At 40.1% G+C, this 144,179-nt stretch overlaps 3 protein-coding genes across 9 annotated transcripts; all 3 read left to right on the top strand.

The window, feature by feature from the left end:
- Positions 1-61,098: 61,098 nt before the first annotated feature.
- Positions 61,099-94,350, top strand: LOC107794701 (uncharacterized protein At4g10930-like). Of its 5 annotated transcripts, none has more exons than XM_075239949.1 (15): positions 61,099-61,309; positions 61,502-61,588; positions 61,800-61,885; positions 67,650-67,740; positions 68,002-68,051; positions 69,427-69,496; positions 70,054-70,163; positions 80,282-80,347; positions 83,177-83,610; positions 83,720-83,803; positions 83,952-84,027; positions 90,375-91,617; positions 91,713-91,787; positions 92,585-93,643; positions 93,817-94,350. In XM_075239949.1, exons 2-15 carry the CDS (start codon positions 61,520-61,522, stop codon positions 94,030-94,032), a joined length of 3,729 nt encoding a protein of 1,242 aa, XP_075096050.1. In that variant the 5' UTR covers positions 61,099-61,309; positions 61,502-61,519; the 3' UTR covers positions 94,033-94,350. The 5 variants fall into 5 exon arrangements, with proteins under 5 accessions (XP_075096050.1, XP_075096049.1, XP_075096052.1 ...); XM_075239948.1 differs by having other exon boundaries at positions 61,103-61,309; positions 83,723-83,803; XM_075239951.1 differs by having other exon boundaries at positions 61,113-61,309; positions 83,272-83,610.
- Positions 86,170-87,239, top strand: LOC107825109 (uncharacterized). Its single transcript, XM_075239954.1, has 2 exons — positions 86,170-86,887; positions 87,124-87,239. Exons 1-2 carry the CDS (start codon positions 86,206-86,208, stop codon positions 87,150-87,152), a joined length of 711 nt encoding a protein of 236 aa, XP_075096055.1. The 5' UTR covers positions 86,170-86,205; the 3' UTR covers positions 87,153-87,239.
- Positions 94,351-96,444: 2,094 nt separating the features above from the next.
- On the top strand, positions 96,445-102,244 carry LOC107829633 (calcineurin B-like protein 4). 3 transcript variants are annotated; one of them, XR_001657983.2, is made up of 10 exons: positions 96,445-96,722; positions 97,696-97,831; positions 98,230-98,312; positions 99,280-99,339; positions 99,819-99,927; positions 100,106-100,158; positions 100,927-101,007; positions 101,089-101,201; positions 101,468-101,594; positions 102,021-102,244. XR_001657983.2 is itself a non-coding variant. In XM_016657084.2 (10 exons), exons 3-10 carry the CDS (start codon positions 97,741-97,743, stop codon positions 101,535-101,537), a joined length of 660 nt encoding a protein of 219 aa, XP_016512570.1. In that variant the 5' UTR covers positions 96,445-96,722; positions 97,270-97,487; positions 97,696-97,740; the 3' UTR covers positions 101,538-101,723. The 3 variants fall into 3 exon arrangements, 2 of the variants coding, with proteins under 2 accessions (XP_016512570.1, XP_016512569.1); XM_016657084.2 differs by lacking the exon at positions 102,021-102,244 and adding an exon at positions 97,270-97,487 and having other exon boundaries at positions 101,468-101,723; XM_016657083.2 differs by lacking the exon at positions 102,021-102,244 and having other exon boundaries at positions 101,468-101,723.
- The last annotated feature ends 41,935 nt before the right edge of the window (positions 102,245-144,179 follow it).

Below are 144,179 nucleotides of genomic sequence, written 5' to 3'. Positions count from 1 at the left end.
CTCAAACAGTCATCCAATTTTGGATTTTCTTTTATTCCTAACTCTCAAAGTTATTGCATTTAATTTCTTTTAGGTTTATTTCTCTAAGGATTTTCCAATGTCAGCCTTGTTTAAGCAAGTAAGAAAGGATTTCAAAATTTACTACCAATTTTCAAATTACGGCCAAAGCATACCAGAGATAGCATGAAGTAAAGTGGGAAATAAGGTGTCAGTGAAAGTTCCATTGGTCGAATAGTCTAGTAATCTTGTGGGAGATACAGAGGTTCAAGTAGAAGGATCAGAAATGTAAAATAACGGTTTGGGTATAGAGCACTCGGGTCATCCAGGGTCCTGCGGTTGAGGGTCAGTCAGAAAGTCAAACAATTTTTGGCCAGTTCAAGGCAACTAGTCAAAGCAAGGCACGGCAGCGAAGAGGCTACCTTCAGCAAGAATGCCACAAACTAACCGCCATATTTTAAACTAACAAGATTTTTCTTTGATTTGAAATAGGGGTAGAAAATTTCGTTTGTTTCGGAGAAACCTTCCGTAAAGAAAGCAAGTACCAGACAGGTTCGACCGTAAATCCTCGGGACCCTTCTAGACATTGGGACTTAGTTAAAATACAAAACATTCATGAGTAACAAGATCTAGCATAAGCTTTACCTTGAGGAAATATAAGTTGGCTTTGACGTTTTTCACTCTTAGGATAGGATTCAATTTGAAATTTTCAGGACCCTCTTGAATAATGGGACTTAGCTTTAAGACCTCCATTAGATAACAAAATTTAGCATAAGTTCTGCTGTAGGGAAATATAGTTTTAGCCTTAAAGTTGTCACTCTTAAGATAAGATTTAATTTTAATCTTCAGGACCCTCCTGGATAATGGGATCTAGCTTTTAAATTCTTAGAGATATTGGGTAACACAATACAATTAACACTCACAGATGTGCCCAGCTACCAAACTGGGGCAGAAAATTTTCTTTGTTTTGTCTATTCTGTTGTAATCAGGCACCCACTTGGAGAGCAAGGGAAAACACCACGAGTTTCGAGAATAGAAAACAGTTCAAGTTCAAGCAATCAGACACTCACCCAGAGAAACAAGGGAAGACAGTTCAAAGGAAAAGCAATTGCAAGAGGAAGTAGTTCAAGTTCAGCAATCAGGATCCCACCTGGAGAACAAAGGAAAAACAAATCAAGTTCCGAGGAGAAGCAATTAAATTTTTGGCAATCAGGCGCCCACCTGGAGAGCAAGGGAATACAGTTCAAGTCTTGGTAATCAGGAGCCCACCTGGAGAACAAAGGGAAAAGCAATTCAAGTGTTGGTAATCAGGAGCCCACCTGGAGAACAAAGGGAAAAGCAATTCAAGTGTTGGTAATTAGGAGCCCACCTGGAGAATAAAGGGAAAAGCAATTCAATTGTTGGTAATCAGGAGCCCACCTGGAGAATAAAGGGAATAGCAATTCAAGTGTTGGTAATCAGGAGCCCACCTGGAGAATAAAGGGAAAAGCAATTCAAGTCGGTAATCAGGAGCCCACCTGGAGAATAAAGGAAAAAGTAATTCAAGTATTGGTAATCAGGAGCCCACCTGGAGAATAAAGGGAAAAGTAATTCAAGTGTTGGTAATAAGAAGCCCACCTGGATAACAAAGGGAAAAGTAATTTAAGTGTTGGTAATCAGAAGCCCACCTGGAGAACAAAGGGAAAAGCAATTCAAGTGTTGGTAATCAGGAGCCCACCTGGAGAACAAAGGGAAAAACAGTTCAAGTTTCAAGGAAAAACAATTCAAGTGTTGGTAATCAGGAGCCCACCTGGAGAACAAAGGGAAAAACAATTCAAGTTTCGAGGAAAAGCAATTCAAATGTTGGTAATCAGGAGCCCACCTGGAGAACAAAGGGGAATCACTTCAAGTGTTGGTAATCAGGAGCCCACCTAGAGAACAAAGGAAAGCAGTTCAAGTTTCGAGGAAAAATCGTGTAAATATTGGTAATCAGGAGCCCACCTGGAGAACAAAGGGAAAGCAACAATGATTCAAAGGAAGACGGTGCAAGTTCGGCAATCGGGCGCCCACCTGAAAAACAAAGGGAAAACAAGTCAAGTGTCGGAGGAAAGGAAGACAATTCAAATGTTGGTAATCAGATGCCCACCTGGAGAATAAAGGGAAAGTAGCAATGTTCAAAGGAAGACGGTTCAAGTTCAGCAATCAGGTGCCCGCCTGGAGAATGAAGGGAAAGCATCTCAGAATACAATTCAAGTCAGCAACAAAGGAATTTTACCTGGAGAGTACAAGTCAACAGAGCAACAAAAACTGTGAAATCAAGTTTGAAGAAGTATAGATAAGATTCTTGTAAATCCATAAATCATAAGTTTAGTCTAGCTTATTTTATTTTGTCTTGGTGTAATAAGGGGTTCAGCAAGCAGTAGCAGCAGCAACAACAGTGAAATCACAGCTTCCTGGTAGTCCCAGCTACCGAAACTTTCTGAACTACACTGACCCGATTCTTTTATAGCCAAGAATATGTAGGCAGTCTCGAAAGCAGGGTGCGGTCAAATCTTCTCAAAGTGCTTCCCATGGAGTATTCAAACGGGCAAAAATCGCTCGTATCCGCTCACTTTATCTTTGCACGAAAACTCTTCGTGTTTCCAAGCAAAGAGGGGCAGTTGTGAGCACATGATTTTTGCCCTATATGAATTACTCCCACAAATTCAAAAAAATAATTTTTTTCCATTATTTGCAATTTCATAGATGTTTTGTATGATTTTTTTTTAATTGCTTGCATTTTTCTATGCATGTTTGTTTTATTTAAATCATAAAAAATACAAAACAAATACCCTGCATTGCATTTGGGATTTATTTTTGTATTTTTAGGTTAACTAGTAAATTAGTTGTTTTATAAAAATGAAAAATCACAAAAAATGGCTCACTTTGCATTTTTAACCTTTTAATTCTAAATTTGTCTAATTTAGGAGTTAATTAATTTTTGCAAATATTACATTAGATGATTAGTTTAATTTTGTAAATTAATTTAGTTTAAGAGTCCAATCTAGGTTTTAATTAATTGAAAAGAAAAAGGAAACTATAAAAAAACAAAAGAGAAGGAAAATTGAAAATGTGATTTAAAGCCTTGAAATTGGGCTAGTCTAAGTGAAAACCCGTCCCAAACTATCCCCCAATTCAGGCCCAAATCGGAATAGCCCAGCTAGTACCGGTCCAAACCCCCACTATAACCCAAACGACGTCGTTTTGATCAAACCAATCCCATCCGTTGATTTTCTTCTCATTGAACGAATGGGAACTGGTCACAGGCCCGGTTTAAAACTGTCCGAACCTAGGCCACCCCCTACCCATTTCACCTCCCTTCACTCATCGTCTCTATATTAAGAGACCAAGAACCCTAGGGCCGCCCTAAAAACTCATCACCATCTCCGGTGGCGGCGCAACCCTATACCACTCTAATCCGCCTCGAAATCACACCATAGAATCCCTTTCGTCCCTTCATACCAAATCCACAACCCGTTTCCTTCGAATCCTCATCGAACTCTTCGAATCTGAGATCGAAGGTTGGACCCTCGAACCCTAACCAACCCAAATTCGCCCAAATTTGCACCCTATAGTCACTATATCTCCCCAAACCCAAAACTCTTGGCAATTTTCCCAAACGAACCCTAGAGTTTGTCGAATGTGGAATCTAGGGTTTAACCTAATTTCAGAGTTGGAGTCGTGTTGAAGTTCTCTTCTCATCAGGGTTCGAAGCTCGCCTTGACAGAGCACTCTTGCTTGAGGGATTTCATTAGGGTGAGTTTCCCACCCTCGATGAGGCATATCAAGTATGGCCAGTTGCCCATCTCTGCTTCCTTTGCCATTAATCACCGATTTCTTTGGTTAGTCGTCCATATTTTGCTTTTCTTTTGTTATTAGTTGTTTGTTTCGGTTTCGTCTTCTTTGGATTTTTCGCTTTTCTTTCTCTTTTTTTCCTGCTTGCATGAGAGGGCATAATTAGTTTATAGTTGTTTAAATTAGTAATAGCTTAGCAGCAGGTAACTTCTTCTTTTTTTGATTGATTCATTTCTTTGCTCCTGATTCTGTTCTTCTGATTTTTCCTTTTTAAAAAATAGAGAGAAAAGGATCCGGAATTCTTTGTGATTTGTTTGTTTAGGATTGGAGGGTGGGCTTGCTAGTTCAGAAGCCCAAAGGCTGTTAGAGTCTGCTAATGCAGAAGCCCAAGGGCATTTGGGGCAGTCTATGGTTAGTCTAAAGTAATTATCAGGCCTTTGAATGGTAATTAAGGGATTTGTATTGAGGGAATCTTTAAAAAATTGCCTAGGAAAGTTCTAGGAAGGTAGGATTGGGGCTGGTTCAACAAACAGGTTTAAATTTGGGGATCTGAAGTGAACTAATAAAAATGGGGGAAGGGGTAATTGATAAATGGTGAAATCAATTTGGCTGCCCTAAACCCTACCTATAAAAGGTTCACTTCCTGCACTTTTCTAAGGAAGAGATAAGAATACCTAGAGCTAGAAACGGCTGAAATATTTTTCAGCATTACTTTCTTCACCTAGAATACTAAATAAACACACATTGAGAGAGTTTCAGGATCATAAAACACAAAAAAGGGTCCTGGGTATTGTTCTATTGATCAATTGGTTCAATTTTCTAGGTTTTTCAAAAGAACTTCCATTATTTTGTTATTGCTGGGTTCCAAACATGGATTGAATTATTTGTATTGCTGCTGATCTACTGATGTTGTTTCCTCCTAACCTCAGGCTATTCTCTTGTTGTTTTTGCTGTGTTCAGGTACACATCACAAGCTTTGAAAAATGCAAAAATGATCCGTTTCATTTGAAGATTGGACACTTTGAATCTTTCTATTCTTAATGCCATGTTGCTCTTTCATTTGGCTTGTGGTTTATTTCAATTGTTAAATGTACCAATAATTGATGTTGTGTATCACTTAGTCATAATGTAGGTTGGTAGAAGAGAACTGGTTTAGTGCCTCATGTGGGGTGTAATGGTCTTGCTATACTAGCAGATCATGATGTCTATGGATTGTGTTAAGGTCTGGATTGTATGTTAACTTTGTATGCTGGTACGAACAAGTATTTTTGGTTAAATCATGCTAAATGTTAATATCATTTAAGGATAATTTGTATTCAATAGGTGCTGAACCATTTCATGTTTGGTTAAGATTAGTCGTATGTGCAAAATGTCCATACCATTGTTGTTAATATCAACTTGTAATCTGGATACCCATGTATTTTTTATATTCAAACTGCTGTGTTATTTTTGCTGAAAGTGAGTTAAAGGGGAGGGAATCAAATCTAAGAGGGCCTTATGTTGAAGTTCTCGTTTGATTAAGGTCATTGGGCCAACATTGGCCCACATCTTGTGATCTGTTGGAATCTTGTTCAAAAAAACTTCATGATTTTCTTTGGTTTGCTTTGGGGTCAATCTTGACTCATGCTGGGCTCGTTTTCTTCAGTTTGTCAAAGTTTGAATGTTGCAAGGTGGAAATACCCATGTAATTTCTAAAAAATTAGATTTGGTTCGTTAAGTGTGGGCCTACAATGTCACGACCCAAATCGATGGGCCGCGACAGGCACTCGGTACCTTACTCAACCGAATACCAACGTAATGTATCTTTCTTATTACATCATCTTATACACATGACATACGGGCATAATAGGCCAACATGATCCTTTATAAACTCAAAACATAGGCCAACAAGGTTGTACAATCTTTTATGTACACGACATATGTCTACAAGCCTCAAAGAGTACATAAACATCATAAAGGTCGGGACAGAGTCTTGCCATACCAAACAATACACGTCTAAATCATACCAGCCAAACAAGCAACTCCGAAGCAAATAGAGCGCACCAATATCTTCCGCTGAGCTAATAGCCTACTTGGAGGGCTCTCGACCTATCTATCAGGACCTGCAAGCATGAAATGCAGCGTCCCCAGGCAAAAGGGACGTCAGTACGAATAATGTATCGAGTTTGTAAGGCACATAAATAAATACATAAGAGACATGGAAGACATATGGAGTACATGACTCAACATATAAGTCTGAATAACTTTGTTACTCATAAATTACTTTTAACGTCATGCATATGCGTGTGAATGTCATGTCGTGCATAGATACATGTTTCATAACATCATCAGCCTTTGAGAGTATCACATTATATCATATCGGCCACTATGGGCAAAATCATCATTGTATACCTGTTGATCAGGTGGTGGTGCGTATATAATGCCATAACCTTTCTCGTATCCCATATACATATATATACATACATATATACGCGTATATAATGCCGTTTGAATCATATTTCAGCCACTGTGGGCAACATCATTATCATATACCAGCTGATCAGATGGTGGTGCGTATATAACACCATAACCTTTCCCATATTCCATATACCATATACATATATTTACATATATACGCGTATATAAGGCTATCTGGTCATGGGTCAATGCACATGAATACAATACATGAAAAGTACGTTAATAAAATCTTTCGGAGCTTCATAAGACCATTTTGCCTTTGAGTAATATCATAAAGTAAACTCTTTTCAACTTTCGTATTTTTTTCTGAGACCCATGAACAGATGATAAAATATTATGACACACGGAAATTCAAGAACATAGATATCTCTAATACTTCTATGAATAGAGTCATTCATGGAATTTGTGCATTTGCACGTTTCGTTCGTGTCATATGGATCATGCCAAAAGAAAAAAGGGATAGTCTCAACATACCTGGAGCAGGGGAAAATCCGTATAATATTCTTGAGAAGGATTGCATCATACTCCCTTATAATTTTGCAAAATCTCACGTTACACAACCATAGACATAACAACAATTGAGCAATGGAAGTACGGTAGTACTAACTATTTGGAATTCAGAAAGAGTGTTCCATAATTTGTTCGGACTACACATTAGGACTATTTCTTGTTCTTGCTTCAACTTAAAAGGTAGTATACCAATAAATTCAAAGTTGGTGAGATTTTATGGTTCATAGGATATGAAAGAAAATTGTGGATATGTACATATGACACATTTTCGTACATCCACATTGTTTAAGCAAGATATAAAATGTAAACCACAAATGAACTAAGGAAAGAGATTTAGAAAGGTAACAATCATGTAACTGAGGCATCCAACATATGATCCCTCTTTGTTAGAGATATGTTTTGTTATAATTGATGTGGCCCCACCTTATGTGGTGGCTTAACCACCTATCCTTAATCTTGCCACATAATCGTTATGATATAAAAGTCATATATTTAGGTTGGCTTATTGCCACGTGGGTGGGGGGGTCTAATCTTATCCCATTATTTAATTTTCCAAATTTACTTAAAATACTACCCATTTTATAACACACCTTACTATCATGTCCATGTGGTACCTTGTATGGTACTATTCCATAAATACTGAGCATCTTAGGTTGGGCCATATATTATCCCAAAATACCAAATTTCAACAAAATTTATTTTCTTCGACTTGCTTCCCCTCTCACCTTCACGAATTTACTAATCACTTGTGAAATAGCATAATTCTTATAATTCCCAAATAATTTTTTCCTTGTACTGATGTCATTTACCTTACGACAAATTCAACGTAAAATACTGCAGGGTGCAACACTTTCGTAACTTAATAATGCGAAGCATAACATCACCGTAATATAGTACTGCAAGGCATAACATCATCGTAATATTTTACTGCAGGACGTAATACCATCGTAATATATTACTGCAGAGGGTAACACCATCGTAACATATTACTACAGAGCATAACATCGTCGTAATATAATATTGCGGGATGTAATATTGGCTTAATATTGCGGGGCGTAACATCATTCTCCCCTTTGGAACATTCGTCCTCGAATGTTGACTTATGCTCTTATCGTTTTCGTAACTTATAGCTCTTGTGAATACATTAATACTCTTCTTTCCATTTAATCAGTTGCTCTGTGAATAAATCCAAAGTCTAGGGTATTCCCCTTTTTAGTCTTTTTGCTCATATCATGACCTGTGGTTGAAATCTTCCTAATCTTGAAACTTATGTTACCTCCTGTCACGCAGCCTCTATGACCCTGGCTTTGTAGGTGCACTTATGCGATTCATCTTTCTTTTTTCCTTTTATCTTTTAGTCAATCTCTAGTCCTTACTTTGTATATACAAGGCTTAATAGGATGCCTCTCTGGGCCTCTATAGGTATATTGAAGTCCTTTGCTCGATACTTTGTAGAACTTGCGAATATGGACATATTTTATTTCGTAGATCTGGTTACCCATTCACATGACTTTACTGCATTTATATGGGTTATACTATACCATAATTTTTGCTTCAATCTACCTTTACTGAGGTATGCTTACCAAGTTCCCAGTTACTTTTGTTGCCTACCCTTTAGATATAAATCTATGTCCTTCAATGCCCCTTCATTACCGTTCGTATTAAAAATCATGGCCTAATCTCATGTCATACTTTGTAAGTTATATCTGGCCATTGTTGAGTCGCCTAAATGTTGGTCTATAATCCTTTACTTGAAGACTTGAAACATCTTACGTAATACATTACCGCTAGGGCTTACGTTGCTTTGAGGAATATTTGAAGTGATTTCTACAATCACATTTCATAGTGTCTCAATGTGATTCACCTTATAGGGGTATCCTAATTTCGTGCCGCCAGTGAAATCTTTTCTCCTTCTCTTCTTCTATTTTCTTTTTTTTCAAATCATTATTCAAACGAAGGCCCAAACGTCATCCTTTATCTATCACAATTATACCCTCATTTTATTACTAGGTCAGCATTTCATTCTTTCTAAATGTTGTTAATCTTAGATTCCTTTGAGCTTATTCAGGCTATACTGAACTTTCAATAACTTAGAGGAGCCATTATCTCTATTGTTTTCATGGACTTAATCCTGAGGGCTTATCCATTCTCGTCACCTTTTCACTTGCCTTTCCTCATCCTTACTCATGTTTCCTTAAAACTTTGTCGCTCTACCATACTTTAGCTTGCGACCTATACATATTCATATATAAACTTTCCTTCAACTTGCTTGCACCATAGATTTCCTTATGTTATTCTGGAACGTCAAGCAAGACATTACATCATCTCCAACTTTTCTCTACTCTCTTAACTAGATCTCTCAGTATTTAGAAACCATAGGCTGGAAGACATGTCGCCGATGATGCTGCTATCACTCCTGGTTATTGGATCCTCGTGCTTATAGCCTTCTATCCGAAGTATGGATTATTCACGATCTTCTGCCTTTGAGTATCTCGTACGTTGTTCACATTTACCTTACTTACCTTAAAATTTCGCATCGTATCTTCTATCTCTTTCCCGACATCCCTTCCACCTAGGTGTAATTCACGTCCATAACTTGAAGCTCTATTATAATACTCACACCTCTGGTACATTCACAATCCGATGGGAGTTTCGTACGGACTTCTTATGAGGCTGGTACTTCTTCTAACTGGATTTTTTTGTAGAGCCATTATATATTATGGTTGTTATATTATTTCTCTTGAACATCTGATATTAGGAGTGATTCTGTCATGTTCTCAAGCATAACTTCTATAATTTTTCTAGGTCCAATAATCAGACTCTTGATTTACTTGGGTGATGTGATTCTTTAGTTTCCTTTTCCTTCTGATCAGCCTTTTCGTAGACTTAAGCTATCTTCCTATCTGTGGCTCATGGTATCAGTTATTACCTTAGCCCTTCATGGGCGTTATGGAATATCCATGATACAATCTTATAACAATTCAATCTTTTGTCTATGCCCTGGGCTCAATTCTTTCTTTTAACTTATATCGGAGTTTTCTATGGCTGTATAATTATCAACAAATATGTTGCCTGGATAATGCTCCAAATTCTTGAGTGTATCCATAATGTACTAACTCTGGATCATTGATCGAACAATTCCTTTCGTTCTATCTCAGATTTCTTTAAATGTGTGCCATTACTTTTCCTAGTATTTCTGCCCCTTTGTTGTGTCCATACTTAGCTTATCTTAGTGCATACACTTGCTAGAGTTTTCATACAACTCATATGATCTCGAATATTACTTTTAATTCTTACTTCCCATTCATTAGCCACGGTAGGTGCTATTTTCCTTTGGAATGTTTACAATGTTGTTGCGAGATTATTGTTACACGACCATTTTCTCTTTAGGTTGTTGTGCTTAGATTGAAGCCTTCTTTCTTGTCTCCTCAACTAGTCTTTCATTGTAGTACCTTGGGAGAACCCTTGACTCTCGTAAAGTTGTGAGCTTATTACGGACCTTTTCGATGTCCTTACTTGCCTATAATCATCCGTAGTTGCTTACTTCTATGCCCTTGTGCTTGTATGGTTGCTTCTGAACTGATATTTTGACTGCCTTCCTAGTGGCACTTTCTTTTATTCCCATAACCCTCATACGGTATCTTTAGCTACCCCGACTCTTGTTTGAATATATCTCAAGTATTATAGTGATATTCTCCGAGGCTGAATTCTCCATGTTGGGTTATACTATGTTTATCTTACACGATCTGATGACTCGTCTGTAACATCCTGTTTAGCCATAACTGAGATCTTCCTAACCAATTACTAACTACTCGCTGACCCATTCTCATATCAATATTCCTCGTAATCTTTCTTGGGTTATTTACTTTGTTTTAACTTATGACTCGCACTGGCTCCTTATTTATTAATAACAGCTCAGGCAGGAACCTTTACTTCCTTTCCTTGACGTCGTGCTTGCACAATATTCTTGAATCGTAGCGTATCTGTAAGATTTGGATAAGTATCATCTCATTCCTTTTTCATTTATTGCATTCTTCCTTTACTGTTCCATAGTCACCATAACCACTTAATTCTGACTTAATGCCACATTACTCCACATCCCCCCCCCTTTGGAGGTGTACTAAAAGCTGAAGCCACGAGGATCTACCTATAGATATTTTACCTCTTCATCGTTGGCATCATTTCTCAACATCAATGATCCTTACTCGCCTTGCGGCAATTCTTCTGTACCAAGGATGACAAATTCCCTTACTTGCGAGGGTGACACTTAGCGTAACTGATACATACAATCTCTTAAGCTTAACTTTGCTCATATTGCTTGCTCTAGGGAAGCGTCTCCCTGAATGACTATTCTCTGAATCCATCGTGAATCTTCTTCTGTGGTCCATTTTATTACCGCTGGAACGAAATCTGAAATTCCCATAATGCCGAGTACTTTCCAATCATTCAGTCCCTAATTCATATTTAGTTTATCTTGTTTACTAGTCCATAATGATTTCTGTTACTCTGGGGATTAACTCTCCCCTCTGGTAGTTGTGTTGGAGTCATGAACTTATTTCTCGAAATGAAGATATAACTTTATGGCCTATACTCTTTCGTTGTCTTGAGGCCTATCACCTTTCGTCTCTTCCTTCATTTGACTATAGGTTCTGTAACACTCTACCGTTTTCATCCATGTATCACACCTTATTCATAATGCTTCCTTATCTCTCTTCTCATTACTCTGCTAATATTTCTGCATACCCTTTTCTTGTGAAAACTTCAAGACGACATTCTTTCGCTTTTAGCTCCCCTTTGCCCCATTCACTGGCTCTTTCAATTGCCTAACATTCTTTCTTTACTGGGGGCAGGAGCCATACTAAAGAAATATTTATTCATTTAATGCTCACATCTAGCTTTAATATTTTAGGGTGCACCATCTAGGTGTCTCACGAGGAGATCTACTAGCACACTTGCAATGTACTTCGGAAATGTCAACTAACACAAACAATCCACTCACCATTTTGATTTACTCTAAACCCAACCAGGTCCTGATGTTCCGTCCTTTTCTTAAACTACACTTGTTAGTGCCCATAGGGCATAACTGAGATAGGTGCGGCCAATTGTACATACCTTTGTTACTATTGAGGGTAACTTTTAATACCTATACTTTTCTGCCGGAACTGTAACACTGATAATCTTCATTAACTGGGCGCCTCATACCCTTCTTCACCTTGCTTCTTTTACTTTTTGAAATCATTATCTTTCACCATAAAGATGGATAAATACTCTTTCCTTAAGGCTCCTTATCAAGAGGCTTACACATTTCAGTACGCACATGATCTGCTGAAGACCTCACAGTTACTCATCATAAGCATGATATAAAGTTGAGTTCCTCTGACTCAGCTCTTCCATAGCCATGTCTTTTACCAATCATCTTTGCGGATGTAGGTATCGTCTTATTACGAGTAAATAGAAGTTAGGAATATGAATTCTTACAACTGAGCTCTACCACACGATCTAGAGTAAGAAGAAAGAGTGACAATCCTAAATGCCCTGTAGCCTCCTTCTTATAAGTGTGGTGCACGACACACCCATAAACAAGACTCTACTAGACACGGCTTGCAGACTCCCTAGGACAGAACTGCTCTGATACAACTTTTGTCACGACCCAAACCAATGGGCCGCGACGAGCACCCGGTACCTTACTCAACTGAATACCAACGTAACGTATCTTTCTTATTACATCATCATATACACATGGCATACGGGCCTAATAGGCCAACATGATCCTTTATAAACTCAAAACATAGGCCGATAAGGTCGTACAATCTTTTATGTACACGACATATGTCTACAAGCCTCTAAGAGTACATAAACGTTATAAAGGTTGGGACAGAGTCCCACCATACCAAACAATACACGTCTAAATTATACCAGCCAAACATGCAACTCCGAAGCAAATGGAGCGCACCAACATCTTCCGCTGAGCTGATAGCCTACTTGGAGGGCTCTCGACCTGTCTATCGGGACCTGCGGGCATGAAATGCAGCGTCCCCAGGCAAAAGGGACGTCAGTACGAATAATGTACCAAGTATGTAAGGCACATAAATAAATACATAAGAGACATTGAAGACATATAGAGTACATGACTCAACCTGTAAATCTGAATAACTTTGTTACTCATAAATTACTTTTAGCGTCATGCATATGCGTATGAATATCATGTCGTGCATAGGTACATGTTTCATAACATCATCAGCCTTTGAGAGTATCACATCATATCATATCGGCCACTGTGGGAAAAATCATCATCGTATACCAGCTGATCAGGTAGTGGTTCGTATATAACGTCATAACCTTTCTCGTATCCCATATACAAATATATACATACATATATACACGTATATAACGTCGTTTGAATCATATTTTAGCCACTGTGGGCAACATCATCATCATATACCAGCTGATCAGGTGGTGGTGCGTATATAATGCCATAACCTTTTCCATATTCCATATACATATATATACATACATATATACGCGTATATAACGCCATCTGATCATGGGTCAATGCACATGAATGCAATGCATGAAAAGTACATTAATAAAATCTTTCGGAGCTTCATAAGACCATTTGGCCTTTTAGTAATATCATAAAGTAAACTCTTTTCAACTTTCGTATTTTTTCTAAGACCCATGAATAGATGATAAAATATTATGACACACGAAAATTCAAGAACATAGATATCTCTAATACTTCTATGAATAGAGTCATTCATGGAATTTGTGCATTTGCACGTTTCGTTTGTATTGTATGGATCATGCCAAAAGAAAGAAGAGATAGCCTCAACATACCTGGAGTAGGGAAAAATCCGTATAATATTCTTGAGAAGGATTGCACCGTACTCCCTTATAATTTTACAAAATCTCACATTACACATCCATAGACATAACAACAATTGAGCAATGGAAGTACGGTAGTACTAACTATTTGGAATTCAGAAAGAGTGTTCCATATTTTGTTAGGACTACACATTAAGACTATTTCTTGTTCTTGCTTCAACTTAAAAGGTTGTATACCAATAAATTCAAAGCTGGTGAGATTTTATGGTTCATAGGATATGAAAGAAAAATTGTGGATATGTACATATGACACATTTTCGTACATCCACATTGTTTAAGCAAGATATAAAATGTAAACTACAAATGAACTAGGGAAAGAGATTTAGAAAAGTAACAATCACGTAACTGAGGCATCTAACATATGATCCCTCTTTGTTAGAGATACGTTTTGTTAAAATTGATGTGGCCCCACCTTATGTGGTGGCTTAACCACCTATCCTTAATCTTGCCATATAATCCTTATGACATAAGAGTCATATATTTAGGTTGGCTTATTGCCACGTGGGTGGGGGTCTAATCTTATCCCATTCTTTAATTATCCAAATTTACTTAAAATATTACCCACTTTATAACATACCTTACTATCCTGGCCATGTGGTACCTTGTATGGTACTAGTCCATAAATACCGAGTATTTTAGCTTGAGCCGTGTTTTATCCCAAAATGCCAAACTTTGACAAAAAATCATTTTTTTAGACTTGCTGCCCCTTTCACCTTCATGAATTTACTAATCACTTTTGAAATAGCATAATCCTTATAATCCCCAAATAATCTTTTCCTTGTACTGATGTCAATTACCTTACGACAAATTCAATATAAAATATTGCAGGGTGCAATATCATTGTAACTTATTAGTGTGAAGCATAACATCACTGTAATGTAATATTGCAAGGCATAACATCATCGTAATATATTACTGCAGGACGTAACACCATCGTAATATATTACTGCAGAGGGTAACATTATCGTAACATATTACTGCAGAGCATAACATCGTCAAAATATAATACTGTGGGACGTAATATTGACGTAATATTGTGGTGCATAACATACGATCAGCCCATAAATTCCCTCCAGTAATTAAGTACCGAGTATGCCATTTGGGGCCTTATGCATCTAGCAATTCCAATTTAAGCTTTTAATTTAGCTAAAATCAAACCTCCTCAATTCACCTTAGTAAATGCAATGAATCCTTTAATTAGATTGAGGCGTGCCATATCAACAAAATCTACAATTTATGGCCCATAAAAGATTAGGTCAAAAATTATTTGAAGAAATAGGCTTGAGGTGTGCCATAAGCAAAATTAAATCATTTATGGACCTCACACATGTTATAATTTAGATATTAAAATGAACTTCGTAATTTGCTTTAGGCGCGTCGAATATATAATTATCTTAGCTATTAAAATCCGGGGGTACATTTCATGTGGCTCGGTTCTAATTTCCAACAAGGTTAAATAGAACATGTCGTGAACCGCGGGTGCATTTCATATAGTGTGGCTTACGATGTGTTTTAAATAATCTTGAAATTTCCTTAAATATTAAAGCGGATAAAAAGTTAAAAGGACACGTAGGTTTAAAATGTGTAATTAAATCAGATAATTGAGCCAATAATAATAGTTGAGCGATCGTGCTAGAACCACGGAACCCGGGAATGCCTAACACTTTCTCCCGGGTTAACAGAATTTCTTACCCGGATTTTTGTGTTCGTGGACTGTAAAACAGAGTCAATCTTTCCTCGATTCGGGATTAGACCCGGTGACTTGGGATACCATAAATTATCCCAAGTGGAGACTCTGATTTTTAAATAAAATAAATCTCATTTCGATTGTCACTTAAATTGGAAAAACTCCCTTTATACACGCTATCGGGGGTAGGAAAAAGGAGGTGTGACTGGGGTGATTCTTTATTTATATTTGACTGCGTCGCATGTATGATTTGTGAGCGGGGTAATAGATGCATCTATGGTTCGCTCCATTCGACCCTCTGTCAGTGCACATTTTATTTTTATGTTGGATTAGGTCGTACGGCCTCAGCATGATTTGTGCATGCTTGTATTGCTTGCCTTGACATTTATAAATTATGATATTGCCACCCCAACCTGAGATAAATTGGTAAATGATGAAATATGAACTTTGAAATCTCCTATTATCAAATGGATTGTTTACTTGCTTCATGATTCCCTTGAGTTCACTATTATTTTAATTAACTCACTATTGATTTATATTATTGGACCACTAGTAAGTGTCGAAGTCGACCTCTTGTCACTACTTCTTAGAGGTTAGACGGTATACTTACTGGGTACACGTTGTTTTTGTACTCATACTACACTTGCTATGCATTTTTGTTGCACAGACACATGTATATCTAGTGCCCTAGTTTGGTACAATGACATGATTGATACGGAGACTTAGGTGAGATGCACCTCCCGAGACAACTCACAGCCAACAAAGTCTCCTTCAAAGTATTATATTGTATTTTCTCTACTGTCCAATTTGTATCCCGGGCGATTATTGTATTACATTTGTTTCCTAGAAATTGCTTATGCACTTGTGACACTGGGTTCTGGGATGACCATGGGATTTATTCAGTATTTGAAATTGTTAAAGACATCATTATTTACTCAGTGAAGTTCATTATTTATTATTTAATGTAATGAAAAGAAAATAATTTCAAAAACACTAAATAATAATTTAATTAACTTCTTGGTGTTGGCTTTCCTAACAGTGATGTCCGGTGCCATCACGACCCTTAGTGGATTTTGGGTCGTAACAACATGGTATCAGAGCACTAGGTTCCCTTAGGTCTCACGAGTCATGAGCGAGTCTAGTAGAGTCTTACGAATCGGTACAGAAACGTATGTACTTATCTTTGAGAGGCTATAGGGTTGTTAGGAGCACTTTCCTTCTTGATTCTTCATTGTGTGGTTTGATTCCTTTGAGGCTTATGCCTTCATTTCATTTCCATTCAATCTTATGTGACGTGAATCACTTGTTATAAATCGGGAATTGAGGAATTGTAATAGTACTACAGATGTGGTGCAAATATTTCTCCCTGCGTAGTTGTTTGGGCTATTGTCGTCGCCTTACAGAAGGTCGTTCTATCGTTTCAGCTCAGTATTAGTATTACCTAAGGTTTTGACATTTGGCATCAATTGTTATAATGATTCGTGCATTGCTACTATCCAGTATTGATGTGATGGTAGGATACTTACCTATGTGCCAAGGCAGTGAATGACTTGAAAGGAGGCGTACTTAGTGCATGATTTAGAGATTCGGTATTTCATTCCTGGTGGAGGAAAGGCAATCAGACGATAATTGTTCAGGTTTGGTTTGATGGAGTAATGAGACTTGGTATTTTCAAGCGTGGTGGAATTTCATCTGTGATTTGGTATCATCGCCCTTGATTGAATGTGTTAAGTTTGCCGGTGTTATGATCTTCTACAATTCACCTTTGGGGTAGGATATTGTGAGATAGTATTGGACAAGCGGCTGTCAGAGATCACGGGGTGCGGTGGTTTAGGATTGAATGGTATTTCTAATGTTGACGGCTCGAGAAGGAGGATCTTCAGAAAGGGTTGAGGTTAGTAGCGATCTATCGATTCAAGTGCTACAGAGATATTATTGATCTGAAGCAACAACTAGGCAGCAAAGGATGAGGAAGTACATGTGGGAAGTGTCAGGTGGTGGTTAAATTTCTATAAGTCCAGATGTAAGAAGCGAAAGTCGAGTAGTCGCTTAAAGGAGTGAGTTGGGCCAAAGTGGGAGAGTAGAGTAGCATATGGGTTCACTGGCAGGATAACTACACACTTTGAGGGGAAGTTTAGAGTGATTTGGGAATTTTAGTGGACGGTGATTGGGTCCACGGGCCTAATTTGAAATATTGGCTATGATACAGCGGGAGGTTGGATGCAATAGAAATGAGTTGCTTAGTATGATGAAGGATGCAATATAACTTTGGATTGGAAGATTTGTTTCACATTTAGTTGATGTCCATAAGGAATGAACGGACTGGTACAGTTGGTAAATGAGAACGGGCTCAGAATGGGTTATTGATGTCATAGTGATTGTACCCCGTGCAGCGATATTGGATGATGTCGGCATGTAATTTCCACAGGTGGGTTATCTCCTGTGAGCAGGTCAGTGGTCGCGTGATTGACAAAGCTTCTATGAGGAATTCTACTGACTATCCAGTAAGAGGTCGGATATATAAATGTTGCTAGAGATACAGAGTGTTCATAAAATGCTAACGGAAGGATTTCGAGGGATTTGGCAGTTTGATTATGCAAGGTTATATCAATAAGAGATAAAGAATCTTGGTGGGTTCCAGAGTTGGGTAATAGTAGCTTCAAGCTAAGCGGGAGAGTCCCACCGCCTACGATTGGGTTGCATGGTTATCTACCCGTAAGGTTTCGGGTTATCAGCGTATTGGTAAGTTATTACAACTAAGGGAAAAGAACATAGGTGGTAATTTGAACAAAGGATTTGATAAAGGTGTGCTATAGTTGGCCTTATTGACTCATGTTTAGGCTGTGGGGAAAGATTCGAGATTTATGTTTCATCCAGAAGTGAGTTACAAGGGGAGTGATTCAGTCGGGTGCTTCATTGAGATGGGTGTTCATGTGCCAGTGGAGCCTTAGAGTTGATTATATTCGGGACCAAGCCGGAGTGGGTGACTCTCAACAACGGTCCTAGTGAATTCAAAGGTTAAAAAATGTGGTGCTTAAGGATTTCAAGCTCGCGGTGTGGTTAAGAACCGAGCTTTTGCAGCAGATTGTGATAGGAGGCTCCAAATGTTCTATGATATTTTTGGCTTGTAGTGTAGCATTTGGATGAATTAGAGGAAATGACTTCGAATTCGTAAAGGAGTTATTAGAATGGGCATACCAGTTGAGGATGCGAATGTGCGCACAAGGAAGGTATGAGATGGTTTGTTGGATTTGAGACAGCATGGTCTCGTGATACAAGGCCACTCAGCATGAGTGCAGATTGAGTTGTTATGTGTTGTCCGTAGCTATTATTATCTCTAAGTCAAGTTAAGGATAAGTTAGAAGAAGTCATATTGGTTAGCCATGGTTGAATTGGCATACTGGTGGCAAAAATCAGTACCTTTAGCATGATTAAGTTATGCATGTGATTTGTGGCGATACGTGCGAGGCTTGACGGCCGCCGTAATTGATTTTATTTGGGAGTATTCAAGTATTATGTCCGGTTATGTGTGGACGGATCCCGGAAGGGTTATGGTGGCTTAGACAACTAATTGAGGATTTGCATGTTCTACGGTTATGAGAATTCACTCGTGTGTTGCTATGGTTCTCTTAGAATGAATTAAGTAAAAGGTTTATGTATGATGAAGTGTATACCCTATTAGTGGTTCAGGAGTTATGATGAAATTCTTGTACTATCGCATATCTGCATGTTAGGTGCAGTGAGCGGTATAAAAATTGAAGGTGAGGATCAAGGTTGCGGTTCGGTGTTGGCAAGGGTGTCACGAGCTCGGATGAGCAGGAAAGGGATTTGAATGTTTAGAGTAAGCTGGTATTGTCATCAGCATCACCTGAGATCGGTGTTTTGTGAAAGAGGCTTTGCATCCTGGTTATGGATTCTTGATTTGCTTTACAGCGTTAGTGCAGCCGGTGGTATGGATGTGCAGACTTGTTATCTAGTGCAAAAGGTTGTGGGAGTGTGTCTCACGGGAAGATTGTATAAGTGTGATAGGTAGTCACTTGATTGGTTGGAAATATAAACCAAGTATGAAGATTGTGGTAATATTGTTAATTTGAGAATTTATGCCTGAAGGGCACTCGATTTATTGGGTTGTGGACTGTGGAGGTTTGCTCCGGTTATGATGGTTTTCCTTGTGTGTTATGGAGAGAAGGGGGTTATAATAGACCCATGATAGGTTATTAGCCTAGTACGGTGCGATCAAAATCGGCTTGAGGTCTGTGGATGGATTCAAATGTGAGTATGGGCTCTATATCAGGCCAGATGTGTTCATTTCAGCACAGCGCTCCTTATGGAGGAGTATTCAGACGTTGGATGCTATTTCGTCGTCGCCTATTTCATGTAATGCTATATTGTGCCGTGTGAGTTGTGAGATGGCTTGATAAATTTCTTATGTGTTGAGGTTCCATGTAGCGATGGTGTTATGTTATCAGGATGGCTCTTGAGATTCAGATCATATATCACACCTCAATTGTGCTTGAGTTTTGTAGCTTATGGCGCTGTTTGTCTCCCCAGGGATGGTATTACGCACTTAGCGTGCTTGTGACTGATATTCGGTATTTTGTAGTAATGAGTGATTTAGCTCAATGTGTATCTCCTAATGTGAATTTTATATGTGGATCGGGTGGCACGCCGCCACAGGTATGTTTTTTGGATCGGGTTGCACACTGCAACAGTGTGATGTTGAGCACAGTTTCCTATATTCTATTTTGTGTGTTTTGTTTCCCATTTTATGAGGGAAGTACATATTAGTTGCGTGAGTTGAGTAGTCCCTTCTAGAGTTCGTTTTCCTTATGTATCACGTTCGAATTGGTAGCCTATTGGCATATTGTGGCATCATATGAGGCTTCTGGTCATGTCTGAGTGGCTTATTACCTGAGCAGTTCGTACTGGGTGAGACAAGATTATTGGACCTGGGATCAGTGTGGGAAAATTTATATGAAGTGTATTAAATAGCAAATACCACTAATTGGTTCAGAATGAGGTAATGGTTCTTGTCAGGAGTATAGACTTAATGATTTGTTGGCTCGGTAGTTGGTTATGAATTTCTACACATCTATTCTGTCGTGGCGGTATTGCAAAGGGTTACGACAGGATTTATATATGTCATGGGGTGTGTTGGGAGCATCAGATTCGTGGAATTTCGGCTATTGTTATCAGAGGATGTTATTATGGTCATGTGAGTTATGCAGTGCATAGTGTGAATTCAGCAAAGGTATGCAATCTTGTATCGGTGCATCGTGTGGTGATTGATACGGTGTTCATATGTTGGAAGCAGGCCTGGTAGAGAATTTCGGATGTTGAAACTAGGCTCTAAGGCTCATTTGCCTAAATAAAAGAGGATATCTTCATATTTGATCGAGCTAATATGCTCAATTGAGTTGTGGTAGCACGGGCAGGTGCACGAGGTGTTAAACAGTGATTTCGGACAACTCCAGTGCAGTTCTCAGTATGTTTAAGGACGAATATATGTTTAAGTGGGAGAGGATGTAACGACCCAACCGGTCATTTTGATCTCTAGCACGTCATTGCAGTTTGAGGCCATGAGCAGCTTCACTTTAGGTATCATGACTTGTACGCGTGGTCGGAATTGAATTTTGGGAAAGCTCGGAGTTGATTTGGAAAGGAAATTCTCATTTCGGAAGCTTTAAGTTGAAAGAATTGGCTAAGATCGGATTTTTGAGTATACGACCTCGGAATCGGGATTTGAAGGTTCCAACAGGTTTAAATGATGATTTTGGACTTGGGTGTATGTCCGGATCGGATTTTGGATGACCTAGGAGCGTTTCAGCACCTATTGTGGAAGTTAGCCTTTTTGGAAAAAAATTTATAAGTTTGGGTTGAAGTGTATTTCAGTGTTATCGATGTCCGTTTGGGATTTCGAGTTTGGGAATAGCTCTGTATGGTGATTCCGGTATTGGGAGCGCGATCGGAAGTAAATTCGGAGGTCCGTAGGTCATTTTGGAGTCATTTGGCTAAAATTAAAAATTTAAAGGTTTTGAGAAGTTTGACCGAAAGTGGACTTTTTGATATTGGAGTCGAATTCCGATTCAAGAAGTTGGAGTAGCTCCGCAATGTCGAATATGACTTGTGTGCAAAATTTGAGGTCAATCGGACGTGATTTGATAGGTTTCGGCATCGAATGAAGAAGTTCAAAATTCTAAAGTTCATAAAGCTCGAATTGGAGTGTGATTCATGGTTTTGGCGTCGTTTGATGTGATTTGAAGGCTCGACTAGGTTCTTAATGTGTTTTGGAATTGATTGGTGTGATTGGACGGGGTCCCGGGGGCCTGGCCTCGGGTGGATTCCGGGTGGTTAAAGGATTGAATTGGAGTTGGGAGAAAGAGCTTAAGCATGCTGTCATCTGGTGTAACCGCACCTGCAAGGTCTTGGCCGCAAGTGCGGAGCCGTAGAAGCGGCCAAAGGAGCACAGATGCGGTTAAGGGAAATACTGGGACCGCAGATGCGATCATCTTGTCACAGAAGCGAGACCGCACCTGCGAAAGGTGAAGCGCAGAAGCAGAGTGAGGAGCCTGGTGAAAGACTGTAGAAGCAGTAGTGGGGCCGCACCTGCGGAACCGCAGAAGCGGTCAAGTGACCGCAGGTGTGAAAATCGGGCTGGGTAGTGTGTTCTTTTAAAGCGAGAGTTTGGCTCATTTTCACCATATTTCCTCCATGGGAGCCGATTTTGGAGCTACTTGGGAGTGCCATTTTCATCACCAAGCATTAGGGGTGGGCATAAAATCCGAAAAACCAAATTCCGAACCGAACCAAATTAATTTGGTATTTCGGTTTCGGGTTTTTTGGTATTTCGGTCTAATTCGGTACTGGATTTTCGGTATTTCGGTTCGGTTCTCGGTATTATAATTTTACAATTTCGGTAAACCGAAATACCGAAATTTTGGTGAACCTATATAATATATATGACTATATCTAAGCCCAATTACCGAATGACTATAGCCCAGTACCCATACGGTCATACCGTCCCACCCAGCTCCCCCAAGCCCAATTATCCAAGCCCCAAGCACATTAGGCCAACTTTAGTTTCAGCTTTGGTGTTAGACTGTTAGGCAAAATTTTTATTTTGCAATTTGCAGTGCACTGCACTGGAGTGGCGTCAACTTGTGTTTTAGCCTATACTTTGAGTAAAAACTCAATTCTTCCAAATTTGAACTCTAGAAATTAGAAAAGATTCCATGGCTTGATTACTTGATCAGTTGATTGCCAAAAATTCTCTATTCTTTATAGTTCAGAACAGATTCTTTCACAATTCACAGTGAAAGTTCCAGTTGTGCATGTGCACTGTTAGCATTGAATCATTGATTATTCAACGATTATTAAACCAAAACCGTACCGAAACCGTACCGAACCAAATTAAGAAATACCGAACCGTACCAAAATATTTTGGTATGGTATTTGGTATACACAATTGACAAACCGAATACCGAACCGAAATTCTTAAATACCGAACCGAAATACCGAATGTCCACCCCTACCAAGCATGAGGTAAGTGGTTTATACTAGTTTTAAGTTAGATACATGATTTTATATGGATTTGAACTTGGAAATTTGTATAGATTGTAAGGTTTTTGGTAGAAGACCTAGAATTTGTATTTTTGATTTTGACCACGAATTTGGTCATGGGATTGGAAACAAAATATATATTTGAGTTCGTAAAGTTTTGGGTAATCATTATCTTCAAAAAATTTGGGAATCCGGATACGTGGGCCCGAGGGCGATTTGGTCAACTTTTCGAGCGGAGTTGGGAATTGAGATAAATTGAATTGTTGTGAGTATTTGAGCGTATATTAATGTGTTTGCATAATTGTTGGTTAGTTTGAAGCATTGGGCATCGGTTTGAGTCGTCGTAAGGGCTTGGAAGCCGATTATGGAATTTCGGAGCGAGGTAAGTCTCTTTTCTAACCTTGTAAGAGGAATTGTCCCCATAGATGAACTAATTGGATATGTGCTTCTATTTGTGGGGGCTACATACGCACGAGGTGATGAGAGTCTATGTGTAGCTACTATTATGCTTAAGTCCGGGTAGTCTAGGACCCAAAAGAATACTTTACTTGAAATAATCGTAACCTTATTGACAGTTTAAATTGCTTAAATTTTCTCGAAGTGGCAAATGATTTTTTTGAAAGAGTTAAACTTCATTTTCTTGACTTGTAAAAGAGAACATGACACCTCTTTGACTAATTGTTCCTTTAATGAAGTCTTGATTGGCTGTTTGAATGTGTGTTTGTATATGTACCTGCGTCGCATGTATGATTCACGAGCGGAGTAATTCTTTATTTATATTGGACCCCGTCTCATGTATGATTCGCGAGGGGTAATAGATGTGTCTATAGTTCATGCCATTCGACCCTCTAGTAGTGGACATTTTATTATTATGTTGTATCGGGTCGTACAACCTTGTCATGATTTGCGCATGCTTGTATTGCTAGCCTTGAGATTTATAAATTATGATATTGTCACCCCGGCCTGAGATAAATTGGTAAATCATGAAATATGAACTTGAAAATCTCCTATTAGCAAACGGATTGTTTACTTACTTCATGATTCCCTTGAGTTCACTGTTATTTTAATTAACTCACTACCGATTTATATTATTGGACCACTAGTAAGTGTCGAAGTCGACCTCTCATCACTACTTCTTTGAGGTTAGACGGGATACTTACTGGGTATATGTTATTTTTGTACTCATACTACACTTGTTGTGCATTTTTATTGTACAGGCACATGTATGTCTAGTGGCCTAGTTTGGTGCAGCAGCATGGTTGATACGGAGACTTAGGTGAGCTGCACCTCTCAAGACGACCCATAGCCATTAGAGTCTCCTTCATAGTATTGTATTGTAATTTCTTTACTATCCAATTTGTATTCCGGACGATTATTGTATTACATTTGTTTTCTAGAAATTGCTCATGCACTTGTAACACTGGGTTCTGGGATGACCATGGGATTTATTTAGTATTTGAAATTGTTAAAGACATCATTATTTACTCAGTCAAGTTCATTATTTATTATTTAATGTAATGAAAAGAAAATAATTTCAAAAACACTAAAACAAGAATTTAATTAACTTCTTGGTGTTGGCTTACCTGACAGTGATGTCCAGCGCCATCACGAACCTTAGTGAATTTTGGGTCGTGACAATGTCATTGTTGTTGTAGTCGTTGAGGCAAACATGGTGGCTAACAAGATTGGTTAGATATTAGACACAGGCGCTTCAAGGCACTTTTGCATCAACAAGGAGTTGTTTTACGATTTTGAGGAATCTGCTGATGGCGAGTGTGTCTACATAGGTAACTCTACTATAACTGGAGTGATGGGTAAAGGAAAAATTCTCTTTAAGTTAACTTCTAGAAAAACCTTAGCCTTGAACAATGTTCTGTATGTACCCTTTCTTCGTAGAAACTTAGTTTCGGGTGTGCTTCTCAACAAAGCAGGTCTTAAATTTATTTTTGAAGCTGATAAAATTGTTGTTTTGTGGGGATATTTTGTTGGGAACGGTTACCTCAGTGGAGGTTTATTTGTACAGAACATCGCTCAAGAGATTACTAATAACGCTAGTACTTCCAATTTTGCTTATATTGCTAAGTCTATTGATATATGACATGGTAGACTAGGTCATGGATATTGATTCTATTAAAAGACTTAGAAAAATGGAATTAATTCCTTTCTTCTCTTTATATTGACTTGCTCTTTGGTTGGCTTGTAAAGAGCTAGAAAAAAAAGAGTGGCTTCGCACACATGAAAAATTAGTCCTAAAGGCAAAACAGATCAATTTTCTCCCCTGCGTGCGAGATATATGTGAGGCCTAATTCAAATCTAATTTTGCTAAAATTATTTTTTTTATTTTTTGAGCTTAATAAAAAAGTGTCCAAATACATACTTACTGGAAAAGTGTCCAAATACATTATCTTTGAATTGAATTATGTAACATCCAATTTATCTCTTTATAACAATCATGCTTTAATTTTTGTAACATTTATGTTTAATATTTGTAACAACTATGATTTAATTTCTGTAACAGCTACATATTAATTTCTTTATTTGTAGTTGTCCAACAACTTTGCCTACAAAAGGCAGTCCTCTTTGTGAATTATCTAACACAGAAAACACTTTCATCTCTTGTTCTTTTCTTCTTCATTCAATTTCAGGGCAATTTTTTGTGCAAACACCAAACTTTCCGCCACAAGTGCACGTGTTTGGAGTGTTGTGGAACCTTGGTGTAACGACCCGATCGATCGTTTTGAGGATTAACGTCTCGTTTCGTGGCTTAAGATTTGGAGTAGCTTCATATTATGTATTATGACTTGCATGTATGGTCGGGTTCAGTTTCATATGATTTGGGATTAATTTAGAAAAAGGATTCTTATTTTAGAAGCTTAAGCGGTAAGAGTTGATCGAAGCTTGACTTTTTTGTAGAAGACTTCGGAATGGTAGTTTGATGATTTCAATAGCTTCGTATGGTGATTTTGGACTTAGGCGTATGCCTGGATTTGGATTTGGAGGTCTGTAGGATGATTTGATGCATTTTGGCGAAAATTGGAAAGTTGAGGGCTTGGAAGGTTAAGAGGTTTGACTGGGAGTTGACTTTATTGATATCGTGTTTGGATTTCAATTTCGAGAGTTGGTATAGCTCCACTGTGTCATTTAGAACTTGCATGCAGAATTTAATGTTATTCTGGGTTGATTTGATATGATTCAGCACGAGTTGTAGAAGTTGAAAGTTCATAAATTCATTAAGTTCGATTTGAGGCGTGATTCGTAGTTTTGATGTTGTTTGATGTGATTTGAAGGACGAATTGATGTCAAAATTGGATAAATTTGATATGGTTGGACTCATATCGGAATGGGTGTTCGGATTTTATGATTTATATTGGGTTTCGAGGTGCGGGCCTGGGGTTGACTTTTAAGTTTTCATTAAAGATCGAAGCTTTATTATCCGAAATTATTTTCTATGACTTTTATTTATGATATTAAGTTATTTTGACTAGATTTGAGCTGTCCAGAGGTTGTTTCATATGATAAGGTCATTTTAGAGTATCGGTCTAGCTTCTTTGAGGTAAGTATCTTGCCTAACTTTGTGTGGCGGAACTACCTCCTTAGGGTTTGAGTTGTATGCTAATTGTGTTATGTGAAAGCCGTGTACGTGAAGGTGACGAGTACATACTCGGGCTTATATGTGAAAATTGACCGGTTTAGACTATTAGGCTTCTTTCATGTACTTATTTGGAATTGCTAGCACATGTTATATCTTTATTCGCTATGTCCACTATCACATGCTTTATTTGAATTTGTCGTTATATGTCACATTCTTTACTTGTCGAGTTTTCTCTTATATGCTTTATTTGAAATTGTTACTGCATCTACCATTATGTGATTTCTTTTATTGTTGAGTTACTCTTAGTTGAAATTGTTTTACGTGATATCATTATGTTGCCGGGTTATTCTCATGCAATTTGACAAGTTGCTAGTATGTTCCATCTTTTTCATTGTTAGCCAAATTCATACACTAGAATCCGGAGTTTCTCATTTCGTGGAGATACTTTCATTATTTAGTTTATCCTTAAACAACTAACTGGAAGCGAGGTGATCGAAAGTTATTAATCTATTTTAATTGAAGTCGTGTTTAAAGGGGGTATTGTTCCTTATTGAGTTACTTTCCCGTTCATTTATTGTTATTGAGATTTTATACACATTGTGTTTGAGCTGTAGGCTATTTGTCGTGAAAATATTGATATTGTTGGATCTTTGGAGAGGTTGTGGCATACGAGCATTTGGTATGATTTTATATGTCGTGTTGTCGTGATGTTAACATTTGTGAATTATTGTGTGGTTTGGTTGTTGTTGTACGGAGTATAAGGGTGGCATTTCACCATGGTTGTTATGCGGGGCATAAGGGTAGCATCTCACTGTTGTTGAATATACGAAGTGATAAGAGTGTCCATTGTGTTATTGTTCGGGCGTAGTGATACGTGTGGCTATCAGAGAGATACCAGTAGCCAATAATATTGCCAGGACAGAGTGATATGGGTGGCTATCAGAGAGATAAGGGTGGCAAAGTCAGGGATGATGTGTGATAGCTTGGGGACATTGTGCTGGTGATTTTTGTGTGATGGTGTGTTTTTCCTTGTATATGTCATACACCTTACGTGACTTGTTTTATTGCTTCATGAGCTACTCGATGTCTTTGATATTACTTGTTGACTTGGGTTGCAGTAGTACACTTACACATGCATACATAGTAGCATGCCACTTATACTAGCTCACGAGCATGAGACTTGACTTTTATTGATCATGCCCATATGTTCTTGTATTGTCTGTTTTCATGTTGATGTTGAGCCTATGATCACGCCAGGCGAATTGTAATATTGAGCTTGTAACCACGTCGGACGGATTGTGATTATGAGCCTGTGACCACGTTGGACGAATTGTGAATGTGAGTCTGTGATCATGCCGGGCGGATTGGGATATTGGTACATGATTTGTCCGTGCGGTTGTGAGTTGTGATGTGGGCACGAGGTGCCATGAATATATGATGGTGGGTTGAGGCCCGTGACTTGTGACTATGATATGAAGTATTACGAAGTGATTTCATTGTGAAAATTGTGGTAGAACAACTTGATTTATTGGTTGTCATTGTGTTCCTTATTTTTTTTCAACGGTACTTTCATGGTGTTCCTATTGCCTTACTATTTATATCGCATGATGACTCTTGTTGCCATTTACTGTTTCCTACTTTCCATTATTAGCGTTATACTTTTATACTACACATGTTATTTTGTCTAGTGAGTGTCTTCGCTTGTACCTCATCACTACTCCTTCGAGGTTAGTCTTGATACTTACTGGATACCGACCATGGTGTACTCATACTACATTTCTGCACATTTGTATGCAGATCCAGGTACTTCGGAGTATGTTGATTGTTAGATAGCAAATTAGATATTGCTCCGAAGACTTCAAAGTATACCTGCTGCCGCATTTGCAGGCCTCGGAGTCACCTTCCGAAGTTATTTTTGTATAGTTTAATTATATTCCGGAGCAGTTATGCTTAGAGATTTTCCTTAGTGAACTCAATAGAGCTTGTGACTCGTACTACCGGTATTAGGATGTGGTATATCATGTTGGGATCGTTAGCTTTGTATAGAAATTTCTGTTTCATATTTAATAGTTGTTGCTTGAATTTTGCCATTAATTCATTAAGTGTTAGGCTTACCTAGTCTTAAAGACTAGGTGCCATCACGACATCCTACGGACAGAAATTGGGATCGTGCCAAGTTGGTATAAGAGCTCTAACTTTCATAGGTTTTACGAGTCATGAGCAAGTTTAGTAGAGTCTTGCGGATCAGTATAAAGAGTCTGTACTTATCTTCGAGAGACTGCAGAACTATTAGGAAAATTCCATTTCTTTCATTCCTGTCATGCGGATTTGTTGATTTTGAAGTTTGAGCCTTTGTATCTCTATTCTCTCACAGATGATAAGGACACGCGCTACCGGATCAGCTGAGCAGACACCCACACCCCCTGATAGAGCAGCGAAAGGCCGAGGTCGAGGTAGAGGCCGGGGAGGGGAATGCGTCGCAGCTAGAGCACTTGTCAGAGCAGCAGTTGAGGAGCCGCCAGTAGCTCCGGTTGGGGGACAGGCACAGGAGGCACCTGTTGTTACCCCGGGACTTCGGGAGACTTTAGCGTAGGTCCTGAGCATATTTGGTACATTGGCTCAGGCAAGATTGATCTTGTTCCACCAGTTACTTCGCATATTGGGAGAGGAGCTTAGACTCCCACCGCCCGTACACTAGAGCAGCAGGATCACATTGGTCAGGTTCCAGGTGTGGTGCCGGTACAACCTGTTATTCCAGTTCGGCATGAGGCCAAGGGCATCCGAGGAGAAGCAGAAGAGGCTTGAAAGGTTCAAGAGGTATAGTCCACCTACTTTCAGTGGCACAACTGCCGAGGATTAACAGGGATTTTTAGAGAAGTGTCACTGTACTCTAAGAACCATGGGTATTGTGGAGGTGAGCGGAGTTGCTTTTACTATATTTCAATTGTCGGGAGCAGCGTATCAGTAGTGGCAGGTTTATAAGGAGGGTAGACCAACCGATGCAGCACCACCCACTTGGGCTTAGTTTTCAGAGATGTTTTTGAGGGAGTTTGTTCCCCAGACCTTCAAAATGCGTGGCGTGCAGAGTTTGAGCAACTGCATCAGGGCACCATGACGGTGTCAGAGTATGCCATCAAGTTCAGAGAGTTATCCCATCATGCACCTACTTTGGTTCCTATAATTAGAGAGCAAGTCTGCGGATTCATTGAGGGGCTCAGTTATGATCTTAGATTCTTCATGGCTCGGAAGTTGGAGACTGATACTCCATTTTAGCAGGTGGTGGAGATTGTCAGGATATTATAGCGTATTCGGGGTGAGGAGAGGGAGGCTAAGGAGACCAAGAGGTCTCGAGGTTCTTGAGGGTTTAATGGATTCTACTCTTTAGATATGACCAACATGGCAGAGGCTCGGGCAGCCGGCCAGTACAGTCCGCACTTCAGACTACTCGTGGTGCTCTAGTTAGTCAAAGTACTAATGTGGGATAGTTATCTTTTAGTGCACCACCGGCAAAGGGTTCCTACAGCGGTTATTCCAATTATCCGGCACGGACTCAATACGATCAGCCACACCCGCAGAGGGGTTGTTATGAGTGTTGTGATACCCGGCACATCATGAGGGATTGTCCCAGACTCGGGAGAGGCAGATTTCATCAGAGCAATCAGGCTACGGGCCCTATTCTAATTGTTACTCTACATGCACAACCAGTTAGGGGTGGAGGACATACGGGTAGAGGGCACCCTAGAGGGGGAGGCCTAGCCCGTTGATATGCTTTCTATGGTAGGGTTGAGGCCGCTGCACCAGATAGTGTCATTACAGTTATGGTTTCGATTTGTTATACAGGAGCATTATCCTTATTTTGGTTCGGTACTTCTTATTGAGGGTGAGTCCTCTTATCTTGCTTCACATACAAGTGAGTTTCGTGATTTTGTACTCTATTTATGTGTTTACCCCTGTTGGGAGATTCTATAATAGTAGCCAGTGCCTGTCGTTTTGTTTTGTTTTCACTATTGAGAGATATAAGACTAGAAGTGACTTTCTCGTTATGGTAAGTTTTGATGTGATTTCTGGATGGTTTGGCTACGATTTGCGATTTAGGTGCTCTACCGGTATGGGAAGTCCATTACGTGTTGTGATTTTGTTTCACATAATCTGGTTAGTAGAAGGTTTCAGTTGGTATAATGCGTATTCTACTTGTGATTCAGAGCTGAGGATGGGATCTTCACATTTTCATGTGGTTTGATATATTTGAACTGGGCTACGTGTCGTAGTGGTGTTATATTAGAATGGGATCCTTATGATTAGTTCATATGATTTAATCCTCCCTTGTAGAATTGATTCATAGTGTGGTACTGATAGGGAGTTGTGCTTGTTTGATAGTTTTCTCATGTGTTTCTCTTTGCATATTCAGTCATACTCGCATTGTGATTATTGGGTTTAGCTTGCGAGGTGTGTGCCTAGGTGGCGTTTAATGTGACTTTTTGATTTGAGTGAATGGTTATGGAATCTTCATGTTTCTTGCATCGTTGTCAGTGTTATGAAGGTTTGGAACATGGTTCTAGTTGATATGAGGCTAATTGCCGGTGCGAGACTTGATTATGGGTAGCTACGGTGGTCAGAAATGTTGTTATGGGCACATGTGTGATGTGTTACGTTATGTGATTGTACCTTGTGGGTATAGGCATGAGTTATTGCAGCTGGCTGAGGCTGATACCCTTCGTTGATGTAGTAGTCGGTCTTTGGGAAATGATCGGATGGTGAAAAATTTGGTTCTAAGGCTTATTAGTGTTGGTGGGAGGAATAATTTTCATATCAGATGGTGTTGTCGGGCCTATATGGATTGCATTGATGTGGGATCACCCGCGAGTATATGTATGGTGAGTTCATTCAGTGATTTGATGACTTCAGAATGGTTCTTGGTACATTTGAGGACGAACATTTATTTAAGAGGGGGAGAATGTAATGACCCGATCGGTCGTTTTGAGGATTAGCTGTTACACCCCATGTTTTCGTACGTAAGAGTACGTCGTAAGTCAATTGATGTAAGCTCATAAATGAGATCATCTTTGAAAAGTTTATAAAGTAAGTTAATTATGTTACTGTGGAGGTTACAAATATTCAAGATCACGAATGCCAAGTACCAAGAGGGTTGGAAGGCTTAGAAGCTAAACGAATTGAAGAAAATAAGTTTCGTCGAAAGTCGACAAGTTAGGAATATTATAACATGCACTTTGGGGTGAGACTAAGTTGCTTAGCATAATAAGGAGATTATGTTATGAGTTATTATATTCGTATGATAGTCGTGTTTTATGTTTTGAAGTCAAGCGAGTTGTGGAACAAAAGTTAAAAAAGGTCATCACAAGTTACATTCATAAATTTGCTGAAACTTAGGTCAAATGTAGCTGAGATTTTCTCCCAATAAACTTGGATTACGGGGTGATCTACCAATTAAATTGAAGATCTACGAGTCTGGTTTTTAACACATTTAACCGTTCGTTAATACGACATCGGAGCAGAGAGATATTCGCATTTTTGAGAGACTGCGCAAGTAGCTCCCATGGGACCCACAAAGTCGGTGTAGAACTCTAGCTTGTATTTAAGTCAATTCTCTATCGTTTTCACTTATTTTTCTCGTCCAAAATAGTTCCTAAGCCCACTTAAATACTCTCCAAGGATTCCTTTATGATCCTAGGGTAAAAACCTATGATAAAACCATGAATTCAATGCTAGAAACCGTCTCGTGTGGTTCTTGTTGATTAAGGTAATAATCAGTCCCTCCTTCATACATATTATATTTTCATGGTGAACTACAAGTGTTTACACTCCAACTTGAACACCAAAAGTTGATTCAAGAAGAGAATACAACACCTATAGTGTTGTGGTGTCATTGAGGATAATTGTGGACTGTGTTTGGTCAAAATTTCAAGTTGTTGCTACTTTCTAAGATGAGTATAACAGCCTACTAATTGTGCTTAAGCTTGATTGTATGTTGGTTAAGTTGTTAGGATGATAAACTACAAAATAATACTTGGATTAGCTTGAGATGTTGTTGTTCTTGAAGGATTGATTTGAAAGTTTCTCTTATGAACTTTAAGTGGCTGGAAATTATGGAAAATAAGTTATCTATGATATTTTTAGTATGATTATGTTAGTTTACATGTCAATCTTGTTGAGGAAATTGGTAACTAGAAAAGGAAATGGCTATAAAGCACTTGGAAGTTGTCGACAGTGATATTATCTTGTGTTGGGCTATTTCGGGTAACACTAAAATTGAGTAAAATGTTGGAAATCCTTTAAAAGGTATTGGTTATTATACTAAATATATTACTATGTTCAAGAATGAATGATAATAGGGTTGAAGGGTACTCAAGGGATTCAATCCGAGTTTGCCGTTCATCGTGATATATTGATGACTTGTTAATGAGATATTTTGTACCCTATTATTGATGTTGTTCTTATTATATTGCTCTGGTTGTTATTGTTGGTATATGGTATTGGAGGAGGCCCTTGTTATAGGGGAGATGCTGCCCAAATTTACATAAACGAGCTACTAGCTTAAGTTACCGACTTAGCCTTTACTCAGCACTGATTTTGAATCTCCTTATGCTATGGTAGACTGAGTTGAGTTGTTTGAAGAGTTGCTTGGAAGCTATTAAGGACTCAACAGAGTTAAGGTATGTTAAGGCTAAACATTTCCTTCATTTTGGCATGATCCCGTAACTACATGTGTTTGATAACGATGCATAAAGAGAAGTTCATATTCCCGAATTCATGTACATTGTCCTAGTCTCATAAGTTATAGCATTCTCCCTTATCGGGACTTTATATTTAGTTAAGTATTGTCTTCTTCCAAGCAAGAGAGAAGAGGGTCTCTCTCTCTCTATATATATATATATATATAGTATTATAATACTTTCACCATCATTGAGTTATAATCGATGGGCAGGCCCCTATTGGGCAACCTCTAATTAGATGGTAGCTATAATCGATGGGCAGACCCCTATTGGGCAACCTCTGATCAGATGGTAATTTATATACCAAGCCTCCTGTGGCCAAGCACCTGTTGTCGCACCTCCTTTATCACCCGCAACGCCGCAAAGGGGCGCAGAGGAGAGTTTTTCCAATTAAAGGACAATCGAAACGGGATTTTATTTAAAGATTCAGAGTCGCCACTTGGGAGATTTATGGTGTCCCAAGTCAACGGTTGAATCCCAAATCAAGGAAAATATTGACTCTATATTACAGTCCGCGAATCAGAAATCCAAGGAATTCTGTTAACCCGGGAGAAGGTGTTAGGCATTCCCGAGTTCCGTGGTTCTAGCACGGTCGCTCAACTGTCATATTCGCCTCATTATCTGATTTTTAATACATGTTGAATCTATGTGTAGATTTTAACTGTGTACCACTTTTATTATTATTATTTTTAACTGAGAATTGCAATATCGTGAAAATACATCTCGAACCACGTCACATCAATGCACCCGTGGTTATTGACACATTTCAACTCTGTTGGGATTTGGATTTGGGTCACATAAATGGGCACCCGAGTTTAAGAAGATAACATTATTAATTACGCGCCTAAAGTGACTAGCGTATCATTATTTTGGGTAGGGCCGTGAAATTTTGCTAAACGGCTCATCCCGAAGTCTAAGTAATTTTACCAACACGTATAGAGGGCCCCGCAGCTTGTGTATTTTTGTTTGTCGAGGCTCGTCTCATTCATTATTTTTTTAAAAGGAATTTGCAACGTCGTGGAAATGCACCTCGAACCACGTCACAATCAATGTACCTGTGGTTAGCAACACATTTCGACTTTCGTTGAGATTTGGATTTGGGTCACATAAATGTGCACCCGAGTTTAGGGAGGTAATGTTATTAAAACACGTGCCTGAAGAGACTAACACGTTGTTATTTTGGACGGGGCCGTGAAATTCGCTAAACGGCCCGTCCCGGAATCTAAGTATTTAATGTATACTTTTAACGAGGGCCCCGCCATTTATGTGTTTATTCAGCTAGGTTCATCTCATTTTTTACTATCTTTAAAGGGCAAACCTAAAGTAATCTATAATGTTCTACTTAGTTCGTTTCTAAAATAAAAGAAGGAGTCCTAGTTAATTATATGGTTTAAGAGCTTTTATAATTGGGTCATGGGTACCACCCGTTTAAAATCAGAACCTAAGCACGCCGACGGGCATGGCTATTCACCAACCTGGGCCATCTTATTCAAGTGCGGAGGCCCAATCTGCCTAAATACGGGCAGTCGATCTCTTTCGACAAAAACACATCACTCTTCCATTTTTAAATGAACTAAACACTTAATAAAACTTACTTAAGTTATTCTACACATATTCAATAATTTGCCACGCAGAAAGGTGAAGTGATTATATCTAATTAAGTATATTACTACAGGTTTTAGAAGAACAATAGTTAGAAAAAAGGTAATATAGATGTCTATTCCTAATCCTAAACTCAAGCCATTGATATTACAATTAGAGTGTTGTATTAATTAAATAGTCTATTAGGCCGGATTCTAACGGACATGCATTCGAAATACACTACTTAATAATCAAGCTAAAGCAAACCAAATATTATAGACTACAGCTATACATTCGAAATGGACAAGAACAGATATATGATATAAAGTTCGTTTGAAAGTTCACAAATTAGATCATTACAAGAACTGTCCAGTTATACATCCCGCAGGCATTTACATGATATTAATGAAAGAGATATCCTAATATACAAGTCAGTAGAAAAGCTAGATCAAACTTAAAGCTTTAAATCTTCATGTATATTCATGCTTATGTTTTCAGCTTACAAATGACCAAGGTTACAGCTGTGTACCTGGAAATGGCAATACAAGAAGAAGAGAAGGAGGTCAGCAACGGGAAACAATTCCAGCAATCAACAACAACTTAACAGCAGCAAGTCACCCAAGTTCGAAGCCCAGAACAGTATGAAAACCCAACAGAGTTGAAAGACCAAACTCAAAACAATGCCAAAACCCAAGAATGAATCAGGGACTGAAATATAAGCAGTCAGCTGATCTATCCACTAACTCGAACCCACAGACTCGAAGCAAATAGATTAAGGTAATGCATTCTAATTCAAAACTGGGATTCACAACAATGAAGAAGGAACAGTAATAGCAAACAGCAAACAGGACAGCAGACTTAGAGTTCAAATAGCCACGAACCCAACCCGTTCAGCCCAGAACACACTTGAGCACAGCAGTTGTATTTGTTTCTTGTTACCCTCCCCCAGCTCTTAAGCTCTCTCTTTTTCTCTAAAGTCTGCCGCTAAGCACAACTAGACCAAACTCAAAACTTGAAATAGAATTGATTTCCGCTCAAAACAAAGCCCCCTCTCTCTGTCCAGAAAACCTCTCCCCCAAAAGAGTCCTCCTACAATGACTAAACCTTGCTCTATTTATAACCAAAAACAGACCCTTCACCTTCTCAAAAGCAATTAAACTAACACCACCACCATCCTTTTGCCCATGATATTCTCTTACAGCCCATTATCATGTGTTTTGTGCCCAAAGGTATGAGCAACTTATAATAATCCATTAATCCCCCATGCTCTTATGTTTTGTTCCCCACTAATACTAATCAATTTATTAGTTTAATGGTATTTTGAATACTTAGTGGACAGAACACTCAAACCACCCATTTCTCTCTGTTTTCAATTCCCAAATTAACCCCTAAAGTCCTGAATTTACTGCCCTACCCACTCGCTTTCACCATGCATTAAACCTCTCTAAACTATTCAAATCCACCCCTAACTAAAACTGAATCCAACTAACCATAACAGTTATAACCAATTCAAATCAGTTAGTCCTTCAAGCTATTGAATCAAATGGCCTTAAAAATGAAGACTAAGGGTTCATTGCAGCACATATTGAACTAACTATATTTGGGGAATCAATCATATTCAGCTCAGCAACCGATGAGCTGGGGTCAACTAGCTAAGCATATGCCTTAATCAGATTGAAATACACAAGAAGAAACAGTCAACAGGGCTTTGACGGATTCAGGATGATAGATGACCAATAAATTCAATTCAATGAACTGAATATACCAACAGGCTCAGTTCTAAGTTCAAATATACCAACGAGCTCATTTTAGTACAACCTTAGAACACAAACGAGGCAGGAGGGGAAACAGACAGGCATGAACCAAAAAATTAGACTATTATCATGCTAATCTAACATTCAAGCATACTGGACTAATCTACGACACTTATTCAATCGATTACACAAATTATAACACATAACAATTACAGCAAACAGAAGCAATGATAGAATTGGACCAAATAAAAGGTCTGGTGGAGAAGGATAGAATCAAACGACAACAATTGAAAAACCCATAAAACTACACTCAACAAAGTAAACAGAATAATCAAAACCAAAAACGGAACAAACAAGAAAGGGAAAATACCTCAAAAACTCGGAAACATGGACGACCCTGACTTGGACCATTTTTGAGGTCGAACGGACCTTAATCAAGTGTTCTCAACTGAGAACAATTCGACTAAAGTCGATTAGACCCCAAATCATCCTTTAATTTGGACAGATTTCAACTTTTGGTCTTTCAGGGTTCTTGGGGGTTCGATTTGGGATTCGTCCAGCTCTGGTCAGATTCGAACCCAACCAAGTGTGTTTTGGGCATGAGGGAGGTCAGGGGGTTCCAGGGTATGAGTTTAGGGCGGATTGGGGTAGGTCCAGGTTTTCCTCGAATCTTCAAATGAAGATTCGAGAAGTTTGAAGATGATTCGAAGCAAACGGGTATTGGATTTGCAACGAGGGTGGTCAGATGGCTTAGGGGTGTTAATTTGGTAGTCATCGGAGGAGGTGAGGTTTTAGGCTGATTTTTCGATTGAAGATTCGAGACGTTGGGTACTGATTCGAGGGAAACCGATACAGGATTTGGAAAGAGGACGTCGTGGGGAGGCTGTGGTGTAATTTTGGGGCTGTTTGGACCACCGAAACCGCCGTGAGGCGATTTTCGGTGGGCGGAGCACGGTGGTTGAAGGCGGCGGATCTGTTTGGTCTCTAAAGCTCAGAGACGAAGAGGTGAGGGGGGGTATGGCTTTGGGGGCGTGGGGTAAGGAACTGGACTTATATACGGAGGGGGTGTTTTAATCCTGGACGTTGGATCAAGCCCGACCAACGACCTGGATCAAATCATTTAACAGACATGGCGTCGTTTTGGAGTATTACTGGGGCGGGGTCGATCTGGGTGCAAGTGGGTCGGGCCAGGGAATGGGTAAGGGGCATTGATCTGTGACCATTGATCAAGTGAGATCAACGACCCAGATTGAGAATGACCAAACGACGTCGTTTTAAGACGTCTCTGACCATGCCAAACATGGACCTGGTTCATGGGTGATTTGGGCCTTACTTTTGCACTGAAATCTGCCTAATTTCCACTCTTTGTCTTCCTTTTTTCTTTCATTTTCTCCTTTCAACAATAAAACTAAAAATCCTAATTAAATTATAAAATTGGCAATTAACTAAAAATATTGACACTTAATATAACTATCACACGAAATTAAATATCAAAAAATCACACAATTCGGACATTAAATGCTAAAACTACAACGTACATTATTTTTATGATTTTTGTTCTTGTAAAACAAACTTAATTGCTCCTAATTGTAGAATTAAATCCTAAATGCAAATGCAACATACTTTGTATTTTTTATTAATCTAATAAACATGCACAGACAAATACAAATAATTATCCAAAAATACCGCGAAAATTCTCAAAATTGCACACAAAGGAAAATTGTTTTATTTTGAATTTTTTGGGAGTAATTCTCACACGAGGCAAAAATCACGTGCTCACAGCTGCCCCTCTTTGTCCGAAAACACAAAGAGTTTTTGTGCAAAGATAAAGTGAGCGGATATGAGCGATTTTTGCCCGTTGGAATACTCCGTGCGAAGCATTTTTTGAAAAGATTTAACCGAACCTTTGATTCGAAGGTTTCCTACATATCCCTGGCTAAAATGGAATCAGGTTAATGTAGTTCAGGAAGTTTTGGTAGCTGGGCCTACCATGGGACTGCAATGTTACTGATGTTGCATGTTGTTATTACTGCTTGCCGACCTCCTTATTACACCATGCTGAAAGAAAACAAGAAGCTAGACTAAACTATAGTCTATGAATTACAAAATCTTATCTAGATCTTCAGCCATGCTCTTGTATCTCTTGTTGCTTTGATGTCTCGGTGACTCCTCTGGTATTTCTTTACTTCTAATTTGTCTTGTATTCACCCTTGACTGTCGATCTCGAACTGCTTATTTTCTTCTCGTGAGCTTCGCATTATTTTTCCATCGAATCTTGAACTTCGTTCCTCTGCTGGGGATTTTTGTTGTTTCCCGCTGGGGATTTTGGTTGTATTCCTCTGCTTTACTGACTTCAAACTTCCATGTATTCCGTTGTTATATGGGCGGGCTCCCAACCTCAAGACTTGAAATGTAAAGACTGAAATGTATCCTCTGTTATATGGGCGGGCTCCCAACTTCAAAACTTAAAATTTAACAACCTCCATTCTACAGGCGGGCTCCTGACCTTAACAATAACTTCGAAAATAAATCGCCATTCTGTTCTTCAGGCGAGTCTCCTGACCTCAACAACAACTTCGAAAAATAAATCGTCATTCCGTTCTTCAGGCGGGGTTCCTGACCTCAACAACAACTTCAAAAATAAAGCGCCATTCTGTTCTTTAGGCGGGGCTCCTGACCTCAACAACAACTTCGAAAATAAAGCGTCATTCCTTTCTTCGGGCGGGCGAGACTTCAATAACAACTTCGAAAAATAAATCGTCATTCCGTTCTTCAGGTGGGGCTCCTGACCTCAATAACAACTTCGAAAAAATAAAACGTTATTCCGTTCTTCAGGCAGGGCTCCTGACCTCAACAACAACTTCGAAAAATAAATCGTCATTCCTTTCTTCAGGCGGGGCTCTTGACCTCAACAACAACTTCGAAAAATAAATCGTCATTCTGTTCTTCAGGCGGGGCTCCTGACCTCAACAACAACTTCGAAAAATAAATCGCCATTCCGTTCTTCAGGCAGGGCTCCTGACCTCAACAACAACTTCAAAAAATAAATCGCCATTCCGTTCTTCAGGCGGGGCTCCTGACCTCAACAACAACTTCGAAAAATAAATCGCCATTCTGTTCTTCAGGCGGGGCTCCTGACCTCAACAACAACTTCGAAAAATAGATCGCCATTCCTTTCTTTAGGCGGGGCTCCTGACCTCAACAACAACTTCGAAAAATAAATCGTCATTCCGTTCTTCAGGCGGGGCTCCTGACCTCAACAACAACTTCGAAAAATAAATTGTCATTCCGTTCTTCAGGCTGGGCTCCTGACCTCAACAACAATTTCGAAAAATAAATCGCCATTCCGTTCTTTAGGCGGGGCTCCGGACTTCAACAACAACTTCGAAAAATAAAACGCCATTCCTCTCTTCAGGTGGGGCTCCTGACCTCAACAACAACTTCGAAAAATAAATCGCCATTCCGTTCTTCAGGCGAGGCTCCTGACCTCAACAACAACTTCGAAAAATAGATCGCCATTCCGTTCTTCAGGCGGGGCTCCTGACCTCAACAACAACTTCGAAAAATAAATCGTCATTCCGTTCTTCAGGCGGGGCTCCTGACCTCAACAACAACTTCGAAAATAAAGCGCCATTTCGTTCTTCAGGCGGGGCTCCTGACCTCAACAACAACATCGAAAAATAGATCATAATTTCATTCTTCAGGCGGGGCTCCTGACCTCCTGAACCATTTTCCTTCTAACTTGAATTATCTTTCTTCAAAACTACTTCCTTCAAAACTTGTAGTGTCTTCCTTCTTCAAAACCACTTCCCTCAAAACTGATGTCTCATTTCTATGCGAACTGCTGGGGATAACACCTTTTCAAAAATATATTATCTTCCCTTTTTTTTTGTTATCTTCTTCCTTCGAAGATTACCTCCCTTAAACTCGTGTTATTTTCCTCCCGAAACTGCTGGGGATACCGCTTTTTACCAAACTTATGTTAGACTTCTCGAAATTTTTTGAAATGAACGAAAATTTTCTGCCCCAGTTTGACAATCTTTCTTGTGGCGCATCTTTCCGTCATTAGTAACATTCCCTGTCCCTGCTTCAAATCAAAGAAAATTCGGTCAGTTTAAAACGTGGTGGTTGATTGTGATACTCCTGCTGGGGACGCTATCAACCATTTTCCCATCTATGTGTTGTCTGACCATCTTGAACTGGGTTGATACCTTCCGACCTTCTTGACGATTCCTTATTCACAAACCTCTTAACCATTTTCCCAGTCTCCTTATCTGACCTCACGTATTTTCATGACAGCCGATTTCACTTGAAGATCTGTCATGTTCATTGATTAACCACTCCCTCCATCGTCTGTATTACTGAAATACCTTTTCTCGGTGCGGACCCAATATCTTCTTTTGTGGTACTGTCCGTGAACTGGCACTTCCTCAACCATTGAGTCTCCTATGAATTTCCAAATTATGTCCACTACTTTCCGCGTTGTTCTTTCTTGATTTTCCGCTGGCCTTAGCCTTATAACCCTCGATTTCTGCTGGGGATATCCTTCTTAACACTGGTCCATCCTTTTGTCAATCTCATCATCGAATATACCCTCGGTTCAATCCCCTGGGCCTCTTTTGTTGCGCTGTCCCTGAATTGATATGGACCAATCTTGGGTATTTTGCGCGAACCTCAAAGCACGTTGACTATTACCAGCTCATTGCACTTGTTCTTTCCTGACTTATACCGCTTTGATGTACTAGTCAGATCTCATCTTGCATAATTGGAAAGTTGATGGCGAATTTTGAAATCATTTCTCGCTTGTTCTGACCAAAGAGACTCAAGAAGAGGAAATGACAAAGGTAAAAGGAGCAAAGTAAAAGGCAAAAGAAAGAGATGACTCCTAACAAGAAAACTACGAAGTAAAACCTATCAGATGTGGATACCAACTCTATTGGCCATGACATGCACACGTGGCCTATCCTCGGTCATTAATCGCCTTTCACAATCTTCGTCTGGTGCTTTCCTGTATGATTATCAATATTTATTCGACTTGTAGTGCCCAAAGGGTTTTCACTATCAAGCCTCTCTCATTTTGATTTTTCTCTCGACTTATAGCCGCCTCAAGGTGCCCGTGAAGGTTTTCACCGATAAGACTCTCTCATTTTATTACTTTTTTGCCGGGGATCAGAGTGTTATTCTCGACTTCCATTTGCATGACTTGGCATCTTTCGAAGACTGGTCAAAAGGTCTTTCTTTGGACCGTAACGTGGGGTTTTGGATAGGGCTAGAAAGAAAGGGTATTGGCGGCTCAAAACAAATCAATTTGGGTTCAAAATTTACAACCTTCGGAACCAGATTTCACAACTTCTGCCCCGGTTTCTTGCTTGGGGATTTTTTGATTTTTTGTTACACTATGACCGAGCCGTGAAGCGCTTACGTATCCTCTTTGAGGAATCAGGTCAAACGTAGTTCCCAATTCCTTTTTGTTTTCCTTTCCAATTATTTATTATTTTCTTTTTCTTTTCTTTCTCTTTCTCTTTTCTCCTTTCTCCTTTCTCTTTTGTTGTTTTGTTGTTTCTGTTTTTTTTTCCTTTTTCTTTTTCTTTTTCTTTCATGCTTGTGTTTTCTGATCCTTGCTACTAATTCCGAACAGTGGGTATGAAAGAAAACCAATAAGGCTCAAAGGGTTAACGAATGATAAAGTGTTTAGATAGAAGAATAAAATGCCTTCGTCATTCCAATCTTCAAAATATGCCAAGCACAAACAACACAATTAAACATTCGCCACATCTTCTGATTGTGCCGGACTTGACAACCATATCCACACATTCGCCTTTTCATTTGTCATTTTTAAAGCACCGTTGGGCAATACTCTCACTTTCGTTACCATGAACGGCCCTCTTGTCAATATGGCTAACTTGCTTTTATGGTTTTTCTTTATGTTTTACTTGCCCCAGTTTCATGTGGCTCGGGCTTCAAATGATCTCAAGCTATTCTTATTTCCCTTAAGTGTCCCGATCATCTCCCAATGGCTTTATAATTAACTTTTAAGATTAGGCCTAAACTGTGCGGGCATGCCATGTCACTAGAATCGGCGTTGAACAAAGACTAAACAAAAGGATAAAAAGAACTAAACAAAGAAGATGATTGGAGGTAACAAAAGACCGGAATTTGCATTAGACAAGCGGTGAAATGGTTCGTATAACAAAATAAGAAAAACAACTGGGGTACAACCTTGGAACAAACCTAAAACAATCCTAGACAACACTAAATAAACCACTATGACAAAATGGAAGGATAAGAGGGTTTGACACAAGACAATGTCTGGATTGCAACCCTGCAAATAACCCGGACAACAGAAATGATAACAAAATGAACCACCAAAACTCCTCCCTGACCAACCAAGAAAGGAGCGTCTTTCCAATTGCCAAGCTCGGCATCTTAGCCACTGAATTCGGCATCGACATTACTGGGACCTCCGCCAACTTCCATCTCATTGTTCTTAACAAATTGCTTTTGGGTTCCCTTTGCGGGCTCGTTCTTAAGAGCAACCTCTGATAGCACTGAAAACTCTGCAATGTGCGGACCTCCGAGGATCTCAGAAGACTTCTCATATTCCTTTTCAAAACAAGTCATATTCGACATATGCATCTCATTACGAATAGGCGACGCACTTTGGCTAGTGTCTGTTGCATCTGGATTTTGCATGACAATGTCACCTGCATCAATAAGCTTCTGAATTGCTTTCTTCAGCTTCCAACACTTCTCTGTGTCATGCCTCGGGTCTGAGCAATATGCGCACCTTCGAGAAAAATCAAACTTCTTTCACAGAGGGTTTGGCATTTTTATATGAATCGGCTTCAACATGTCCAATTGCTTCAACTTTTGGAACAAACCGGCATATGATCCTCCAATAGGGGTGAAAGCCTTTTCTTTGTTCAGCAACCTCTCATTCTTAAATGCTTGATTGGGCCGGAAATCTGATCCAAAGGGCTTTCGGTAGGCTTGTGAGGGTGGATGGGCATTTTGTGGAGTTGGGTACTGGGAAAGTGAAGCATGTTTTTGGGAGTCCCGTGGAGAGAAGTAGCGTTGGGGAGGGGAGTATCGTTGGGAGAATATAGTTGGATGACGAGTGATGGAGCTACTCGGGTGGCTGGGAAAGCTGTCATAAGTGGGTAGATATGGAGAGTATGGGGGATCATCCGTTATTGTGTTAGGTGTTTGGGTAAGGACAGAGTTCAAGAAGCTAGGCGGTGGCAGGGGTGGTGTTTTCCTAGTCCTCCATGCCCGATACATATCTGCCACATGCTGTCTCAACATTCTTACCTCTTCTACCAACCCGTAGTCCTGTTCAACCCACTGCTTTCGGGCATCGGTATCAACCCGCTCAGTTCTGTTGCTCTCTGCCATTGTCTTTTGCCTTTGTGTTGCAGGGAAGCGTTACTTTAGAATCACAACCAACCACCTTTCTGATTATTGAAAGAGGACAAAATGGAAGCAACCTGTTAGCGTTAGGGTTTTCAACAGATAAGAAAACACACATTAAGGATGCAATGCAACTAGGCAATTAACCCTTTCTATCATGCATTTACTTCAGTTATGTGCGTCATTCCGGCTTCTTGTAATTGTGCTCCCTTTTTCTTCTTTTTCTCTTTTTTTTTCTTTTTCTTTTTCTTTCTTTTTAATGGTGGTCGAATCTTATGTGGATTGCCTACGTATCATGTCCCCACATGAATCAGACCGGGCGTAGTTCTGCCACATAAATGCGAAAGAAAATTTTGGGAATTTTCCATTTTCTTTACTGAAACATTATAATACAAACTAGACATTTTTTGGAAAGGAGAACAAACCCGAAGTAAAACCAATTATGGACTAAAAAAAAACTACTGACACATTTTGATGCAAAAGAGAATATACAGACAGACAACACACTCTAAAAACAAAACACTGACTCGAACTACGAATACATTAAAGCTCCAAAAGTTGGTGCCCACGAGGCATCGTTCGGTCTTGCCGCGGGCTTGGGTGCGAGATCCCTTTCAAGTTGCTCCAGTTCGTACATTGTCCGCTTGACGAAAATCATTACTGTTGACATGAAGGTAATGCGGGTCATGTCTTCACACATTCGGCATCTCCTAATGATGGCATGGGCAATAGTCCCAATCTTGTTCCTGGTTCGACCTTTTCTATGAGCAGGCGCCTTATCTGATCACTACAACCCCCCAAAACCTGAGAATCCTGGAGATGCTACCTTTGCCACTATCGTATTTCATCTTCTATTCGAGCCAGTAAATCGTAACAATGTCCGCTTTTGATTTCATAAGCTTCAGCTTGCTTAGCTGCCTTGTCCTCAAGGGTGGTCATTTTTCCTTTTAGTTTGGCGATGGTTTTTTCATATTCCTTCTTCACCTGCTGCAAGTACTATGTGCGCTCTTTTATTCTTTTGCCCATTGTGCCCGGAGCTGTGCTACGGCATCCTCGGATTTCTTCAGGTCATCCCGGCGCTCAATGATTTCCTTCTTTAGTCCATTAATCAATCTTTCATCCGACCGACTCCTTTGCTGATTGTCAGCATCTATCCTCATTTGTCGGATCTGAGACTTGAGAGCCTCATTTTCTTGGGCTAACTTGTTCTTCTCTCCTTCATCGGCAGCAACTTGCACCTTGTTCTCAAATTTCAAATCCTCGATCTGTTGTTTTAGCTTGCCTACTTCGGCCCGGTATTCGCGCTCTTTGGCCAACCAGTCCCACGGTTCTTGTGACGCCTCAACAAAATCTTGAATGTGAGGTTGGCCGTTCTGGCTCATCTCTTACAACGTCTCTCTTCCTGTACCAGGCGATATAAGCAGGTGAGACTTCGCCTCTAGATGGGTCGCGCACTCGAGTGTTTACCGTTAAATACTGGCATTCATTCCATATAGAACGAACGGTTTCTTCATGACATTGGCCGTTGGTGCTAACCTCGATTGCATAAACACTGAGATCTTCATCTGGGTGTACCACCTGACACCTCCCTAACTGTCTCATCACCCGGTAAGGCGCATAAGGTTGAGTGCCTCGGAGTCCCATTAAGAGGAAGTAAGGACCCGTGGCGGGCATGTACACAATTTCTTCAACAAGAAGCCAACCCAATGTCCACCCTATTTGTGCTGCAGTGATGGCGTGAAGGCAAGATACCCAGTCTTCAGACCCTTCTGGCAATTTGAGCCCTGAAACCCTCATGTTATATCCTTCAATGCATCCTTAGTTTGTAGATCTATAGCGTATATACTGGGGATGATGACACAAGTGCTCGATCATCCACATTTGCAATAACAAATTGCATCCTTCAAAAAAATCTGCCCCGGTTTTACAGGCTGTGAGAGCTCGGTATATTTCAGACACTATCATAGGGGCAATCATGCTTTTGTTGTTGGTAATTAGGACCTTGACGACTCCAGCCACCTTCAAATCAATATTTCTGTCTTTCCGAGGAAACACCACAATGCCCAAGAATGCTACCATGAAGGCGAACCGCCTATGTTCATCCCATTTTGTCTGATTCCCTCTGCTGCAAACCCCGCTTTCCAGATCGTTGAACCCTCCTATATGCCCATACCTCTGGTATATGAACTGCAAAGTAGAAAAATCCCTATCCAATTCAGAGTACGGGACTCCCTTGCTTATCTTCAGCAGATCCATGAACTTGTGAGAATTGACGGCTCTTGGAGCAATCAGATATTTGTGCCTTAGCCCCTCATTAATGTCCATATAACCTGCTACCTCTCTAAGGTTGGGGTGAGTTCAAAATCCGAGAAGTGGAATACGTTGTGGGCCGGGTCCCAAAATGTAACCAAAGCCTTTATGATGTCACATCTGGGTCTGATGTTCAACAAACTGATGAGGCCTCCCAGATGTGATTTGATTTTATCTTGATCTGACTCTTCCAAATCCTCCCACCACAAGCGCAACTCCAAAGGGATCTTGCTCCTAACTGTTATCGGCAAACTTGGACCCGGGCTCATTCTGTACGTTTGTTTGGGGGTGATTAACACTCATTGGACTCAAAGAAAGAATAAACTAAAATTGACACACATTAAAATAAAACTCTGGTCTTGTCAATACAGCCTTTCAGCACTTCGAAGAAGATTTAAAGGCTGTGTTTTACCAACCGGACAAAACATTGAAAATGACCAAAAGTGGCTATTTTCGTAAAAACAGCCTTCCGGTGTCTTTTTAGGGACATTCGGCTATTTTTACAAGAATGGAATCACCCGACTTATTTATGACGAAAGATTAAAATTTTTGACATTTTTTGGCTATTTTTGCAAAAGGGGAGGTTGGACCCGATGAGGGTTGCCTACGTATCTCACATCCAGTGAGAATCAAACTGGCGTAGTTCGGGCCGATCAGGAATAAAGGAAATAAACTAACTCTTTTTTTTCGAATAAAATACTTACAAAGAAGAAAGAAAATATTTTTGGATTTTGATTTGTTTGTTTTTTTTTTAAAAAAAAAGAAAAACTTTTGAAAAGAAAGACGTCTAAAGAAATATTTTTTTGAATTTAAACTTCTTTTTTTTTTTGGAAATTTCGAAAGAAAAACTTCTAAAGAAGAAAGGAAATATTTTTGGGCTATTAATCTGAATTTATGAAAGAAATACTACAAAAGAAAAGAAAAAATATTTTTGAATCTTGAATTTTCTTTTGAATTTTTAAACAAATATTTTTGAATTTTGAGAGAGATTAAAAGGAAATATTTTTGTATTATATTTTTTAAAAAAATTGAGGTCTAAAAGAAAGACTTTCTAAAGAAGCGAGTAATGGAAAATATTTTTGGATTTTTTGAATATGGTGGGCCGGAACCGAAGAGGTTTACCTACGTATCTCACATCCGGTGAGAATCAGACCCGCGTAGTTCGAGCCACGACAATAAACTAATTCTGACAACAAGACTTGTTTAAACAAATTACACTAAAAAAGACATTTTTTTTTCATTTTCACAAAATTTTGGCAGAGTTCGCCGGTAACTCAGAATTATCTCTCTACACTGCTATTTTTTTTTCTTTTTTTTTTTTTTTCAATATTCCAGTATTTTCAGAAGCCGGTCAGCATGCAAGTCTGCAGCAAATAAATGCGTAAAACAAACAGGATGCAACAGGATGGTCTTTTTCATTTCAGGTCGCTTGTCCTAGACGGACCCAACCCCTGTGTTGAGTCCCCTAAGTCAAGTGCACATGATGCAAATAAGCGTTCCTACTAGGGATCCGGCATGAGGTTTTGTTATACTAGGTTTATCCTGGGTGTTTGTTCTAGACCTGGCTTACCCGAGCGGACAACTCGAGACGAGGATGGGAACTGCGTACTGGTAACCAAAAGATCATCCGGTTTTGCAACTCCTCCGAATCCTCGTTCTATTATGGGATATGACACTAACAGAAAGAAGTTACGACCAGCGTGCACTCCTTAAGAGAGAGAAGAGAGGGATTTCGTAGCAGTTTATATATACAGTTCAGATAATATCAAAGCGGTAAAAAGCCACATTTTAGCACATTAGGACAAAACATGTAATAAAATAAGATGATAAAATAAAGCTAAATATAACAATTCATCTAAGCTCGAATTCTGAACCCTGAACCAGAGATTCTGGGTTCGGTCCCCAACAGAGTCGCCAGAGCTGTCGCACCTCCTTTTTCACACGCGCCGCCGCAAAAGGGCGCAGAGGGGAGTTTTTCCAATTAAAGGACAATCGAAACGGGATTTTATTTAAAGATTCAGAGTCGCCACTTGGGAGATTTATGGTGTCCCAAGTCACCGGTTGAATCTCGAATCGAGGAAAATATTGACTCTGTATTACAGTCCGCGAACCAGAAATCCGAGTAAGGAATTTTGTTAACTCGGGAGAAGGTGTTAGGCATTCCCGAGTTCCGTGGTTCTAGCACGGTCGCTCAACTATCATATTCGGCTCATTATCTGATTTTTAATACATGTTGAATCTATGTGCAGATTTTAACTGTGTACCGCTCTTATTATTATTATTTTTTACCGAGAATTGCAACATCGTGAAAATACATCTCGAACCATGTCACATCAATGCATCCGTGGTTCGTGGTTATTTCAACCCTGTTGAGATTTGGATTTGGGTCACATAAATGTGCACCCGAGTTTAAGAAGATAACATTATTAAATACGCGCCTAAAGTGACTAGCGTATCATTATTTTGGGTAGGGCCGTGAAATTTTGCTAAACGGCCCATCCCGAAGTCTAAGTAATTTTACCAACACGTATAGAGGGCCCCACAGCTTGTGTATTTTTATTTGTCGAGGCTCGTCTCATACATTATTTTTTTAAAAGGAATTTGCAACATCGTGGAAATGCACCTCAAACTATGTCACAATCAATGTACACGTGGTTAGCGACACATTTCGACTTTCGTTGAGATTTGGATTTGGGTCACATAAATGTGCACCCGAGTTTATGGAGGTAATGTTATTAAAATATGCACCTAAAGAGACTAACACGTTGTTATTTTGGACGAGGCCGTGAAATTCGCTAAACGGCCCGTCCCGCAATCTAAGTATTTAATGTATACATTTAACGAGGGCCCCGCCATTTATGTGTTTATTCAGTGAGGCTCATCTCATTTTTTACTATCTTTAAAGGGCAAACCTAAAGTAATCTATAATGTTCTACTTAGTTCGTTTCTAAAATAAAAGAAGGAGTCCTAGTTAATTATATGGTTTAAGAGCTTTTATAATTGGGTCATGGGTACCACCCATTTAAAATCAGAACCTAAGCACGCCGACGGGCATGGCTATTCACCAACCTGGGCCATCTTATCAAGTGCAGAGGCCCAATCTGCCTAAATACGGGCAGCCGATCTCTTTCGACAAAAACACATCACTCTTCCAATTTTAAATGAGCTAAACACTTAATGAAACTTATTTAAGTTATTCTACATCAATAATTTGCCACACAGAAAGGTGAAGTGATTATATCTAATTAAGTATATTACTACAGGTTTTAGAAGAACAATAGTTAGAAAAAAGGTAATATAGATATCTATTCCTAATCCTAAACTCAAGCCATTGATATTACAATTAGAGTGTTGTATTAATTAGATAGTCTATTAGGCCGGATTCTAACGGACATGCATTCGAAATACACTACCTAATAATCAAGCTAAAGCAAACCAAATATTATAGACTACAGCTATACATTCGAAATTGACAAGAACAGATATATGATATAAAGTTCATTTGAAAGTTCACAAATTAGATCATTACAAGAACTGTCCAGTTATACATCCCGCAAGCATTTACATGATATTAATGAATGAGATATCCTAATATACAAGTCAGTAGAAAAGCTAGATCAAACTTAAAGCTTCAAATCTTCATGTATATCCATGCTTATATTTTCAGCTTACAAATGACCAAGGTTACAGCTGTGTACCTGGAAATGGCAATACAAGAAGAAGAGAAGGAGGTCAGCAACGGGTAACAATTCTAGCAATCAACAACAACTTAACAACAGCAAGTCACCCAAGTTTGAAGCCCAGAACAGTATGAAAACCCAACAGAGTTGAAAGATCAAACTCAAAACAATGCCAAAACCCAAGAATGAATCAGGGACTGAAATATAAGTAGTCAGCTTATCTATCCACTAACGCGAACCCACAGACTCGAAGCAAATAGATTAAGGTAATGCATTCTAATTCAAAACTGGGATTCACGACAATGAAGAAGGAACAGTAATAGTAAACAGCAAATAAGACAGCAGACTTAGAGTTCAAATAGCCACGAACCCAACCCGTTCAGCCCAGAACACACTTGAGCACAGCAGTTGTATTTGTTTCTTGTTACCCTCCCCCAGCTCTTAAGCTCTCTCTTTTTCTCTAAAGTCTGCCTCTAAGCACAACTAGACCAAACTCAAAACTTGAAATAGAATTGATTTCCGCTCAAAACAAACCCCCCTCTCTCTGTCCAGAAAACCTCTCCCCCAAAAGAGTCCTCCTACAATGACTAAACCTTGCTCTATTTATAACCAAAAAACAGACCCTTCCCCTTCTCAAAAGCAATTAAACTAATACCACCACCATCCTTTTGCCCATGATATTCTCTTATAGCCCATTATCATGTGTTTTGTGCCCAAAGGTATAGGCAACTTATAATAATCCATTAATCCCCCATGCTCTTATATTTTGTTCCCCACTAATACTAATCAATTCATTAGTTTAATGGTATTTTAATACTTAGTGGACAGAACACTCAAACCACCCATTTCTCCCTATTTTCAATTCCCAAATTACCCCCTAAAGTCCTGAATTTACTGCCCTACCCACTCTCTTTCACCTTGCATTGAACCTCTCTAAACTATTCAAATCCACCCCTAACTAAAACTGAATCCAACTAACCATAACAGCTATAACCAATTCAAATCAGTTAGTCCTTCAAGCTATTGAATCAAATGGCCTTAAAATGAAGACTAAGGGTTCATGGCAGCACATATTGAACTAACTATATTGGGGGAATCAATCATATTCAGTTCAGCAACCGATGAGATGGGGTCAACTAGCTGAGCATATGCCTTAATCATATTGAAATACACAAGAATAAATAGTCAGCAGGGCTTTGACAGATTCAGGATGACAGATGACCAATAAATTCAATTCAATGAACTGAATATACCAACAGGCTCAGTTCTAAGTTCAAATATACCAACGAGCTCATTTTAGTACAACCTAAGAACACAAATGAGGCAAGAGGGGAAACAGACAGGCATGAACCAAAAAATTAGACTATTATCATGCTAATCTAACATTCAAGCATACCGGACTAATCTACGACACTTATTCAATCGATTACACAAATTATAACACATAACAATTACAGCAAACAGAAGCAATGATAGAATTGGACCAAATAAAAGGTCTGGTGGAGAAGGATAGAATCAAATGACAACAATTGAAAAACCCATAAAACTACACTCAACAAAGTAAACAGAATAATCAAAACCAAAAACGGAACAAACAAGAAAGGGAAAATACCTCAAAAACTCGGAAACATGGACGACACTGACTTGGACTATTTTTGAGGTCGAACAGACCTTAATCGAGTATTCTCAACTGAGAACACTTCGACTAAAGTCGATTAGACCCCAAATCATCCTTTAATTTGGACAGATTTCAACTTTTGGTCTTTTAGGGTTCTTGGGGGTTCGATTTGGGATTCGTCCAGCTCTGGTTAGATTCGAACCCAACCAAGTGTGTTTTGGGCATGAGGGAGGTCAGGGGGTGCCAGGGTGTGAGTTCAGGGCGGATTGGGGTAGGTCCAAGTTTTGCTCGAATCTTTAAATGAAGATTCGAGAAGTTTGAGGATGATTCGAAGCAAACGGGTACTGGATTTGCAACGAGGGTGGTCAGATGGCTTAGGGGTGTTAATTTGGTAGTCATCGGAGGAGGTGAGGTTTTAGGCTGATTCTTCGATTGAAGATTCGAGACGTTGGGTACTGATTCGAGGGAAACCGATACAGGATTTGGAAAGAGGACGTCGCGGGGAGGCTATGGTGTAATTTTGGGGCTGTTTGGACCACCGGAACTGCCGTGAGGCGATTTCTGGTGGGCGGAGCACGGTGGTTGAAGGCGGCGGATATGTTTGGTCTCTGAAGCTCATAGACGAAGAGGTGCGGGGTATGGCTTTGAGGGCATGGGGTAAGGGACTGGACTTATATATGGAGGGGGTGTTTTAATCCTGGCCGTTGGATCAAGCCCAACCAACGGCCTGGATTAACTCATTTAACAGACACGGCGTCGTTTTGGAGTATTACTGGGGCGGGGTCGATCTGGGTGCAAGTGGGTCGGGCCAGGGAATGGGTAAGGGGCATTGATCTGTGACTGTTGATCAAGTGAGATCAACGACCCAGATTGAAAATGACCAAATGACGTCGTTTTAAGACGTCTCTGACCAGGCCAAACATGGACCTGGTTCATGGGTGATTTGGGCCTTACTTTTGCACTGAAATCGGCCCAATTTCCACTCTTTGTCTTCCTTTTTTCTTTCATTTTCTCCTTTCAACAATAAAACTAAAAATCCTAATTAAATTATAAAATTGGCAATTAACTAAAAATATTGACACTTAATAATAACTATCACACGAAATTAAATATCAAAAAATCACACAATTCAGACATTAAATGCTAAAACTACAACGTACATTATTTTTATGATTTTTGTTCTTGTAAAACAAACTTAATTGCTCCTAATTGTAGAATTAAATCCTAAATGCAAATGCGACATACTTTGTATTTTTTATTAATCTAATAAACATGCACAGACAAATACAAATAATTATCCAAAAATGCCACGAAAATTCTCAAAATTGCACACAAAGGAAAATTATTTTATTTTGAATTTTTTGGGAGTAATTCTCACACAGGGCAAAAATCACGTGCTTACACCTGCGAGCGAGCCTAGAATGGCCGAGATACAGAGCTTAGTATGGTCGAACACCTATGAGCGAGCCTACTATGGTCTAAACCTTGGAGTCCATTTTATATATACAGGTTTGATGGGTAGGTTGAGGCCATGTCCGGACCATGGTACAGTTCAGTTATCTCTATAGGCTTGTAGATGAATCCTGTATATTTTACATATCAGTATTGTGGCCTTGCTAGCCCTGTGTATATGTTAGTTTGGTATTGCTAGTTATAGACATTCATGGTGGCCTCGTCAACCTTGATTTGTAAAGTAGGCCTCGTCTGCCTAAGTTGAGGGTACCCTTCCAGAGTTCATAGTTATAGAGTGGTATGCTCGGGCCAATTATGGCACCCGGTGCCGACCACGCCTCCCCAGGTTTGAGGTTTGACATTAACGTCCCAATTGGTGGCTTAAGGTCTGGAGTAGCTTCGTGTTATGTATTATGACTTGCGTGTGTGTCCTGGTTCGGTTTTCAGATGATTCAGGATCAATTTGGAAGAAGGATTCTTATTTTAGAAGCTTAAGTGATAAGAGTTGACTGGAGTTTGACTTTGGTGTAGACGACTCAGGAATGGTGGTTTGACAATTCCAATAACTTTGTATGATGATTATGGACTTATATGTATGACCCTATTTGGATTTGGAGGTTCGTAGGTTGATTTGATGCATTTTGGCGAAAATTGGAAAGTTGAAGGCTTGGAAGGTTAAGAGGTTTGACCAAGAGTTGACTTTATTGATATCGGGTTCGGATTTCGATTTCGAGAATTAGTATAGCTCCGTTGTGTCATTTGGAACTTGCACGCAAATTTGATGTCATTCCGGGTTGAATTGATATGATTTTGTGCGAGTTGTAGAAGTTGAAAGTTCATTAAGTTCGATTTGAGGCGCGATTCATGATTTTGATGTTGTTTGATGTGATTTGAGGCCTCGATCAGGTCCGCCTTATGTTATGGAACTTGTTGGTATGTTCGGGCGGGGTCTCGGGTGCCCTGGATGTGTTTCGGATGGGCTTCGGCCATTTCGTCATGTTCTAGAGTTGCTGGTTTTCTGATGCTTCAGGTACTCTATGCGCTCACGGGTATGTTGTCATGATTGCAATGTGTTATGGGAGCTGAGCGTGGTTTTTCTTCGCATTTTCATAGTTGTTTCAGCGTTCACGATACTTGAGTTGTTTGTAAGTCGCGTCCGCATCATGAAGATCGCGATCGCATAGTGCTGTCGAAGGAGGCAGGCTCGTTGGCTTACGCATTCGTGGAAGGTGTTGCACATTCGCGCTTCTTTGGTTCGCTAGCCTTCGCATTGCACTATTGTTCACGCGATTGCGTAGTGCATTTTTGGGCAATTGTTTCTTCTTCGCAATTGCATGTATATTTCCGCGATCGCAATGTGCAAATGTCTGGGCAGAATATAAGAACTCTATTTCGAGGGTTTGACCATTTTTATTATATCTTGAGTTGTAGACCTCGATTTTGGGCGAGTTTGGAGGGGTTCTTCAAGGTTTGGATTAGGGTAAGTGTTTTTTATTCGTAATTGATTACTTTTTATGATTCCATCTTTGTTTTTAACATTAAATTAGTGGTTTGAGTATGAAAATTTTGTGAAAACTTTCAAAAATATAAAATGATAATTTGAAGGGCGAATTGATGTCGGAATTGGATAAATTTGGTATGATTGGACTCATATCGGAATGGGTATTCAAATTTTATTATTTATATCGGGGTTTGAGGTGAGAGCCTGGGGTTGACTTTTTGGATTGTCTTTTTAGTTTTCATTGAAGATCGAAACTTTATTATCCGAAATTATTTTATATGGTTTTTATTTATGATATTAAGTTATTTTGGCTAGATTTGAGCTGTCCGGAGGTTGTTTCATACAAGAATATCATGTTATAGTATCGGTCTAGCTTCTTTGAGGTAAGTATCTTTCCTAATTTTGTGTGGGGGAACTACTCCTTAGGGGTTGAGTCATATGTGCTAATTGTGTTAGGTGAAAGCCGTGTATGCGAGGTGACGAGTGCGTACTCGGGCTTATATGTGGAAATTGACCGGTTTAGACTATTAGGCTTCTTTCATGTATTTATTTGGAATTGTTAGCACATGTTATATCTTTATTCGCTATGTCTATTATCACATGCTTTATTTGAAGTTGTTGTTATATGTTACATTATTTACTTGTCGAGTTTGCTCTTATATGCTTTATTTGAAGTTGTTACTGCGTCCACCATTATGTGATTTCTTTTATTGTTGAGTTATTCTTAGTTGAAATTGTTGTACGTGATATCCTTATGTTGTCGGGATATTCTCATGCAATTTGACATAGTTGCTTCGTTCCATCTCTTTCATTGTTAGCCAAATTCATACACTAGAATCCGGAGTTTGCCATTTCATGGAGATACTTTCACTATTGAGTTTATCCTTAAACAATTAATTAGAATATAGGTGATCGAAAGTCATTAATCTATTTTAATTGAAGTCGTGTTTAAAGGGAGTGTTGTTCCTTGTTGAGTTACTTTCCCGTTCATTTGTTGTTATTGAGATTTTATACACATCGTGTTTGAGCCGTGAACTATTTGTCGTGAAAATATTGATATTGTTGGATCTTTGGAGAGGTTTGTGGCCTATGGGCACCTGTGGTACGAGTTGATATGTTGTGATGTTAACTTTTGTGAATTATTGTGTGGTTTGGTTGTTGTGTTGTGGAGTATAAGGGTGGCATTTCATCGTTGTTGTTATGCCGGGCATAAGGGTGGCATCTCACTATTGTTGAATGTACGGAGTGATAAGGGTGGCCATTGTGTTATTGTCCGTATGGAGCGATAAGGGTGGCTTTTATACGGAGTAATACGAGTGTCTATCGGAGAGATACAAGTGGCTAATAATATTGTCTGGACGGAGTGATACAGGTGGCTATCGGAAAGATAATGGTGGCAAAGGCAGGGATGATGTGTGATGGCTTGGGGACATTATGTTGGTGATTTTCGTGTGATGGTGTGCTTTTCCTTGTATATATAATACACCTTACATGACTTGTTTTGTTGCTTCTATGAGCTACTCGATGTCTTTGATATTACTTGTTAACTTTGGCTGCAGTGATATACTTGCACAAGCATACACCGTGGCATGCCACTTATACTAGCCCAGCAACATGTGTTCTTGTATTATCTGTTTTTATGTTGATGTTGAGCTTGTGATCACGCCGGGCAGATTGTGATATTGAGCCTGTGGCCACGCCGGGCGGATTGGGATATTGCCACGTGACTTGTCCGTGCGCTTGTGAGTTGTGATGCAGGCACAAGATGCCGTGAGTATATGATGGTGGGTTGAGACCCGTAACTTGTGACTATGAAATAAAGTATTACGAAGTGATTTTGTTGTGAAACTTGTGGTAGAATAACTTGATTTATTGGTTGTCATTGTGTCCCTTATTTGTTTTCATCGGTACTTTCTTGGTGTTCCTATTGATCACTCCCTCCGTTCCAATTTATGTGAACCTGTTTGTCTGGGCACGGAGTTTAAGAAAAAATAAAGACTTTTGAAATTTGTGGTCCTAAACAAGTCAAAAAGGAGTCCAGAATATTTATGTGGTTATAAAGCTTCTCATTAAGAGTAGAATTGAAAGTTTAAGCTAAATTGTTTTCAAATTTAGAAAGGGGTCATTCTTTTTGGAACGGACCAAAAAGAAAATAGGTTCACATAAACTGGAACGGAGGGAGTACTATTTATAGCACGTGATGATCTTTTTGCCATTGACTGATTTTTGCTTTCTATTATTAGCTTTATACTTCTATACTGCACATGTTATTTTCTCTACTGAGTGTCTTGACTTGTACCTCACTACTCCATCGAGGTTAGTCTTGATATTTACTGGATACCGACCGTGGTGTTCATACTACACTTCTGCACATTTTTGTGCAGATTCAGGTACTTCGGTGTCTGTTGATGTTAGATAACGGATCAGATATTGCTCCAAAGACTTCAAGGTATACCTGCCGTGGCGTTCGCAAGCCTCGAAGTCACCTTCGGAAGTTATTTTTGTACAGTTTAATTATATTCTAGAACAATTGTATTTAGAGATTTTCCTTAGTGAACTCAGTAGAGCTTGTGACTTGTACTACCTTTTGGGATGTGGTATATCATGTTGGGATTGTTGGCTTTGTATAGAAATTTCTGTTTCATATTTTATAGCTGTTGGTTGAATTTTTTCATTAATTCAGTAAGTGTTAAGCTTACATAGTCTTAAAGACTAGGTGCCATCACGACATCTTACGGAGGGAAATTAGAATCGTGACACTTGTGGAGCGACCGGTCTTAATGATTTACGCCCATTCGGGCCGAAATCACTTTCAAGATAGTGGCTTGCCACCACAGTATTTTTTGATAAATTATTCGTTATTTTTTTTTGTTTTTGGTCAATATTATCATCTATTTTTCTTACAACCCATTTAACAAACTTCCAAATTAACGCAAAAAGGATCGCTTGATTCACTGCTTAGTAATGCAAGGATTATAATGCATGAATAATTATGTAATGAATATTGATAGTGTTTGTATGCTTTGTTATACTGAAGAATAAACAAGATCTGTTATACATTGATTGCCTACTTTAAGGATATTTCCCCTCCCCTCCAGATACTATTATTCTGTGTTTGTTCTCATAGAATGTGGAATAGGAATACACAGAGTGTTCGGTGTTCCAACAACGAGTCTCTTGAGTTTATAAATTGGTTTAGTTTTATCCATAAAAGTTTGATATTGATTTATAACATTTGGTAACTTAAAAAAATAATAATAACGATTCTGTTAAGCAACACAGAAAATGTGACCAAATCTACTTTAGAAAAATAATAAGTAGCGATTATGTTAAGCAACACAAAAAATGTGACCAAAATCTTCCTTTAATGTCTTATTCTTCAAAATTCTCTCTTGATTCTTCTTGTGATTCTAATGATATTTTGATATATGAAGTACTTATCCTATTTATGGTCATGAGAAGATGAAAAGTTATATCGAAGATTTTTGTTTTTAAAACAGAGAAGTTATATAAAAAATAACTCACTTTCTTTGATTTGATCGACTCATTTGAGTCACCAAAATAATACTTTGACCATTTGATCGACCATAATATGTCATATGCATAGTTGGTGCAATTTTATTGACATTTTTCAGTTGACTTTGAATCAAGTATAATTTGGATGTAACCCTTTGCTTCTTCGTTTCACTTGGTGTGCTAATTCATTTGAAAGGTGGTGCATAATTTATATCATTCTATAATATTCATTTGGACTATTATATTTTGAATTTCAGATAAGAATCAAATTTGTTATGGTAAATAAAGTAGAATTTAAAGGCATACAATTGGAGGAAACAACAAAATCGGACTCTTCTATTTGGAGTAACTTTAAAATAGTTCATTAAATACATCTCATACTCAGTTTTGATCTTTGAAGCTTAACAATAATAAATTTGGTAATTAGATTTAAGGAATGAATACGAAAAATTTAACAGAAAGTACTGAGAAAGTCCCATCAAATTCCACAAACTACACCACTATAAACCATATATATATATACTGCATCAAACACTAAAAATTAGACTAAAATAGTAGAAATTGCTCATTAAAACCATTTATTCACAATCCCATTAAATATACTAATAATCAAAGAGTGTTAAATATTTGATGAACACCAAAAGTATTTAATTTGATAAATTTAGAGGACCAAAACTGCTTAAACATTTATTTAAGGGATTACAATAAGCCTATTCCAAAATTTAAAGATCATTTTTAACTTAATTTTGAGAAAGAACCGGGTTGAAGTTGCGTCGATAGAGAAGGTGGGCCTATTCATTCATTTTTGTAGGAGATTTTTTCATTCTTATACACTATTTGAAACTTTATTACCCTTAATGTCCATGTTTAGCAAATTACCTGTCATAAACAAGTTTTTTTTACCAAATATATACAATCCACCTTAAAAAGCTCTCAATCCATTATTTGTGGCTTCAATCAAGGGATTTCGTTATACCTTTTTCTTCTTTCTCTCCTCTCTCCCCTCCTCTCTACATTGCCCCGTGAGGCTTGCTGCTCACTCGGTATTTTTTCGAAAAATCTGCAAGAAGTCCTATAATAAACTGCGAGAGACAAAAAGAAATCTGTAGTCGTGGATCATTAATTCCATATTTGGAGTAAGATTGGGGTTTATGTTTCCATTCATGTACTACCAAATATAAACTGTCATCTTTTTGCAAATCTTCTTAATATTCCTACATATTAGTTTGTGTCACAATATAAAATCCAGAGTAAAAGGGAGATATGTGGTACTCTATTAAGTTAGGGAGAAAATATTGGCATAGTGCTTGTTCGGTTGCTATCAATTTTTTCCTACAGTACAATAGGCATAAAAAAAATTCATATATTAATCACTAATTAGAATGGATGGCAATCAAGAGGTCATAATTGTAACTGCAATGTGGAAGTTTGAATACCAGTGGCCATCAATGCTTCCAATTTGAGCCTTCCCTACTCCTTGTAATCTCTTAGCAGAAGTATATTTTTCTTCCTATATTAGTTTAAAATTTCCCTTTAGATGTTCAGCTCTCTAATCTCTATGATCAGGATTCAGAATCAAAGAATGTATGGTTTAACTGACTATTGATAAATTAGTCTGCATACTATGGCATAATAGCATCACTCCATATTATGCTGGACATCAACCTACTACTATAATCCTTCTTCTTTTTCCATTATACAATTTATCTACAATTTTCATACATTATTTATATCAAGTTATATATAACTACAATGTCATACCACTTAAAACAATTATTCAAAATTTATACAATATGTCTTTTGTACATTTTCATCTGATTTATATATATAGTAAAAATAAATTTCATACAACTAATTATATATTATACAACTTATCTACAACTTATCCACAACTTTCACACATTATTTCTACCCAGTTATATACAACTACAATATCATACAACTTAAATATAATTTTTATACAATGTTGTTCAACTTTCATACAATAGTTAAATAAATAAAAAAAATATATATATATATATATATATATATATATATATATATATATATATAAACAGAATACAATTTTTCTATAATTTTACTACAACTTAACTACAATTTTTGCAGCATAATGTATGTCATGTCTTCTTCTTATTCTTCTTCTTCTTCGACGAGTTTTAATCTGAAATTCAGCCAAAATCAAGTCTATTTTTCACCAAAACACCCTCAAATTGAGATATAAACTTCAAACCATATTCCCAATTGTTTGCAACAATACCCAATCCAAACAAATAATGGTTTTTGAAAACCCAAATTCGAATTTAAAGTTTCAAAGCTTTTTAATGGTTGTCAATGATGTAATTGCTGCTCTCTTTTCCTTTGCTTTACACTACTGAAATTAGGAATTGAGAGATAGAGAGACATAGAGAGAATTCCCAATTCTTTGCAACAACACCTAATTCAAATAAATAATATTTTGGAAAACCCAAATTCAAATTCAAAGCTTAAAAGCTTTTTATTGGCTATCAGTGATGGAATTGCTGCTCTATTGTGAAGATACGTGGGGAGGGGGTGAGATGTGGAGAGAGAATGTTGGGGAGTGGAAGATACCTTAGAGTGATTTTAGGATACTAATTATTATCATTAATTTTCTTAAAATGTACATAAATACTAATTGGGTATATAAAATATAATTACAGTAAAAGTTGAGCAGGAAGACTAATAGCATGTTTGGCCAAGCTTATTTTTGGCCAAAAGTATTTTTTTTTTTGCTAAAAGCACTTTTGACAAAAAATTGAGGTGTTTGGCCAAGCTTCTAAAAGGAAAAAAGTGCTTTTGAGGAGAAGCAGAAGCAGTTTTTGAGAAACAGAAAAAAATAGTTTCTCTCCAAAAATACTTTTTTGAGAAGCACTTTTGAGAAAAATATACCCAGAAGCAGTTTTTTAAAGCTTGATCAAACACCAATTACTGCTCAGAAGTGCTTTTAAAACTAATTAGTCAGACACAAACTATTTTGATCAAAATACTTTTGATAAAAACAATTTTCAAAAAAAGCCTTACTTTTGCAGCTTGGCCAAACGGGAAGTCCGAACTCCGAACTCCATAGAACATACCATTTCCTCACATCGACATGATTCAAGCACATGCTTAACTACAGGTCCCTCAATCTACAATCTACAGAGGACCGAAATTCCTAACGAGAATCAGCGATTCACTTCTGCTAGTGTTCACAAACGCGGAACTATCAGTTTTTCCCCATTCAAGCTCCCGACATCGGTAATTAATCTTCAAAATTCAGCTTAGACTTGTTAAAATTTCAATGTTATGCACACTCATGTACAATTTACGGACAAAATCTCATTGTTTGAATGATCCAATTATGCAAAGTGAATGATAAACCCTAGCTACGTTACTCTTCAAAATTTTGATTTTTAACTTGTTTAAGTTTTTGCTTTTTTTATTTCCCAGGTTTATGCGGAGCTAGCTATGGAGATGGAATATTTCCCGGAGGCAATGCCGGAAGAAGAAAGCTGTTCTTTTGATGAAAATAATGACGTAAGTTTTGTCGTCACTGTCTGTTAATTGGTATTGCTATGTAGCCCGTGGGTTTAAATAGAAAAACTAAATAATGAATTGTAATGTGCCAAGTTATTTGATGTACATTTTTTCCTTTTGGGAAATGGACTGTGGTTCCAGACGCATTGTTTTCAGTTAATTTATTGAACTGAAGATCCTTATATTGAAGCATATATGGATTTCATTGCAGGATTATTCGAGTTTGGACGGTGAAAGATGTGGGATATGTATGGATGTTGTCATTGACAGAGGAGTTCTAGACTGCTGTCAACACTGGTATTTAACTGTAATTTATTTTGCCAACTTCATCACTCTACGTGATATTAGAATAGAGAAGGAAGCGACTATAGTTTGACATAAATGGAGATTCCATTGGCTTCTCCCTTTTGTCATGTTATGCATTGTTCTCTTTCCTCTTTCCCTTAAGCGAAGTCAGTTGACTTACTCTTCTCTTCATGCAATCTATTTACGCAACCCTTTCCCTTCACGACAAGCCTAAGCTTACTATTTTTATGATCACATCTTTTCATATGTGCCTGTAATAGTATGTGGATTTCAGAAGTTTCAATGCCTGGCGGCATGCTTGAAAAAGTTTTTCTTGGGTGTTAGTTATGGTTTGTTCTCTTTAAGTAGATGTTTTCCAGAATAGTTCAGTTATGACGTTTCAATGTTTGTCTAAATTATTTATGACTTGTCAGCATATTTTCACTCTGGTAATCAGCTGTATTCTTGATCGGCCTTGTTGTTTCTGGTACTTAGTTTTGTTGGTGATACCACATCACCCGAAATTATGCGAATTTCCAGTTCCATGACTTTTGTCTTCCTGTTCTGTTACTGTTTATGATGAGTTGTGTGATATTGTGAGACCAATTACCGTACTGTGAGAATACGCGGGAGAAAATATGATTGATATTATTCACATATGTTAAACATGATACAATGAGTCCTATATATACATAACATATCCTACTCCTAATACATATGGGATTAGGGTTACATAACTATTCTAACACTCTCCCTCAAGCTGGTGCATATAAATCATATGTACCTAGCTTGTTACATATGTAGTTAATACGAGGATCACTGAGAGACTTGGTGAAAATATCTGCAAGCTGATCATTCGACTTCACAAACTTTGTAGCAATATCTCCCCGAGAGTATCTTTTCTTTGACAAAGTGACAATCAATCTCAATGTGTTTAGTTCTCTCATGGAACACTAGATTTGACGCAATATGAAGAGCAACTTGATTATCACACACAAGTCCCATCTGATTAATCTCACCAAATTTCAACTCCTTGAGCAACTGTTTGATCCAAATTAGCTCACATGTCGCCATAGCCATTGCTCGATATTCTGCTTCTGCACTAGACCGAGCAACCACATTTTGTTTCTTGCTCTTCCAAGATACCAAATTTCCTCCTACTAAGACACAATATCCAGAAGTAGAACGTCTATCAGAAGGTGATCCTGCCCAATCAGCATCTGAGTATCCAACGATTTGCTCATGGCCTCGATCCTCAAACAATAAACCTTTGCCTGGAGCTGAATTTATATACCGAAGAATGCGAACAACTGCATCCCAATGACTATCACACGGAGAATCCATAGACTGACTCACAACACTCACAGGAAAGGAAATGTCAGGTCTTGTCACTGTAAGGTAATTTAATTTACCAACCAACCGCCTATATCTTGCAGAATCGCTAAGAGGCTCCCCCTGTCTTGGTAGAAGTTTAGAATTCGGATCCATCGGAGTGTCAACAGGTCTACAACCTGTCATTCCTGTCTCCTCAAGAATATCTAAGGCATACTTTCGTTGTGAGATCACAATACCTGAGCTAGACTGAGCGACCTCAATACCCAGAAAATACTTTAGTTTGCCCAGATCCTTAGTCTGAAAGTGTTGAAAGAGATGTTGCTTCAATTTAGTAATACCATCCTGGTCATTGCCGGTAATAACAATGTCGTCAACATAGACCACCAGATAAATGCAGAGACTCGAAGCAGAATGCCGATAGAATACAAAGTGATCAGCTTCACTCCGAATCATGTCAAATTCCTGGATAACTGTGCTGAACTTACCAAACCAGGCTTGAGGAGACTGCTTTAGACCATAAAGTGACCGGCGCAAGCGACATACAAGGCCGCGAGACTCTCCCTGAGTAACAAACCCAGGTGGTTGCTCCATATAAACTTCATCCTCAAGGTCACAGTGTAAAAAAACATTTTTAATGTCCAGCTGATAGAGGGGCCAATGGCGAACAACAGCCATGGATAAAAAAAGGCGGACTGATGCTATCTTAGCCACGGGAGAGAAGGTATCACTGTAATCGAGCCCAAATATCTGAGTGTATCCCTTGGCAACAAGACAAGCCTTAAGACGATCAACCTTACCATCCAGACCAACCTTGACTGCATACACCCAACGACAACCAACAGTAGATTTACCTGAAGGAAGAGGGACGAGCTACCAAGTACCACTCGTATGTAAAGCAGACATCTCGTCAATCATAGCCTGTCGCCATCCTAGACGAGACAATGCTTCACCTGTAGACTTGGGATGGAAACAGAGGACAAAGAAGATAGAAAAGCATAATAGAGTGATGACAAACAATGATAACTTAAACCAACATAATGGGGATTAGGATTAAGGGTGGTTCGTATACCTTTCCGAAGTGCAATCGATTTACTAGGAAGAGACAAGTCCGCAGTAGGAGCAGGGTCAGGTGCAGGACGTGAATCAGCTGCGCCTGCTGGGTGCGGACGACGATGATATGTCAAGAGTGGTGTTCCTGTGGCAGAGAGTCTAGGAGGAGCCACGCTAGACTCTCCAACGGTAGGAATGGGTAAGACTTTTGTAGCGGAAGGTGAAGGAGAAACTATAGTAGACTCGGGTAAGACTTCTGTGGCGGAAGGTGAAGGAGGAGCTATAGTAGACTCCTTAAAAGTCGGTATAGGTAAGACCTCAGATATATCAAGGTGGTCAGAATGGTCAGAAGAGGTAAAGAAAGGTTTAGACTCAAAAAATGTGACGTCAGAGGACATAAAGTACCTACGAAGATCAGGTGAGTAACAACGATATCCCTTCTGAACACGAGAATAACGAAGGAAGACACACTTGAGAGCACGAGGAGCTAACTTATCTTTTCCATGGGCTAAGTTATGAATGAAACAAGTGCTCCCAAAAGCACGAGGGGGAACAGAGTATAAGGGTGATTGGGGAAACAATACTGTATACGGAATCTGATTCTGGATGGGAGATGAAGGCATCCGATTAACCAAATAACAAGCTGTGAGAACTGCATCGCCCCAAAAACGCAACGGAACATGAGATCCAATGAGAAGTGTGCGAGTAGTCTCAATGATGTGCCTATTCTTTCTCTTTGCAACCCTATTTTGCTGAGGGGTATAAGGACAAGAGGTCTGATGAATAATTCTTTGAGAAGTCATAAACTGCTGAAATTGAGAGGATAAATATTCTAAGGCATTATCACTACGAAAAGTGCGAATGGAAACACCAAATTGATTCTTAATTTCAGCACAAAAATTCTGGAATATAGAAAACAACTCCGAACGATCTTTCATTAAGAAAATCCAAGTACATCTTGAATGATCATCAATGAAACTAACAAAATAACGAAATCCCAAGGTTTAATTGACTCTACTAGGACCCCATATATCAGAATGAACTAAAGAAAAAACAGACTCTGCATGACTCTCAATACTATGAGGAAAGGAGGCTCGGGTATGTTTCTCGAGCTGACATGACTCATATTCTAATATAGATAAACTAGACAAACTAGGCACCATCTTCTGAAGCTTGGATAAACTTAGATGTCCTAAACGGCTGTGAATTAGGCCCGGAGGATCTGTAACTAGACATGCTTTGGAGGAATTGAGTGAGTTAAGGTGGTAAATGCCTTCTGATTCAAGTCCTGTTCCAATCGTCTGTCCCGTACTGCGGTCCTGCATAATAAAAGAATCATCAATAAAATATATACCACAATGGAGGGCATGAGTCAAACGACTAACAGATGCAAGATTAAAAGGACAGCCAGGGACATAAAGACCGGAATCTAGAGTGACAGAGGGTAGGGGATTCGCTTGTCCAACACCTTTTGCTTTAGTTTGAGACCCATTGGCTAAAGTAACAGTGGGAAGAGACTGTGAATACACAATATTTGACAAAAAAATGATTTATTATCAGAGATATGATCAGAAGCGGCTGAGTCCACAACCCATTGTCCAAGAGTACTAGACTGAGAAACACAAGCAAAAGAATTACCAGCAACAGAAGTATTAGTCTGAGCAACAGAGGCTACTTGTGGAGATGTCTGCTTACTTGCTCGATATTGAAGGAACTCATTATACTCTCCTTCAGATAAAGAAAATCCCTGTTTACCTGTAGTTTCGGTCTGAGCAACATAAGCATTTTTGGGTGGGTAACCATGTAAAGAATAGCAAACGTCACGAGTGTGTCCAAGTTTATGACAATAATAGCACTTGGGTCTAGATCTTCCAAAACGACCTCCTCCTCGTCTATTCTCCATAGTTTGAGATGCCCAATTGTCCACTGACTAGGATACGAGGATAGATGAGTCAAGTGTCTGTGATGAGCTCACTGGGTAACTTGGTGCTGCAGCAAGGCGAAGTAATCGAGAGAATAATTCATCAACTGTGGGGACAGTCGGACTAGCCAAAATCTGGTCATGTACTGAATCAAGGTCATTAGGGGGTCCAGCGAGTGTAAGAACTAGAAACATCTTCTGTCGTTGCTCTTGTTGCTTTTCAATACTAGCAGAAACTGGCATCAACGTCTCAAATTCTTCCATTACTGCCTGTACTTGTCCCAAGTAAGTAGACATATCCAATTCCTGTTTCTTCAAGCTTGACATTTGCGATACTACATCATAGAAATGAGATATATCATTAGTGTATAAATTACGAGCCTTTTCCCAAACTAAATAACATGTCTGGAATGGACAGAACAAGGGCATCAATTTGGAATCAATAGATCGCCACAGGATACTACATAACTGAGCATCGACCTTCTTCCAAAGTGTTTTGGCCTTTTCATCACCTTCGCTAGTTTTGTTAAATGATCTTGAACTCCTTGACCTTTACACCACAACTCGACAGACGAAGCCCAAGCTAAGTAGTTTGAACCTCCCATTAAAGATTCTGAGGTAATCATAACACTGGAACTGCCAGAACCTGGATTTTTAAACCCGAAAGCATCGACTCCCAAAGACATGTCGGATTATCACCAAATAATAGAAAGAATTAACTGACAACTCGCTGAAACAGATGAAGGAAAAACTGTTTTTGCCGGAAAATTACTGTAGCTGCCGGAAAAAGCCAGTGTAGTCACCGAAAAACTCAAAGTGGTCGGAATCAAACGAAAAAGGTATGGATAGACTCGGAATTACTAGGCGATCCGACTGTCCAACTGGAAGATTTTCAAAAAATGGCCGGAACAGTGTTCACGCGCCGGCGCGTGGGGCGCGTATGTCGGATCTCGCCGGGAAGTTCTGGCGCGTGTAAGGGAGTTTTCCGGTGGGGTTTACTGGGGTTTGGTCGCCGGAGCCTGAGGAGTCTTGTGGTGGTGTTGGTTTTTTTTGCATGCACCAACAGAAATTGAGGTGATTACGGGCAGCCTTCTAAGTCGCCGGAAAATTGCACGGCGACGAGGTCTTTCTTCCCGGAAGTCGCTGGAATGATGCACAACGATAGGTTTCTCACTAAAGCTCTGATACCATGTGAGAATACACGGGAGAAAATATGATTGATATTATTCACATATGTTAAACATGATACAATGAGCCCTATATATACATAACATATCCTACTCCTAATACATATGGGATTAGGGTTACATAACTATTCTAACACGTACCATAGGAAGTAAGGTTTTAGTTAAACATTTGTGAATGTGGACATTACTCAGATTAACATGTCAAATGTTGACTTTTTTTATCCAACCTCTAACTGCTTGTACAAATACAAATTATGTCCTAAGCTCTTCATTTAAATTTCAGGTTTTGTTTTACATGCATTGACAATTGGGCTACCATCACAAACTTATGCCCACTTTGCCAGAGTGAATTTCAATTGATCACTTGTGTGCCTGTGAGTAACTGAAATTATTGTTGTTGCTTCACATTGTTTTTATCCTATTTTTCAATTCATTAATGAGTTCAACAGTGTCTTAGTTACATTTAATGAGTTCAACAGTGTCTTAGTTACATACTTATCATTTAATGGCTTGATCTTTGTTTGCCGATGGTTCTGAGGTTCTTTTTCCCATCTTAAGTCAGTTCTGAAAGCTTTCATGAATTATAGTATAAGATCATCGAGGAGCCCAATTAATGCTTACTAATTTTCATGAAGGTTTTTGATACCATCGGGGGCAGCCAGACTGATGAGGATTTATATACCAGGTATAGTTTTAGTTTTTGGTTCTCTTTCAAATTTATAACAATCCACAACAGCTTTTTCAGCGATGGTCGTTATGCATTGCTATAAAAGAAAGATTCAGTTAGATTCATTTTCTTGTTAATTTGATTAGAGGAGAGAAGAGAGGAACCTTATAATTGTCAAAAGCACTATCTGCAACTCTACACTTAATGTAAGAAGCAACATGCAATAGGGAGTTGATCGTGAATGTGTGGTCTTGAAATTGTTCGAGTTATAAGATTGAACAACATGTAATATGGATCTGCTAGCCAAAAATAAGGAATATGTGAAGAACTTAAATAAAGCCACAAAACGAGAGAACTTGAGAAAGCCTCAGTTTAGCTGGGTCAAAGAAAATCACTTGGCAATGACAAGTGAAAATCTAATTTTTTTTTTTTGCAAATCCTTAAAACCCCTACATATGTATTTCTCCACAAATGTGAGAACTCGAAAGTGTCAGTCGTGCTGGTTCAAAGGAAATCATTTGGCAGCCACCAGTGAAAATTTTGCATCTTTTTTCAAATCCTGAAGACCCCTACCTGTATATTTCTCCACGAATGCGAGAAAATGAGAAAGCCTCAGTCGTGCTGGTTCAAAGGAAAGCAGTTGGCATTCACAAGTGAAAATGTAATACCTTTTTGCAAATCCTCAAGACCTCTACCTATAGATTTCTACTCTACCTCAAGGGATTGTGAGATAAGATCTTCACAATTCCTTCTTCCTTCTCAAAATGGATGCTAAATATTTTCTACAATTTGTATTAGGAACTTTTCTTGTGCTTCATGATTCTACACGGCTGATCTAATGACTATCTGGAATACTCAAAGAGTTCTACTTATAGCTCTTTCTACGCCCGTGTTTGTTCATTGGTACAGGCATATGATGGTGTTTTCCAACCACTTCCATAAGTAGCTGCATAGTTGCAGCTCATAGGATGCTGCGAATGTGTACATTTAGATAACTCCTTCACTATTATCAGAAATCTCAACTTTCTTTTTGAAGCTGATGCTGGATTTTCTAGATTCACATACTTGCTATTTGAAGTGCTCTTGCAGCCTCTGTATCATTATTGCTCTTCTTTAGTTTGAAAACTTTGGACCTTGAGGTTTAAGGTTGTTGAGTATGGAAATGGTGAAAGCTTCTAGCCATAGTCGAGTTTTAAAACTTAACATCCTAAAATTTCTTCAGAGATACATTAACCAAAAAAAACATTTTCTTCTCAGGTACTCAAGTATAGATCTTCAATCTTATATCATGCATATCTCTCGAGAAGATTTAATTTAATAATGTTCATTCTCTAGCAGTGGCTTGATTAGTTGCAAGAATTTACTATCGAGTATAACTTTCTGATCTTTGCAGAGATGATGATTGGTCCATTGAGGGGAAGACTAATACTCTTTCATTCCCATCATACTATATCGACGAGAATGTGAGTTACCATGTTCAATTGACTACGAATAATTGTTTTCCACCCTTGCTACTAGAACCTCAAATCTCTGTGGGAGCCATACCCATGGAAACCGATAGAGAATAAATACACTGCGAAATCTCATGACTTTCGTTTGATCAGCTTAGAGTTGTCGAGATTCCTCCTTGGTTCTGTTTTTTCTCTTTTCCTAAATCCTAGTTTTCTCTCTTGGGTGCTGGTGTTACTTTTTCACTTTTTTGAGATGCAACATAGTATGTGATCTCATTTCGTCTTTCCAAGTTCCAGTGCACCAAATTGAAATTCTTATTGGTGAATGTATGGTTTCATGCTTCGAAAAGCTGATATTGTATTTCTTGTGACCTTCACCGCCGTCATATCAGTAAGATACTCTTGTAGATTACTGAAGCAGAATTCTGCAAGAAGTGGTTGTCTCTTCTTGGAATCTTTGAAATCTTACGGATTTTTTTGGGGGTTTCCATGACTCTATTTTGTCATATTGTGTTATAATTTTGGAAGTCAATTTTTTATCTGTAATTACTATGCTTTGTCTTTTCTAGGCAGTTGTCTGCTTGGATGGAGATGGCTGCAAAGTTCGGGCCGGATCAGTTACAAATGAAGGAGATCTGAATCTTGATACGTCAATTGCTTGTGATTCATGTGATATCTGGTATGATAATATATCAATTTTCTTAATCTAATAGTATGTTTTGCTAAAATAATCACCAACTGCTAAGTTGAATAGTTCTATGTTCTGGATTATGTGAAGATGTCAAGATGAATACAGACCTATGTTATTTTGTCGTCCTTCCCTGTCTTGCTTATTGCCTGTTTAGAGCATGTTAAAATTTGTGTATACAAAGCACTGATGGAACAGAATATTGTGATTATTCAGAGGGTTTATATAAAATTGATAGCATTGTTCGTATGGAACTGAGATTCAGTAAGGAGAGTGATCTACGGATGGATGTTATAAGCTTTTGCAACTTGGAATTTGATGAGAGCTTGAGAAGCACTCCATGGGCCTCGTAGGGCACTCTTTATTGTGAACTTCTTGAAATATTTTACATATTCTACAAAAAGTTACTACGTCCATCTCAAAAATTGTCCTACTTTGACTTGTACAGAGATACCTAAACGGATATTCTTGTTGCCTATGTTAGACTAATCCATATTGATTGATGGAATGAACTGTTGTCTCCTCATATGATATTGAATGGGACAATGTTACCATTATAAAAAAAAATGATATTGAATTGGACAATCCTAATCTCTTGGCCTAGTTTTTGAAGCTGAGTTAAATCCAATATCCATTTCTGTTAGCATTGTATCAGAGATAGACCTATCTATATTCTTTGTTCACCCAAAGCGAACAATACCTTGACAGTTGGGCCTGGGTCATGACAGGTGGTATCGGAGCTAGTACCTCCCTAGTACGGTGGTGGGGTGAATCTCAGCGAGGATGCTGAGTCCCTAAGAGGGGTTAGTGCAACCACCTAGGGACCGCTGGCGGTTGAACTCGAAAGGGGGTACTTTATGTTGTGAAACTTGCCTTACGCAAATCGCACATTGGAATGAGTAGGGAAAATAAGGGGTCATGTAACCGCGAGTTTAGGATTCAATCGCTGAGACGTCTTTTTGATTAAACCCAAAGTGACAACTGTGGGCCCAAAAGCTTTTAGGTGGCCTAGAGGGGTCAGGGAAAAGCGGATATTACCTTGACAATTGGAGCTGGACCATGACACTCGCCTGCCCAACCAATTATTTCCTTTTCGTTTTTAATATGTTTGCTATCCTGTCTCTTTTGCTCGACCAATTCTGGAGGCACCACTCTCACCTCCACTGATAACGCGACATAATCGTCTCTTTTCTATGATCATTGTGTTAGCACTCTTTAGCTGATCGTTCTTGGAATGCTGCCTCCTCTGCCCAGTATTCTGGAAACTTTAACAAACAAAATGTTTTTTCAAGATTCTTTTCGTTTCTTTTTTCTTAATGGTATCGGAGTTGGGTATTTAGTCCCTCCTTTGAAGATTGGATTTGAGGTCATTATGAAAAATTCTTATTCTACTTTTGTTCTTTTTGGTATAAAATTTTTTGGTAGTCCACTGAATTTTCGGTCACTCTTCCAAAATAGTCTAGTTCTCATTTGTTTCTCTATGGTATCAAAGTTTGGGAATTAAGTCCCTTTGATCACTGTATTTCCGGTCACTGTTTTGATAAGTCGTGATCTCTTTCTCTCTATGATATTCGAGTTGTGTATTTAGTCCCTCCTCAGAATTGTGTATTTAGTCCCTTCTCTAATCATTGTGTATCCGTCATTGTTCGGAAAAAAGACTTCTTCGCTTCTCTTTCTTTATGGTCACAGTCACAGAGATATGGTACTAGTGCCTCCTTTGAACGTGGAATTTCCCGTCAATGTTTCAAAAAATGTCTCCTCCTCCTTATGGATTCGTGGTTGTGCCATTGCCTAGTTGTTTTTTCTCACAACAGTAATGATGAGATAAAAGCTGATCTGACATACTCAATTTGGCTTCCAGTTTTAATCTGCAAACCCAAGTTACTTCATTATTATTTTTTTGGTTTCCACTCTGTGTCCGGTACCCGCATTGGGGCCTCGATTAATCCAAATTCGCACATAAGGCCCATAAAGAGGAAGTGCTTCATAGATAAATATGGAGTGCAAAATAACTGGTGTACTAGACAAAGCAACTCACCCCATGGGACAGGGCCTTGGAAGCACATCTCAAAATTATGGGGGGAATTGGAGCTCAGTTCTAAATTCAAGCCGGGAAATGGAGCACAATTATTATTCTGGAAGGACAAGTGGTTGGGGCCTGTGGCTCTAAAGGATGAGTTTCCCAACCTATATAGAATAGCAAGCAATCAGGGATTCTATGTAGGTCAGAATTGGAATAACAACACTTGGGATCCTCTTTTCAGAAGAAACTTTCAAGACTTGGAACTGACTGAACTAATGGAGCTATATGCTAAATTAGCAGGGGTTACTGTCAATCCACATGTCAGGGATAGTCTTCAGATTCTGAAGAAGGAGCTTTTACAGCCAAGAAAGGGTATGCTCTCTTATGCTCCAACAAAGAACTGACTGATAATTGGCCATGGAAGCTAATCTGGAAGACCAAGTTACCTCCCAAAGTGATCTGCTTGTGCTGGCTAGCTTTGTATGAAGCTTGTCTTACTCAGGATAACCTGAGTAAGGGAAGCATTCTGACTGTAAATAGATGCTATATGTGCAGAATGAACTTCAAAAGTGTAAGGCATCTGTTTTTGGATTGTCCAGTAGCAGCAGATATTTGGAACATGTTCCTGTCTATTTTCGGGATAGCTTGGGTCATGCCTTGCTCCATCAAAGATGCATATGAAAGTTGGTGCTCTTGGAAAGTTGGAAAACCCATCAAAAAGACTTGGTTAATGGTGCCTGCCTCAATTTTTTGGTGTATTTGGAATGAACTAACCGTAGGTGTTTTGATGGGATCTCAACTTCAAATCATGCTCGTAAAGCTAAATGTTTAGTGGATTTATTTAGCTAGCTTAACCAAGCCCCTGGATCTAGCTGTGAACAACTTTTGGAAGGTGTCTGCTCCTTAGTTATAGATTAATCTTTGTATCTGAGCAGTCACCTTTTACCCTATTGTAATTTTGTTTGCATCTTCTTGATGCCTTTAATGAAAGTTCTATGACTTCATCAAAAAAAGAAGAGGAAGTACTCCCTACAAGATATTTTTTCATTCCCCAGTCCCGAAACCGATACTTCTAGTTAAGGGTGAAGAGATCCTATCCATCCCGCTATAAACCTTGGTGGTTTACTTCAATACATTGAATTTGAGGGAGCATTTTGAAAGTTCAGAGAAAGTTATGTATCTTTTTGGTTAACTTCTGCATATCTAGAATTATAGAATTCACGTAAGAGAATACTAAAGAATATTTACATTATAGAATATTTTGTATTCAGTGGTAGAATATTTACTTACCAAGTTAGAGTAGAGAATACCTATTTACCATCAATGTTGTGAAAGGCTCTCTTGAGGCGTGCTTAAACCGTGAAGCTCAGTGCGAAATAGGTTCATGCTTTGCCTTGCTTAATCAGTGCTTCAGTGCAGGCACAAAGGCACTAGGCTTACATATCATTGCTCACGTGTCTATCTTAAAGAGGACCATACTAAACAATAAACATTTTACCCAATTATAAAATTTTTATCATAAATTTGTTGTCTTTTGTTGTTTTTGGGTTTATAGTTATTATTTTGAACTACATATATATACACACACGCGCACACATACATATATAAAGCTCGTGCTTTATTTACATTTTGCGCTTAAAGCCCCAATTGACTTTATCGCTTTTTTTTCCCCGCGTTTAGTCTTTGATAACCCCACTTGTGGGATTATTCTAGGTTGTTGTTTTTGTTGCTGTTGTTGTTGTCGTTGTCGTCGTTGTCTTTGATAACAGCACTGTACCATATTGTAAGCAACCTAAGACTTCTATATAAGGAGTCGTTCTTTTTTTTTTTGAAAAGGTAACATATTTATATATAAATAAAAGACTATACAAAAGCTATGAAGTCACCCATAATTACAAGGAGGCCTAATAAGAAAAGACACTCCTAATCCTTTGTCTTCTCATAATGATTCTAAAATATCAAAAATAGATTCATGATCTTCTAAATATTCTCCTTTACACCAAAAGTAAAAAAGAACTAAACATTTCATTTCATCTTTTGAATGTTACTGTATCTATCTTCAAAGCATCTTTAATTTCTTTCTTCCCAGTTTGTCCACCAGATGCAAGCTGGGACAATCTTCCATCTCTCTTTATTACTGGATAGATTGCCTTCTCTATTCCAACATGTTAAAACTTCAGGTATTCTTCTTGGCATAACCCACAATATTCCCCTCAGATTAAGGAATATCCTCCATAATTGTAAAGTCACTCTACAATGCAAAAAGAGATGATTGATTGTCTCTTCCTCCCTCCACATAAGTAACATCTAGAACATAGCTGGAATCCTCTCTTGATTAAATTATCCTGAGTTAGTACTGCCTCCTTTGCCAACAACCATGTAAAACATGCTACTTTATAAGGAATTTTAGCCTTCCGAATCAATTTCCATGGCCAACAGCCAATCTGATTGTTTGAGATGTTGAACTCCTTATATGCTGCTTTAACCGAGAACTTCCCTTTGCTATTCCCTTGCCATGTGACACTGTCTTCTGCAGTATAGGTCCCTTTGAATTGTTCCAAATTCTTATAGAATTTTGCAAATCTATTAATCTCCTAATCATTTAATAGTCTTCTGAAGGTCAGAGTCCATCCTTGATTTGTCCAAACCTCTGCTACTGTTGCTTCCTGTTGTTGATTCAGTAAATAAATATCAGGAAAGAGCTGTTTTAGTGATCCCCAGAAAGATACCTTCAAAACCAATCAAGAAATCTTCTCTCTTTTCACATTAAAATGTGACGTCATGTGCATTTATATGATAGTCTAGACATATTTTAACATTCTCCAATCATTTTTATAAATATTAAAATAGTTGATGAAGGTGTTGGTTTATGTTTAGTCAACAATGACATGCCAATTGGAAGAGTTGGTGGAAAGAGTTGGTGTGGATGCTAGGAGGAAGCTTCCTCCTTTGATGTCACCCATGACATCAAGAGGAGGTAGTTTGATGTCACCAATGACATCAAGAGGAGGTCTTTACCTCTATAAATAGATGCACTCCTTCATTTGTAGAAACCATCCCAAAAATAATACAACACATTGTAGTGAGTAGAGAGTTAAGAGAGAAATTCTCTTAAGTGTAATTGGGAACTCTCCCCTTCCTTTGTTAATATTAAAAAGGCAACTGTTCTCTGGTGGACGTAGGATTATTTTGATCCGAACCACGTTAAATCTTGTGTTTTTTCTTTTACGTTTCCGCTAACAATTGGTATCAGAGCAACAAGATTCTTTAACGATCCAAGGAGGAAGAACAAGCAAAGATGAGTTCCATGAAGTTTGAAATTGATAGATTCAGTGGACGCAACAACTTCAATATCTGGAAGATCCAGATGATGGCGTTACTGCGGAGGGAAGGTTCAATCCATGCTATTGACGGAAAGTATCCTAAGGATATATCAGCTCCCGATAAGGAGAAGATTGAAGGGGATGCATTGAGTGCAATCCAACTATCCCTTGCACCTAACGTGCTTTGTGAAGTGAGTACGGGTACCGAAGAGACGGCCAAACAGTTATGGGAAAAGCTAGAAGGGCTATACCAAGACCGATCAGTGACAACAAGGATGTTGTTACAACGGCGTCTTCACACATTTAAGATGGGGTCAGGTACTTCGTTACAAGATCATTTAGATGCGTTCAATAAACTTGTCATGGACTTACAGATTGCAGGAATTAAAAAGGAGGAGGAGACGCTTGCATGTGCTTTGCTATTTTCATTGACTTCAGGATATCGTGATATTGAGAATTCAATGATGTATAGCAAGGAGCCTATCAAGCTTGAGCAAGTGCGGCAGACACTTAACTCTAGTGATGTGCGGAGGCACATTGAAGGAGATAGAGATGACCAGGCAAGTGGGCTCTTTGTGAGAGGCCGGACTAGCCAACAGGGAAAGAGCAAATCAAAGCACAGATCAAAATCTCGTGTGAACAAGAAGAATACAGAGTGTTGGGGTTGTGGCAAGAAGGGGCACTTTAAACGAGACTATCAAATGTCAAAGTCCAAGGAAAAGGCGAGTGCATCCACAGTTGAACAGGTACATGATTTTGATAATGATTATGTACTAACAACATCGTGTAATAATAATAGTAGTTATGGAAACAAATGGGTGTTAGACTCTGCTTGCACTCTGCATATGACGTTCCGAAAATAGCAGCTATGAGAAAAGTGGAGGAACCGTAGTAATGGGCAATAATGCAACTTGTGCAATAGTTGGCATTGGCTCAGTTCGGGTTCACTGCCATGATGGAGTCGTGAGGACTATTACACAAGTCCGTCATGTTCCTTATCTGAAGAAGAATTTGATCTCCCTGAGTACTCTGGATGAACAAGGCTACAGGTACATGAGCGAAGCAGGAACTATAAAGGTGACTAAAGGTTCTTTAGTCATGCTGAAAGGCAAGCTGGAGAACGGCCTTTACACATTGGCCGGAAGCACCATTGTTGGCTCTGCAAATGCATCTACAGTGCAGTTATCTAATGATGACAAGGAAAGACTATGGCACATGAGACTGGGTCATATGAGCGCACGTGGACTGGAGATGTTGAGCAATCGTAACCTTTTGGAAGGTGAGAAGATCAGCACACTTGACTTCTGTGAGCACTGCGTTCTAGGGAAGCAAAAGAAGGTCAGCTTCAGCACTGGCAAACACAAGACAAGAGGAGTGCTAGACTACATCCATTCAGATTTATGGGGTCCCTCTAAACTTCTATCGAAGGGCAAAAAGAGGTATCTTCTCACTTTTATTGATGATTTCTCACGAAAGGTTTGGGTGCATTTTTTGAAGGCAAAAAGTGATGCTTTTGAAGCATTTAAAGAGTGGAAGATTTTGGTTGAAAATCAAATGGAGCGGAAAATCAAGTATCTTCGCACAGACAATGGCTTGGAGTTTTGCAATGAAGAGTTTAATGAATTCTGCAAGGTTCATGGGATCTCAAGACATAGGACTGTCAGGCATACCCCACAGCAGAATGGAGTTGCCGAGAGAATGAACAGAACTCTTCTTGAAAAGGCTCGTTGTATGCTCCTACAAGCCAAAATGTCCAAAGTATTTTGGGCTGAAGCAGTTCACACTGCTCCTCATATTGTCAATCGATCTCCAGCATCGGCAATTGACTTTAAGACTCCGAATGAGGTATGGTCAGGTGAACCCTCTAACTATTCATACTTACGAGTATTTGGGTGTCCAGCTTATTATCACGTTAATGAAGGAAAACTTGAACCAAGGGCTAAGAAGGCCATATTCGTAGGGTATGTGGATGGAGTAAAAGGGTACAAACTTTGGTGTTTGTCTTTACTCAAATTTATAGTTAGTAGAGATGTCACCTTTGATGAATCCTCTATACTTGATCCCCGTAAAGTTTCCGTGGAGTTTTCAGGAAACAAGAACGACGAGCAGGTGGAGCTTCCGGTGGAGCTTGCCAAGGAAAAGGATAAAGAGACTCAGGTTAAAGATGAGTCAGAAGATGTAGACCTTGAAGAACTTGCTGTCAATAAACCATACACAATTGCAAAGGGGAGGGAGAAGAGGCAGATACGAGAACCGGAACGCCTTATAGATCAAGCAAACTTAATTGCATATGCGTTCGTAGCTGCACAAGAAGAGATTAAGGATCTGGAGCCCTCCTCGTATATTGAAGCAACTTCTTGCAAGGATGCTGTACAATGGCGGTTAGCCATGACTGAAGAGATGGAGTCTCTTCACAAGAATCAGACATGGGTCTTAGTGAAAAGACAAAAGGGAAGAGGACAGTTGGATGCAAGTGGGTCTACCGAAAGAAAGAGGGAATTCCTGAAGTGGAAGATGCTAGGTTCAAGGCGAGATTGGTTGCAAAAGGATTCAGTCAGAAGGAGGGAATTGACTACAATGAGATTTTCTCTCCAGTCGTGAAGCATAGCTCAATTCGCGTGCTACTAGCATTGGTTGCCCAATTTGACTTGGAGCTTCAACAACTTGATGTCAAAACTGCTTTCTTACACGGTGATCTAGAAGAGACAATCTATATGGATCAGCCTGAAGGTTTCCTAGCTGAGGGAAAAGAAGATCACGTATGCCAACTAAAGAAGTCTTTATATGGTTTGAAGCAATCCCCTAGACAGTGGTACAAGAGGTTTGATGCATTCATGACTACACATGAATTCTCAAGGAGTGCATTTGATAGCTGTGTGTATCACAAGAAGATGTCTGGTAACTCAATGATTTATTTACTGTTGTATGTTGATGATATGCTTATTGCTGCTAACAACATTACAGAGATAAATGCTTTGAAGAAACTGTTGAGTAAGGAATTTGACATGAAGGATTTAGGAGCTGCAAAGAAAATCCTTGGTATGGAGATTTCAAGAGAAGACGGTGTTGTACATCTTTCTCAGAAGAGGTATATTGAAAGGGTTCTCAAGAGATTCAATATGCATACGTGCAAGCCTGTAAGTACACCATTAGCTCCTCATTTTAAACTTTCAGAGTTACAAATGCCTCAGTCCGAGGATGAGGTGGAGCATATGTCAAAGATTCCTTATGCTAGTGCAGTTGGTAGCATTATGTATGCTATGGTATGCACACGTCCAGATATTGCTCAATCTGTAAGTGTGGCAAGTAGATACATGTCCAGCCCATGAAAGAGGCATTGGGAAGCTGTCAAGTGGATATTGAGATATCTCAAAGGAGCTTCTGGTGTTGGTCTGACCTTTCGAAAAAGTGGTGGAGGTATTTCAATTCTCGGTTATGTAGATTCTGACTATGCAGGAGATCTTGACAGAAGAAGGTCCACAACTGGATACATCTTTACCCTCGTTGGCAGTGCCGTTAGTTGGAAGTCGACTCTGCAGTCGATTGCCGCTTTGTCTACGACAGAAGCAGAATACATGGCAGTAGCGGAGGCGGTGAAGGAAGCTATCTGGTTGAAAGGTTTAGTAGCGGAATTGAGTTTGGTTCAGCTGGAATCAACTCTTAGATGTGATAGTCAGAGTGCTATTCATCTAATGAAAAATCAGAGATTTCATGAGCGCACTAAACACATTGATGTCAGATTTCATTTTATTCGAGATGTTGTTGAAGAGGGAACTATCAAGGTCGTGAAGGTTATCACAGACGATAATGCTGCAGATATGTTGACCAAGATAGTCCCACTCGCTAAGTTTGCACACTGCAAGGACTTGGCGGGGGTGTGCATCAACTGATGCAACTCCGAAGAGAACAGTTGTTAGGTGGAGGTGGTATGTTCAACAATGGTTTGATTCTTCTTATTTCTTACAACGGGGTTGCCCAGTAAGCTTAGAAGTTTTGGCCGGAGTTGTTCACACGCACGCTCGAAACGCAAACCAAGGTGGAGATTGAAGGCGTTGGTTTATGTTTAGTCAACAATGGCATGCCAATTAGAAGAGTTGGTGGAAATAGTTGGTGTGGATGCTAGGAGGAAGCTTCCTCCTTTGATGTCACCCATGACATCAAGAGGAGGTAGTTTGATGTCACCAATGACATCAAGAGGAGGTCTTTAGCTCTATAAATAGATACACTCCTTCATTTGTAGAAACCATCCCAAAAATAATATAACACATTGTAGTGAGTAGAGAGTTAAGAGAGAAATTCTCTTAAGTGTAATTGGGAACTCTCCCCTTCCTTTGTTAATATTAAAAAGGCAACTGTTCTCTGGTGGACGTAGGATATTTTGATCCGAACCACGTTAAATCTTGTGTTCTTTCTTTTACGTTTCCGCTAACAGTTGATATGTTAAGTTACAACTTACAACCCTTAGGTACATGAGGTATCTTATCAGTAGGTCTGATAGCTCAATCAATTAGCATTTTCCTTGATATTTCATGCAAAATCCGAGTTTCTTACCTGATTATGATACACGGATTCTCAAGAAAAAAAGCCTGCTTATGTATCTTCTAAATGATATAATCACTTTCTCCAGCAGTGGGATTCTCTGTTACATTTTCTCCTAATGTAAACTTTCTTAAACTGAGAACGTGTTTCATATCACCGAAGTTCTTAATTTCTCTATTTTTCTCTAGGGTTTCTCCTTTGATTCTTTGCATATATTTGTGTAGGTATCATGCCTTTTGTGTTGGATTTGACACTGAGGACACTTCTGAAAGTTCATGGCTATGCCCAAGGTAAGCATGGATATTTAGTTCCACATTTCCTTTTTATATGTATTTAGTAGCTGGACATGTGTATGTTTCTTTTCTTGATAACCATGGTGTCCGAGCTAGATTACGTGCACCTCAATTAACCACGGCACACCTGAACATGTTTTTTTTTCCTGTGCGTGTCTGACTTGTGTGTTATTGAGACTATGCAAAGATTACTCATGATTTGTACTTAGCTACTGCAATTATGTCTATAATATTCAGAATTTATAATCTTTCCTAGAATCATAATATGTAGTTTATCTAAACTCTAATCTTTGTAATTTACTAAGAATCTCCAGCCATGTTTGAAGGAATAACCAAGTTTTACAATCTTTTCAACATACTCTATTTAATTATCATGTTATCAGATTTAGGGAATCAAACCGACTTTTTGAAATCAACAGTGTAGTTGAAAAGGCTCTTCAGTATTCTTCTAGGCTGACCACATTCATGGAAGAAGCGTAGAGCACCTGCGACCTTTGTCTAGAGTTCCATACTCTTAGCCGCTATCTTCACATACTGATCAACTTTGGTTGATGTGTGAGAAATTTTCCATATCATATTGGACGACTCCTTTGAAGCCGGAAACTCATTTTCATCTGTAACCACCTTCCAATTTACTCTACATGGATAAATTCTTCATGAATCTAACTAATCTAACTTGGACTTCTGAAAGTTGACATTCCGGCTTTCCCTCGTCTGGCCTTGCATCAGCGCACTCACTTGAGGTCGGTGACCTCCTTCTGACTACAGTCCATTGTGTTTGCCGCTCTTGGGCCCTCCTTTTCAGTGATTTTTGCTTTGATTCTTGTCTTCGTTCTTCATTTTGTTGAGAAGTAAAAAGGCAAAAAGTTTTGTCTAAAAGAGGGATGCACGAGGACTCCCCAGGGAGTTTCTTTCTTCATTGACACTATCTCACCAATATGTTAGAGAAAGGTGATTCTGGAAGACTAGTTATCTTTGCATTAACAATATACCATAGGATGCTTCTTCAGTTTGATATTAAGAATGTATTTTTGCCAGTTTTGTCAAAGGCGCGCTTAAAGCGCGCTGAAGCCCTGAAGCGAGGCACACAACACGTTGTGCGCTTCGCCTCGCTTTGTGTGCGCTTTAGTGTCGTATCAAAGCTCTAAGGCATACTTTTCCTTGCCAATGAGTGTAATCCTGAAAAGGCGAACTTAAACAATTGATATTTCACTTTATCGTGAGTTTTTTTTTTCAATTTCTTTGTCCATATATTTGTTATTCATGCTTATAATGATTAGTCTTGGACTACATGCATATTTTTACTTTTTCTCCCGTTGCGCCTTTTTTCATTAAAGCCCACGCTTTATTTGCGCTTTGCGCTTAAAGCCCCAACGAACCTTAGAGTTTTTTTGCGCTTTTCGCCTTTGATAAGACTGATTTTTGCATGGTGAACTAGTCAAGCAGGTGATATAGAGTAACCATTAGGGTTTGTTGCTCAAGGAGATTCAAGCTTGATATGACTATGACGGTCATTATATGGTCTAAAACAAACCCATGGAGCATCATTTAGATGTTCAATTCCATGGTCCAACTGTTTGGATGGCTCGAAGTAAAGCTGATCATTCAGTGTTCTTTCATCACAATATCCGACAGTCTATGTGATGAAGTTATCATGATGGCAATGATCATAATGTGACAACTGTTCAGAAACTTTTAAACCAAGTTGCAAAATTAAAATACTTTCTAGGCATTGAAGTAGCATCGTCCAAAACAGGTGATGAACAACAAGAAAAGCATTGTTCAAGACGAACATTGCAATCTTAGAAAGAAACTCACTTTGGACATCTTCGAGGAAACATGCATGTTGTATTGCTAACTCTTGTGGATCCAACTGTCATGTTGTTGCTATGGATCCAACTGTCATGTCGTTGCTGGACAGGGGTGCCACTGGAGGACCGTGGCAAGTACCAGAGACTAGTGATAAGCTAAATTATCTCAAGGACACATTGTCAAATAATTTATTGGCTCATTGCAATGGGTGTGGTTGGTTAGTTTCTCCATGCTTAATATAGTGGTTATTGGATGTATTAATCTGCATTCTCAAGTACATCAAAGAGCTTTAGCATAATGTTTGTTATATGAAAACATGGGTCTTTCTGGGTACTATGATGTGGATTGAGCAAGTTCTCCTTCAGATGGACAATTTACTTTGAAGGAAATATACTCTCTCGGGAGTGAAAAGCATCAATTATGGAAGTAGAACAGCGAGCTACGCCCCTTGTAGCTTGTGAATTTATCTAGTTGAAACAATTTCATCAAGAGTTGATGTGTAATGTAGTTAAACAGATGAAGCTGATATGTAATCAGATCATCTCAATCCGTTTTTCCATGAAAGAACATAAAAGGTGAATTTTCATTATACTAGATAGAAAACTAAAAATGGATGTATTGTCATCGGTTTCGCCAACTCAAATTACCAACTTGCAGAGGTTTGTATTAAACCTTACAGGTTCGCAGATTGAATATATTATAGCAAGTCTAGACATATAACATGTAGGATCCAGCTTGAGGGGGATTATTAAGATTATGCAAAGACAATACTTGATTATTTACTAATAAGGTGCTGTAATCATTACTAGAATATTCAGGATTAGTTAGGATCTGTTGTCTTGCTTAGAATTTAAACATAAAATTTGTAGTTAGCCTAAATTGCCACCTATAAAAATATTTCCTTCTAATGCCTTCTATGTATATATTTTTCTTTGGATGGTGGAGGTTGATATTTTCATCTTGAGCACCTGCAGTGGTTTTAAACATGATTCTTATGATTATCTCACTATGCAGATGTGTCGACAAGATACCCGAAAGTTCAGTATCTAACAAGAAGTTTGGTCCAGAAAGTGCCAGCAATAACTGTTTGATTGAGGCTTCTTTTTCAGGGGAAGTGTCTGTGTCTGTTGCTGATGCTGGTGAGACAGCTGTTGTTGTCTCAATTGTTGAGAGGAACAAACAGGGTGAAGTACCAGACAGAAACCTTTCAAACCTAGATCCTAAAGAGGCTATAAATACTGGCATTTTGATCCCTGATTCTGTTCCTGATACTCCCAATATAGAACTGTCCTTGTCACAAAATGAATGTCCAGATACAGTGCAGCTTTCTGCCACCCCTGTGGATGTGAAGCCTGATGCATCGACACAGTTATTTAGTGACGAACTGATTCAACCAAATCTTGATCTTCATCTTGGATTGTCAGTGAACTCATTTTCAGCATGTAATGGTATGCTTACAATGTTTTGGGAATTTCTTTTGTTCCTTTGAATTGGGAGATCTATCTTAAGTTGGGGCAGATAAAACAGCTCAGTTATTAATGTTCTATGCATCTCCAGTAGACACAACAGATACGAAAGTAGCTGGAGATCAAGTACTTCAAACTGCACGACAGAAGAATGCGTTGGGATGCCCTTGTCCGGGTATGACAGTAGCAGCACCTTTTCCAAATATTTTGTTCTTGAGGACTGTTGCTTTCTGAAAAACTTTAGTTCATCATAAATTTTATTGAGATGTACATATGTGTTTGCATATTTTTCTTCTCTGAAGTGTTTGTTGTTGATGTGTCAGGTGAAAAAGTGATGCCTGACAAGAATGAAGACAAGGTTGTGTCTTCGGGTGCAAAAAGAAAGCGCAGGGAAAACAGGTATGATGGAGAAATTTTATTTTGTGTCTCATACAACTGACACTAGTTGTATGAGGCTCCTTTTTGTCTCACAAATTTGTGGACCCCAATCTTACACTTCTGGGTCCACAAAAATTTGGGTCCACAAAACTGTGAGACAAAAAAGTTGCCTCATACAACTAGTGTCAGTTGTCTAGTTGTATGAGACACAAAATAAAATTTTTCGGTATGATGCATCAAACCTCTTCATTTGATTTATATAGGATTATTTTTCTGATTTTCTTAAGGTTCGAATCCTGATGCTAGGCATCCAGTCTGACAAAGTTGTAACTATATCCTTGTGATGATCTTTTCTTTACATGGGTTCTTTAAGTGGCTTGAGCTCATGTTACCAGTGACTAATTGGCAAAACATGTGGCCACTAGTTGTGCGTCATCTGCGTGACTCCCCTGGACTTGACCCTGGCATACATATTAGTAATTGAGATGTTCCATGTGACTGAACAACTTTTTATCTTTCTTTTTTTTTGAACTATGCAAGACATAGCATCTAAAGATAGACATCGAATTGAAATGCGCCCCCATAATTATAGTGATTGGATATGTTTTAAACATCTAGACATTTCCCGACATTACATGCAGTCTTCTAGTTGCATCTTGATTTTCTTATGCTTCGTGCTGGTTGGACTTCCTTGTTCTCTTTCTAAGTGATAAAGGATCAAGCCTATTAATTAGGCGAAAATGCTCAGACTCTTCAAAGACATAAGCTATACCTGACCTGGACTTCTTTTTGAATTTTCTTGCGCACTGACAAGGTCTTAATTGCCTAATCTGGTATTCCAAATTTATTCACCTAAAATGCTTTTTGAAAGTGATTCAATGTTTCTTTCCAGTTTCCCCGTGCATTCATGTGTATTGGGTTCTCTTAAAGCTTAATCCTATGGCATGTTCAGCCCTTGACTGAAGTTATGTTTGTACCAGAAAGAAGGCTCTGGTGGGGTATTACTGTATTATTCCAGCAGTAATAATACTCAATATGTCTCTTCTTAAGGAGTTGTATGTCTCTCCTTGGGAGTTGACTGTAGAGGGGGAGTAGATGGGGTGCTGTAAGGAGCACCTGCTGGGATGACTCAGAAATTACATCTCTACAGGTCATGTTAGAACTGGAGATCAATTGGGAGACATTTTCACAAAAGCTTTGAATGGAGCTCGAGTTGAATATATCTGTAACAAGTTGGGCATGATCAATATATATGCTCCAACTTGAGGGGGAGTGTTGACATACAAGTTGTCTAGCACATGTATACACATGTACTACATCATAGCTAGCACATGTATATGAGTTGTATAGTAGGTGTAATACAAGTTGTGTAGCACATGTATACACATGTACTACATCATAGCTAGCACATGTATATGAGTTGTATAGTAGGTGTAATTAGGTGTATGGCAACTAATAGATTAGGTGAATTAGTATTATAAATAGGCCTTGTAATCTTCTCTTCTAGATATGAAATATAGAACTTCTTTGGTTTCTAACATGGTATCAGAGCATTGAAGTTTTTTCATCAGTTTGTTGTTGGGAATTTTTTTTTTCCCATTCGAATTATTTTTGTTCAGAACAATCTTTCGCTGCTTTGATTCTATTTCACTATTTCCGGCCATTTTTTGCCCCGGCCGCTTCTTTACAGATTTTTCTACTCACTATTCCGACCAAAGTGGTACTGTCAGAATTTTTTTTCCTGACAACTTTCATTTTCCAAGATCACTGTTCCGGCACTGTTCACTGCACTGTTTACTGTTCAAATATTACTATTCACTGTTCACTGTACTGTTCAAATATCACTGTTCACTGTTTACTGCACTGTTCAAATTTCACTGCACTGTTCTTGACTATTTGATTCTGCTATTATTCGGGTGCAAGATGACTGAAACGAAACCTACCGTTGATGTCATTCCGGTTATGTCCAAAATTACGGAGAATAAGTTCATGGGTTCCAATTACATGGATTGGAGTAAGACGACCCGTCTCTATTTGCGGAGCATCGACAAAGAGAACCACTTGGTTGATGATCCACCCAAGGATGAGACTAAATCAGTCTGGTTAAAGGAGGATGCAAAATTGTTTCTCCAAATCAAGAATTCGATGCACAGTGAGGTAAATGATCTAGTTTCTCATTGTGATTATGTGAAGGATCTAATGGATTATTTAGATTTTTTGTACTCTGGCAAAGGAAACTTGTCTCGCATGTATGATGTGTGCCAGGCATTTTACCATCCATCCATGCAAGATCGCTCTCCCACCACTTACTTCTCAGAGTTTAAGAAGGTGTATGATGAGCTTAATGTTATATTGCCGTTTAGTCCAGATGTGAAGGTACAACAGGCTCAGCGTGAACAACTGGCGGTCATGAGTTTCCTTTCTGGTCTTTCTCCCGAATTTGAAGGGGCCAAATCGCAGATTTTATCTGGGACTGCTATCTCTTCCTTGAAAGAGGCCTTTACAAGAGTGTTGCGTACTGAAAAGTCTCATCCAGGTCCGACAGCCACGATCGATAGTGGTGCTCTGCTTAGCCGCGTCCAAAAGAATAGGAGTCATAGTAATCGCAATCGGAGTAGCGATAGTCGAGACCTAAAGCAAGGGGAAGTTGAATGTTTTTATTGTCATGAGCTCGGTCATACCATACGTTATTGTGTGAAGCTTCAGAATAAGAACAAAAGATCTCAGTATGCCAACATCGCCACTTCCGAGACTATTTCACCATCTCAGTCATCATCTCCTCCTATCAATACTATCCCCGAGTCTGGTAAAACCACTAAGTGTCTCCTCTCTTCGTCATCCAAATGGGTCATTGATTCTGGTGCCACAGATCATATGACAGGTAACTCTAAACTCTTTTCCACTTTTCAGTCACATACCCAATGTTCCACATTTACTTTAGCCGATGGGTCTACCTCATATGTTTTAGGGTCTGGCACTGTTAACCCAACATCTTCTCTTTCCCTTAGTTCCGTCTTAAATTTGCCTGATTTTTCTTTCAATCTAATATCTGTCAGTAAACTTACTCGTACTCTAAATTGTTGTGTCTCATTTTTTCCCAATTATTGTCTTTTTCAGGATCTTACGACGAAGCAGATTATTGGTAAAGGTTCTGAGTCTGGGGGTCTCTATGTTCTTGAATCACAGGTGCCGAAATCCATTTCTTGTTCAACTGTGTTGTCTCCCTTTGATGTACACTGTCGATTGGGTCATCCATCCTTGTCTAGTTTGAAGAAGTTATATCCTCAGTTTCAGAGTATTTCCTCTTTAGATTGTGAGTCATGTCAGTTTGCTAAACACCATCGCCTTCCTAAAGTTTCTAGAGTCAATAAACGGGTCGACTTACCTTTTGAGTTAGTTCACACCGATGTTTGGGGTCCATGTCCTATTATCTCTAAAACTGGTTTTAGATATTTTGTTACCTTTGTGGATGATCATTCTCGTGTTACTTGGTTATATTTAATGAAAAATCGTTCGGAGTTGTTTTCAATTTTTTGTGCTTTTTGTGCTGAAATAAAAACTCATTTTAATGTTTCCGTTCGTAATTTAAGGAGTGACAATGCAAAAGAATATTTTTCGGATTTGTTTAAAGATAATATGGCTACAAATGGTATTCTACATCAATCTTCTTGTGTTGACACCCCTTCTCAAAATGGGGTTGCGGAACGAAAAAATAGACATCTTCTTGAAGTAGGCCGAGCACTCCTCTTTCAAATGAAAGTGCCAAAATGTTTTTGGGCTGATGCCGTCTCTACAACTTGTTTTTTAATAAATCGTATGCCATCTTCTGTACTTCATGGTAATATTCCTTACAACATTCTTTTTTCCTCTAAGCCATTATTTCCCATTGAACCCAAAATATTTGGTTGTACTTGTTTTGTTCGTGATGTTCGTCCACAAGTAACTAAATTAGATCCAAAGGCCCTTAAGTGTGTGTTCTTAGGGTACTCACGTCTTCAGAAATGTTATCGGTGTTATTCTCCAGATCTCAAAAGGTACTTAGTGTCTGCCGATGTCACATTCCATGAAAATTATCCGTTCTTTTCTTCATATGTTTATAACAGTCCTGAGGAAGAAGATGATACTTTGGTCTACACTGTCACACATCCAGTTAGTTCTCCAACACCTCTTCCTCAGTCACCCGTTTCCCTCGATCGACCATCCGAGTAGCCACCTGTTCTTCGTATGTATACCAGGCGACAACAAACCTCAGAACCCGATCCTTTACCTACTTCTGCTTCGTCGGTAGATCCAACCTCCTGTGTTTCAGATCCTAGTTTGGATCTTCCTATTGCCATTCACAAAGGTACACGACAATGTACTTATCCTATTTCTTCTTTTGTGTCTTATGACCATTTGTCTACTTCTTCTAGCTCGTTTATTGCATCATTAGATTCTGCTAGGATACCTAAAACTGTTCGTGAAGCATTGTCCCACCCAGGTTGGCATGATGCAATGATAGAAGAGATGATGACTTTAGATGAGAATGGTACTTGGGAGTTGGCCGATCTGCCCACTAACAAAAAGGCTATTGGGTGCAAGTGGGTATTTGCTGTTAAGTTTAACTCCGATGGGACAGTAGCTCGCCTTAAGGCACGCCTTGTTGCAAAAGGGTATGCACAGACCTATGGAGTCGACTATTTGGATACTTTTTCCCCGGTCGCCAAGTTAGCTTCTGTTCGATTATTCATTTCCATGGCAGCTACTTATGATTGGCCTCTGCATCAGCTTGATATAAAGAATGCTTTTCTACATGGAGATCTTCAGGAAGAAGTATATATGGAGTAACCACCTGGGTTTGTTGCTCAGGGGGAGTGTGGAAAGGTATGTCGTCTTCGAAAATCTCTTTATGGGCTGAAACAGAGTCCCCGTGCTTGGTTTGGCAGATTTAGTGAGGCTGTTCTAGAATATGGGATGAAGAAAAGCAATTGCGATCATACGGTGTTTTATAAAAAGTCTGATGATGGTATTCTTTTATTGGTAGTATATGTTGATGACATCGTTATTACTGGAAGTGATATTACAGGAATTTCAACTCTAAAGTCTTTCCTTCACATTCAATTTCAGACGAAAGATTTAGGGCAACTAAAGTATTTTTTGGGAGTTGAAGTTACACGGAGCAAGAAAGGCATCTTCTTGTCCCAAAGGAAATATACTCTTGACTTGTTAGCTGAAACTGGAAAGTTGGGATCTAAACCATGCAGCATGCCAATGGTTCCTAACACACAACTCGTGAAAGAAGACGGTGAGTTATTCGAAGATCCAGAGAAATATAGGAGATTGGTTGGGAAATTGAACTATCTTACAGTAACTCGTCCCGATATCGCATACTCTGTCAGCATTGTGAGTCAGTTTATGTCTTCCCCAACAGTTTGGGCGGCTCTGGAGCAGATTCTTTGTTATCTAAAGGGATCTCCAGGACGGGGTCTAGTATATAAGAATAATGAACACACTAACATTGAGTGTTTCACAGATGCAGATTGGGCAGGGTCAAAAGCCGATAGGAGATCCACGACAGGATATTGCGTTTTTGTTGGTGGAAACTTGATTTCGTGGAAGAGTAAGAAACAAAATGTCGTATCTCGATCTAGTGCGGAAGCAAAATACATGAGCTATGGCACAATCTGTGTGTGAGGTTGTATGGGTACATCAACTATTAAGTGAAGTTGGCTTCCAAACTACATTGCCAGCAAAGTTGTGGTGTGATAATCAAGCTGCTCTTCATATCTCCTCTAATCCTGTATTTCACGAAAGGACTAAGCACATTGAAATAGATTGTCACTTTGTTCGTGAAAAGATTCAACAAAAGCTCATCTCTACAGGTCATGTTAGAACTGGAGATCAATTGGGAGACATTTTCACAAAGGCTTTGAATGGAGCTCGAGTTGAATATATCTGTAACAAGTTGGGCATGATCAATATATATGCTCCAACTTGAGGGGGAGTGTTGACATACAAGTTGTCTAGCACATGTATACACATGTACTACATCATAACTAACACATGTATATGAGTTGTATAGTAGGTGTAATACAAGTTGTGTAGCACATGTATACACATGTACTACATCATAGCTAGCACATGTATATGAGTTGTATAGTAGGTGTAATTAGGTGTATGACAACTAATAGATTAGGTGAATTAGTATTATAAATAGGCCTTGTAATCTTCTCTTCTAGATATGAAATATAGAACTTCTTTGGTTTCTAACAATTCTATCTGAAACCTGGCAATGTCAAATGTTCAGCAACTGTGGCATTCTTTATTAGGTTTGCGTTTGTCCTTGCATTTCTTTAGGATTACTTATAGTTACTCTGATTTGATTGCAGAAATGCTGGTGATGGAGGCATTAGAGCCAAGGCTGAGTCTGCCTATTATCCGAAGAGAGTTAAAATCGAGGGAAGCAGTGAGCTAATTAATACAAAGGACCAACCTCCAGGATCTGTTTCAGACAACTCTGATAAATCTCGAGTAACCATCTTGAAGGATGACAAACTGAAATGTAAACTTGAAAATAAAAATCTTGGCACTGACATAATGGATATAGTTCAAGGAACAGGTCGTAAAACTTTGAAGAAACTTGCACATAGCAACCAGGATGGAATGTCCTCTAAACAAAGAGAAAATGCAGCTCGCTTGAGGGTTAAAAAGATCATGCGGAGAACTGGTGATGAGGATTCATCAGTGCTAGTTGAAAAGCTAAGGAAAGAAATTAGAGAAGCTGTTCGTAACAAGTCTTCTGGGGATAAAGGGGAAAACCAGCTTGATCCGAAACTTTTGACTGCTTTTAGAGCTGTTGTGACAGGATCTACAACTGAAACTAAGAAGTTTTCTGTGGATCTGAAGGCAAAGAGGTCACTGCTGCAGAAGGGAAAAATACGTGAAAACCTAACCAAAAAAATTTATGGTATTGGAGGAAGACGACGACGAGCATGGACTCGCGATTGTGAAATAGAATTTTGGAAACACAGATGCTCAAAAATGTCAAAGCCTGAGAAGATTCAGACATTGAAGTCAGTTCTCGACCTCCTGAGAGATGATTCAAAAACTGCAGAGACAAAGCATGTGAATGAAGGGGAGGGAAAGTCTTCCATTCTATCAAGGCTGTATTTAGCAGATAGTTCAGTTTTTCCAAGAAAGGATGATATCAAGCCTGTCTCGTCCCTTGCTATTGTCGCAGCTGATCAGAACAAACAAAATGGATTGACATCGAACACTTCAACGTCTTTTCCTAGTCCATTCAACATAGTTCCACCAGTAAATGTGGCGTCTGTGATGGTGTCTTCTCCCTTGGAAATTAAGGGGGCCAAGATAAGTGTCCTGACCACTAAGGCTGATGCTACCAGAAATGTACTTTCAATCAAAGGCGCTGAAAGGCCATCTGCATCAACATCAAGTGGTTCTAAATTGTGTATCAAGGAGGAAGCAGCTATAAAATGTGATAATACAAAGAGTGATAAGAGGAAGTGGGCCCTAGAGGTTCTTGCTAGAAAAACAGCAACAACAAGCAAGAGTGGCGCCCTGGAAAATGAAGAGGACAGTGCAGTGCTGAAACATAATCATCCTTTGCTAGTATGCTAAATTTTTCTTTTTGCCATTTGTATCATTTGTTTGCTGCCTATTGTTCTGCACCTGGGATCATTTCTTGTTTGTAAACTTTTGAGCAGGCTCAGCTACCTAAAGATATGCGGCCAGCTTTGGCAACCAGTCGTCATAATAAAATCCCCATGTCCGTTAGGATGGTAAGCACTGTCCTAATTTCCAGCCCTTTCCAAGTTTACTTGTTACCTGGGGTGATAATTTTGCTATTCTATAGCCTGTGTTATTGAAAGTGTTAGAATGTTTGGTATTACTGTTAGAATGTTAGAGTAAGAGTGTTGTAAAAGTTCGATATTGTTCCACGAAAAAATGTGCCTAGCATGTATAAATTTGTGAGCCATTCATCATTATCAAGTCTTCAATTGATCTCTTCTATTTTTTTGGTATCATTTTGGTAGAGGCTCTAGTAGCCTCCCCTTATCTACAAGCGTCTTTACATTGTATGCTCAGTCACAATCTTATCTATTTTTTCTTCTTCTTTCCGGTGACTGTTCTAGGGACCACTCTTTCTGATTACTCTCCCTGGATATCAAAATTATCACCACTAATTCCATCATCATCTATTCAATATGTTGATTGGCATCTAACAGCGTGTTAATCCTTCACATGTCATAGTAGGATCAATTGAAAGTCTCGTCCCCTCGGGACAACCGATAAAATTGGAATGATGCAAAAAAGTCTATTCAAAATCCCTAGTTTAGTATGTTTTTATTGGGGTACAGATCCATATAACCTGGAGATGGATGGTACACGTTTCCTCTCTATAATATAACAGAGAGGAAAGATAGGGGATTTTTTTCTTGTAAAATGTTGTTTGTCTTTAGTCGGTACATAGCTTCCACTTCAGGGGATTTGCTCTGTTCTCCTATAACCACAGACTGAGCAAATCACTTATCTTGGTTATATATAATTTATCAACTTTCCTCTGGTTTTCACACAGGCTCAACTTCACCGTCTCACTGAGCACTTCTTAAGGAAAGCAAATCTGTCAGTTATGCGCAGAACAGCAGAAACAGAACTGGCTATTGCAGACGCTGTTAATATTGAAAAGGAGGTTGCTGATAGGTCTAATAGTAAACTAGTATATATAAACCTCTGCTCACAAGAGCTGCTGCGTAGATCAGATAATGCCAGTAATGTTGGTGTGGCAGAGTCAAATCCCTGCCAAACTTCAGAAGTTCTAACTAACTCATCCGAAGAATTAAGCGAGGTCCATTCTTCTGATCCAGCAGTCAATGAAGCGCTAAGAAATGCAGGACTTTTGTCTGATTCACCTCCAAATAGTCCAAATTGCCCACTGGAGGAAGACAAAGAGGAAATTTGCGTATCAAAAGAAGTTGAAGATCACGGGCCCGAGAATGTGTTTGAAGTAGATGCTCCTCCAGAACTTGATATATATGGGGATTTTGAATATAATTTGGAGGATGATGACTTTTCTGGTGCTGGCACTTCAATGATCTCTGCGCTGCAGCCAGGAGAATCTAAAATGAAAGTTGTCTTCTCCACAATCAACCCTGTGGGATATGATGGCTCTATGGAACTTGAAAATCATGAAAAACAGGACGTTCTTGAAGGTCCTGTAGGCTCATCTTCGTTGATTGGGTGCGAAACTAGTGGTAGAGTTGGAAGCTCAACTGCAGCTGGCAAGACTGAAAATTGCCTTAGTCATAGTTCCCCTGTCGATGAAGAGCTCTCCGGTGTAGACTCTGAAGAGTTGTACGGACCTGATAAAGAGCCGCTGATTGAGAAGTACCCTGAGATGGCATCACTCAAGCTTAATGAACTGGCTATGAACAATGAAGTTCAACAAAGCAATGGAGTTGATGAATCCAAACAGGCTTTAAAGTCCTCGGAGCAGGCAAATGACAGCAGCTCTACTGCTTCCAAATGCCCAAACTCACCTAGCCAGTTAGCAAGAAATGAAAATCTCCAAATTAACAAGATATCAAAATCCCGTGCTGAAAAGGAATCAGGCAGCAATAACTCTGTAGCAACGAAGGTACTGAATGAACACTTGCTTTCATGTTTATCAGGGTTCCCTATCTGACCAACAATTAAGAGGAATATTCCAAGTGGAGTTGAAAGTCTAAATACTAAAGATTCATGTAGCATGTTTGAAGATTTCTCCTGGACTCTTATCTTTCGGGTACTAACTAAATTATCCTCTAGCAGGTTGAAGCATATGTGAAGGAGCACATCAGGCCACTTTGCAAGAGCGGAGTGATCTCTGTTGAACAATACAGATGGGCTGTTGGCAAAACTACTGAGAAAGTCATGAAGTATCACCCAAAGGACAAAAATGCTAATTTTCTCATCAAGGAAGGCGAGAAAATTAAGAAACTTGCAGAGCAGTACGTCGAGGCAGCTCAACATGTAACAAAAGACTAATAAGTAGCTGCCTAGTGATAGCTACGCGATGTACAGCTTTTGAATCCTGCCTTTTCTTTTCTGTTCTTTCCATATTGCTTCAGTTTTTGTATTCATGCCGAAGCTTTAAATAGTTACACTCTGGGACTAGGGTGATGTAAATGTAATTTTGTCATCATTTGGAGGGAACATACATTGTATTTATGATTTAGTTGTATAAAGATAAGAAACCATAGAGATGCCTAAGGGGCAGTGGAAGCTTCACTGCATTTTTGTGTAACCTACGCAGTCCTTAATTTAATACAAATGTGCTTTTCTCCTTTAATCAAGGGGAATAAATTTTATCACTTTGCAATGATAATGCTAGTGAGATTCAAACTGAGGAGCGTTGTTTTAGGTCTAAGGTTCAAATTTTAGCTGTGACATTTTAAAGTTCTCTTGTATAGATTCTTGGCTCCGCCACTTCCCGAAAGTTGGGAATGATACGTTTAGATCTATGACCTTTCTAATGCAAAAATTTAAATTCTGAAAAATAAGATGGGTCTTATTTATTTGTCTGCAAACACGTCTTTCACATGCAGCTTGATTCTCTATTGTGTAAATGCCTAATGTGACAATGTGGCATATTTCAGGACCCAAGCATCTTCTATACTTATTATAACTGTTTGTGAACTGCTTTATCTAAAAGTTTAAACTATTAGAAAGTGATCATTAGCATTATTTATCTTTTTTTATGCAGAATGACATGATGTGCATATACAGGATTAGAGCAGGAGCTAGAGTTTGGAATAAATTGTTGTTGGGGCTCCATTGTAATGCTCTCGTTTGATTCTATTTTTAACGTGCGAGTTGCCTAGCACGTTGGGGGCAACTACTGTGCTAGAAATTAGTAGCTATAAGGGAGATAAGTTACATATATTGATGTGGAATGTTAGCTTCGTTGGCTACCTGAACTTTAATCTTGTCGGCAAGAGTTTGATTCTCTACCTTGCAATTCCCTTCCTGTTTCCTTTTCCCCTCCCCCTAGGTACACTAATTTTTTTTTTTTTAATAAAAAAGTTATGTATATACACAATGTAAACTCTATGATTTATGTAAATGACTTAATGACAGGCACCCCACCTGCCCAGGTGAGGGTGTCAGTCCCACTATACCTAATTTCTTTGTTTCCGCCATATATTTAACTAAAGCAAGTTTCTAACAAAATAAACCAACATCTAACTGCTCTACAGATAAAATAGTATCAGTTTTCCAAGTGATAAAATAGTCGTAGAGTAACGACAAATATGGAAACACACTATAGTCGCCCCTAAAAGCCGACAAATGTGTACTTTTGTCTATTAATGTCCAATATACATATATATATATTGTATACATAATTAGTGTATTATTTTTATTTATTTAACTAACGGCTGTAATTATCTGAGTGTTTTAAGTTAGATATAACAATATGTATCTTTCCAAATTATCTATTAGTCATCAGAAATCTACTAGTCAAAGAGAAAAGAGAGGTTGATTTTTCACATAAAGGGAATATGAATTTCACCAGTTGCAAACATGTATTGAATATGCTATGAGTTTCTTCCTTAAATGGGTCATATACGTTACAAATCTAGATTAGTAGGACAGTGGATTTCGGATGTTATACAGTTAAAAAAAAAAGAGACAATAGTTAAAGTAGTTAAAAAGCTTTTTACTTTTACCATTAGAATTGGAAGTCTTCTCGGTTCGATCTCGACCTTCATCTACATATGTGTCCAGTTTACAGAAAGAAAATAATAGGAAGGAGGAATCGAACAGATGCCAAATGAATATTCACTTTGAAATTCGGTTTGCTTTGTCAAACATTTTAATTTGACAATAGAATAAGCAAGATTTTTCTAGCATTACTTATATGCTACTCCTTTAATAGGTCTGTCCGTGGTTTTTGGGGATGGATTCAAGATTTAATTTATATTGGTTTAACTTTTAAAATTCTTAACATTAAACTTATTATGTTTTTAAAGTTGCGAATTCATATTTACTATTTATTACAATTTTAATGGATTTTTAACATATATATATATATATAAAATTTTTGGTTCAGATCAACCCGGTACCTCAAAACCGAGGTACCATCAAATAGGTTGAGATTTCCGTGAAAAATCAAATATCATTAAATAAATTAAGACAGAGAGAGTAATACTTACCTAATTACATATAATATTGCTCGTGATATACTCAGGGGCAAAGCTAAAGACCAAAATAGGGGTTCGATCATCAGTAGCTTAGGTCAAAAGTATCTGTATTTGACATAAGAAATTCTAGCTCCGCCTCTAATTATATACTACTAAAGTGAACTAAACCTTTGTGGAGACAAAAAGTGCAATGAGTATAATAGCAAAAGATAAATATTTAATTCAATCTAAAATTAAATTCTGGATGTCAACTATCTAAGCTGGAAATTGCAGGGTGACAATGTCAACTATCTACTTTGCATATGCAGACAACTGAGGCTAAAATACCTACCTTAAAATATATAAAATACTAATCATTATTGTACTAAACCTATGTTGAATCAAATAATGAATTAGATTATTGCTACGAGTTTTTGGCGTATTACGAAATCAAAGAAACAAAAATGAGTACATATCATAAAGAAAGAAATTTGGACAAGATCTTACAGGATTTAATTGACTCTGCTACACAACAACTGACTCCATAGCACAGAGGTAAGTTCTCTCTCTCTCTCTCTCTCTCAATGTTCTAGATTAATTATGCGCTTCACAAGATTTTTGGGATTTACTGTATTTTTGCTACCTTTTTACGTTGACATATGCTTTAATTAAAATTAGTTTTGACATTTTCTGATTAATGTTCAGTAGCAGCAATCTGGGTAACAAGCACTATTGAAACAGTTAGAATTATTGAAAAATCTGTTAGTTGCTTTTAAGAACAGTATGCTATTGCTTATTTGGGATAGTACTGTCTGATGCTGCAATGAAAAACCTGCCACCAAAGGCGGATGTAAATTTTTTATAATATGGGTGCACCACTAAAGAAAGGATAAAAAAAAGTATTAAGTGACAATTGATCCTTGCTCCTCTAGGTAAGTAACTCAACATTCAACTAGGTGCACCATTTAGCCTTTTTGAAGTATGAGTGCCAACTAATAATATTAGATTAATTTAAAAAAATATGTACATAAAATACATAATTTGGCGTAGAGACCATGATTTTACGTGACTCATATGTCTATAAATCTGCTCCTACCTACAGGCTGCAACCAAGGGTAATGGTGGGATGAATGAGATCTTTCCACTCTTTATTCGAGTCAGGTTTGAGCTTTGGGATCTGAAAAACCCTTGGTAGGAGCGCTTTGCCTTTTAATGACCTATACGGTGCAAATCTGAATTAGTCGAACCTGAATACCGTATGATATAGAAAAAGGACACTAAAAAGCTAGTGTTGACTATGATTCCCTGAAAAGCAAATAGGTAAGTTTTTTGTCAACAAAAGCAAAGTGGTTAATTCGAACTATGTATAATCTGGCTATGCCTGAAACTGCACCTAGTATTCAAAAGGAGATAAAACTTGCACACAATATCATCAGTGCCCTTTTCTTGGACTGGTGTTCTGATTATTTTATCTAATACTCTATGTTGTAGAATGCATTGCTATGATTTTTATGTTGGATTGTGGCAGGTGAATATATATATATTTCAGGATCTTTAAGTCCTCTGGGGGATAATGTATGCTTTAAAGAGCTGGTTTTGTTCAATGAAATTTAGACGTCCACCTGGTTTCGAGGACCATGACTTATTAGCTTCTGAGACTTCCTGTGAGTTAAACAATGTCTCTTCGCTCCTACTATTTAGGCAACAGGGTTTTTGAGGCTCTTATTTAATTTCTTGTTTCTTTCTTTGCCTTGAGCTTGTTTTTGTAAAGTGTAGTATTTTCTAAAATTTATAACAAATTGGATAGTTTTAGACATTCAATCAGAAGAAGTTTGTAATCACTATCATTACTGTGTCTTGTGATTTTATTTTATGTTTGCTTAGCCTTCAGCAAATTGAAATCTTTCCTCTAAATAATTGGTACTATATATTTCCTAGCCATGGAAGCTATTGCTGTTTTCTTGATTACTTCTAGCAGAGTAGCGTGTCCAATGGAAATTTGTTATGATGTTAAGTATCTACTCAATCCATAATCTTAGAGTGTTCCATTCATTTGTTGCAGTTTCTGTTAATGAAGTGGATGCGTTGAAAATTCTGTACGAGAAACTGAGCAGCTCCATAATTGATGATGGTCTTATTCATAAGGTAATTTCATCATGCAAAGTTCAATCATTAGGCTTTTATGTAATTTGAGATGTTAAGGGCAGAGCTGTTGGAAACGCGCCATGATTCCTCTACTAGTCTCAAGAACAGTAGGACTTTCTCCATTGGAATCAGTCTTTGTATATTGACCACAACACGTTAAACCAAGTTTCCAAGATGCATCTGTTTTCATTTATGAGTTTCTTCATTTTTTGTTACAAATATAACAGTGAAAGAAAGAATCGTGAATTACTTCGCAGTTAGAACAGTGCACCGATACAAAGAAACGCTGAAACTTGGTGATCATTGATTCTATGGGTATGAAGTTTAGAAGACCAACAACAACAACAACAACAACAACCCAGTATAATCCCACAAGTGGGGTCTGGGGAGGGTAATATGTACGCAAACCTTACCCCCACCCCGAAGGGTAGAGAGGCTGTTTCCAGGAGACCCTCGGCTCAAAAAAGCAACAGGAGACGATATATTAGTACCATAAAAATGCATAATAAAATAACAACAATATAGGAGATATGAAATACAAAATACGAAATACGAAATAGATGGCTGGTATAGTAAAAACTAGCAGGTAAAGCCCTGCATCAATAGACGAGCAATGACATTCTTAGTCTAACTCCTAACTGGCTAGTCTCACTCTATTGTGTTGTAGAAATATTCCAAAAGTTTACGATCTATAGAAGACCAGTTTAGGATTTATTTTCCAAAAGTTCTTTGTTTCCCTTCCTACTTCTTCTTCATGACAAAAAGATCCTTTAATGCCTGGTGTAGGCAATGTCATAACCACTTTGAAAGTACATTATCTTTGGCAAACATTGTGCTAAAATTTAAACTTCCATTCGTTTTTCAAAGATCTAGTTTAATGAAGCAAGTGATGCATTTTACATGTCTTCCAATGATTTTCAAACATCGTGTTATGAGATTGTGATTTATGTCTATATCTTCAATGCAGGAAGAGTTTCTCCTTGCTCTTTTCAACTGCAGCCCTAAGCAGAATCTTTTTGCTCAGCGAGTACGTCTTTCACCCTTTTTGACGGAATTCATTAGACATTTCTTCGCCAGTTATTAATGTGATTCGACTCTTTGGAAAAACATTTATGTTATAAATGACTTGCAAACAGGGGCGTAGCTAGGTGGGCAAAAGGGGGGCCGAACCCCCTTCGCCAAAAATTACACTGTGTATATAAGGTTAATATTTTTTTCACGTATATATATTAGATGTTGAATCTCATTAGCTTCTTCGCGCATTTACTTTTTTATTTTTTGAATCTCCTTGGTGAAAATCCTGCTTCCGCCACTAGTTGCAAATATAATGATGGATAATTTTGATGGTCATAAGTCATAACTGCATCAACTGTTCCGGTAACTGCTATATCAATAGGCCATTCTTGAAACTGTTAAAAGTTCTCTATTTCATGTTGTATGATTGTCCAGCATCTTGATCTTTATTCTCCAAACAAGATCCTATTCCTTCTTGTCACTCTATTGCAGCTGTTTGATTTGTTTGATCTTAAGCGTAATGGGGTTATTGAATTTGGAGAATTTGTTCGGTCGTTAAGCATATTCCACCCAAGGGCTCCTCAAGCAGACAAAATTGAATGTAAGAGATATGTTTGAAATTTCTCTTATAAAAATATGTCTGGAATTTCATTTCTTCTCTTTGTCTTGTTTTTTTATATTCTTTTTAGTGAGGCATACTTTCTTATACTTATACAGCAACATGTCAAACATGTTTTCTCCTATAGCTGACACTAACTTCACGAATAATTTTGTTCCAGTTGCATTTAAGTTGTATGACCTGAACCACACTGGATACATAGAACGTGAAGAGGTGAGTAACTTTAACGAAACATACTTGTTGAGTTGTCTCAATTATCATACCACTCTCTCAATATTATCATTTACAATGCATGCAGCATTTAAATTTGAATTTGGAATAACCCCAAATAATCATCTGATATTAGTCAACATTTGAACTAGGCTAAAAGAAACATAATGCTAACTAAACATACTGCTAACGAAATGTTCACCGTATAGGCTAAAAGAATTTGAACTAGTTAAAGCTACTGCTGCTTGATCTTACCGGAAACATAACTTGAATGTTCAACAGAGAACACTACTTATTTATGATCCCTATCAGGATACAGGCATCAGGCATTTTAAATGGTCATAACCATGATTTTCTTGCTTAATCTTCATTAAATGTTTCAGAATAAGACAACAGAAGTTGAAAAAATATGTTAAAAGGAGTTCAAGGATGAAAAGTTTTCTTTTTTGGGAGGATGATCATATCCTGATGTTTTCACATATGATATGAATGACAGCCTTTCTTGAAATAGGAAGTAGGAAAGACTCAAACTACTTGACAGCTATGTTGCTCGGACTCTCCGAAAATGTCGCTGGGCGCGTGTCAGAATTTTTGGAGGATCCGACACGAGTGCGGCTGTACTTTGGAAAGTCCGCACAAAATAGCTTGACAGTACACACTTCACCACATAAATGGTTAAATACATTATTGTTTACACAGTCGGTGTATCTCAAATTCAAGATGCTCAATCTCTCTTTTGACTAGTTTGTTCTACTGTGGAAACTTGTGTAGCTGAAGGAAATGGTATTTGCTATTCTGAAAGAATCAGAATTGACACTTCCAGATGATGCTATCGAAGCAATCATTGATAAGGTGGAGAAGAGTCACTTTATTCCCATGTTAGTCATCCTATAATACATCCTTTTGATGTCTGATCCGTGTGATAATAAACAGACATTTCTAGAGGCAGACACGAATCGAGATGGAAGGATTGATCCAGAAGAATGGAAGGAATTGGTCATAAGATATCCTTCTCTCATTAAGAACATGACTCTACCATGCTTAAAGTGAGTTGAAAATTCTAAATCTGCACTATGGGACATTTTAACTAGAAAGGAAACTTTGGCGTATCTGGTAAAGTTGCTGCCATGTGACCAGGACGTCACGGGTTCGAGCCGTGGAAACAAACTCTTGCAGAAATGCAGGGTTAGGCTGCGTACAATAGACCCTTGTGGTCCGGACCTTCCCCAGACCCCGCGCATAGCGGGAGCTTAGTGCACCGAGCTGCCCTTTTATTAGCCTTAGAAGATGAACTTGGGTTTTTACATTCCAGGGAAATTACTCAAATGTTTCCAAGCTTTGTGATGACAACAGAAGCTCGAGATTCAGAACTAGTGTCCTGAAAACTGACCCGTGGCAACTGCCAAATTCTATCCTGCTACTGCTGTACTGATCAACAAGTAAAGTACCGGTTCAATTTTCCCTTTTTCTTCATTTCTGGTCAGATAGTTATCTGTTCTTAGGCAACCATAAACTGCATATGAAATGTGTTTGCTATATATGAAAGATTGGTACGGACTATAGCCTAACTACGGATTTTGGTAATTTTTCCATCTCTACAAAAATAACATACCCAGTATAATCCCACATAGTAGGGTCTGAGTAGGGTAGTATGTATGCAGACCTTACTCCTACCTTCTGAAAATAGAGAGGCTGTTTCCAATAGATGTTTGTAAAATGTAATTGGCAATATTCATATGTATGGATCTTTGTTCGTAATTCCACTATATACTGAAATAAGAATTCAGTTTCTTTAAAAGCAAAAAAAAATGAGTCGTCAGTTTAGAGGATTTGTGATTAATTTATCCTATCATTTTCATGTGTAGATGTGGACTACAAAAGAACATTTATTCTTTCAAGCATACATCATTTGAAGCTGGCTTTGTGAAGCTTCTGAATGTTGAAGATAAAAGTTGAGTTTACTTATTTGTACAATTTATTTCCTTAATTAGGAAAGTAGTGCTTTAAACTAAACGGGATTTTTGAGTCCTAAAAGAAAGAAAAAAAACACAAGTTTTATTTAAGGAAAATTTACGTGACACATCAAACATATACATTGTATTTGCCATTTGTAGTTACACTTTCAAACAAAATTACCATTCGTAGACAAAATTCAAATATAGTACTGAAACAAGAGATCAATTGTTTTGAACTGAAATCAGTGTTTTAAAAGGCGTTTTCGAGGCAAGCCCCGAGGCGAGGCGCACCAAAAAAGCCCCGAGGTGATGGTGTGAGGCGAAAGTCCCAAGAGGCGTACACCCAGCAATTCGGGGCGTATGCCCGGGCGTTGGAGGCTTATGCTCGGGCATTTGAGGCGCATTTTTGTAGTGAAGCATAAGTCCCAGAGACTCTTTCAAGTTAAAACAAAATTTGTGGAATAAGTCCTTCATATAATACCCAAATTCTCAAAAGTCAGCTTGTAATTATTCAAAAGTTTTAATAAGGAACTGAAATGTATCAAATTTAAAAGCAAAGACCTTTTTATTGATTAAAGCCCTAATTTATGGTCTTTCCCAATTCTTTATCTTGTTTGCTAGTTTGTTAACATCTCCGAAAACAACGAATATTCTCCTTACGCCCACGTCTTTTAAAACACTGAGTGAAACAAGAGAGCTTACTCAGTTGGTTAGAGCACCTACTTGGTAAGTAGAGGTCTTGCGTTTGACTCTCAATAAGAATATTTTATTTTTCTGTACTTCTGTATTTCCCCTTGGTTGTATTCGTTGCGCGAACGAATATAGTCGATACATGTTGTATCCTTTATATATACCCTTGTACTTCGCCTTTGTTGTATTCGTTGCGCGAACGAATATGGTCAATACATATTGTATTCATCCAGTAAACGAATACAGTTGATACATGTTGTATTCCTTGCGCGAACGAATACATGTGACATAGATTGTATTCATTTCGCGTTTGAATATAAGTGATACAAACTGGTAATATTTGAACAATAACTATAAATGATAATTAGGCAAACTAGAGTTACGTATGATAATTAGGTTCTAAATTGTAGTGCTTTATAAAAATTTCTCTTTATTTAATATGTAGAAGGGATACATTTTTAGTAGGAATTTTTACCTCCTATAGCAAAGGTTAACACCTTATTTATTTTAAATAAATACCATTTAAAAAAATTATATTCTATAGATACCTTTTACTGTTTATAGCAAAATATTTAATTTTGGTACCTCCTACCCCTAAGCCACTAAATACGCTATTCAGTTACACTATTTCTTTCTCTCTCTAATTTGATACATATTATTCTCTCTTCCAAATAATACCGGATTCATTGACCGACCACCACTTCTCTTGGCTGGGATTTGGGAACCTCCTCCTCTCCGGCGAAATCCAGTTGTTCGGCTCTCTTTCTGTCTCATTTCATCTCCTAGATTTTCCGTCAGATTTGAACTTGGTTATCTCAATTCTCAAATTCAAAAATGGGGGAAAACAATTTCTTAACCCCAAAGGCAATTGCGAATTGAATCAAAGCTAAGGGCTTACAAAATCTACGATGGTACTGCCCTCTTTATCCTATGATTATATTTTCTGTCATCCTCTAAAAATACACGAATCAAAGCTAAGGGCTTACAAAAGCTACGATGGGTTTTTGCTCGACAGCGGATTCGCCGCAAATTAGGGTTTGTTCTTGAACAAAGATGACGGATTTTGGGGCTGAGCAACTTGATTTTCTATTAATATATTTCAATGTATTTCAACGTATCACGTTGTATTTTCATGTATTTCATTGTATTCATTGTCTTTTGTTTTCATTGTAATTTAATGTATCTCGTTGTATTCCATGTATTTCATTGTATTCACTGTCTTTTTTTCTCATTGTATTTCAATGTATTCTATGTATTTCATTGTATTCACTGTCTCGCTATATGCCATGAATATATTCATATATATTTTTTAATTAATATAATTGTCACACCTCCTTTTTCCGCGCCCGAGGGGCGCAGGGGAGTTTTTCCAATTAAAGGACAATCGAAACGGGGATGGTTTATTAATTTCAGAGTCGCCACTTGGGAGATTTAGGGTGTCCCAAGTCACCAATTTTAATCCCGAATCGAGGAAAATAATGACTCTATATTACAGTCTGCGTACCAGAAATCCGGATAAGGAATTCTGTTAACCCGGGAGAAGGTGTTAGGCATTCCCGAGTTCCGTGGTTCTAGCACGGTTGCTTAACTGTCATATTCGGCTCGATTATCTGATTTTATACAAGTGTGAGCTTATGTGCAAAATTTGACTTTTAACCGTTTTTATCATTTTACTGTTTTTATCAGGAATTGCAACGTTGTGAAAATGTATCGCGAACCGCGTTACAATCAATGTACCCGTGGTCGTCGACACACTTTGACTCCGTTGAGATTGGGATTTGGGTCACATCAATGCGCACCCGAGTTTAAGGAAACTAAATTATTAAAGACGCGCCTAAAGCGACTAGCGTATTTATTTTGGGTAAGACCGTGGAATTTTACTAAACGGTCCATCCCGAAATCCAAATAATTTCTAAAGCAAATATTTACTGAGGGCCCCGCAATTTGTATTTTTTATTTGGCGAGGCTCATCTCGTTCTTTATTTTTTAATGAATTTGCAACGTCATGGACATGCATCTCGAACCACGTCACAATCAATGTACCCGTGATTAGAAACACATTTCGACTCCGTTGAGAATTGGATTTGGGTCACATAAATGCGCACCCGAGTTTAAGAAGGTAAGATTTATTAAGGCGCGTCCTAAAGAGTCTAACGTATTGTTATTTTAGGAGGGTTGTGAGATTTGCTAAACAACCCGTCCTGGAACCTAAATGCTTCGATAATATACATTTAAACAAGGGCCCCGCATCTGCACGTTGTGTTTATTTTCATCGAGGCTCATCTCGTTCTTATTTTAAAAGGATATCCTATAGCAACTACGTTTCTTATCGCGTTTGTCCTTATCAATTGAAAACAGTAGATAGTCCTAATTAATTATATGCTTGCAAGTTGTTTGTAACAACATTCAGAAACGCCTAAAATCAAAAACGAGGCTGTCCGAACAAATAATCACGGGCCCAAATCCAGCCCAAGCGTGATCGGCCAGACCTGGGCCACTGCTTGTTCGAAGCAGGCCGGCTTGGCCTGTTTTGGCCTGAACTCGACCTTTGTGAGGTTGAGGCCCTGAATTTGTGTTCCGGATCTTAAAACATAGTTTTAAGAGTCATATATAGCAATTTATTGGAAAGGAAAGAACTTAGTTAGTGTACGAATTTCATGCTTGACATACATTACAGGCTTATACTACACTTTTGAACTACATATGAGATACAAACTACTGCCTTGGGCATACTCTCATCACCAACCTATATGCACATTCTAGCATTCAACTACCATACATTGACATTTATAGGCATGAGACTAACTCTAGTACCCAGAACAAAAATGTAAAACTATTACACATTGCATGAATATTTAATGTAACAATCTATATCTATAAAAAAAAACATTCTTCAGGTCTTTCCTTTACATTCATGCTCAAATTTCCAGCTACATCTGACAGTGTCTTAGGTGTGTACCTGGTATAGAGGAACAGAAGAAGAAAGGAATGATTAGCTGGGCAGTATGCAGTACATACAGCAACAACAGACACACAGCAACAACACAACAACAACCAACTAAACCAAGTGTTTTCCACAGCCACAGATAACCAACAATATCTCCCAGAATACAAGGACTAGCAGATAGTCGAAACCAAGCCAGCAATCCCAGGAAAGAGTAAGGAAATAACAGCAGTAACTGAGGGTTCAAATGCAGTAAGACTAACAGTTCAACAACCACAAACAACTCAGCCAATGCAAGCAACAGAACTTGGCCAAGACAGCTTTGACCAATATGCACTCTTGTACAACTTTCAGGCAGTGTTTGGTTACAATGTCTATTGGAAACTACCTTGTGTTTACGCTATTGTGATTTGGGGCTCACTAGACCTCTCTTCAGACTAAAGTTTTTTTTTCTCTCTGAAGACTCAAAAAAATCCAGCCCTCTTTAAGTTCTCAAATGGCCTCTTTATAGGCCAAATGCACTAGTGCAGCTGAGCTGCCTGCCCTTCCAATTGGCAGAATACCCATACCCTTTAAACCCATGCCTAAGCATCTTTGGTGCCAGCCCCTTTTGTTCCCCACGCCTAGTCTTGTTTAATCAGGAGTTATGGGCATCCCTTTTTTATTCAATTTAAGCCACACACCCTTGTGTCTTGTTCCCCATTGGTATTAGTTTAATCCTAAATTAGTACCCTACTTGTCAGCCCATTTATACTAATCTTTTCTGTCTTTTTCAACACCCCAGAATGCCCTTGTTAACCTTGATTAATACTGCCCCTGCCTATTGCAGTATCAGGGCATTTTTGAACTGATGAAAGTTCAAACTCAAGACTGCCTGGATTGAACCCTTTTCAGTCAGTTTTACAATGCAAACAGACCATTTCAAACAATGCTGGGGCATTCAGTCAGTGGCAAAGTTCAATTAGTCATGCGACATTATTAGCTCATTCGATTTATTAGTTATAGAAAACTAATCGGCGACATTTATTGAGTCGACTATACTAATTATAACAGGTAATAATCAGTCGTTCAAATAGACAACACATACAGGGACCTAAAGGGCTTCGAACAACTTGGTCAATTACTGGGCCTATATGAATTAATTCATTTGACGACTAAACTAATTGACGCACATGTATATCACAGAGTACATTTAGAATACACACATAGAAAATCGATCGACCAAATAAAAGGTCTTTGCTAGAGATGGAAGAAAACAGACAAAGTAACAGACCAAACAAACAACCACACAACAAATCATGCTGACAACTCAATTAGGACTAAACAAAAGAAAAGAAAACTTACCGAAATGTTTGAAATCAAAACGGACCCAAATCAGACTCAACTTCGAACTCTTGAGGCCGAACAAACTTTAATCAGGGTGTTCTCACATGAGAACACCTTGATTAAGGTCTATTAGACCTCAATCCCTTGTCAAGACCGGCCAGATTCCCCAGGTGCATGTGTTCTAAGGTGGTCTGGGTTTTCAGATCTGGATTTTTAGGATTTGTGGGTAGATTCGGACCAAACCAAGCTTGGTTTGGTCACGAGGAAGGTCAGGGGAGTGTCTGATACAAAGATGGTGAGGTTTGGTGTAGATCGAGTTTTGTCTCGAATCTTCAAATCCAGATTCGAGACGATAGGAGGTGATTTGAGGTTCGTGGTTAGTGGATTCGTGTTCAGGGTGGTTGGATGCTTTAGGGGTGTGAAGGGGGTGGTCACCGGCGTTCGTGCCGCCGGCTTCTGGTGAAAGGGGAACTAGGGCGGCGTTAAGGTTTGGGGTTTCAGAGCTTAGGGAAGGGGACGAGTGAAGGGTGGGGTTGGTATAGGGGGCGTGGGGTGTAAGGGAAGGTTTATATACGGAGTAGGGGATTGGATCTGAGCCGTTAGATCAAATGATCTCAACGGCTTGGATCTGATGGTGAAAAATGAGACGGGGTCGTTTGGTAGTTAAACGGGGTCGTTTGGTTTAAGTGAGGGGTTGGATCGGATTGGTTCCTGGGTCGGGTTTTGAACCGGGTTACTGATAGAGGTCCTGAGCCGTTGGATCGAGAGCTTGAACGGCCCAGATCAGACGCATGATGCGGCGTCGTTTCGGAAGAGGCCTGGGCAGCCGGACTTGGACTGGGTCTGAGTGCTGGTTGGGCCTATTATTTTGTTTAATTTCTTTTGGCCCAAACCAATTTCTTTCACCTTTTGTTTTCTAATTTCACTTTTCTTTTAAAACAAAAATAAAAATAACAAATAATAAAATAACGAAATTAAAACTAAGCAACAATGCAACATTTTAACACAATTATCACAAAAACTATTTAAGTAAGTTAGCTAAAAGCCTAGGACGAACGATGCACACATATATATATTTTTTGAATTTTCTTTTACCGACACATAGTTTTTGTATTTTTGTTTGATAGTGACTGGATGCAAAATGGACAGACACACAAATGACCAACAACACATGTTACGGAAAGATCGAAAAATTGTGCAGCGAAGCCATTTGTCATTATTTTTTATTTTCTTTTGGAGTGATCGTCCGTGAAGCAAAAATCACGTGCTTACAGCTGCCCCTCTTTGCACGAAGACACGAAGGGTTTTCGCGCAAAGATAAAGCAAGCGATTTTTGCCCGTCCGAATACTCCGTGTGAAGCATTTTTTGAAAAAGATTTGACCGAACCTTTGCTTCAGAGGTTTCCTACATATCCTGGGCTGAACAGGAATCAGGTCAATGTAGTTCGGGAAATTTTGGTAGCTGGGACTACCGTGTGACTGTAGTGTTTGCTGTTGTTGTGTGCTGTTGTATGCTGCTGTAGGATGCCACTGCTCAAACGATCTCCCTATTACATTGCTCTAAAAGGAAAACAAGAAGCTAAGCTAAACTGAGGATCCTGAAATCTTATCCATCTTCCACTTGTTCTTGTTGCCCTGCTTTCTTGTCGGCTAACGCTTTCCTCCGATGCCTTTATCTTGTGACTTTGGGAGATGATGCTGGTCCACCGCCTTTCTGAATGCCAGTTTTCATCACTTTGTTTGATTCGCTGGGAACATGGCTTTCTTCTTTAAATCTTCCACTGGTTTCTTCAGGTATGTCTCTTCATCAGTATCGTCATACTGGGCATGCTACAATGTTTCCGAACTGCTTCTTCTGAGACGGGTTCCTTTTTCCTTTTGAATTGTGCGCTTGCCTCTGCAGTTGTCTGCTTCTTGGTGCTGGGATTTCATTGTTTCCCGTTTGGGGATCTCTGTTGTACCCTTCCGTCTTCAGGTGGGGTGACTGATTCCACAATCTAGAGCTGAATGTATTCCCGCATTATACTGGTGGGCGACCTAGAACTTAAAAGTATTCCCGCATTATACTGGTGGGCGACCTAGAACTTAAAAGTATTCCCGCATTATACTGGTGGGCGACCTAGAACTTAAAAGTATTCCCGCATTATACTGGTGGGCGACCTAGAACTTAAAAGTATTCCCGCATTATACTGGTGGGCGACCTAGAACTTAAAAGTATTCCCGCATTATACTGGTGGGCGACCTAGAACTTAAAAGTATTCCCGCATTATACTGGTGGGCGACCTAGAACTTAAAAGTATTCCCGCATTATACTGGTGGGCGACCTAGAACTTAAAAGTATTCCCGCATTATACTGGTGGGCGACCTAGAACTTAAAAGTATTCCCGCATTATATTGGTGGGCGACCTAGAACTTAAAAGTATTCCCGCATTATACTGGTGGGCGACCTAGAACTTAAAAGTATTCCCGCATTATACTGGTGGGCGACCTAGAACTTAAATGTATTCCCGCATTATACTGGTGGGCGACCTAGAACTTAAAAGTATTCCCGCATTATACTGGTGGGCGACCTAGAACTTAAAAGTATTCCCGCATTATACTGGTGGGCGACCTAGAACTTAAATGTATTCCCGCATTATACTGGTGGGCGACCTAGAACTTAAAAGTATTCCTGCATTATACTGGTGGGCGACCTAGAACTTAAATGTATTCCCGCATTATACTGGTGGGCGACATAGAACTTAAATGTATTCCCGCATTATACTGGTGGGCGACCTATAACTTAAAAGTATTCCCGCATTATACTGGTGGGCGACCTAGAACTTAAAAGTATTCCCGCATTATACTGGTGGGCGACCTAGAACTTAAAAGTATTCCCGCATTATACTGGTGGGCGACCTAGAACTTAAAAGCATTCCCGCATTATACTGGTGGGCGACCTAGAACTTAAAAGTATTCCCGCATTATACTGGTGGGCGACCTAGAACTTAAAAGCATTCCCGCATTATACTGGTGGGCGACCTAGAACTTAAAAGTATTCCCGCATTATACTGGTGGGCGACCTAGAACTTAAAAGTATTCCCGCATTATACTGGTAGGCGACCTAGAACTTAAAAGTATTCCCGCATTATACTGGTGGGCGACCTAGAACTTAAATGTATTCCCGCATTATATTGGTGGGCGACCTAGAACTTAAATGTATTCCCGCATTATACTGGTGGGCGACCTAGAACTTAAAAGTATTGAAATTGCTTTCCCGTTCTTCCGAGAAAATTTTCGTCAATTGGCAGAAAATTTTCTGCCCCGGTTTTTTGTGACTTCCATGGCGGTGCATCTTGCTGCCATCATCAATCCTTTGTTTTCCTGCAGCAGACAAAAGGATTTAATCAGTTTTAATCGTGGTGGTAGAGGGTGCCTTTCTGGCGAGCCGTTTTTCTCTCTTCCCCCTTTCTTGCTCTTTGTCCCCATAATTGGTTGGCGGGCCAAGTTGCCTATTGGGGGTCTCTAGCCTGCTGAGGATTGGCTTTCAACTTATCCCCTTTTTTGCTTTCTCTTTAAACACATGATGTGGGAGTCTGCTTCTAACTCCCGAAACCACTCCCTTTTGGAGCTTACTTCTTCCAAAATTTCCGGGCACAATCGTTGCATTGCTTGGGACCGGCCCTTAAGACTGTTTGTATTATCCTGCATTGGGATGAATTTCCCTTCGGTTTCTGGTAGTAAGCTTTGAAAAATCCTTTAAAGACACATTTTAGGAAAAGAAATAAAGATATGGAAAGGAGAAAATCTTTCTGAACCAATATTTTGTGGGAGGAGACAATCAAAAGAACTTATCTGGAGGACACAACTGGTCCCCGTGATCATGGCGTGCACCATAGACTCCGACCCAGTCTATTTGTATCAATTGATCTGCTCGATGGTTTGACTTGCTGGGGATGATAAATGAGTGTTCATTTCGTTTCGAATGTGGTAGCTTTTGCTGATCTGTCTTGTCGCCTCATAGTGCCCTTCGAGGGGTTTTCACTAATGAGACTCTCTCTTTTCTCTCATCTCCCGGCGCCTTATGGTGCCTGTGAAGGTTTTCACCAATAAGACTCTCTCATTTCATATCCCTCATCTTACATCGCCTCTCGGTGCCGGTGAAGGTTTTCACCGATAAGACTATCTCATTTTATTTCTTTCGAGGATCCGGGGTGTTGTAGGTGCGACCCTCTCTTCCGGGGATTCTTTTGACTATCAACTCATTCCCAGTCTTACGATCCTCTTCTTTGCTGGGAATCAGTGTATTATTCTCGGCCTTATTTGCCGGATTTGGCATCTCTCGAACATTGATCGGGAGGTCTTTTGGATGTTGATGTTGGTTTCGGTGTGGGATTGAAGAAAGGCTACAAAAATGAAAACAATTTGAAGGGTGATGTGCTACAACTTTTGGAATCAAACCTTTGTTGGAACTTAAAACATAACCTCTGCCCCAGTTTTCTTGCTTGGGGAATTTATTTTTTATGCTTATGTTGAGCTATGTGCGTTACGCACATTGTGCCTATTATGCACACTATGTACATTATGCATCCTATATTTGCTATGATGCATACTATGACCGAGCCGTGAGGCGCCTACGTATCCTCTTTGAGGAATCAGGTCAAACGTAGTTCCCACGGTTTTGTATTTCTTGTGATTTTATCTTCTTTTTTTTTATTTTTTTTTTTTTCATGTCTTTCCCATTATTGATTCCAAAAGAGGGGTATTGAAAGAATTTGCTTAAGGCTCAAAGGGGGAAGCGAGGGTTAAGAGTGTTTGGATAGAAGAAAGAATTGCCTCCGTCATCTCATTATTCAACAAATGCCAAATACAAACAAATAAACCAAAATTGCCATAATTTAAAGAAATTACGCATAATATCTCTTGACTGCATCTGAATTGATAGCCATGTCGACACATCTACCTTCGACATCTGTCAAACACAAAGCACCATTGGCCAAGACTCTGGTCACGATATAAGGCCCTTGCCAATTTGGGGCGAATTTGCCTTTTGCCTCGACCTGATGTGGGAGGATCTTCTTCAATACCTGCTGCCCTACTTCAAACTTCCTGGGGCGCACCTTTTTATTATACGCTCTTGCCATTCTCTTCCGGTACAGCTGACCATGGCACACTGCTGCCAATCTTTTCTCATCTATCAGGCTCAACTGTTCCAATCGAGCTTTGACCCATTCATCATCATCAATCCCGGCTTCAGCGACAATTCGGAGGGACGGAATTTCGACCTCCGCTGGTATCACGGCCTCAGTTCCATACACCAACAAATAAGGAGTTGTGCCTATGGAAGTCCGGACGGTAGTGCGGTAACCCAACAAAGCAAAGGGTAATTTCTCGTGCCATTGTCTGGACCCCTCCACCATTTTTCGCAGTATCTTCTTGATATTCTTATTGGCTGCTTCGACTGCTCCATTTGCCTTGGGACGATATGGGGTGGAGTTGCGGTGTATAATCTTGAATTGTTGGCATACCTCTCTCATCAGGCTGCTATTAAGATTCGCACCGTTATCCGTGATGATCACTTTTGGGATCCCAAATCTGCAGATGATATGGGAGTGAACAAAGTCCACCACTGCCTTCTTGGTTACTGATTTGAAGGTTTTAGCCTCAACCCATTTGGTGAAGTAATCAATGGTCACTAGAATGAACCTATGACCGTTGGACGCTGCTGGCTCGACGGGCCCAATGACATCCATGCCCCATGCCACAAACGGCCAGGGTGCTGACATCGTATGTAACTCTGTTGGCGGAGAGTGAATCAAGTCTCCATGTATCTGGCACTGATGGCATTTCCTCACGAAAGTGATACAGTCGTGTTCCATGGTGAGCCAATAACACCCTGTTCGAAGGATTTTTCTTGCCAATACATATCCACTCATGTGTGGCCCACAAACTCCAGCATGTACTTCTGCCATAACCGTTGTTGCCTGCCTGGCGTCTATGCATCTCAACAATCCCAGATCCGGGGTTCTTTTGTACAATATTCCCCCACTGAGGAAGAAACCATTCGACAAACGCCGGAGGGCTCTTTTTGGTCTCCAGAGGTATGTTCTGGATATATCCCCATCCTGAGGTATTCCTTGATATCATGAAACCAGGGTTCGCCATCTGCTTCTTCTTCTATGGCATTGCAGTAGGCGTGCTGATCACGGACCTGGATGTGTAGAGGATCAACATACATTTTGTCAGGGTGGTGCAGCATTGATGCCAAGGTGGCCAAGACATCCGCAACCTCATTGTGAACTCTCGGGATGTGTTTGAACTTCACCGATCGAAATTGCTTGCTCAGATCATGCAAGCATTGTTGGTATGGTATGAGCTTTAGATCTCGTGTTTCCCATTCACCCTGAATTTGATGTACCAAGAGGTCCGAGTCTCCCAAGACCAAGACGTCTTGGACATCCATGTCGGCAGCCAGGCGCAGACCCAGAATGCAAGCCTCATATTCGGCCATATTGTTGGTGCAATAGAAGCGCAGTTGAGCCGTAACAGGATAATGCCGTCCTGTTTCAAAAATGAGTACTGCTCCTATTCCAACCCCTTTTGCGTTCGCAACTCCATCGAAGAAAAGCTTCCAACCCGGTTCCTCAGGTAATTCCAACTCATTCGTATGCATCACCTCTTCGTCAGGAAAATACGTTCTTAAGGGCTCGTATTTTTCATCAACGGGATTCTCTGCCAAATGGTCTGCCAGTGCCTGGGCTTTCATGGCCGTCCTCGTTACGTAGATGATATCAAATTTTGTGAGCAGAATTTGCCATTTTGCCAACCTTCCCGTGGGCATAGGTTTCTGAAAGATATACTTCAACGGGTCCAAACGGGATATGAGATAAGTAGTATACGAAGACATGTAGTGCTTCAATTTCTGAGCTACCCAAGTTAGGGCGCAACACGTTTTCTCGAGTTGAGTGTACTTGACCTCATGCACTGTGAATTTCTTGCTAAGATAGTAGATGGCCTGCCCCTTCCTTCCTGTGTCGTTATGTTGCCCCAATACACAACCAAATGAATTTTCCAAGACCGTTAGGTAAAGAATTAGGGGCTTCCCGGGCTTAGGCGGGACTAATACGGGTGGATTAGACAGATACCCTTTGATTTGGTCGAAAGCCTCCTGACACTCTGCCGTCCAACCTACTGCAGCATCCTTTCTCAGTAGCCGAAATATGGGCTCACAAGTTGCTGTGAGTTGAGCGATGAACCTGCTGATGTAATTGAGTCTACCCAGCAAACTCATTACCTCTGTTTTGTTCCTTGGCGGTGGCAAGTCTCGGATGGATTCAATTTTGGATGGGTCTAACTCAATCCCCCGTCGACTGACGATGAATCCTAGCAACTTTCCTGATGGAACCCCGAATGCGCATTTGGCCGGGTTAAGCTTGATATCATACCTCCGGAGTCTTTGGAAAAATCTCCTTAGGTCTGCCACATGGTCCTCCTGACGCCAAGATTTGATGATCACATCATCGACGTACACCTCTATTTCTTTGTGTATCATGTCATGAAACACAGCAGTCATTGCTCGCATGTACGTTGCCCCGGCGTTCTTTAACCCGAACGGCATTACCCGATAGCAGTAGGTTCCCCATGGCGTAATAAACGCTGTCTTCTCAGCATCCTCTTCGTCCATTAGGATCTGATGATAACCCGCATAGCAATCCACAAAGGATCCGATCTCGCGCCCAGCGCAATTATCGATCAGGATATGAATGTTGGGTAACGGGAAATTTTCCTTGGGACTTGCTTTGTTGAGGTTGCGGTAGTCGACGCACACCCTGATTTTTCCATCCTTCTTTGGGACTGGTACCACATTGGCCAGCCACTCGGGATATCGAGTGACCCGAATGACCTTCGATTGCAACTGCTTGATCACTTCTTCTTTGATTTTTACACTCATTTCTGTTTTAAATTTCCTTAGTTTTTGCTTGACCGGAGGGTATGCCGGGTCAGTGGGTAGTTTGTGAACCACTAAATTGGTGCTCAATCCAGGCATATCATCATATGACCATGCAAAAACATCTTTGAATTCCCTGAGAGTTTCGATCAATTCTGCTTTGACATTCGGCTCAATGTGGATGCTAATTTTGGTCTCTTGGATGTTATCAGCGTCTCCTAGGTTCACAGCCTCAGTGTCATTTAGGTTAGGCTTGGGTTTCTCTTCAAATTGGCACAGTTCTCGGTTTATTTCTTCGAAGGCTTCCCCTTCGTCACATTCGGATTCATTATCACAAATGACCTCTTGCATCATTGAGTCAGATTCAGATTGATTTATTAGACTAGGTCGAAGATCCGCTGTGCATGCCATGTCATTAGGACCAGTAAAAAGAGAACTGTTCAGAAAGAAAAAGAACAAAACAAGAAATTAAAATGGGACAAAAGAAAAGAACTTTATTAAATTTGCAGGATAAAAAAGGGTTCACACTTTTACAAAACGAAAGTAAAATTGGGATTACACCCTTGAATAATTCGATCAAACAAACAAACAAACAAAACATTAATCAAAGCCTACTACCAAGACTCCCCTCGGATAGGAAGAGGAGTAACCGTCCAATTGTTGGTCTTGGCCTCAGGCCCCACGAATTGTATCTCTGCTCTGCTGGAACCCTCTCCAGCTTCCACCATACTGACATCCGCGAATAGTCTCTCAAAACTCTGATTTAGGTCTTCACTTATGCCGATCAAAGGTCCTCGAATCTTTGGGATCGCTGACCCCTTGGCACTAGCTTTAACAAAAGACCTTGAGAGGCGTGGCACTGGTTTAGGCAGAGACCAGACCCTTCTTCTTCATTTTTCGCGCTTGCTTCCTATCTGCTGCGGTTGGTTTGAACCCCAACCCGAAAGTTTCCAGATTCTTAGGAAGGGAGACAGGTTGGACTATCCCTTGAAGTTCAACTCCCAGGCCTTTTCCCGGCACAAACCCATTACCCAGCATTTCTGATACCATCATGACTGTTGCGGCAGCCACCCTAGGGTGCGGGATGATTTCTCCTTCAGAAATTTTGTTGGCCGACCCTGTATCGAGAATCTGGTAGACCCAGGGACCCTTGTCATCAGTGGTCTCTATGAAAGGCACAATGGTTCCGCCCATGGTGCATGTTGTATCCTCGCCGTGCAACACGACCTCTTGTCTTTCCCACTCGAACTTCACTGTCTGATGTAGGGTGGAAGGCACCGCTTTAGCTGCATGAATCCAGGGTCGTCCTAACAGCAAGTTGTAAGATACTGTGGCGTCCAATACCTGGAATTCCATGGTAAACAGGACCGGACCAATGGTCAGTTCAAGTACAACATCCCCCACAGTGGCGGTTCCGTTTCCGTCAAACCCCCGGACACAGATGCTATTCTCCCGGATTCTTCCACGGTCAATCTTTAACTGGTCCAGGGTGGATAACGGACAAATATTGGCGCTTGAGCCGTTATCCACCAATACTCGAGTTACCACCGAGTCTTCACATTTGACAGCTAGGTATAGAGCTTTGTTATGCTCCGTACCTTCCACCGGCAGGTCATCATCTGAGAATGTTACCCTGTTCACCTCGAAAATCTTGCTGGCGATGGTTTCCAGGTGGTTTACAGAAATCTCACTGGGTACATGGGCCTCGTTCAATATCTTTAACAGGGCCCGACGATGTTCCTCGGAATGGAGGAGTAATGACAATAGCGAGATCTGGGCAGGTGTTTTTCTCAGCTGCTCAACCACAGAATAGTCTTGTACTTTCATCTTCCTCAGGAAGTCTTCAGCCTCTTCTTTTGACACTGGCTTCTTGGTTGCCACTGGGTTGGTTTTTCTTAACTCCACCGGAGCAAAACATCGACCTGATCGAGTCAGCCCTTGCGCTTCACAACTGACTTCTTCCACCTGTTTTCCTTGGTACGTCACCACTGCTTTTTCATATTTCCAGGGCACAGCCCTGCTGTCAAGCATTGGCAGTTGGAACACCGGCTTTATGGTCACCCGTTCTCCACATACCCCTTTCAACATGACTGCCGGTGTGGGCAGGATCCCTGGTATTACCAACTTGCTTGGCTCGGGTTTGCTTGCTATGACGGACGGGCTCTTCCCCAATATCACTACCGGCTTGACGCCTTTACCCTGCGGCTGTATACTCGTTGCTCCACTGGTTAAGACTTCTTTTGGGGCGGCTTGGATCATCATCACAGTTTGTGAGGGTTTTCTCAATTCTCCTTCCTCACACACCAACTCAATCATGTGAGTTTCGTGGTGCGCTGGCAGTGGGTTTTGGTTGATGTTAGGAGCCTCCGGTGTCTGGACCTCGATCTTATTGGTGTCAATAAGATCCTGTATGGCATGCCTTAACTTCCAGCACTTCTCGGTATCGTGCCCGAGCATCCCTGAACAGTATTCACAACTGATTGAACGATCCAAATTCTGAGGCGGGGGATTTGGTTCCCGAGTATGGACAGGACTAACCAAACCCAATTGCCGCAGCTTGTGGAACACAGCGGTGTAGGTTTCTCCCAGTTCGGTGAAGGTTCTTTGCTTCCGCAACCTGTCATTTCTGGCATCTGGATTTCCCCGGAAACCTGCCCCCGAAGGATTTCTATATGCCCTTGGTGGAGGGTAAGTGTTTTGTGGTGGTGCATATATGTTCTGGGGAGCCGGTGCGCGCCATTGTGGGCGAACCGGAGGCTGAGTGTATACCTGGGCTTGGTGTACGGAACAATGTGGTTCTCGAGGTGGATAGAAATTTTGTGGTGGGTTGTATGGGTAGTTTGACCTGTGAGGCCTGGGTTGGTTGTAGTGCGGCCTGCCAGCCCTGGACCAACTGCCTGCCTCGATCGTGGCAACCTCTTCTTTCTTTCTTCTTAGCGCACCTCCCGTGCTGCTTTGAATAGCCTGGGTTGTGGCCTTAAGTGCCGAATAGTTTAAGATCTTGTCCGACCTCAAACCTTCTTCTATCATGACCCCTATTTTGACCACCTCGTTGAAAGATTTTCCAACCGTTGTCACCAAGTGACCAAAGTAGGTTGGATCCAATGTCTGCAAAAAGTAGTCTACCATCTCTCCCTCTCTCATGGGAGGATCGACCCTAGCTGCTTGTTCTCTCCAGCGGAACCCGAATTCGCGAAAACTTTCCCCGGGTTTCTTCCCAGTTCTCAATAACGTGAGACGGTCAGGGACTATCTCCAGGTTGTATTGGAAATGACCTGTAAAAGCCTGCGCCAGATCATCCCACGTGTACCACCTGCTGAAATCTTGCCTGGTATACCATTCCAGTGCAGATCCACTCAGACTTTGGCCGAAATAAGCTATCAAAAGCTCATCCTTGCCTCCTGCCCCTCTCATTTTGCTATAGAATCCCCGCAAATGTGCCATGGGATCACCGTGCCCTTCATATAAATCAAACTTGGGCATCTTGAACCCAGCCGGGAGTTGCACATCTGGGAAAGGGCACAGATCTTTGTATGCCACGCTGACTTGATTGCCCAGCCCGTGCAAGTTCCTGAAGGATTGCTCCAGGCTTTTGAACTTTCTTAACACTTCATCCTGTTCAGGGGCCTTAACCGGCTTCTCAACCTCTGCCGGTACTTCCAAATGGGGATTGTAAGCCTGTGGTTCCGGTGCGTGGAATGTAGGCTCGGGGGGATAGTATTGTGTATCGTGAGCCTGAAACAATGGCTCACTGGTCGTTCGCTGCAAAGGGGCTGATGTAGGTCCCACAAAAATGGGAATGTTGGGTGTTGGGAGAGGTTGATGGGGTGGTGGAGCTTGGGAATCGTGAGGGCTTCTTTCTGGATGATAGAGGGGATTTGGGCAGCTTGTGGAAGGGCCAGAGTGAGGGTACTCCGGCATGTGTCCCAGTGTCTCAGGGCTCTTTTGTGTTTTGGCCAGGGCTAGCTGCATTGCATGCATCTCTAGTCCCATCCTTTCAATTTTTTCCATTGCTTCTTTTAGAAACTGGCTCATCGGCCTTTCTTCCTCATTACTATTCTCTGAAGTTGTCATGCTTGTTGTTACCGGTCCTTTGGATCTGGTTTGGTATGAATGTGTTGCCAGAATTCTTTAACAACTAACTGTCTGGTATCAGACAACAACAAACTTTGTTAGTGTTAGAGCTTAACAGATTTGATCATAACACATAGAGGATGCAATGCACCTAGGCAGTTAACCGTTTCTACATGCTTTGCTTCAAACCACATGCGTCATCCCGGTTTGTTCATTCGTCTCTTTTTAAAGTATTTTGCGAAACCCCGCGTTTTATTTTATTTACATTTTTTTATTTATTTATTAAAAGCGGTCGAATCTTATGGGGATTGCCTACGTATCACGTCCCCGCGTGAATCAGACCAGGCGTAGTTCTGCCTCAAAGTAAAGAAACACACAATTCTTGTGAAATTATTAAATTCATTCTCAAAATTTTGCTATTACAAATTACATCAAGCGAGGAATAGCAATAGTACAGACTCCACAGTTCTTAACCCGTTTTGACTAAAAGAAAGGAAAACAGCATATGGAAAAGCGACAAAGCCAAATAAACAGGACTCAACCAAAGATTAATTTTCCAACTTAGGGACCCGCGAGGCATCATTCGGCCTTTCCGCGGCCCTTGGTGTGAGGTCCCTCTGCAGGTTTTTCAACTCATTCATGATTCTGTGGACGCAACCCATGATGGAAACGAGGAGGGTCTTTCGAGGCTTTTGCTCGCATGCCAGGCAAATCATGTAGATGTAATGCCCAATCTCGTCGATCTTTCCCTGGATGTTGTCCCTTTCTGCGAACAAATGCCTTATCTGTTGGTTCTTCAACCCCAGTGTTTGCGCATTGTTGGCAAGCTGATCCTGGAACATCTCCATTTGCCTTTCCATTCTGGTCATTGCATCGTAGCATTACCTTCTGTCGGCTTGGGCATCTCGTGTTTGCTTGAGGATCCTTTCTCGAAGAGAGGCGTTCGTTTCCCTTAATGTCCCGATGCTCAGTTCATACTCCCTTATGACTCGTTGCAGGCGCTGCCTCTGAGCCATCGCACCCTTTGCCCACTTGGTTCGCAATTTTGCTGTGCTGGCCCTGGCCTTTTCCAAATCTTCCTGGCATTCCGCAACCTGATCCTTTAACCCTGCTATCAATCTTTTATCCGCCCGGCTTCTCAGCTGGCTATTAGCCTCTTTTTTCATTCTCCGGATCTGAGCTTTGAGGATCTCGCCTTCTCTGATTAACTTGTTCTTTTCTCCTTTGTGGGCAGCAGACTGTAATTGGCACTCAAACCTCATATCCTGAACTTGTTGCTTCAGTTTGCCTGCTTTGACAAGATATTCCTGCTCTTTGGCCAACCAACCCCACTGTTCTTGTGAAGATTTGGCAAATTCTTGCAGGTGAGGTCTTTTGGCCGGTCTTCCAGGTGATGTCTCCCCTTTGTACCAGGCCTGATACCCGGACGAAACTTCCCCTTTTGCCCGATTCATTACACAAGTATTTGCTTCTAAGTATTGACATTGGCTCCAAATTTGACGAACCCTTGCTTCAGGAAACTGGCCGTCGGGACTGATCTCGATTACCTGGATGCTCAGATCCTCGTCTTTCGGCACTATCTGATACCTCCCAAGTTGCCTTAAAACCCGATGCGGCGCATATGGTTGAATGCTCTTAAGTCCCATTAAGAGAAAATGGGGCCTGGCTGCTGGCATGTATATGACTTCGTCGATCGGTAACCATCCTAGCGCCCACTGTATTTGACTGGCGTTGAGGGTATGGAAATATGAGGTCCATGCTATGACTCCTTCTGGTAGGTAGGTTTCATTAACTCTGGTATAGAACTCCTCTATGCAGGTCTTTCCAGCGGATCCATGGCTCAGAAACTGGGCTCGGTGACATAGGTGTTCGGTCATCCACATTTGCAACAACAAATTGCAACCCTCGAAAAAGCTTCCTCCGGCTTTGCAAGAAGTGAGTGCCCGGAATATATCAGATACTATCATGGGCGCCAACGTACTATCACTCTGTGTGAGCAACGTACTGACGACCCCTGCTATCTTTATGTCAATATTCCCGTCTTTTCTTGGGAATACTAGTAGTCCTAAGAAAGCTATCATGAAAGCAATCCGTCTATGTTCTTCCCACTTTTGGCGATTACCTTTGCTGCACAACTGATTTTCTGGCTTGTCGAATCCTCCTATGTGACCATATCTTTGATATACGAAACTCATGCTGCAAAAACCTTTTGCCAAGTCAGGGTTATGAATTGTTCTGACTATCTTTAAAGAGTCCAGGAACCGGTGTATTGCTACAGCTCTTGGAGCAATCAGATATTTGTGCCTCAAAGGAGTCTCAGCGCTGCCGATATACCCTGCTATTTCTTCTAAAGTTGGGGTAAGTTCAAAATCTGAGAAACGGAAGACATTGTGCGCAGGATCCCAGTGGGGGACTAGTGCCCTTATGATATCTCCTCGTGGCCTGATATCCAACAAACTCGTGAGGCCTTTCAGATACTTCTTGATTTCGTCATGCCCTTCTTTGCCCAAATCATTCCACCAGAGCCGCAATTGGAGGGGGATTTTATTCATGATTGAAAAGGGTTCATTCGGAATCGTGCTCATTCTGCACATTTATTAATAAGATTTTAACAAACGACACTTATCCTGATAAAAACAAAAATATATGCGATTTTTTGTGAATTTTGAATTTTCGTATATATATATATAAAAACTTTCTAAAGAAGTCAATAACGGAAAATATTTTGGATTTTTGTTTCGAAAACTGGGAGCCTGAAAGGACTTTTCTAGACCTTTAGCAAGACAAATACTTTTGCCACAAATAAAGATATATATACATTTTGAAGTAAAAAAAACTTTTGAATTTTTCGCATATATATATATATACATATATTTACAATATATACATATATTTGCAACAAATAATAAAAGTAAAGACAACACAAGACTCTTTTTATTATTATTTTCATAAAAACCCATTTTAAAAACAAGACAAACTCTATATTTCTATTGATATTTTTTTTTTTGAAAAACAGAACAACGACTTTTTTTCAAAATTTTGGCAGAGTTTTGACAGTATTTGTTTTTTTTTTCCAACAATAAACAATCAATTCCTAACCGTTATTTCACTCTTTTTTTTCACAATATTCCAAATATTCAAACACCGGTCAGCATGCGGGCATGAGACAAATAAATGCACGGACAACAATAGGATGCATCAGAATGGTCTTTTCATATCAGGTTGCTAGTCCTAGACGGACCCAACCCCTGTGTTGAGTCCCCTAAGTCATATGCAACATGATGCAAATAAGCGTTCCTACTAGGGATCCGGCATGAAGTCACGTTATTCTATGTTCAAAACCTGGGTCGGTGTTCTAGACAGTGTACCCGAGCGGACAACTCGAGTTGAGGAAGGAGCTCCTTTCCGGGAACCAAAAGGCCAGCCGGCTTAGAAACTTTCCGAGCCTCTTTTATTTAGGGTACGACACTAACAGAATAGGGAGTCTCAACCAGTAAGCACATCCCCAGAGGTAAGAAGAGAAGGGTTTCGGCACAGTTTATATACAGTTCAAATAATATCAAAGCGGTAAAAGTAGCATTTTGCACATTTAGGCTTAAACAAATAATAAAATCAGATAATAAATAAAGCCAAATAATAACAATTATTCTAAGCTCGAATTCTTAACCCTGAACCAGTGGTTCTGGGTTAGATCCCCAGCGGAGTCGCCAGAGCTGTCATACCTCCTTTTTCCGCGCCCGAGGGGCGCAGGGGAGTTTTTCCAATTAAAGGACAATCGAAACGGGGATGGTTTATTAATTTCAGAGTCGCCACTTGGGAGATTTAGGGTGTCCCAAGTCACCAATTTTAATCCCGAATCGAGGAAAATAATGACTCTATATTACAGTCTGCGTACCAGAAATCCGGATAAGGAATTCTGTTAACCCGGGAGAAGGTGTTAGGCATTCCCGAGTTCCGTGGTTCTAGCACGGTTGCTTAACTGTCATATTCGGCTCGATTATCTGATTTTATACAAGTGTGAGCTTATGTGCAAAATTTAACTTTTAACCGTTTTTATCATTTTACTGTTTTTATCAGGAATTGCAACGTTGTGAAAATGTATCGCGAACCGCGTTACAATCAATGTACCCGTGGTTGTCGACACACTTTGACTCCGTTGAGATTGGGATTTGGGTCACATCAATGCGCACCCGAGTTTAAGGAAACTAAATTATTAAAGACGCGCCTAAAGCGACTAGCGTATTTATTTTGGGTAAGACCGTGGAATTTTACTAAACGGTCCATCCCGAAATCCAAATAATTTCTAAAGCAAATATTTACTGAGGGCCCCACAATTTGTATTTTTTATTTGGCGAGGCTCATCTCATTCTTTATTTTTTAATGAATTTGCAACGTCATGGACATGCATCTCGAACCACGTCACAATCAATGTACCCGTGATTAGAAACACATTTCGACTCCGTTGAGAATTGGATTTGGGTCACATAAATGCGCACCCGAGTTTAAGAAGGTAAGATTTATTAAGGCACGTCCTAAAGAGTCTAACGTATTGTTATTTTAGGAGGGTTGTGAGATTTGCTAAACAACCCGTCCTGGAACCTAAATGCTTCGATAATATACATTTAAACAAGGGCCCCGCATCTGCACGTTGTGTTTATTTTCATCGAGGCTCATCTCGTTCTTATTTTAAAAGGATATCCTATAGCAACTACGTTTCTTATCGCGTTTGTCCTTATCAATTGAAAACAGTAGATAGTCCTAATTAATTATATGCTTGCAAGTTGTTTGTAACAACATTCAGAAACGCCTAAAATCAAAAACGAGGCTGTCCGAACAAATAATCACGGGCCCAAATCCAGCCCAAGCGTGATCGGCCAGACCTGGGCCACTGCTTGTTCGAAGAAGGCCGGCTTGGCCTGTTTTGGCCTGAACTCGACCTTTGTGAGGTTGAGGCCCTGAATTTGTGTTCCGGATCTTAAAACATGGTTTTAAGAGTCATATATAGCAATTTATTGGAAAGGAAAGAACTTAGTTAGTGTACGAATTTCATGCTTGACATACATTACAGGCTTATACTACACTTTTGAACTACATATGAGATACAAACTACTGCCTTGGGCATACTCTCATCACCAACCTATATGCACATTCTAGCATTCAACTACCATACATTGACATTTATAGGCATGAGACTAACTCTAGTACCCAGAACAAAAATGTAAAACTATTACACATTGCATGAATATTTAATGTAACAATCTATATCTATAAAAAAACATTCTTCAGGTCTTTCCTTTACATTCATGCTCAAATTTCCAGCTACATCTGACAGTGTCTTAGGTGTGTACCTGGTATAGAGGAACAGAAGAAGAAAGGAATGATCAGCTGGGCAGTATGCAGTACATACAGCAGCAGCAGACACACAGCAACAACACAGCAACAACCAACTAAACCAAGTGTTTTCCACAGCCACAGATAACCAACAATATCTCCCAGAATACAAGGACTAGCAGATAGTCGAAACCAAGCCAGCAATCCCAGGAAAGAGTAAGGAAATAACAGCAGTAACTGAGGGTTCAAATGCAGTAAGACTAACAGTTCAACAACCACAAACAACTCAGCCAATGCAAGCAACAGAACTTGGCCAAGACAGCTTTGACCAATATGCACTCTTGTACAACTTTCAGGCAGTGTTTGGTTACAATGTCTATTGGAAACTACCTTGTGTTTATGCTATTGTGATTTGGGACTCACTAGACCTCTCTTCAGACTAAAGTTTTTTCTTTTCTGAAGACTCCAAAATCCAGCCCTCTTTAAGTTCTCAAATGGCCTCTTTATAGGCCAAATGCACTAGTGCAGCTGAGCTGCCTGCCCTGCCAATTGGCAGAATACCCATACCCTTTAAACCCATGCCTAAGCATCTTTGGTGCCAGCCCCTTTTGTTCCCCACGCCTAGTCTTGTTTAATCAGGAGTTATGGGCATCCCTTTTTTATTCAATTTAAGCCACACACCCTTGTGTCTTGTTCCCCATTGGTATTAGTTTAATCCTAAATTAGTACCCTACTTGTCAGCCCATTTATACTAATCTTTTCTGTCTTTTTCAACACCCCAGAATGCCCTTGTTAACCTTGATTAATACTGCCCCTGCCTATTGCAGTATCAGGGCATTTTTGAACTGATGAAAGTTCAAACTCAAGACTGCCTGGATTGAACCCTTTTCAGTCAGTTTTACAATGCAAACAGACCATTTCAAACAATGCTGGGGCATTCAGTCAGTGGCAAAGTTCAATTAGTCATGCGACATTATTAGCTCATTCGATTTATTAGTTATAGAAAACTAATCGGCGACATTTATTGAGTCGACTATACTAATTATAACAGGTAATAATCAGTCGTTCAAATAGACAACACATACAGGGACCTAAAGGGCTTCGAACAACTTGGTCAATTACTGGGCCTATATGAATTAATTCATTTGACGACTAAACTAATTGACGCACATGTATATCACAGAGTACATTTAGAATACACACATAGAAAATCGATCGACCAAATAAAAGGTCTTTGCTAGAGATGGAAGAAAACAGACAAAGTAACAGACCAAACAAACAACCACACAACAAATCATGCTGACAACTCAATTAGGACTAAACAAAAGAAAAGAAAACTTACCGAAATGTTTGAAATCAAAACGGACCCAAATCAGACTCAACTTCGAACTCTTGAGGCCGAACAAACTTTAATCAGGGTGTTCTCACATGAGAACACCTTGATTAAGGTCTATTAGACCTCAATCCCTTGTCAAGACCGGCCAGATTCCCCAGGTACATGTGTTCTAAGGTGGTCTGGGTTTTTAGATCTGGATTTTTAGGATTTGTGGGTAGATTCGGACCAAACCAAGCTTGGTTTGGTCACGAGGAAGGTCAGGGAGTGTCTGATACAAAGATGGTGAGGTTTGGTGTAGATCGAGTTTTGTCTCGAATCTTCAAATCCAGATTCGAGACGATAGGAGGTGATTTGAGGTTCGTGGTTAGTGGATTCGTGTTCAGGGTGGTTGGATGCTTTAGGGGTGTGAAGGGGGTGGTCACCGGCGTTCGTGCCGCCGGCTTCTGGTGAAAGGGGAACTAGGGCGGCGTTAGGGTTTGGGGTTTCAGAGCTTAGGGAAGGGGACGAGTGAAGGGTGGGGTTGGTATAGGGGGCGTGGGGTGTAAGGGAAGGTTTATATACGGAGTAGGGGATTGGATCTGAGCCGTTAGATCAAATGATCTCAACGGCTTGGATCTGATGGTGAAAAATGAGACGGGGTCGTTTGGTAGTTAAACGGGGTCGTTTGGTTTAAGTGAGGGGTTGGATCGGATTGGTTCCTGGGTCGGGTTTTGAACCGGGTTACTGATAGAGGTCCTGAGCCGTTGGATCGAGAGCTTGAACGGCCCAGATCAGACGCATGATGCGGCGTCGTTTCGGAAGAGGCCTGGGCAGCCGGACTTGGACTGGGTCTGAGTGCTGGTTGGGCCTATTATTTTGTTTAATTTCTTTTGGCCCAAACCAATTTCTTTCACCTTTTGTTTTCTAATTTCACTTTTCTTTTAAAACAAAAATAAAAATAACAAATAATAAAATAACGAAATTAAAACTAAGCAACAATGCAACATTTTAACACAATTATCACAAAAACTATTTAAGTAAGTTAGCTAAAAGCCTAGGACGAACGATGCACACATATATATATTTTTTGAATTTTCTTTTACCGACACATAGTTTTTGTATTTTTGTTTGATAGTGACTGGATGCAAAATGGACAGACACACAAATGACCAACAACACATGTTACGGAAAGATCGAAAAATTGTGCAGCGAAGCCATTTGTCATTATTTTTTATTTTCTTTTGGAGTGATCGTCCGTGAAGCAAAAATCACGTGCTTACAGCTGCCCCTCTTTGCACGAAGACACGAAGGGTTTTCGCGCAAAGATAAAGCAAGCGATTTTTGCCCGTCCGAATACTCCGTGTGAAGCATTTTTTGAAAAAGATTTGACCGAACCTTTGCTTCAGAGGTTTCCTACATATCCTGGGCTGAACAGGAATCAGGTCAATGTAGTTCGGGAAATTTTGGTAGCTGGGACTACCGTGTGACTGTAGTGTTTGCTGTTGTTGTGTGCTGTTGTATGCTGCTGTAGGATGCCACTGCTCAAACGATCTCCCTATTACATTGCTCTAAAAGGAAAACAAGAAGCTAAGCTAAACTGAGGATCCTGAAATCTTATCCATCTTCCACTTGTTCTTGTTGCCCTGCTTTCTTGTCGGCTAACGCTTTCCTCCGATGCCTTTATCTTGTGACTTTGGGAGATGATGCTGGTCCACCGCCTTTCTGAATGCCAGTTTTCATCACTTTGTTTGATTCGCTGGGAACATGGCTTTCTTCTTTAAATCTTCCACTGGTTTCTTCAGGTATGTCTCTTCATCAGTATCGTCATACTGGGCATGCTACAATGTTTCCGAACTGCTTCTTCTGAGACGGGTTCCTTTTTCCTTTTGAATTGTGCGCTTGCCTCTGCAGTTGTCTGCTTTTTGGTGCTGGGATTTCATTGTTTCCCGTTTGGGGATCTCTGTTGTACCCTTCCGTCTTCAGGTGGGGTGACTGAGTGGGCGACCTAGAACTTAAATGTATTCCTGCATTATACTGGTGGGCGACCTAGAACTTAAAAGTATTCCCGCATTATACTGGTGGGCGACCTAGAACTTAAAAGTATTCCCGCATTATACTGGTGGGCGACCTAGAACTTAAAAGTATTCCCGCATTATACTGGTGGGCGACCTAGAACTTAAAAGTATTCCCGCATTATACTGGTGGGCGACCTAGAACTTAAAAGTATTCCCGCATTATACTGGTGGGCGACCTAGAACTTAAAAGTATTCCCGCATTATACTGGTGGGCGACCTAGAACTTAAAAGTATTCCCACATTATACTGGTGGGCGACCTAGAACTTAAAAGTATTCCCGCATTATACTGGTGGGCGACCTAGAACTTAAAAGTATTCCCGCATTATACTGGTGGGCGACCTAGAACTTAAATGTATTCCCGCATTATACTGGTGGGCGACCTAGAACTTAAAAGTATTCCCGCATTATACTGGTGGGCGACCTAGAACTTAAAAGTATTCCCGCATTATACTGGTGGGCGACCTAGAACTTAAAAGTATTCCCGCATTATACTGGTGGGCGACCTAGAACTTAAATGTATTCCCGCATTATACTGGTGGGCGACCTAGAACTTAAATGTATTCCCGCATTATACTGGTGGGCGACCTAGAACTTAAATGTATTCCCGCATTATACTGGTGGGCGACATAGAACTTAAATGTATTCCCGCATTATACTGGTGGGCGACCTATAACTTAAAAGTATTCCCGCATTATACTGGTGGGCGACCTAGAACTTAAAAGTATTCCCGCATTATACTGGTGGGCGACCTAGAACTTAAAAGTATTCCCGCATTATACTGGTGGGCGACCTAGAACTTAAAAGCATTCCCGCATTATACTGGTGGGCGACCTAGAACTTAAAAGTATTCCCGCATTATACTGGTGGGCGACCTAGAACTTAAAAGTATTCCCGCATTATACTGGTGGGCGACCTAGAACTTAAAAGTATTCCCGCATTATACTGGTGGGCGACCTAGAACTTAAAAGTATTCCCGCATTATACTGGTGGGCGACCTAGAACTTAAAAGTATTCCCGCATTATACTGGTGGGCGACCTAGAACTTAAATGTATTCCCGCATTATACTGGTGGGCGACCTAGAACTTAAAAGTATTGAAATTGCTTTCCCGTTCTTCCGAGAAAATTTTCGACAATTGGCAGAAAATTTTCTGCCCCGGTTTTTGGTGACTTCCATGGCGGTGCATCTTGCTGCCATCATCAATCCTTTGTTTTCCTGCAGCAGACAAAAGGATTTAATCAGTTTTAATCGTGGTGGTAGAGGGTGCCTTTCTGGCGAGCCGTTTTTCTCTCTTCCCCCTTTCTTGCTCTTTGTCCCCATAATTGGTTGGCGGGCCAAGTTGCCTATTGGGGGTCTCTAGCCTGCTGAGGATTGGCTTTCAACTTATCCCCTTTTTTGCTTTCTCTTTAAACACATGATGTGGGAGTCTGCTTCTAACTCCCGAAACCACTCCCTTTTGGAGCTTACTTCTTCCAAAATTTCCGGGCACAATCGTTGCATTGCTTGGGACCGGCCCTTAAGACTGTTTGTATTATCCTGCATTGGGATGAATTTCCCTTCGGTTTCTGGTAGTAAGCTTTGAAAAATCCTTTAAAGACACATTTTAGGAAAAGAAATAAAGATATGGAAAGGAGAAAATCTTTCTGAACCAATATTTTGTGGGAGGAGACAATCAAAAGAACTTATCTGGAGGACACAACTGGTCCCCGTGATCATGGCGTGCACCATAGACTCCGACCCAGTCTATTTGTATCAATTGATCTGCTCGATGGTTTGACTTGCTGGGGATGATAAATGAGTGTTCATTTCGTTTCGAATGTGGTAGCTTTTGCTGATCTGTCTTGTCGCCTCATAGTGCCCTTCGAGGGGTTTTCACTAATGAGACTCTCTCTTTTCTCTCATCTCCCGGCGCCTTATGGTGCCTGTGAAGGTTTTCACCAATAAGACTCTCTCATTTCATATCCCTCATCTTACATCGCCTCTCGGTGCCGGTGAAGGTTTTCACCGATAAGACTATCTCATTTTATTTCTTTCGAGGATCCGGGGTGTTGTAGGTGCGACCCTCTCTTCCGGGGATTCTTTTGACTATCAACTCATTCCCAGTCTTACGATCCTCTTCTTTGCTGGGAATCAGTGTATTATTCTCGGCCTTATTTGCCGGATTTGGCATCTCTCGAACATTGATCGGGAGGTCTTTTGGATGTTGATGTTGGTTTCGGTGTGGGATTGAAGAAAGGCTACAAAAATGAAAACAATTTGAAGGGTGATGTGCTACAACTTTTGGAATCAAACCTTTGTTGGAACTTAAAACATAACCTCTGCCCCAGTTTTCTTGCTTGGGGAATTTATTTTTTATGCTTATGTTGAGCTATGTGCGTTACGCACATTGTGCCTATTATGCACACTATGTACATTATGCATCCTATATTTGCTATGATGCATACTATGACCGAGCCGTGAGGCGCCTACGTATCCTCTTTGAGGAATCAGGTCAAACGTAGTTCCCACGGTTTTGTATTTCTTGTGATTTTATCTTCTTCTTTTTTTCTTTTCTTTCTTTTTTTTTCATGTCTTTCCCATTATTGATTCCAAAAGAGGGGTATTGAAAGAATTTGCTTAAGGCTCAAAGGGGGAAGCGAGGGTTAAGAGTGTTTGGATAGAAGAAAGAATTGCCTCCGTCATCTCATTATTCAACAAATGCCAAATACAAACAAATAAACCAAAATTGCCATAATTTAAAGAAATTACGCATAATATCTCTTGACTGCATCTGAATTGATAGCCATGTCGACACATCTACCTTCGACATCTGTCAAACACAAAGCACCATTGGCCAAGACTCTGGTCACGATATAAGGCCCTTGCCAATTTGGGGCGAATTTGCCTTTTGCCTCGACCTGATGTGGGAGGATCTTCTTCAATACCTGCTGCCCTACTTCAAACTTCCTGGGGCGCACCTTTTTATTATACGCTCTTGCCATTCTCTTCTGGTACAGCTGACCATGGCACACTGCTGCCAATCTTTTCTCATCTATCAGGCTCAACTGTTCCAATCGAGCTTTGACCCATTCATCATCATCAATCCCGGCTTCAGCGACAATTCGGAGGGACGGAATTTCGACCTCCGCTGGTATCACGGCCTCAGTTCCATACACCAACAAATAAGGAGTTGTGCCTATGGAAGTCCGGACGGTAGTGCGGTAACCCAACAAGGCAAAGGGTAATTTCTCGTGCCATTGTCTGGACCCTTCCACCATTTTTCGCAGTATCTTCTTGATATTCTTATTGGCTGCTTCGACTGCTCCATTTGCCTTGGGACGATATGGGGTGGAGTTGCGGTGTATAATCTTGAATTGTTGGCATACCTCTCTCATCAGGCTGTTATTAAGATTCGCACCGTTATCCGTGATGATCACTTTTGGGATCCCAAATCTGCAGATGATATGGGAGTGAACAAAGTCCACCACTGCCTTCTTGGTTACTGATTTGAAGGTTTTAGCCTCAACCCATTTGGTGAAGTAATCAATGGTCACTAGAATGAACCTATGACCGTTGGACGCTGCTGGCTCGACGGGCCCAATGACATCCATGCCCCATGCCACAAACGGCCAGGGTGCTGACATCGTATGTAACTCTGTTGGCGGAGAGTGAATCAAGTCTCCATGTATCTGGCACTGATGGCATTTCCTCACGAAAGTGATACAGTCGTGTTCCATGGTGAGCCAATAACACCCTGTTCGAAGGATTTTTCTTGCCAATACATATCCACTCATGTGTGGCCCACAAACTCCAGCATGTACTTCTGCCATAACCGTTGTTGCCTGCCTGGCGTCTATGCATCTCAACAATCCCAGATCCGGGGTTCTTTTGTACAATATTCCCCCACTGAGGAAGAAACCATTCGACAAACGCCGGAGGGCTCTTTTTTGGTCTCCAGAGGTATGTTCTGGATATATCCCCATCCTGAGGTATTCCTTGATATCATGAAACCAGGGTTCGCCATCTGCTTCTTCTTCTATGGCATTGCAGTAGGCGTGCTGATCACGGACCTGGATGTGTAGAGGATCAACATACATTTTGTCAGGGTGGTGCAGCATTGATGCCAAGGTGGCCAAGGCATCCGCAACCTCATTGTGAACTCTCGGGATGTGTTTGAACTTCACCGATCGAAATTGCTTGCTCAGATCATGCAAGCATTGTCGGTATGGTATGAGCTTTAGATCTCGTGTTTCCCATTCACCCTGAATTTGATGTACCAAGAGGTCCGAGTCTCCCAAGACCAAGACGTCTTGGACATCCATGTCGGCAGCCAGGCGCAGACCCAGAATGCAAGCCTCATATTCGGCCATATTGTTGGTGCAATAGAAGCGCAATTGAGCCGTAACAGGATAATGCCGTCCTGTTTCAGAAATGAGTACTGCTCCTATTCCAACCCCTTTTGCGTTCGCAACTCCATCGAAGAAAAGCTTCCAACCCGGTTCCTCAGGTAATTCCAACTCATTCGTATGCATCACCTCTTCGTCAGGAAAATACGTTCTTAAGGGCTCGTATTTTTCATCAACGGGATTCTCTGCCAAATGGTCTGCCAGTGCCTGGGCTTTCATGGCCGTCCTCGTTACGTAGATGATATCAAATTTTGTGAGCAGAATTTGCCATTTTGCCAACCTTCCCGTGGGCATAGGTTTCTGAAAGATATACTTCAACGGGTCCAAACGGGATATGAGATAAGTAGTATACGAAGACATGTAGTGCTTCAATTTCTGAGCTACCCAAGTTAGGGCGCAACACGTTTTCTCGAGTTGAGTGTACTTGACCTCATGCACTGTGAATTTCTTGCTAAGATAGTAGATGGCCTGCTCCTTCCTTCCTGTGTCGTTATGTTGCCCCAATACACAACCAAATGAATTTTCCAAGACCGTCAGGTAAAGAATTAGGGGCTTCCCGGGCTTAGGCGGGACTAATACGGGTGGATTAGACAGATACCCTTTGATTTGGTCGAAAGCCTCCTGACACTCTGCCGTCCAACCTACTGCAGCATCCTTTCTCAGTAGCCGAAATATGGGCTCACAAGTTGCTGTGAGTTGAGCGATGAACCTGCTGATGTAATTGAGTCTACCCAGCAAACTCATTACCTCTGTTTTGTTCCTTGGCGGTGGCAAGTCTCGGATGGATTCAATTTTGGATGGGTCTAACTCAATCCCCCGTCGACTGACGATGAATCCTAGCAACTTTCCTGATGGAACCCCGAATGCGCATTTGGCCGGGTTAAGCTTGATATCATACCTCCGGAGTCTTTGGAAAAATCTCCTTAGGTCTGCCACATGGTACTCCTGACGCCAAGATTTGATGATCACATCATCGACGTACACCTCTATTTCTTTGTGTATCATGTCATGAAACACAGTAGTCATTGCTCGCATGTACGTTGCCCCGGCGTTCTTTAACCCGAACGGCATTACCCGATAGCAGTAGGTTCCCCATGGCGTAATAAACGCTGTCTTCTCAGCATCCTCTTCGTCCATTAGGATCTGATGATAACCCGCATAGCAATCCACAAAGGATCCGATCTCGCGCCCAGCGCAATTATCGATCAGGATATGAATGTTGGGTAACGGGAAATTTTCCTTGGGACTTGCTTTGTTGAGGTTGCGGTAGTCGACGCACACCCTGATTTTTCCATCCTTCTTTGGGACTGGTACCACATTGGCCAGCCACTCGGGATATCGAGTGACCCGAATGACCTTCGATTGCAACTGCTTGATCACTTCTTCTTTGATTTTTACACTCATTTCTGTTTTAAATTTCCTTAGTTTTTGCTTGACCGGAGGGTATGCCGGGTCAGTGGGTAGTTTGTGAACCACTAAATTGGTGCTCAATCCAGGCATATCATCATATGACCATGCAAAAACATCTTTGAATTCCCTGAGAGTTTCGATCAATTCTGCTTTGACATTCGGCTCAATGTGGATGCTAATTTTGGTCTCTTGGATGTTATCAGCGTCTCCTAGGTTCACAGCCTCAGTGTCATTTAGGTTAGGCTTGGGTTTCTCTTCAAATTGGCACAGTTCTCGGTTTATTTCTTCGAAGGCTTCCCCTTCGTCACATTCGGATTCATTATCACAAATGACCTCTTGCATCATTGAGTCAGATTCAGATTGATTTATTAGACTAGGTCGAAGATCCGCTGTGCATGCCATGTCATTAGGACCAGTAAAAAGAGAACTGTTCAGAAAGAAAAAGAACAAAACAAGAAATTAAAATGGGACAAAAGAAAAGAACTTTATTAAATTTGCAGGATAAAAAAGGGTTCACACTTTTACAAAACGAAAGTAAAATTGGGATTACACCCTTGAATAATTCGATCAAACAAACAAACAAACAAAACATTAATCAAAGCCTACTACCAAGACTCCCCTCGGATAGGAAGAGGAGTAACCGTCCAATTGTTGGTCTTGGCCTCAGGCCCCACGAATTGTATCTCTGCTCTGCTGGAACCCTCTCCAGCTTCCACCATACTGACATCCGCGAATAGTCTCTCAAAACTCTGATTCAGGTCTTCACTTATGCCGATCAAAGGTCCTCGAATCTTTGGGATCGCTGACCCCTTGGCACTAGCTTTAACAAAAGACCTTGAGAGGCGTGGCACTGGTTTAGGCAGAGACCAGACCCTCTTCTTCATTTTTCGCGCTTGCTTCCTATCTGCTGCGGTTGGTTTGAACCCCAACCCGAAAGTTTCCAGATTCTTAGGAAGGGAGACAGGTTGGACTATCCCTTGAAGTTCAACTCCCAGGCCTTTTCCCGGCACAAACCCATTACCCAGCATTTCTGATACCATCATGACTGTTGCGGCAGCCACCCTAGGGTGCGGGATGATTTCTCCTTCAGAAATTTTGTTGGCCGACCCTGTATCGAGAATCTGGTAGACCCAGGGACCCTTGTCATCAGTGGTCTCTATGAAAGGCACAATGGTTCCGCCCATGGTGCATGTTGTATCCTCGCCGTGCAACACGACCTCTTGTCTTTCCCACTCGAACTTCACTGTCTGATGTAGGGTGGAAGGCACCGCTTTAGCTGCATGAATCCAGGGTCGTCCTAACAGCAAGTTGTAAGATACTGTGGCGTCCAATACCTGGAATTCCATGGTAAACAGGACCGGACCAATGGTCAGTTCAAGTACAATATCCCCCACAGTGGCGGTTCCGTTTCCGTCAAACCCCCGGACACAGATGCTATTCTCCCGGATTCTTCCACGGTCAATCTTTAACTGGTCCAGGGTGGATAACGGACAAATATTGGCGCTTGAGCCGTTATCCACCAATACTCGAGTTACCACCGAGTCTTCACATTTGACAGCTAGGTATAGAGCTTTGTTATGCTCCGTACCTTCCACCGGCAGGTCATCATCTGAGAATGTTACCCTGTTCACCTCGAAAATCTTGCTGGCGATGGTTTCCAGGTGGTTTACAGAAATCTCACTGGGTACATGGGCCTCGTTCAATATCTTTAACAGGGCCCGACGATGTTCCTCGGAATGGAGGAGTAATGACAATAGCGAGATCTGGGCAGGTGTTTTTCTCAGCTGCTCAACCACAGAATAGTCTTGTACTTTCATCTTCCTCAGGAAGTCTTCAGCCTCTTCTTCTGACACTGGCTTCTTGGTTGCCACTGGGTTGGTTTTTCTTAACTCCACCGGAGCAAAACATCGACCTGATCGAGTCAGCCCTTGCGCTTCACAACTGACTTCTTCCACCTGTTTTCCTTGGTACGTCACCACTGCTTTTTCATATTTCCAGGGCACAGCCATGCTGTCAAGCATTGGCAGTTGGACCACCGGCTTTATGGTCACCCGTTCTCCACATACCCCTTTCAACATGACTGCCGGTGTGGGCAGGATCCCTGGTATTACCAACTTGCTTGGCTCGGGTTTGCTTGCTATGACGGACGGGCTCTTCCCCAATATCACTACCGGCTTGACGCCTTTACCCTGCGGCTGTATACTCGTTGCTCCACTGGTTAAGACTTCTTTTGGGGCAGCTTGGATCATCATCACTGTTTGTGAGGGTTTTCTTAATTCTCCTCCCTCACACACCAACTCAATCATGTGAGTTTCGTGGTGCACTGGCAGTGGGTTTTGGTTGATGTTAGGAGCCTCCGGTGTCTGGACCTCGATCTTATTGGTGTCAATAAGATCCTGTATGGCATGCCTTAACTTCCAGCACTTCTCGGTATCGTGCCCGAGCATCCCTGAACAGTATTCACAACTGATTGAACGATCCAAATTCTGAGGCGGGGGATTTGGTTCCCGAGTATGGACAGGACTAACCAAACCCAATTGCCGCAGCTTGTGGAACACAGCGGTGTAGGTTTCTCCCAGTTCGGTGAAGGTTCTTTGCTTCCGCAACCTGTCATTTCTGGCATCTGGATTTCCCCGGAAACCTGCCCCCGAAGGATTTCTATATGCCCTTGGTGGAGGGTAAGTGTTTTGTGGTGGTGCATATATGTTCTGGGGAGCCGGTGCGCGCCATTGTGGGCGAACCGGAGGCTGAGTGTATACCTGGGCTTGGTGTACGGAACAATGTGGTTCTCGAGGTGGATAGAAATTTTGTGGTGGGTTGTATGGGTAGTTTGACCTGTGAGGCCTGGGTTGGTTGTAGTGCGGCCTGCCAGCCCTGGACCAACTGCCTGCCTCGATCGTGGCAACCTCTTCTTTCTTTCTTCTTAGCGCACCTCCCGTGCTGCTTTGAATAGCCTGGGTTGTGGCCTTAAGTGCCGAATAGTTTAAGATCTTGTCCGACCTCAAACCTTCTTCTATCATGATCCCTATTTTGACCACCTCGTTGAAAGATTTTCCAACCGTTGTCACCAAGTGACCAAAGTAGGTTGGATCCAATGTCTGCAAAAAGTAGTCTACCATCTCTCCCTCTCTCATGGGAGGATCGACCCTAGCTGCTTGTTCTCTCCAGCGGAACCCGAACTCGCGAAAACTTTCCCCGGGTTTCTTCCCAGTTCTCAATAACGTGAGACGGTCAGGGACTATCTCCAGGTTGTATTGGAAATGACCTGTAAAAGCCTGCGCCAGATCATCCCACGTGTACCACCTGCTGAAATCTTGCCTGGTATACCATTCTAGTGCAGATCCACTCAGACTTTGGCCGAAATAAGCTATCAAAAGCTCATCCTTGCCTCCTGCCCCTCTCATTTTGCTACAGAATCCCCGCAAATGTGCCATGGGATCACCGTGCCCTTCATATAAATCAAACTTGGGCATCTTGAACCCAGCCGGGAGTTGCACATCTGGGAAAGGGCACAGATCTTTGTATGCCACGCTGACTTGATTGCCCAGCCCGTGCAAGTTCCTGAAGGATTGCTCCAGGCTTTTGAACTTTCTTAACACTTCATCCTGTTCAGGGGCCTTAACCGGCTTCTCAACCTCTGCCGGTACTTCCAAATGGGGATTGTAAGCCTGTGGTTCCGGTGCGTGGAATGTAGGCTCGGGGGGATAGTATTGTGTATCGTGAGCCTGAAACAATGGCTCACTGGTCGTTCGCTGCAAAGGGGCTGATGTAGGTCCCACAAAAATGGGAATGTTGGGTGTTGGGAGAGGTTGATGGGGTGGTGGAGCTTGGGAATCGTGAGGGCTTCTTTCTGGATGATAGAGGGGATTTGGGCAGCTTGTGGAAGGGCCAGAGTGAGGGTACTCCGGCATGTGTCCCAGTGTCTCAGGGCTCTTTTGTGTTTTGGCCAGGGCTAGCTGCATTGCATGCATCTCTAGTCCCATCCTTTCAATTTTTTCCATTGCTTCTTTTAGAAACTGGCTCATCGGCCTTTCTTCCTCATTACTATTCTCTGAAGTTGTCATGCTTGTTGTTACCGGTCCTTTGGATCTGGTTTGGTATGAATGTGTTGCCAGAATTCTTTAACAACTAACTGTCTGGTATCAGACAACAACAAACTTTGTTAGTGTTAGAGCTTAACAGATTTGATCATAACACATAGAGGATGCAATGCACCTAGGCAGTTAACCGTTTCTACATGCTTTGCTTCAAACCACATGCGTCATCCCGGTTTGTTCATTCGTCTCTTTTTAAAGTATTTTGCGAAACCCCGCGTTTTATTTTATTTACATTTTTTTATTTATTTATTAAAAGCGGTCGAATCTTATGGGGATTGCCTACGTATCACGTCCCCGCGTGAATCAGACCAGGCGTAGTTCTGCCTCAAAGTAAAGAAACACACAATTCTTGTGAAATCATTAAATTCATTCTCAAAATTTTGCTATTACAAATTACATCAAGCGAGGAATAGCAATAGTACAGACTCCACAGTTCTTAACCCGTTTTGACTAAAAGAAAGGAAAACAGCATATGGAAAAGCGACAAAGCCAAATAAACAGGACTCAACCAAAGATTAATTTTCCAACTTAGGGACCCGCGAGGCATCATTCGGCCTTTCCGCGGCCCTTGGTGTGAGGTCCCTCTGCAGGTTTTTCAACTCATTCATGATTCTGTGGACGCAACCCATGATGGAAACGAGGAGGGTCTTTCGAGGCTTTTGCTCGCATGCCAGGCAAATCATGTAGATGTAATGCCCAATCTCGTCGATCTTTCCCTGGATGTTGTCCCTTTCTGCGAACAAATGCCTTATCTGTTGGTTCTTCAACCCCAGTGTTTGCGCATTGTTGGCAAGCTGATCCTGGAACATCTCCATTTGCCTTTCCATTCTGGTCATTGCATCGTAGCATTACCTTCTGTCGGCTTGGGCATCTCGTGTTTGCTTGAGGATCCTTTCTCGAAGAGAGGCGTTCGTTTCCCTTAATGTCCCGATGCTCAGTTCATACTCCCTTATGACTCGTTGCAGGCGCTGCCTCCGAGCCATCGCACCCTTTGCCCACTTGGTTCGCAATTTTGCTGTGCTGGCCCTGGCCTTTTCCAAATCTTCCTGGCATTCCGCAACCTGATCCTTTAACCCTGCTATCAATCTTTTATCCGCCCGGCTTCTCAGCTGGCTATTAGCCTCTTTTTTCATTCTCCGGATCTGAGCTTTGAGGATCTCGCCTTCTCTGATTAACTTGTTCTTTTCTCCCTTGTGGGCAGCAGACTGTAATTGGCACTCAAACCTCATATCCTGAACTTGTTGCTTCAGTTTGCCTGCTTTGACAAGATATTCCTGCTCTTTGGCCAACCAGCCCCACTGTTCTTGTGAAGATTTGGCAAATTCTTGCAGGTGAGGTCTTTTGGCCGGTCTTCCAGGTGATGTCTCCCCTTTGTACCAGGCCTGATACCCGGACGAAACTTCCCCTTTTGCCCGATTCATTACACAAGTATTTGCTTCTAAGTATTGACATTGGCTCCAAATTTGACGAACCCTTGCTTCAGGAAACTGGCCGTCGGGACTGATCTCGATTACCTGGATGCTCAGATCCTCGTCTTTCGGCACTATCTGATACCTCCCAAGTTGCCTTAAAACCCGATGCGGCGCATATGGTTGAATGCTCTTAAGTCCCATTAAGAGAAAATGGGGCCTGGCTGCTGGCATGTATATGACTTCGTCGATCGGTAACCATCCTAGCGCCCACTGTATTTGACTGGCGTTGAGGGTATGGAAATATGAGGTCCATGCTATGACTCCTTCTGGTAGGTAGGTTTCATTAACTCTGGTATAGAACTCCTCTATGCAGGTCTTTCCAGCGGATCCATGGCTCAGAAACTGGGCTCGGTGACATAGGTGTTCGGTCATCCACATTTGCAACAACAAATTGCAACCCTCGAAAAAGCTTCCTCCGGCTTTGCAAGAAGTGAGTGCCCGGAATATATCAGATACTATCATGGGCGCCAACGTACTATCACTCTGTGTGAGCAACGTACTGACGACCCCTGCTATCTTTATGTCAATATTCCCGTCTTTTCTTGGGAATACTAGTAGTCCTAAGAAAGCTATCATGAAAGCAATCCGTCTATGTTCTTCCCACTTTTGGCGATTACCTTTGCTGCACAACTGATTTTCTGGCTTGTCGAATCCTCCTATGTGACCATATCTTTGATATACGAAACTCATGCTGCAAAAACCTTTTGCCAAGTCAGGGTTATGAATTGTTCTGACTATCTTTAAAGAGTCCAGGAACCGGTGTATTGCTACAGCTCTTGGAGCAATCAGATATTTGTGCCTCAAAGGAGTCTCAGCGATGCCGATATACCCTGTTATTTCTTCTAAAGTTGGGGTAAGTTCAAAATCTGAGAAACGGAAGACATTGTGCGCAGGATCCCAGTGGGGGACTAGTGCCCTTATGATATCTCCTCGTGGCCTGATATCCAACAAACTCGTGAGGCCTTTCAGATACTTCTTGATTTCGTCATGCCCTTCTTTGCCCAAATCATTCCACCAGAGCCGCAATTGGAGGGGGATTTTATTCATGATTGAAAAGGGTTCATTCGGAATCGTGCTCATTCTGCACATTTATTAATAAGATTTTAACAAACGACACTTATCCTGATAAAAACAAAAATATATGCGATTTTTTGTGAATTTTGAATTTTCGTATATATATATAAAAACTTTCTAAAGAAGTCAATAACGGAAAATATTTTGGATTTTTGTTTCGAAAACTGGGAGCCTGAAAGGACTTTTCTAGACCTTTAGCAAGACAAATACTTTTGCCACAAATAAAGATATATATACATTTTGAAGTAAAAAAAACTTTTGAATTTTTCGCATATATATATATATACATATATTTATATATATATATATATATACATATATTTGCAACAAATAATAAAAGTAAAGACAACACAAGACTCTTTTTATTATTATTTTCATAAAAAACCATTTTAAAAACAAGACAAACTCTATATTTCTATTGATATTTTTTTTTTTTGAAAAACAGAACAACGACTTTTTTTCAAAATTTTGGCAGAGTTTTGACAGTATTTGTTTTTTTTTTCCAACAATAAACAATCAATTCCTAACCGTTATTTCACTCTTTTTTTTTCACAATATTCCAAATATTCAAACACCGGTCAGCATGCGGGCATGAGACAAATAAATGCACGGACAACAATAGGATGCATCAGAATGGTCTTTTCATATCAGGTTGCTAGTCCTAGACGGACCCAACCCTTGTGTTGAGTCCCCTAAGTCATATGCAACATGATGCAAATAAGCGTTCCTACTAGGGATCCGGCATGAAGTCACGTTATTCTATGTTCAAAACCTGGGTCGGTGTTCTAGACAGTGTACCCGAGCGGACAACTCGAGTTGAGGAAGGAGCTCCTTTCCGGGAACCAAAAGGCCAGCCGGCTTAGAAACTTTCCGAGCCTCTTTTATTTAGGGTACGACACTAACAGAATAGGGAGTCTCAACCAGTAAGCACATCCCCAGAGGTAAGAAGAGAAGGGTTTCGGCACAGTTTATATACAGTTCAAATAATATCAAAGCGGTAAAAGTAGCATTTTGCACATTTAGGCTTAAACAAATAATAAAATCAGATAATAAATAAAGCCAAATAATAACAATTATTCTAAGCTCGAATTCTTAACCCTGAACCAGTGGTTCTGGGTTAGATCCCCAGCGGAGTCGCCAGAGCTGTCATACCTCCTTTTTCCGCGCCCGAGGGGCGCAGGGGAGTTTTTCCAATTAAAGGACAATCGAAACGGGGATGGTTTATTAATTTCAGAGTCGCCACTTGGGAGATTTAGGGTGTCCCAAGTCACCAATTTTAATCCCGAATCGAGGAAAATAATGACTCTATATTACAGTCTGCGTACCAGAAATCCGGATAAGGAATTCTGTTAACCCGGGAGAAGGTGTTAGGCATTCCCGAGTTCCGTGGTTCTAGCACGGTTGCTTAACTGTCATATTCGGCTCGATTATCTGATTTTATACAAGTGTGAGCTTATGTGCAAAATTTAACTTTTAACCGTTTTTATCATTTTACTGTTTTTATCAGGAATTGCAACGTTGTGAAAATGTATCGCGAACCGCGTTACAATCAATGTACCCGTGGTTGTCGACACACTTTGACTCCGTTGAGATTGGGATTTGGGTCACATCAATGCGCACCCGAGTTTAAGGAAACTAAATTATTAAAGACGCGCCTAAAGCGACTAGCGTATTTATTTTGGGTAAGACCGTGGAATTTTACTAAACGGTCCATCCCGAAATTCAAATAATTTCTAAAGCAAATATTTACTGAGGGCCCCACAATTTGTATTTTTAATTTGGCGAGGCTCATCTCGTTCTTTATTTTTTAATGAATTTGCAACGTCATGGACATGCATCTCGAACCACGTCACAATCAATGTACCCGTGATTAGAAACACATTTCGACTCCGTTGAGAATTGGATTTGGGTCACATAAATGCGCACCCGAGTTTAAGAAGGTAAGATTTATTAAGGCGCGTCCTAAAGAGTCTAACGTATTGTTATTTTAGGAGGGTTGTGAGATTTGCTAAACAACCCGTCCTGGAACCTAAATGCTTCGATAATATACATTTAAACAAGGGCCCCGCATCTGCACGTTGTGTTTATTTTCATCGAGGCTCATCTCGTTCTTATTTTAAAAGGATATCCTATAGCAACTACGTTTCTTATCGCGTTTGTCCTTATCAATTGAAAACAGTAGATAGTCCTAATTAATTATATGCTTGCAAGTTGTTTGTAACAACATTCAGAAACGCCTAAAATCAAAAACGAGGCTGTCCGAACAAATAATCACGGGCCCAAATCCAGCCCAAGCGTGATCGGCCAGACCTGGGCCACTGCTTGTTCGAAGCAGGCCGGCTTGGCCTGTTTTGGCCTGAACTCGACCTTTGTGAGGTTGAGGCCCTGAATTTGTGTTCCGGATCTTAAAACATGGTTTTAAGAGTCATATATAGCAATTTATTGGAAAGGAAAGAACTTAGTTAGTGTACGAATTTCATGCTTGACATACATTACAGGCTTATACTACACTTTTGAACTACATATGAGATACAAACTACTGCCTTGGGCATACTCTCATCACCAACCTATATGCACATTCTAGCATTCAACTACCATACATTGACATTTATAGGCATGAGACTAACTCTAGTACCCAGAACAAAAATGTAAAACTATTACACATTGCATGAATATTTAATGTAACAATCTATATCTATAAAAAAAAACATTCTTCAGGTCTTTCCTTTACATTCATGCTCAAATTTCCAGCTACATCTGACAGTGTCTTAGGTGTGTACCTGGTATAGAGGAACAGAAGAAGAAAGGAATGATCAGCTGGGCAGTATGCAGTACATACAGCAGCAGCAAACACACAGCAACAACACAGCAACAACCAACTAAACCAATTGTTTTCCACAGCCACAGATAACCAACAATATCTCCCAGAATACAAGGACTAGCAGATAGTCGAAACCAAGCCAGCAATCCCAGGAAAGAGTAAGGAAATAACAGCAGTAACTGAGGGTTCAAATGCAGTAAGACTAACAGTTCAACAACCACAAACAACTCAGCCAATGCAAGCAACAGAACTTGGCCAAGACAGCTTTGACCAATATGCACTCTTGTACAACTTTCAGGCAGTGTTTGGTTACAATGTCTATTGGAAACTACCTTGTGTTTACGCTATTGTGATTTGGGACTCACTAGACCTCTCTTCAGACTAAAGTTTTTTTTCTCTCTGAAGACTCAACCAAAATCCAGCCCTCTTTAAGTTCTCAAATGGCCTCTTTATAGGCCAAATGCACTAGTGCAGCTGAGCTGCCTGCCCTGCCAATTGGCAGAATACCCATACCCTTTAAACCCATGCCTAAGCATCTTTGGTGCCAGCCCCTTTTGTTCCCCACGCCTGGTCTTGTTTAATCAGGAGTTATGGGCATCCCTTTTTTATTCAATTTAAGCCCCATACCCTTGTGTCTTGTTCCCCATTGGTATTAGTTTAATCCTAAATTAGTACCCTACTTGTCAGCCCATTTATACTAATCTTTTCTGTCTTTTTCAACACCCCAGAATGCCCTTGTTAACCTTGATTAATACTGCCCCTGCCTATTGCAGTATCAGGGCATTTTTGAACTGATGAAAGTTCAAACTCAAGACTGCCTGGATTGAACCCTTTTCAGTCAGTTTTACAATGCAAACAGACCATTTCAAACAATGCTGGGGCATTCAGTCAGTGGCAAAGTTCAATTAGTCATGCGACATTATTAGCTCATTCGATTTATTAGTTATAGAAAACTAATCGGCGACATTTATTGAGTCGACTATACTAATTATAACAGGTAATAATCAGTCGTTCAAATAGACAACACATACAGGGACCTAAAGGGCTTCGGACAACTTGGTCAATTACTGGGCCTATATGAATTAATTCATTTGACGACTAAACTAATTGACGCACATGTATATCACA

The sequence above is a fragment of the Nicotiana tabacum genome, chromosome 20, assembly GCF_000715075.1.
Source record: "Nicotiana tabacum cultivar K326 chromosome 20, ASM71507v2, whole genome shotgun sequence".
Lineage (NCBI taxonomy): Eukaryota > Viridiplantae > Streptophyta > Magnoliopsida > Solanales > Solanaceae > Nicotiana > Nicotiana tabacum.
Note: the sequence above shows the minus strand (reverse complement) of the source record. Positions and strands in the feature narration are given on the sequence as shown.

Bases quoted from the DNA above. Each gene is read 5' to 3' on its own strand.
- LOC107794701 (XM_075239949.1), top strand. From the start codon at position 61,520: ATGGAGATGGAATATTTCCCGGAGGCAATGCCGGAAGAAGAAAGCTGT. The intron at 83,804-83,951 runs GTATGACAGTAG...TTGATGTGTCAG, and splicing joins GTTGGGATGCCCTTGTCCGG to GTGAAAAAGTGATGCCTGAC. The intron at 91,788-92,584 runs GTAAGCACTGTC...GTTTTCACACAG, and splicing joins TCCCCATGTCCGTTAGGATG to GCTCAACTTCACCGTCTCAC.
- LOC107825109 (XM_075239954.1), top strand. From the start codon at position 86,206: ATGGATTATTTAGATTTTTTGTACTCTGGCAAAGGAAACTTGTCTCGC. The intron at 86,888-87,123 runs GTAACTCTAAAC...TGTCTTTTTCAG, and splicing joins TGCCACAGATCATATGACAG to GATCTTACGACGAAGCAGAT.
- LOC107829633 (XM_016657083.2), top strand. From the start codon at position 97,741: ATGTATGCTTTAAAGAGCTGGTTTTGTTCAATGAAATTTAGACGTCCA. The intron at 97,832-98,229 runs GTGAGTTAAACA...CATTTGTTGCAG, and splicing joins ATTAGCTTCTGAGACTTCCT to TTTCTGTTAATGAAGTGGAT. The intron at 99,340-99,818 runs GTACGTCTTTCA...ACTCTATTGCAG, and splicing joins AGAATCTTTTTGCTCAGCGA to CTGTTTGATTTGTTTGATCT.